This window comes from Vidua macroura, chromosome 10 (genome assembly GCF_024509145.1).
Source record: "Vidua macroura isolate BioBank_ID:100142 chromosome 10, ASM2450914v1, whole genome shotgun sequence".
NCBI lineage: Eukaryota > Metazoa > Chordata > Aves > Passeriformes > Viduidae > Vidua > Vidua macroura.
The window spans coordinates 509,317-650,000 of record NC_071580.1 but is presented as its reverse complement, the minus strand read 5'-3'; the positions used below and the strand labels follow the sequence as shown (position 1 = coordinate 650,000).

General features: G+C 53.0%; 3 protein-coding genes and 2 long non-coding RNA genes across 20 annotated transcripts; 1 reads left to right on the top strand and 4 right to left on the bottom strand.

The window, feature by feature from the left end:
• Nucleotides 1–5,019: 5,019 nt before the first annotated feature.
• On the bottom strand, nt 5,020–10,840 carry RAP2B (RAP2B, member of RAS oncogene family). 2 transcript variants are annotated; one of them, XM_053986410.1, is made up of 2 exons: nt 10,393–10,840; nt 5,020–5,392 (listed from the first exon to the last, which is right to left on the bottom strand). In XM_053986410.1, the coding sequence occupies exons 1-2, from the start codon at nt 10,704–10,706 to the stop codon at nt 5,026–5,028; spliced, it is 681 nt and encodes a 226-aa protein (XP_053842385.1). In that variant the 5' UTR covers nt 10,707–10,840; the 3' UTR covers nt 5,020–5,025. The 2 variants fall into 2 exon arrangements, with proteins under 2 accessions (XP_053842385.1, XP_053842386.1); XM_053986411.1 differs by lacking the exon at nt 5,020–5,392 and having other exon boundaries at nt 9,837–10,840.
• A 1,684-nt stretch (nt 10,841–12,524) lies between these two features.
• Nucleotides 12,525–13,896, top strand: LOC128812166 (uncharacterized). The gene is made up of 2 exons (XR_008438633.1): nt 12,525–12,891; nt 12,989–13,896. It is a non-coding gene; the product is annotated as an uncharacterized LOC128812166 (long non-coding RNA).
• A 33,148-nt stretch (nt 13,897–47,044) lies between these two features.
• Nucleotides 47,045–50,293, bottom strand: P2RY1 (purinergic receptor P2Y1). The gene is made up of 2 exons (XM_053986409.1): nt 50,205–50,293; nt 47,045–49,838 (listed from the first exon to the last, which is right to left on the bottom strand). The coding sequence occupies exon 2, from the start codon at nt 49,768–49,770 to the stop codon at nt 48,679–48,681; it is 1,092 nt and encodes a 363-aa protein (XP_053842384.1). The 5' UTR covers nt 49,771–49,838; nt 50,205–50,293; the 3' UTR covers nt 47,045–48,678.
• Nucleotides 50,294–53,775: 3,482 nt separating this feature from the next.
• Nucleotides 53,776–55,655, bottom strand: LOC128812165 (uncharacterized). Its single transcript, XR_008438632.1, has 3 exons — nt 55,513–55,655; nt 54,887–55,009; nt 53,776–53,911 (listed from the first exon to the last, which is right to left on the bottom strand). It is a non-coding gene; the product is annotated as an uncharacterized LOC128812165 (long non-coding RNA).
• A 20,331-nt stretch (nt 55,656–75,986) lies between these two features.
• MBNL1 (muscleblind like splicing regulator 1) lies at nt 75,987–138,368 on the bottom strand. Of its 15 annotated transcripts, XM_053986300.1 has the most exons (12): nt 138,242–138,368; nt 122,581–123,511; nt 98,751–98,921; nt 96,397–96,597; nt 91,229–91,486; nt 90,269–90,322; nt 89,751–89,912; nt 89,308–89,461; nt 83,904–83,939; nt 83,121–83,215; nt 81,185–81,309; nt 80,108–80,157 (listed from the first exon to the last, which is right to left on the bottom strand). In XM_053986300.1, coding segments are annotated over exons 2-12 (1,431 nt in total). In that variant the 5' UTR covers nt 122,755–123,511; nt 138,242–138,368; the 3' UTR covers nt 80,108–80,156. The 15 variants fall into 15 exon arrangements, with proteins under 15 accessions (XP_053842277.1, XP_053842279.1, XP_053842286.1 ...); XM_053986302.1 differs by lacking the exons at nt 81,185–81,309; nt 138,242–138,368 and adding an exon at nt 75,987–79,291 and having other exon boundaries at nt 80,083–80,157; nt 122,581–123,572; XM_053986304.1 differs by lacking the exons at nt 81,185–81,309; nt 83,904–83,939; nt 138,242–138,368 and adding an exon at nt 75,987–79,291 and having other exon boundaries at nt 80,083–80,157; nt 122,581–123,572.
• Between the last annotated feature and the right edge of the window lie 2,316 nt (nt 138,369–140,684).

Here is a 140,684-nt window from a genome sequence, read left to right as displayed (position 1 = left end):
ACACGGACACACCCCGCACACGGCACACCCCGCACACGGCACACCCCGCACACGGCAGGACCCGCACACGGGCACACCCCGCACACGGACACACCCCGCACACGGCAGGACCCGCACACGGACACACCCCGCACACGGCACACCCCGCACACGGCACACCCCGCACACGGCACACCCCGCACACGGACACACCCCGCACACGGCAGGACCCGCACACAGACACACCCCGCACACGGACACACCCCGCACACGGACAGACCCCGCACACGGCACACCCCGCACACGGACACACCCCGCACACGGACACACCCCGCACACGGCACACCCCGCACACGGCAGGACCCGCACACGGCCACACCCCGCACACGGCACACCCCGCACACGGCGGGATCCTCACACGGGCAGACCCCGCACACGGGCACACCCCGCACACGGGCACACCCCGCACACGGGCACACCCCGCACACGGCGGGCGGCGCCGGGAGCTGAGCTTTGCCGCGCTGCTCGGTGCCCTCAGCGTCCCGGGGTGCTGGCGGAGCAGCCGAGCCCGCGGGCAGCTCCCGCGCCGGGCAGCGGCTGCCGGGAGCGGAGCTTTGCTGGCCCCGGTGCCCAGGCTGCAGGGCACCCCCCTGGCTGGGCACAGCTGGCTCCTTCTGCAGGGGGCCGTTCTGCCCTCCCGGAGCCCCGGCGCAGCGGCCAGAGCTCATCCCAGCCTCGCTGGAAACCCATCCTCCGGGAAACACTGACTTCCCATTGCTGCAAAACAAGGCTGCTGGAGTGTCTTCCAGAGACGGTTTGCATAAATCAAAACCTGATTATGCTACATTTCGAATGCTAGATTTTCCACAAGATGGTGAAGCACAGTGATCTATAATCTGTTTTGCATTGAATTAATTGAAATAAATTACCATAATCCTCCCTGAGTCCTGCAATCACTGTTTTTCAGATTGAACCTTTCCTGAGGGTTTAATTTTTTTTTTTTTTTTTTCCATAAGGGTAGCTATTAGACTTAAAAATAATACCTGCCCTTGGAAGAAAGCTCAGCCCCAGCTGAGGACCTCACTACCTGCTGGCTCAGCCCTTTGTTAATTTGATAAATGCTGTGATGTATCACCACAAAAGCCTGTTTTGAAGACAGCGTGTTTCATCTTGCAAAGAGATTGATTTGAAATTGACCCCATTTCAAGTGACTAAAAATTGTAAGAGTTTGTAATTAATTCAATTTTGAGCCTACTCACATCATGCATTTTCCATCCAGCCTCTGGATCCCAGAGAGTATCTCCAGTTTTACTCAGAGGGGAGCGTGGAACTCCTCCTTCCTCCTGCGAAGTTTCTACGGTCTAGTACTTACACCAAGGCAGCGCAGCAGGCTGGCTTCCTGAAGCACAGAGCTGAGAACTGCGGGGTTTTACATTCTGGAACGTGTGTGTTTTCATCTGTGTGACCACACAGCCCTGCAGTGACCCACGGGCTCCGAGGCTCACAGAGCTCCTGAGGGCAGAGGAGGCAGCAGGGCAGGAGGGAAAGGCAAACTCAGGGCACCTTTGTTCTCCCTCCAGTTCTGACATAGTTCAGGGGCTTATGTAGCTCTTGGCAGCCACTGAAAAATCAAAAAAAAAATCAAGTGACGGCTCTGTGTAACTGGTGCTCCTTGATTCAGCAAGAGCAGCTGCAGAGGCAGCGCTGGGGATCAGCCTCCAGCCCTGCCCCGAGCTCGGGGATGCTCCTGGGGCTGCTCCAGCTGCTCTTCCCAGGCCCCTCCGGGCTCTGCCACGCTGCCCTCGCAGGGCTCACAGCTCCAAACCCTTCTCCTCCTGGCCGGCCACTACTGCAAGTGTTCCACAGCATCGCTGGCTTTTGAAACGACCACATAAAAAACATTATAATACACCTGTTGGCATTTCAAGATAGATTGACAATTTACATAAGCCCAGTGTCACCTCAGGGTAAAATCACCCAAAGAGAGGGGAAAAAATAAATTAAAGTTTACACTATAGGCAGCTGAGAATTCAGCTAAAGGCACAGGGGAAGGAAGGCTTTCTTTTCTAATGAAATTACAGCTTTTAAAAAATAATCACACTACTAGGTGCATGTGAAATATTTAAATTGAGGCTGTGGTTAAATTTGTTTAAATAAGGCTCTGATTTCAATGGGGTTACAAAAGAATGGAGAACTAGGGACACACATCCACAGAATCAGAGAATATGTCAAGTGCAAATCCAAACAGTGTTAAGTCAGTGCACAACCAGAACTTCGGTCACGAATTTATATTAACAATTCTACTGTTGGCACTGGGGACACCAAACACATTTCCTTAGGTGCGTTTACATCCTGGAATAACACACTTTATGTCTGCACATACAAACATGCTTTCCAAATGAACTCCATTTCTCAGCAGTGAATTGCTGTTAACTGCTGAGTGCTGAAAGTGGTGGCTCGGTGCCTCAGCACACCTGGAGCAGCTGCACACTGAGCAAGCCCAGCCTCCTAAGGCCTGTGAGGAGTCCAGGAATATCTGTCCCTGGGCTCTCAGCAGTTCCTCAGACAGCTTTGGCTCCCTGTCCCCAGGGACACAGAGGTGACACACGCCTGGTTTCCCTCGCAGACAGAGCTGCCCACAAACCAGACGGGTCAGACAGGTCAAGGCCTCACCTTTAATCACCATGGGGACTTCTGGTTTTGCAATGCTGAACTAATCTGTGCCAGGTCAAAAGTGCTTGAAGAGAATCCAGAAAACTCTTTTTAGGTGCTTATAATTGGCTGAACGAACACACACCTCAATTTCTATGCTACTGGTCTGATAGTCAGCAAGTGCAGGCACACAGTTCCTTATTTTCTATGCTAGAAGTAGAAAAATGTGGATATTTGTTCCTTATTTTCTATGCTAGAAGTAGAAAAATGTGGATATTTCCCAAATTGTGGATACCAGATACAACTTTGTACATATGCATAAATATTTATGCTCAGCAATCTGTAACTGTCACTGCAGAGGCTGAAGCACAGCAATACTGTAAGGAAAGAAATGCCTCAGTATCTGTGAACTCTAATTCACTCCAGGCTGACCCAGTTCTTTTGGAAATAATCTTTTCCAAGCGTTTTCTCTGCTGAGAGTCCAGGCCTTAGAAATACCTTAAACATGCAGTGTTCTCCTTAGACTTTATTGCAAAAATATGTGGAGACATGGCATGTATTTCTGGAATCTGTGCAGCTTGTGCTACACAGCAGCTCAGATGTGAATCTCCTCTCTACTTTTTCCTTTAATTAAAGCAGAAACCAAAAGATCCAACAAAAGATCCAAAAGGAAAGCAAAACCCACACTAAAACAAACACAACATTTGAAACAAGAAACCCAGCAGAAAATAGACAGCCAATCTGGGATGCAGCAGAGTATCCCAAAAAGAAGGGAAATCAAGATTGCAAACATTGGAAACTCAATGGCTCCAGCACTTTGTTAGCATGCTTTGGTAACCAGCAGTAAACTTGGCAGCAACCCCCCCATCTGAGAGGGGGTCTGTGGTACTGCTGCAGTTCATTCAGGGGATAAAATGATCACTCATCTCACCCTTCAGCACTCACAGCTCCCAAACCCCTGAGTCACACTGCAACAATCATCACTATAAAGTTCCACACAGCTTAAAAGAGATTTTGGTGATTAGTGGTGTAGGGAAGCTCAGTCTAAACATCAAACTCATCCCTGGTGGAGAACACACGTTGTACAAATGATTTTTGCACTTTTGAATCCGCTTAGCAATGTAAGGGGGGGGGAAAAAAACCCCAGTAAATCCATAATACACACACAAAAGGATGCTTTATACCCAAAACAGAAGAATGGAGCCCATCTCCCCAGCTTCCAGCAAGACATCCTGCTCCCTGCCTGCCACACAACCACGTCTGGCACCTGGGGCACCGGGCACTGTGAGTCCTGCCTCCAGCCCCACCCCACAACCCACCCCACAGTGCTCCCTGGCAGATCCCACCCTGCCCAGCCAGGATTTCATCAGTCCTGTGCTGCTGCCCTGCCCCAGCTCACCCCAGGAGCCGAGGCAGCACAGCTGGGAAGGCACCATGGCCCAGCAGAGGAAGTTAAGACACATTGTGTGTTTTCCAGGACATATTTTGTGTTTTCCAGGACACATTTTGTGTTTTCCAGGACACATTGTGTGTTTTCCAGGACACATTTTGTGTTTTCCAGGACACATTTTGTGTTTTTCAGGACACATTTTGTGTTTTTCAGGACATATTTTGTGTTTTCCAGGACATATTTTGTGTTTTCCAGGACCACAGAAACATGCAGTTTTGATCCCCAAAATGTACCTATTTTATGCTTCTACAGAAAGTGGTTTTGGAATATCTGCAGGGATTTCTCTTTCAAGCTACTTCTCTGCATGTCCCTTGGATTGCTGAAATTGGGATAACTGTAGGAACACTATAGAAACAAAGAATTAGATGAACGTACCCACAAATGAGAAACTGGGAAGGGACAGCTGCTATAAATACTGACCTGTACCTTCTGCAACACCTGATTCAGAGGAAAGAACAGCCAACTTCGATTTCAGCTCATTTTCACCCAGAAGTCCATTTACAACCATCCTCAAAAGCAACCTAAAACATCCCCGTTCACCCTAGTGCAAGAAATGAACATGACTGTATCAAAAGGCAAAAACTGTAGCAGTTTTTGATCATTCTATCCAGTCCCATTGCTGCAGCATTTTTTGCACAATCGTTATTGGTCTGGCATGCAGAGGAGAAACATCTGGGATCTGCCTGTACCTGGACATCAAATCTATTAACTAAGCACTTTTTATAAAGTTCCCTTACAGAACTTTGTAGAAATAAATGGGGTTTGAATCCCTGCAGCTGAAGTTACATGTCAGGCACCATTTTCTTAAAAATCTCTCTCTGTCAAGGACTACAAAACAAAGCTATGGCTTCTTGATCAGTCTGCTCTTCACCCAAACCTCCAAAAGACCCAAGACTGCCAAAACAAAAAACCAGAGTCAATACAGAACAGCTGCTTTCAATATTTTAAGGTTTACTTGAATGACTCGCAATGGTTAACTGCCTTCTAACTTGGCAGTGGTTTAGGTGGGATCTGGGACTTGCTGGATGGTGCAGATGAAGGATTTGAGATCTTGCTTTATGCACAAGCTGCACCTCTGGCATGGACAGCACGAAGCAGCCCCGGTGGTGGCTGGAGCAGTTGTACCCTTCAGAAATTGAGAAGAGCCCCAGAGAAAACGCGACGGCTGCTCTGGAGCTTCCTGCAGGAACATCTCTGCTCATCATCCTTGGCCAGGTTCTGCTGGGGGCTCCTTCAGCACCACAGTGACTGTCCCATAAGGACTGTCCCATAAGGAATGCTCCAGAGCTGAGGTCACTGAGGTGAGATCCTCTGTGGAAAGGGAGGAATTCTGATTCCAGCGAAGTCACATCACACACACACACACACTGACTCTTCCCTGGGAAACACAGCAGGATTTCTGATGACAGACTAACAAACCCAACACAAATTAAAACACAAAATCAACAAAAAAGCCCCAAACCCCAACACACTTGCACTCCGTTTCTCATCACTACAACTCGCTTGAACACCGTTTGCTTTTTGCAGTGAAGGTTTGTTCTCAAACCCCTCTCATCTGCTGCACACATGGTTACCAAAGACTGTCAGCCCCAAGCACAGAGTTCTACAGTTTGGGCAGATGCTGGATTCCTGCAAAAAGGAGGTTCTCAAACACTGTTGCAGCAATGTGACAGGAAGGAGAGTCTTTGACACACGCATTTTGCACGAGGCTGTAAACACTGTAGGAACAGGCTGTAAGCTGTGAATGGCAATATTTAAAACCCTTTCCCCTTGGAACTGAGCTCAACCCCTCAGTTTGCTCCTAGAGCAGTCTCAGGTCTCGGCAGACCACGAACAGCTCTGCCCAGGGCTGCAGTGAGGCTCTCAGGAGCGCGCCTGGGCTGCTGTACAAACCTGTCTGGGGCCAGAGCTCCCATGGCAGCAGAGCTCCAGCTGGTCTCCATGTACCTCGTGGGAGCCATCCACGTGCTCCGTGCACCTGTGCCACCCCTTTCAGCACAAAATTCTGAGAGAACATGCAAGTTTCTGCATTTTGTCACTCCTGGAGGAAATCTGAGCCCGAACAACACCTGCACACAATGAGTACCCAAGTGAGGAAGTCATAAAGAGCCAGCTGCCCTTTATTTAAAATGCCCTTTGCAAACAACTTGCCGTACATTCTTTTGAGAGAAGCAGAACCACCAGGATCCCACAGCCACAGAGTTCCACATCAGCTGCAGCACCATCAGAGCAAGGAGTGCTGAGCATGGCTGAGCAGCAGCACACAGCACGGTTACAGTCACGGACACCGGGCTGCCAGACACACTCTGGCAACAGAACAAGCTCAGACTTTTAAAAATACAATCATTATGTACAGCAAAATATGTGGTCACAAGACCAGCCTTAAACCAAGGCCTTGTTTACACAACTTCTGCGATGTCAGGAAGTATTTTGGCCGGGAATGTAATTTTTCTTCCAAAACAAGTAAATATTTGCAATTCTCACTGTGAAAAGAGTGATATACCACCTCTGTATTGACACGGGTGTAACATATTCCCACAGGGAAAAGGAATAAAGAGTACCTTTAGATTGATACAACATTTCCCTCAAGTGTCGAAGCTAATATAGCTTTCATCACTCAGTCAAGTTAAAGCAGGATGATTTTTTCAGACTTTTTATAGACAAGGCCTATGTTTAACAAGCACCAAAACACTTCAGAGTATTTGGAAGATCAGACTACTGAGCTCTGCACTTTGTACTGTCCTCAGCAGTCACAGAGAACATGGAATGCCTAAATACATTCAAAACCCTGATCAGACAGTGCCATGGCTGCTTAAATGCTTCACTGTTTAACACATACAGCTTTTTTGGCCAAAACCAGAATGCACCACTGGAAGGCCCAGCACAGCACAGAGCTCAGCTGGCTGCCCCCAGCTGCTCTGCCAGGCTGAGCAGAGCTGCACTTTGTGTGCTACAAACCCCCACTTTTGCTTTGTTCCTCAGGCAGTGGGGAAAGAGGCACTGGGGAACGTGAGGGACCTGCTGGCTCCTGGGAGGGCACAATAAATTCCTGCTTTTATCAACCAGATCAAGCTGCTGTCAATGCACTGGTCAAGGCCTGGTGGGTGCTAAAAACTGTACATTCCCATTGAATTTAAGGCAAGATTGAACCATGGCAGTAACTGAGATGTAAATTTATTTTTTTTTTTTAACATCAGACATGCAGTTTGTAAGCTGCAGATGTGGCAGCAGTCAGGCTTCCTTAGCTTTCAATGCAGTACTTGGGTCAAAAGTAACCCCTTCTGTCAGTGTTATTCCCAGCATGGGAGTCCTCTGGCTTCTAGTGAACTTTTAGGAATTCCTGGAAGATGAGCTGCAATGGGGTTTTCAAGCCTCACTTAAGCACGGGGGTGGGTTGCTGTGTTTGTCACAGGGAGAGCCCGGGCAGCAGCAGGGCCCCAGCACTGTTTTGCCTCCTCCAGCCTCTGTTTCTCCCTGGGGCTGTCACTGAGACTGGCACAGCCCCACTCCTGCAACAAGCAGGGCCTTGCTGGAAGCACACACCGGGGCTGGGCAGGGGAAACACGCTTCACAGATGTTCAGTAGACACTTGATGTTACTGCAAAAAGTATCCAATTGTGACCACAGCACAAATGGCAATTTTCATTTCAAAACGTAGCACAAACTGGCACTGCACACTGCTCCCCCAGGGCTGGGGCACAAAGTTCTCCTGCTTAAAACAGGGGCAGTTACCAGAACCACAGAGCAATCATGGCAGTGACTTTTCAGTTGGCCTGATTAAAAACCCCTTTACATCTCAACCTTTGTTTTTGAGATGTAACATAATGTCAAGACTTCTTGGGACAGGGGGGGAAAGGGAAAAGGGAGCTGCAGGTTTTGTGTGCAGACCTTTAAAGAAGGGGCAAAGAGAGGGAGAGAACAGGTAGAGACCCCCCTTGGATCTTCCAGCTGATGGGAGGCACAGGTTTCCTCCCAGCCCAGCCCCTCTGCAAACCAGAAAACAAAAAGGCCTGGTTTATCATTTTAAAGTGATAATGCAGTGAGACCAGAAGTTTGAATTTCAAAAACAATTGACCTTTAGGACTCCACCCCAGTAAACCACGCTGCTTCCAGGAGGGAGAAGGGGCCTGATCTTACAGGGCCTGTTGCAGTGAGCCCACCGTGCCTCCCTAAAGCTGAGCACAGCCTTCTTCCCACAGCTTGGCAGACACTGGGCCACGACCTGAATACAAGCAAAAGCCCGCATCAAAAAGGGCTAAATATCAGGTAAAACGGCAATCTTGTGTTTGCCTTCTTTCACCACTGTTCTTAGCTAAAGCGACCCCTCCACCTTGCACTGCTGCTGAGACATAAATCTGGATTAAGAGCCTCTGTGAAAGTCAGTGTTTCATGTGATACATAACAATGCACAAAGTTGTTTTCTAAAAAACAGCATTTGTATTAAAATTCTTCAAATGGATAGACATCTCTTCAATGCATGTCTGCAATTAAAATGACAGTTGTTAGAATTTTCTTGGTACATCACAACAATAAGATTTCCTTCTTTGCTGGCTGGAGGCACATCCCATGACAAAATCAAAGGGAAATAGAACCAAAAAAAAAAAAAAAAAAAAAAAGTCCCCCCACCCAAAAATCCCAAAAGGTTAAATTCTTGTAAATTTGAAGTAAATGAAGCCCAAACTTGCAAGACATGGAAATAACAGTTAAAAGGCTCGGATGGAAATAAGAAATAAATTCCACTAACAATAGGCCCTTTTGTCCTGGCTTGCTCGGAGTGATTACTGCAAGGAAACTGTTAAGTAGTTTTTGGAGTAGTAGATAATGGGATTCTGTGGAGCTTTCACAGGTTGGCACCGGCTGGAACAGCTGAGTTTTGAAGGCACTCTACAGACACAGGGCTGCCGATGGCCCTGCATCACTCATGGGAAGTCTTTGCACTCGAGAGAGCTAGTCATCAAAATCAGGTATTGCCAACCCAAATCCAAAACCCCGCGGCAAAAAAAAGCACCACCGCCCCCCCACCCCGCCAAAGGAAAAACCAAAACCACAACGAAATCACACACACACGCACACCTAAAAATTGTGCAGATTTGTAACATTTTCACAGCTGATTAAAAAAAACAAAAAAAAAAAACCCAAAAAAAACCAACCAAACAAACAAATGAAACCAGGAGAAAAACCACCACGCTACCACTCTCCTGCAAACTCCCATCCGATACAGCAGGTAAACAAAATAGAGCATTATTCCAGGGAAATCGGCGGCGCTGCCCGGCGCCCCGAGCCTGGCAGCACCGATCGGGTCACAGTCCCCGCTCCATGTGCAACTCTCCGGGCGGGACGGCCCCGCACCGCTCCCGCTTGCATAGAGACGGCGGGAGCGGCGCCGGGACGGGGCCCCGCTGGCCCGGGGCTGGCCCGGGGCTATCCCGGGACTATCCCGGGGCTGTCCCAGGGCTGGCCGAGCTGCGGGTCCCGCTGTCCCGGGGCTATCCCGGGGCTGGCCCGGGGCTGTCCGGGCTGCGGGTCCCGCTGGCCCGGGGCTGTCCCAGGGCTGTCCCGGGGCTATCCCGGGGCTGTCCCAGGGCTGGCCGAGCTGCGGGTCCCGCTGTCCCGGGGCTGTCCCGGGGCTATCCCGGGGCTGTCCGGGCTGCGGGCTCCGCTGTCCCGGGGCTATCCCGGGGCTGTCCGGGCTGCGGGCTCCGCTGTCCCGGGGCTGTCCCGGGGCTGTCCGGGCTGCGAGCCCCGCTGTCCCGGGGCTGTCCCGGGCTGTCCCGGGGCTGTCCGGGCTGCGGGCCCCGCTGTCCCGGGGCTGTCCCGGGGCTGTCCGGGCTGCGGGCTCCGCTGTCCCGGGGCTGTCCCGGGGCGGGTTCCCCGGGAAGTTTGGGCTCCGCTCCCCGGGCGGCGGGACCCGGCTGCTCCCGCGCCCGCCGCCGACGCTGACAGGAAATATGCCATGACCGAGACTGGACGAAACGCACATGCCGAGAAAAGCCACATTTCCAACACGACGAACGTTTTCTCGCGCCGCTGCCTCCCCGAGCGCGCCCGCCGGGGCGCGGGGCCGCCGCCGCGCTCAGAGGATGGCGCAGGAGGCGCAGCACGGCTCGTCCCCGTTGGGCTGCGCCGCGTAGTTCATCTGCCTGACGATCTCGGCGAACAGCTCGTCCACAGACGCTTTGTTTTTGGCCGAGGTCTCCATGAAGGGGCAGCTCCACTCCTCGGCCAGCGCTTTGCCCTCCCCGAAGGAGACCTCGCGCTCGCCCTCCAGGTCCACCTTGTTGCCCACCAGGATCATGGGCACCCGCTCGTACCTCTTGACGCGGATGATCTGGTCCCGCATGGGCTTGATGTCCTGGAAGCTCTGCTGGTTCACCAGGCTGTACACCAGGATGAAGCCCTGCCCGTTCTTGATGTACAGGTCCCGCATGGAGGCGAACTGCTCGGTGCCCGCCGTGTCCAGGATCTCCAGCACGGACGGGGACGAGTCCACCTCGATCTCCTTGCGGTAGAAGTCCTCGATGGTGGGGTCATACTTCTCGATGAAGGAGCCGGTCACGAACTGCACGGTAAGGGCGGACTTGCCCACGCCGCCCGAGCCCAGCACCACCACCTTGTACTCCCGCATGGCTCCCGCCTCCCTCCGCCGCCTCCCGCTCGGGGCTGCCGCGGCGGGCGGGGACGGGGCGGAGGGAGGGAGGGAGGGGACGGGGGACGGCCCCGCGCCGGGGCGGGGAAGCGGCGGCCGCGCCTTGCGGAGCGGCGCCGGGAGAGCCCCGGCGCCGGGCAGCGCCGAGGAGGAGGAGGAGGAGGAAGGGGCTGAGGAGGAGAAGGAGGAGAAGAAGGAGAAGGAAGGGAGGAAGAAGGAAGGAGGGAGGAGGGAGGGAGAGAGGGCGGCAGCGCTGCCGTTACCGGCCCCGGCCCCGGCGGGGCGGCACAGCGCGGCCGCGGCCCATGGCGGCCCGCCCCGCCCATTGGCTGCGCCGCGCGGCCCGCCCCACGCCCATTGGCTGCGGCGCGCGGCCCGCCCCACGCCCATTGGCTGCGGCGCGGCGCCGCCCGCCCCCATTGGCTGCCGGCGGCGAGCGGCGCTCCGCGCCCCGCCCCGCGCCCCGCCTGTGTGACCCCGCCTGTGTGACCCCGCCTGTGTGACCCCGCCCCGGCGCGGGGCCGCGCCGCGCCCGGGATCCGGAACGGGATCGGGAACGGGATCGGGAATGGGATCGGGAACGAGATCGGGATCGGGAATGGGAACGGGAATGGGATCGGGATCGGGAACGGGATCGGGAATGGGATCGGGAACGAGATCGGGATCGGGAATGGGAACGGGAATGGGATCGGGATCGGGAACGGGATCGGGAATGGGATCGGGAACGAGATCGGGATCGGGATCGGGAACGGGATCGGGATCGGGAACGGGATCGGGAACGGGATCGGGAACGGGATCGGGATCCGGAACGGGATCGGGAACGGGATCGGGAACGGGATCGGGAACGGGAATGGGATCGGGAACGAGATCGGGATCGGGAATGGGAACGGGATCGGGATCGGGATCGGGATCGGGAACGAGATCGGGATCGGGAATGGGAACGGGAATGGGATCGGGATCGGGATCGGGAACGGGATCGGGAACGGGAATGGGATCAGGATCGGGAACGGAATCGGGATCCGGAACGGGAACAGGATCGGGAACGGGAATGGGATCGGGATCGGGAACGGGATCCGGAACGGGATCGGGATCGGGAATGGGATCGGGAATGGGATCGGGATCGGGAACGGGATCCGGAACGGGAACGGGAGCGGGAACGGGATCGGGAACGGGAACGGGACCGGGAATGGGAATGGGATCGGGAACGGGAACGGGACCGGGAATGGGAATGGGAATGGGATCGGGAACGGGAACGGGAATGGGATCGGGATCGGGAACGGGAACGGGAACGGGATCCGGACCGGGAACGGGATCGGGATCGGGACCGGGATCGGGAACGGGAACGGGATCGGGAACGGGATCGGGATCGGGGTCAAGATCGGGACCGGGATCTGGATCGGGATCGCCGCGCGTCCCCTCCCGCCCCGGGGGTCCCGCACGCAGCCCGGGTGCCCCACGCCGGTGCCACCGTCCCGGTCCCCCTGCCGCCGGTGTCCCCGCCCGCTGTCGGTGTCTCGCACCTCCCGCCTGTCGCCGCGTGCAGCCGGGGCCGGGGCCGGGCCGTGCCGTGCCGGGGGTGCCCCGCGGCTCCTGCCCGCCCCGCTGGCCCCGGAGCTTGGCGTGCCCGCTGGCCCCGCCCGGGCCGGGCTCGGGGCAGCCCGCCAGGACACCCCCCCGTGTCCCGCTTTCCCCACGCTGCCGAGCCGGGAGCCACTGGTGGCTCGGGCCGGGGATGCGGCCGTTGCCAGATGCTGAGGCTGCTTGCACTTGGTGGCCCGTGACCGGCAGCGTGGCTGAGTCACGGGGACTGGCGACGTGCCACTCTTTGTAGAAGTCGTCCCTTGGACTTTCTATTAGACACTCCTTGCAAGAAAGTGTCATTAGTTGTTTTGGCACCCTCCAGTCTTGGCTGGTGCATCTTGCTCAGTTCTTTCCAATTCTCAGTATTTATTCACATGATGGTGACATTTAGATCCTTTCTACCACACCTTGTTTCCAAGCCTAATCTAAACACAGCGCTTGGGGCAGGCAAAGTCTAAAGGATTTGACATAACCTTTGTAAATAATGTTCTCTTATTCCTGAACAGTTTTCACAGAGGCTAAATTCTATTTTTGCAGCATTCAAGCGCTGTGGGGATTCACGCCCGTGGTCACCGATGCTGGGGTGAGTACTGCAGCCCTGCTGATCCCCTGGAGCTCAAGTGCCCCCCTGTGCTGCTGGTGTGTAAATCTTTGCAAATGAAACCTCTCCCGAGGAGCAGACGCGCTGTGTCCCAGCAGCCCTGCCGTGGAAGGGGCAGTGGTTGGAACAGCTCTGGAACAGCTCTGGAACAGCTCTGCTCAATATGTGACCTGTGTGCTTTGTGGGTGCAGCCCTGGTAGCTGAGTGTGCCCAGGTGTGTCAGGGCTGCTGCTCTGCAGGCCCCACCTGACTCCACCAGGTGCACCTCCAAAGCCCTGGGCTCCTGTGCAGGTCGGCCTGGGGGTGCAGCAGGAATTTCATCTCCCATCACAGCCCGGGGCTGGGCTTTGGTCCCCTCTGTTCCCTGCCCAGGTAACCCTTGCCTCGTGGCAGACTCTGGGCCCTGGTTCCCCAGAGCAGTGCTGCAGCCCCTGGAAACGCTGAGCAAGATCTCTGAGTGCTTCCAGCCTCTTCTTCTGGGGCTTGTGTCTCCACGGCTGCTTAGCCCATCCTTTGGAAACTGAATAACTGAGCTCCCTTGGGAGCTTTTAAGCCATTTCTGCACTGTTCTTGCTGTTCCTTCCTCTGTCCATCTGATTCCCCCTCCTCGAAGGACTCTGGGAGCAGAGCCACCACATCAGCAGCTTGGTCTGAGCCAGCCAAAATCAGTCACGGGCTGGCAAAGTTCTCTTCAAAAGCAGCTGTAAGAATTGCTGGAAGGCCACAGTGTCACTGCAGAAATATTTTATGTTCTTGATCTGTGCTCAGGTTTTGGGTATGATGGGGGCTCACCTTCATCACTTCTGTAGCAAACCCACATCTGAATTATTCACATTACACTTACTCCCAGCATGCCAGTAGCCAATTTTATAAAGACTGTAATGTTGGTTTAAATCCTATCTATTGAATCCCAGCTCACTGCTGGATTGTGGTGTGTGTTGTTTTTTTCAGTGACAGAATAAAACTGCTCTCCATTTTTAAGTTCTACACTGTGCTACTGATTGCTGCTGTTTCTGAAGAAGGAAATGTGTCGTGTTCAAAGGAACAATCTTTATGCTGTTGAGTTTAAATATGGAATAGAATTTCTCAAGCACCAGTGCCCTACTGCATGTATTAATTTAATCTCTCATGTTACCAGCCAGCCCTAGGTAATTAGTCAGTCTGCAGTGCAGGGAGTCTGTGGGAAGTAAGTGAAAGAATCAAGGCTGGTTTTCTTAGAAATGAATTCTGGTGCATGGCTACAGACCACTGAGGGATCTGCGGGCTGGAAAGTTTGAAAATCCCTGGCTGAGGGTTTGGACACAGAAGTTAAATAAATCACAAGAGGATGCAGCACATAATATTTGAATTATGAAGCGTGCACTGCATTGTGTGGTTGTGCTTCGTGAATGGTAGTGGTTTAGATTTTCAGGAAAAAAAATTAATGTTTTCCTGAAACAAGCTCTGGTTGGGCAACATGAAGGCATGACAGTGCAGCAGAGTCTAGGCAAAATATAATCATCAGAGTTGGCTGATTAATTTGATTTTCAAAATGATCAAGCATATTTTAAAAACAATTTCAGGATGATTTTGTGCTATCTTAAAAATGCCAAAACAAAAATCAGCTGAAAAGCATAAATTTGGTTACTAAGCAGTTCACCATACAATATTTACATGCATAACCAGCTTTTACTGTGCTGAGTAACCCTGCTGGTTCAGTAAAACTGCTCGTACAGGCTGAGGTTATTTCTCTGCATAGTTAGGGAGCGAGCTGTGAGCTGCTGCTGTTGGAGATCCTTTGTGCAAGTAAAGCAGTGGCTGTGGTGGGATTTTTTAATGTGTTGTGCTTGGTAGGCCAAGATTAAACAAGGGGGGTTTAGATCAGGAACGGGTGCAATATCTAAAAGCACCCTGAAAGTTTGTCAGTGCCTGATGACCACAAGATTTAATGAAGAAAAGTAAGAGAAGAGAAGTGAAATCTTCCTGGTGTCCCTGAAGGGACCTTCTAGCATCTTCTTCAGAGGTGCACAGGCACGCTCAGAGCCGTGGGGTCAGTGCCAGCAGAGGGATGTGTCACCTCCTGAGACCTGCCAAGTCCCACTGTGAGGAGGGAGATTTTACAGGAGGACTCTGCTCTCCCTGAGGAGCAGGGAATGCTGTGGGGAGTGGGCTGGGAGAGAGATTTTACAGGAGGACTCTGCTCTCCCTGAGGAGCAGGGAATGCTGTGGGGAGTGGGCTGGCTTTTGAGGTATTGGTGGTTCTGCACGGGTTTGCTGCTGCATCTGGGAGGGCTCTCTAAGTGGAGCTGAGCTAGAGTCTGGAAATGCAGGGCTCTGGGTAGAACAGACACAGAACATCCCCGAGCTAGGTGGGAGAATGGGCCTGTCTGGAAGCTGAAGCTCTCGGGCAGAAAGAGCTGCTTGCCTTCAGTCAGAGTTTCTCTGCCCCTGTTAGTGACTACACACTGAAATAAGGTTTATTAATACGTGTGAAAGAGACTTCTGAGATCATAGTGCTCCGCCAGGTGCCAGCTAGGTAGGGTGATAATTGAATTTTAAAGCTACAAATCATGCTAAATGTTGTATTTTAATTTCTCAGCACTGCTGCTGAGAAAATCCCAAGGGAGGATACTGCACATCATTTCATGCCTAAGATGGCAATGTTCCCTGGATATAACAGACATACCTCACCACTCACTCCAGATTAAGTGACTTAGCTGGCTCACAACGCAATATAAAACAGTTAAACTGAGAAGATTCAATCATTTGGGGAAGAGTTGCTGTTCTGTCACTCCCATGCTGTCAGTATGTGACATTAATATTAATAGTAAACCTAAAGGTAAAGGGAGAATGATTACCAAGGGAAACTAAGAAGATAAAATAATCTCAAAGAATGGAATTGTGCCAAATGTTTTCTGGCATTGAACAAATCTGGAGAAATTTTTCAGTGTTTACTCATTTTGAATGTATGAAATTGAGCAAGATTTTGGGGCCTAAATTAGTTTTTAGTGCAGTGGTGTACAGAGAAGTCTATTTTGGATTTGGCAGCAGGATGATTGAGGTTGCTTTGGAGGGGGTGAGGAAGGAGAAGATGACAAAAATAAGCTGGCATCCAAGAGCATTTAAATCTAATATTTAACCCATCTGCACCCAGAGAACTTCTCAGTAGTTCCGTCTGTGAATCCATATCCACAACAAGGCTGCCCAACGTGTGCTTCTCTTAATGCAGTTGACTTTGCTCATTCCAGATCAGGGTGTGCTCACGGGCAGTCAGACCAGGCAGCAGCCAGGGCAGTGCCAGGGGCAGGTTTCACTCCAGGTGAAGCTGTTGTGTGGCAGCCCCGGGCAGGCAGAGCCCCTGGTGGCACCGGCTGCAGGTGGCTCAGGGCTGTGGCTCTGGGCTGAGCTGGCTCCTGGCCTGGCTGCAGCGTGTCCCTGCTGAGCAGGGGCTGGGCTGTGTGCTCACCCTGTCCTGCCCAGCTCCTGGCCTGGCTCGGGGAAGGGCAGCCCCTCGGGGACTTTCCTCTGCCAGAAGATCCTCAAATGCAAAATGCCAAACCTGCGTTTTCTCAAGAAATCATCGCAGCTGCTGGTGGGTGTAAACAAAGTATAAGATTAAAAAAAAAAGAAAGAAAAAAGTGACACACATACACAGAAAAAACCGTTCATTATTTCCATCAAAAGTCCTGCCAGAGATCTTATCACTATTGCTAAAGTAGCCTGTGCTGCCAGAACGTATCAGATGTTTCCCTTGAATTGGTGTCATAATGCCACTTTATGGTTCTTTATGAGGAACGTGTTCCGTGGCATGCTTATATCCCCCTCCTAGACGTGATATTTATATTCAAAATATGCATAATGGTCAAAGTTCAGGTCTCTTCCTCTGTTCATTATTTGTCAGCTCCCTCCTATTCACCCCAGGAGCAGTTTACTGAAAGGTTATGGGGTCTGGGTAAGCACCCAGGAGAGGGAGAGCAGCTCTCTGTTCCTGTGTGCAGCACTCAGGTTCTGTGTAGGTGTGGTGAAACAACTTTTGGAACCATAAATGTAATCTTGATAGCACTTGCATGGAAACAGTGCTATTGTATGGTAATGAAACTGGTGTAATCAGCCTGGAGTGAAACTGGTGACTAATTCAAAAAGCAAACTTCCTGTCTGCAGCAAAAGCCCTTCTGGAGAAAAATGCCTTTTCTTCATTGCCCCCTGGCACTGTGTCACATTGCAGCCTTAACTCTGCTGCTGGGAGTGCTCAGATACTGCAGATAATTATCATTTGGGGTTTTCACTCTTGAATTTGTTTAATTCCTCAGTCTCCTGACCAAAGAGTTCTAGTGACAGTCAGGGTGGAAGGAGTGCTTCCAGCTGGGACCTCTGGGGATGAGATGGGAGAGTTCAGAGGGCCCAAAGAAGCAGCACGTGGGTCACCTGGTGATGGATTTTCCTCCGTGTGAGGAGCCCCTGTCACAATCTGTAACCCCAGTTTGGATGGGCTGGTGGTGTCCAGCTGTGCTTGGGGCTGTTGGTAGGTAGTGGGGTCTGGGGAATTTTCCCACTCTTCAGTCCGCTGAGAAGGATACCAAAGACCAGATTTTGGGAAGGATGGCAACGTTTCAGCTCTGAGACGTGAGCTGTGCTGTATATAGGGCACAGAATAGCTCCTGCAGTACCCAGCAGAGTTCTGCTGCCTTGGGTCCTTGAAAGTATTCGGGTGCAAATATTGATTGTATTTGAGCATTTTAAGGTAATTTGGGGGTAAGCATATCAAGGAAGGAGATAAGGATTTTTTGAGACCCATGTTAGGCTCGGTCTGATGTCAGTTTGCAGCCTCAATAGCCTCCAAATCTCTTGCAATCCTTAAACACAAAGCCATGTTTCCTGATTGTTTTACAAGGGCTGCTGCTGTTTCTGGCTGGTCAAGGCTGAAGGGATCATTGTGACTGGCCACTGATTGTGTCACCAGCCTAAGGACTGTTTCATCTTCCAGGCCTGCAGCTGCTGGGCAGATCAAGGTGAACGTGGGAGCAAACCGAGTCTTGCAACACGCGGCCCTGCAGATAACCCCACCCAGCAAACAGCACGATTGACTGATGAGCTCTGAGAAGGAGCAGATAAGGCTCAGTGGTGCTGATACCACTCGGTCTGTGAGCCATGCTCGATGTCGTCAGGCAGGGCAGTCAGGAATGCTGATGTGACCCTTGGAGGGTTTGGGTGAGGGCTGGTTGTTGTCACAGGCTGTCAGGACACAGGGCTGTGTCCCTGCGGGCTCCTCACACCGTGGATCCCACTGCTCGGGTTCCTGGGGGCCTTTCTGTGGCCACAGCCACAGCTGCAGCGCTGAATGTGGAATGTGAGCACTCCCTGGATGGAGGTGCCTTTCCATTTCTGTGTACTGCGTTTTGTCACTCATAGTTCCATTAAGAGGACACCACTGTCCACCAGCGTAGTGACCTCCCCTGGTGGCACCAAACTGCTCCCAGCAAAAACCACCCAGACCAGTCCTGTCACGGGAGAAGTATTGTCTTGTCATGTACCAGAAAAAACGGGGCCAAAACGACATCAAACACGAATTGGATCTGTTTGTGCTCCATCACTTCACAAGGCTGAGGGACCTGCAGCAGACCCAGAGACAGGTCCTGCAGGTCGGGTGGATGGAGACTGACCTGGCACTCCTGGCTGAATGGATCACTGTGGAATCAGGAGCTGGTCCACAGTAAGTGGGGAAGAAAACTCAAGGTACTTCATTTACAATAAGCATATTTCTCAGGACAGAGTTGAATTCAACTTGTTTGTCCCACTTGCAAACAGCCAACAAGATCCCTGATCCTAGGAGCTGTTCCAATTAATCCTGCTAACACTGCCCTTCATTTTATTCCTGACTGCTCAAGCAGAGATGAACTTTGAGGCTCTCTCAGTATCACTGAGACAGATGTGGCATTTTAACACTGTCAGCAAGACAAAATGTCAGGATGGTCAGAGTTTCAGTGTTCCTCCTGGAAGGATTTTTGCCTGGTTTTCCCCCAGCAGCAAAGCCTGTAGGCTGCTTCCCCTGCCAGCAGATCCTTTCTGAGTAATGGTGAACTAAAGTTAAAACTCGATGCACCGTCACAGATGGCATCCAGGCACAAATGTCTGTCAAAAACCAGTTTATCAAAATCACTGAGAATTCTAATTCTGTTCTCCAGAGTGCTGACAGCAAACTTGATAGCATCAGCAAATTTTGGGTTTACACTCTGGTGTTCAAGGCACTAATACAAATACAAACCATAGACAAAGCTCTGGTATGTCTTTCAGTTTCATGGCAAACTATTGACACATCAGAAGTTTTTAAGCAGGTTATTTATCTTCTAGGTGTTTTCCCAGGCTGTTTGATGGAGTGCTGTAGTGTTCAGCCAGGGTTATGGGCTCTGAGGTGACTGACTAATGCAAACAGATATCTAAGAGTGGGGTTTGGTTTCAGTGTTAACAAGTGCCTTGGAACCTGTCTTTGTTCAGTAAACAACATATTTCATAGTTTACATCAGATTGAATCCTTCTGCAAATATAAACAAATACATTCATGGAACAAGAAATTAAACTCTGTGGCACTCATGGCTGCAGTGACTAATCAACTAAAAGGTCTTTTTATTGTTGACTGTTTAAATCAAAGCACCCAGCCCTGTAGTGCAGGGCACCTAAAGCAAGAAGAGTTTGGGGTCTGCACAGCAGGAGAAGTGTTTGGGAAAGGTTTGGGATCCCATGATTCCTGACATCTGGAAGGAATGTGTCAGTTCTCTGTGTCGTGAGCTCAGTCTGCACTGTCATTGCTTAAATCATGATTTTAAAGCTCCTGTTAATCTTCCTGATGACAGACTCCTATGAAAAGGCTGGGGGCTGGGCAGGGAGGGTCCGTGTCCTTTGGGGAGGGGGCTGCCTGCTGCTCCTGACGAGCTTGCAGCAGGCTGGGCCAGGCTGGGCCACGGGCAGCTGTGGGCTGTGCTCTGTACCTGGCAGCTGTAAATACCCCGAGCGTGAGTCTCCCCGAGTGGCACCCAGAGCCTTTCCTGCTGCTCCAGGGAGGGGAGGCAGTGGCACAGCTGGGACACTTGACAAGGTGTGCTGCTGACTCAGCTTCGGCAGCTGCAGCCAAATCTCACCGTTTCCTGACCAATGAACGGGATGAATCAGAAGCAACCCAACAAAAGCCCACGACTTAAACTGCACTGAGTGTCCTTCTGCCATCCCAGGAGAACACCGAGCTCCTCACCCTGCAGCCACCCCAGGGAGGAGCCAGCTGGGAGGGCTTGGGACACCCCCACGGGCACTCAGCTGCGTGAGAGGATGTCCCAGCACTCTGCTGGACGTGCCCTGTGGCTTTGGGTAGCCCTGACTGGGAAAAAGGAGCCAAAGTCACGTGGAACATTAAAAACCTCGATAAATGGTAGCGTTGCCTCTGTACTGTAGCTGTACCAGGAGCCTGCAAACAGACAGCTTGTGTTCTTACTACAGTAACTTCACTTCTAAAATAGCATGCTGGTAGCAAAAGTACAATTTCAAAGTAAAGTTTGGTGTAGATAAAGACCAAACCACCGTTCCTACTCCTACTTACCGTATGGAGAAGCCACTGACTGTTACAGCTCTGCCAATGACTGAGCTCACAGCACAATGAAACTGTAAACAGTGTTTAAGCGTTGACAGTATTTAAACATTTAACTCACCGAGCCTGGTGTGAATACACTTTCTCAGCATTAGGAAATCTATTGCTTAATTAATGTTTTATGGCAGTTTGCATATATAAAGCACTATATATGAATGCTGAGTATGATTCAGTTGTCAGTATCTGAACATGAATTACATTTCACACAGGGCTTGGGAGAAGAAATTCCATAACATTAGGCAAAATGGCTTATGCATTCCCAGTAATTTTACATAAAATCTATTCATAGTGCCCATTGACTGAAAACAATATATGGGATTCTTTTAGTTGAACTACTTAATTCAGCAGATAACCACTGCTGCTTCATAGTTCATGGATGAGAATGTAAGGGAGCAGCTGAGGCATCCAGCTGAGTTCGATTAATGACAAAGGAACGTTTCAGAGGACAGAGGGGACACTGTCCACTGTGCCCACAGCACAGTCAGGGAGTGGAAGTGACCACTTGGAGCTGAGCAGTAACACCAGGGACCTGATCCTGCCCTAGAGCTGATCCTGAATTGGGAGCTGATCCTGTCCTAGAGCTGATCCTGTCCCAGAGCTGATCCTGAATTGGGAGCTGATCCTGTCCCAGAGCTGATCCTGTACTGGGAGCTGATCCTGCCCCAGAGCTGATCCTGAATTGGGAGCTGATCCTGCCCCAGAGCTGATCCTGCCCCAGAGGTGATCCTGTCCCAGAGCTGATCCTGCCCCAGAGCTGATCCTGTTCCAGAGCTGATCCTGTACTGGGAGCTGATCCTGTCCCAGAGCTGATCCTGTCCCAGAGCTGATCCTGTCCCAGAGCTGATCCTGTACTGGGAGCTGATCCTGTCCCAGAGCTGATCCTGTCCCAGAGCTGATCCTGTACTGGGAGCTGATCCTGTCCTAGAGCTGATCCTGTCCCTGAGCTGATCCTGTACTGGGAGCTGATCCTGAATTGGGAGCTGATCCTGCCCCAGAGCTGATCCTGCCCCAGAGCTGATCCTGTTCCAGAGCTGATCCTGCCCCAGAGCTGATCCTGTCCCAGAGCTGATCCTGTCCCAGAGCTGATCCTGTACTGGGAGCTGATCCTGCCCCAGAGCTGATCCTGTCCTGGGAGCTGATCCTGTCCCTGAGCTGATCCTGTCCCAGAGCTGATCCTGTCCCAGAGCTGATCCTGTCCCAGAGCTGATCCTGTACTGGGAGCTGATCCTGTCCCAGAGCTGATCCTGTACTGGGAGCTGATCCTGCCCCAGAGCTGATCCTGTCCTGGGAGCTGATCCTGTCCCTGAGCTGATCCTGTCCCAGAGCTGATCCTGCCCCGGGAGCTGATCCTGAATTGGGAGCTGATCCTGTCCTGGGAGATGATCCTGTCCCAGAGCTGATCCTGTCCCAGAGCTGATCCTGCCCCAGGAGCTGATCCTGTCCCTGAGCTGGTCCTGTCCCTGAGCTGATCCTGTCCCTGAGCTGATCCTGTCCCAGAGCTGATCCTGCCCCGGGAGCTGATCCTGCTCCAAGCCAGCCCAGAGGCACGAGGAGTTGTGGGACACAGCCAGGTCTGAGTGGTCCTGCCAGACCCAAACTGTCACAGTATTTTTTTCTGACATTCCATCACAGTCAGACAGTGCTTATCGCTTCTGGGTTTGCTTTTCTCTTCTACTTTTGATGATACCAGGGTTCTAAAGTCCTAACACTGGAGGGCCATTGTATAGTCTTAGCACAGCAATTACCAATGAAAAATGGGAAATTGGGATGAAATAATTGCCTGATACTGTCTAAAACTGACTCATGCAGAAATTTCTAACAGCAGAAAATTTGGTTTTGCTGTTAATTTAGGAGTATTGTTAATACTCAAATAGCTAAATACTTCAATAAATTATCTTTTTTTCTCTGTGCTGAGTATCTTTTGACTTGGTGACAATGTTCTGGGTGTTTGTCACCAGAAGGTAACAGTTTGAGCTCATGGAGAAAATGATTGCAATACACATAGTAACAGAACAAGCTCTCCTTGTCCATTGTTTTGGACAAAATCCATGAAATCTCACTCAGAAAGATGTAAAACCAGACCCAAGGGCTCCAGTACTAGCTATTTGCTATTTCCTCATTTCCTCTCCTGTTTCATGCTTCCTTGGGGCAGATCCCCTGGAGCTCTGTAACACCACGGGAGCTGGTCAGACAGCCCTGTGTGAGTGAAACCCCTCAGCACCAGAGGGCCCAGGGGGGACCCAAGGGTGGGACCAGCAGCCTCGGCTGTTTGTGCTGTTCTTGCATCTTCAGACTGAGCCAGAGAGCTCTGAGGCTTCTCCCTGCTACCAGCACACCTGCAGGAACCCAGCTGTCCCAGCCCTGTGCCTTTCCTGGCGCTCTCGGGGAGCACCAAAGAGCCCAGGTGCTGCAGGTGGAGCTGGGTGCCTCGGGGCTGGGCCTGGATCCCTGCTCGGGAGCAGCACCTGCACTCTGGCCCGTGGGGTGCCAGCGGGGCTCGGGGGACAGCCTGCCCTGGCCTCTGGTCACGGCGTGTGCTGCTGCTCCATCCCAGCTCAGGCTCTCCCTGCTGCCTCTCCTCACTGCACCGACAGAGCCTTTCCAGGGGGGCAGGGACAAGGAGCTTCCCTGCTCCTGCTCCTGCTCCTGCTCCTGCTCCTGCTCCTGTTCCTGTCCCTGCTCCTGCTCCTGTCCCTGTCTCTGCCCCTGCCCCTGCTCCTGCTCCTGCTCCTGTCCCTGTTCCTGCTCCTGTCCCTGCTCCTGCTCCTGTTCCTGCTCCTGTCCCTGTCCCTGTCCCTGTCCCTGCTCCTGCTCCTGCTCCTGTCCCTGTCCCTGCTCCTGCCCCTGCTCCTGTCCCTGTTCCTGCTCCTGCTCCTGCTCCTGTCCCTGTCCCTGTCCCTGTCCCTGCTCCTGCTCCTGCTCCTGCTCCTGCCCCTGCTCCTGCTCCTGCTCCTGCTCCTGCTCCTGTCCCTGTTCCTGCTCCTGCTCCTGCCCCTGCTCCTGCTCCTGCTCCTGTCCCTGTCCCTGTCCCTGCTCCCACTCCTATTCCTGCCCCTGCTCCTGCTCCTGCCCTGGAGCCTGTGGGGACTCCTGCTCCAGCAGCATTTGGGGTATTTGGTTTTTAACCAAACCACTCTGCCAATTTTACCCGTCCCCAGCCTGGGTCTGAGTCCTCTGAGGGACAGCACCCCCCGGCCACAGCCTTGGATGGGGTGAAGCTCCTGAGGCACGCTCTGCCTTCTCCCCCTGGCCCTCCACAGCACCGTGAGAGGCTGTGGAGGGAGCTGAACACTGGAGAATTAAATGGTGTTTCTCCTCAGTTAGTTATTTCTTGTACCTGCCTGCAAGTGATCTTTGGGGTGCAAAGGAAGGAGACAGCAAGGAATGAAGCATCACTATTTCTCCTGGCACAGGAACAACTGAGTTTAAGGAAGTCACATCTATCTATATGTATATAAAAATATAAACCGTGGTATTGTATATTTATATACACAAATTTTGAGTATATATTTAAATATATAAATACAGATTATGTGTTTTTACATGTAATACATGCTATACATACATTTGTCTTTAATAGAATACAAGTATTCCACATTAAAAATAGATCTACAATTCTGTATTCTCTACAGCTTTTGCTATTCTGCCCTGGGAATTACAGGCATCACTCCCCCCCACCTTACTTCCCAGGGAGTCTGTGACCTGAGCCCCCCACCCACAGCTCAGCCCACAGCCAGGCTGGCTGCCTCCTCCCACAAATCCCCTTTTTCTTTCTTTCTGAGATTTTCTGTTCCTGCTAAAATTGTTATTCCAGTTTCCAGCTCTTCCCAAATGACTTGCAGAAGGCAGTGACAGGTTGCAATTTTCAATGCACTTAGCTGGGTTGTCCCGTGCACAATCCTGTTTGGCAGGCTTCGCTGCCCTCCCTGCCTGTCATGAGGCAGGGCTGCAGCTGGGGCTGCGCCAGGAGCAGGGAACGGCCCCGGCCGGGGGCACACCCGGGACAGGGGGATTGCAGCTCCTGCAGCCACAACAGAAGGAGCAGAGCTGCTGTCTGGAGCCCAGCTCACAGCACTCTGATTGCTTGGATACCACGGATATCTAGTAATTAACGCCTGAACTGACATTTCAGTATTGTACGTAGCAACTCGCTCTGTGAGAAGTTGTAATTTTATTCATATGGTTTCTAGCAATGATCCATTGGATGTGATGAGTGTCTGTTTGTCAGTGCTTATGTCACTGCATTCCACAGCGGGCATGGGGCGGCCACAGCTTCTCTGGGCAACCTGTGCCAGGCCCTCAGCCCCTGCCAGGCAAGAGCGGCTCCCCTGCCTGTCTTTGGGAGCCCGGGAGGACAGCCCAAGGCACGGCATGGCACAGCCTGGCACAGCCTGGCACGGCATGGCACAGCACAGCCTGGCAGGGGCTGTACAGAGCTGAGTCTGTGCACAGCTCTGCAGGCCTGGGCTCACTCCTGCACCCAGCCCTGTGCCTGCCCAGGGCAGTTCTGGGCTCTCAGGGTCCCTCTCTGCCCACCCAGGGCAGTTCTGGGCTCTCGGGGTCCCTCTCTGCTTGCCCAGGGCAGTTCTGGGCTCTCAGGGTCCCTCTCTGCCCACCCAGGGCAGTTCTGGGCTCTCGGGGTCCCTCTCTGCTTGCCCAGGGCAGTTCTGGGCTCTCGGGGTCCCTCTCTGCCCACCCAGGGCAGTTCTGGGCTCTCGGGGTCCCTCTCTGCCCCCCCAGGACAAGGAGGAGCTCTGGGCAGGTGACATCTCTGCTGAACACTCCCTGGGTGCCAGGGTTAGCAGGGATGAGCCCAGGGATTTGCGTTTGACGCCGTTGTGGAGGAAGCATTTCAGTAAAACCTGGATTTCCACCGGGAATGTGCACATGTGCTCTGCTTTCAGTGCTGGTCCCCGCTCAGGGCGGGCTCTCAGGCCCGGAGCCACGTCCAGCAGGGCACGAGAGTCATTTCTTCCTCAGCCCTTCCTGCCTTTGCCCGGGAGTGTGGCCTCAGACAGGTGCCACACAGGTGCCACACAGGTGCCACACAGGTGCCACACAGGTGCCACACAGCCCTGCAGTGCCCAGAGCTGCTGCCAGGGCTGTCCCTGGGCTCAGGACACGGGCAGCAGCGGCACCAGGGGCCGACACCAAACCTGCTGCTGGGGCAAGCCCTGGGCACTTCTGCCTTCCTGACTGGGGCTGTGGCCAGGGCAGGGGTGCCCTGTGGCATGGCCCTGCCCGGGATGGCCCTGCCCGGGATGGACCTGCCCGGGATGGCCCTGCCCGGGATGGCCCTGCCCTGGGATGGCCATGCCCGGGATGCTCTTTGGGATGGCTGTGCCCTGGATGCACCTCGGGGTGGCCCTGCCCTGGGATGGCCCTGCCCGCGTTGGACCTGCCCAGGATGGACCTGCACGGGATGCCCTTTGGGATGGCCCTGCCCTGGATGTCCCTCGGGGTGGCCCTGCCCTGGCATGGCCCTGCCCTGGATGTCCCTCGGGATGGCCCTGCCCGGGATGCCCCTGCCCTGTGATGTCCCTCGGGGTGGCCCTGCCCTTTGGGGCACCCCTGCCCTGTGATGCCCCTCGGGGTGGCCCTGCCCTGGCATGGCCCTGGCCTGTGATGCCCCTCGGGGTGGCCCTGCCCAGGGTGCTCTGTGGCACCCCAGGGCCAGCCCCCTCACCGGGCACGGGGAGCTCAGTGCAAGCAGCAGCAGCAGCCCCTGGAGCCAGGGATCTCCAGCAGCCCCAAGCCGTGTGCCAGGAGAGATAACACCAGGCAGCAGAGCTGTTACTTGGGCTGGGCCTTTCTTCTTGAAGTTTTCTTCCTAGATCAAGCCCCTGCCCCTGCAGAGGTGCTGCCAAGACCGTGGCATTTTATTGCACATGGCCTCCGTTGTGCCACTGCCCTTTCCAAGCCAAAGGAGTTCATTCTTTTCACCCGGGTGCTTTTGAGAGGGGTTTTGAGCAGCTGGAGTGAACGTGGTGAGCACTGCCATGCCAGAGGCAGCTTTAGCCTGCCCGAACCACGCCTGGCACGCGTTTGCGCTGCTGTGTCCCTTCACGTTGAAGCAGTCTGGGAAAATTAATTTATTTTGCTTCTTATTGATTAGTTTGAAAGGTTTTTGCTTAGCCTGTGCTCTGTAGGAGATATAAAGCCAATCATTTTGAAAAACGAATGGGATTTTCCAAATTGTAACAGACACATTTGTTGCCGTCCTATTTAAGAACAATTTGCCTCGCGTCAAATTGTCCAAGTAATCGGTGCACGCAGCACATTCACTTGGAGATGTTTATTATTCTGGAGGGGAGAGAGGGAAATAAAAAAATAACGTCCTGTTGCCTTTTAATTGCTCATTTCCTGCTCGAGACAGCAAATGCCATTTGGCTGCTGTAGGAGAGATAAATGGGTGGGCCGGGTTCTGCCTGCACCGAGGAGCCAGAGCTTTGTTCATTTGTACAGAACCAAGTGGAAAAATAATCATTAGGAAAGCAAGCCAGAGGTAGCATTACTTTCTTAAGCAAGGAATAAATGCAGATTATTTCCTCTTGATGCATAAATGTTCCAGAGCCACCTATGGTGGCACTAATTGATTCAATTAAACACAAAAAGCTGTGTTAGATCCAGTGACACCATGGAATCGTGGAGAATCCTGAGCTGGAAGGGACCCAAAGGGATCATCAGGTCCAGCTCCTGGTTGCCGGGGGGGTGGCCCCTCAGTGGGGGTGGCTGGCGTGGTGCTCTCTGGCAGGGCAGCACAAGCAGCCTACGTGCAGCCTCTGAACAATTTTAGCACGGCAATGCCATGAGTGTATTTTTGTTTGTGTTATAAAATCTCTGCCTTTAATTTGAGTCTGGAACGGGTTTTAGTTCAGTTATATTTAAAAATGAAAAGAACAAGACCCCACAGACAAGCTGCTGCTCCTCACTCAGAACTGGTAGTCAGGGAATCAAAAATGAGGGTCCGGTTTTAAGCAACATTCAATACCTGAACTAAGGAGCTTAAGCTGCTGAGTTTAACAGAAAGATCATTACAGTAATCAGATTACAGCCTACACCTGTAAGGGGAACATGAGAGGCTTCAGGTCTGCCTGACCTGGCACACAGGTGTGACTTAGGACACAGTGCCAGCTCCAGAGCAGGACAAATTTGACCTGCCAAGATAACCCAGCACGGAGCAGTTTCCTGAAAACTGGCAGGAGCCTCCCGTCCCTCCTGGGTTTGTGACACCAGAGAGTTTTTCCCCGCAGGAGCTGCTGCAGGAGGGCAGGGATGCACTGGAGAAGTTCTGCAGTTCATGGTATGGAGAAGGTCAGACAGAAACCTTCAGCGATTTCTTCTGGGTTTGAGTGTAAACTTAGAGTCTACAGCAAGCAGAAGCGCAGCCCGGGGTAGCTGGGCTAGCACAGCAGAAGTGATAAACCCAGCCATTGCTGGAAGGTACAGAGCTCGGTGTCTCGTGCTCTTTATTGCAGAGAGAAGGCGCTGAGCAGCCCCATCCTGGCGGGCAGGGCTCATCAGCCTTGCTCCATCTTGTGCAAGATGTGATGAATCACACCCTGGGCCAGGAGGGGAGAAAGCATGATTGAACCAGCAACAAATCCTCGAGGTACTCAGGCAGAAAAGACACTGCAATCCAAGGAATATCTGAACGCCAGACTGGTTTGTGTTGCAAGGGGCCTTAAAGTCCATCCAGTCCCAGCCCCTGCCGTGGGCAGGAACATCTTCCAATATCCCAAGCTGCTCTAAGCCCTGTCCAGCCTGGCCTTGGGCACTGCCAGGGGACAGGGGCAGACCCAGCTGCTCTGGGCACCCTGTGCCAGGGCCTGCCCACCCTGCCAGGGAACAATTCCTTCCCAATCTCCCATCCATCCCTGCCCTCTGGCAGTGGGGAGCCATTCCCTGTGTCCTGTCCCTCCATGCCTTGTCCCCAGTCCCTCTCCAGCTCTCCTGGAAGGGGCTCTAAAGGCACTGGAATGGGCTCAGAGGTCTCCTTGGAACCTTCCGGTTCACAGAAGGTCACAGAAGGTGATGGCAGGGACAGATGGCTCTGGGCGGATCCGCTGCACCGTCCCCAGCCCCACTGTCCCTGTCCCGCCGCGCGTGGGGCCCCAGGAGCAGGAGCATCCCACCCCCCCACCCCGAGCACCCCTCGTACCCCTCGTGTTCCGTTCTGACCCGTTCCCATCTATCCTGTTCCCATCCCTCCCCTTCCCGTTCCCGTTCCCATCCCTCCCGTTCCCATCCCGCTCCCATCCCGTTCCCATCCCTTTCCCATCCCTCCCGTTCCCGTTCCCATCCCGTTCCATCCCGTTCCCATCCCGTTCCCGTTCCATCCCGTTCCCGTTCCCATCCCGCTCCGGTCCCTCCCGTTCCCATCCCGTTCCCATCCCGTTCCCATCCCGCTCCCATCCCGCTCCCATCCCGTTCCCGTTCCCATCCCGCTCCGGTCCCTCCCGTTCCCATGCCGTTCCCATGCCGTTCCCATCCTGCTCCGGTCCCTCCCGTTCCCGTCCCCATGCCGTTCCCATCCTGTTCCCATCCCGTTCCCATCCCGCTCCGGTCCCGTTCCCATCCCGCTCCCATCCCGTTCCCGTTCCCATCCCGCTCCGGTCCCGTTCCCATCCCGCTCCCATCCCGTTCCCGTTCCCATCCCGCTCCGGTCCCTCCCGTTCCCGTTCCCGTTCCCGTTCCCGTTCCCGTTCCCGTTCCCGTTGCCGTTCCCGTTCCCGTTCCCGTTCCCGTCCCGCCGCCTCCCGGCCGGGAAGGAGCTGCGGCCGCCGCGGGCGCCACCTGGTGCTGCCGGGCCGGCGGGAGCGGGGCAGGGCCGGTGCCTCCCGCGTGCTTTGGGGCTAAACCCTCGGCACAGCGACTCCCGCTTCCCCCGGGACCCCTCCACGCGTCCCACGGGGCGGGGGCAGCCCGGGCTCTCTCCAAAACGAGCTCCAGAACCCGGGGGTTCTTTCCCAGTCCCACAAGCCGATAGCACTGAATTCCTTCACGCTGGGAATCTCGCCGTAAATGGCAGCAGGCCGGCCAGGGAAGAGCGCTCCGAGGGTCTTTTACCGCGCCCGGCTGCTGCCACGAGCGGAGTCCCCGCGGGAGGCACTGACCCCCGGGCTGCGGGTGACGCCGGGGACACTCTGCCCCGCTCCGGCCATGGATCCACGGCCGTGGGCACCGTGCCCCCTGTCCTGAGCGGAGAGACCCCCGCGGGTCCGACCTGGGCTGTCCTGTCCCCCTGGGCTGTCCTGGGCTGTCCTGTCCCCCTGGGCTGTCCTGTCCCCCTGGGCTGTCCTGGCTCCCTGTAGGGGCGATGGGAAGGAAGGAAGGAAGGAAGGAAGGCAGTTCGGAAGGAAGGCAGTTCGGAAGGAAGGAAGGCAGTTCGGAAGGCAGTTCGGAAGGCAGTTCGGAAGGCAGTTCGGAAGGCAGTTCGGAAGGAAGGAAGGAAGGAAGGAAGGAAGGAAGGCAGTTCGGAAGGAAGGAAGGAAGGAAGGCAGTTCGGAAGGCAGTTCGGAAGGCAGTTCGGAAGGCAGTTCGGAAGGAAGGAAGGAAGGAAGGCAGTTCGGAAGGAAGGAAGGCAGTTCGGAAGGAAGGCAGTTCGGAAGGAAGGCAGTTCGGAAGGAAGGCAGTTCGGAAGGAAGGAAGGAAGGAAGGAAGGAAGGAAGGAAGGAAGGAAGGAAGGAAGGCAGTTCGGAAGGAAGGAAGGAAGGAAGGAAGGAAGGAAGGAAGGAAGGAAGGAAGGAAGGAAGGAAGGAAGGAAGGAAGGAAGGAAGGAAGGAAGGAAGGAAGGAAGGAAGGAAGGAAGGAAGGAAGGAAGGAAGGAAGGAAGGAAGGAAGGAAGGAAGGAAGGAAGGAAGGAAGGAAGGAAGGAAGGAAGGAAGGAAGGAAGGAAGGAAGGAAGGAAGGAAGGAAGGAAGGAAGGAAGGAAGGAAGGAAGGAAGGAAGGAAGGAAGGAAGGAAGGAAGGAAGGAAGGAAGGAAGGAAGGAAGGAAGGAAGGAAGGAAGGAAGGAAGGAAGGAAGGAAGGAAGGAAGGAAGGAAGGAAGGAAGGAAGGAAGGAAGGAAGGAAGGAAGGAAGGAAGGAAGGAAGGAAGGAAGGAAGGAAGGAAGGAAGGAAGGAAGGAAGGAAGGAAGGAAGGAAGGAAGGAAGGAAGGAAGGAAGGAAGGAAGGAAGGAAGGAAGGAAGGAAGGAAGGAAGGAAGGAAGGAAGGAAGGAAGGAAGGAAGGAAGGAAGGAAGGAAGGAAGGAAGGAAGGAAGGAAGGAAGGAAGGAAGGAAGGAAGGAAGGAAGGAAGGAAGGAAGGAAGGAAGGAAGGAAGGAAGGAAGGAAGGAAGGAAGGAAGGAAGGAAGGAAGGAAGGAAGGAAGGAAGGAAGGAAGGAAGGAAGGAAGGAAGGAAGGAAGGAAGGAAGGAAGGAAGGAAGGAAGGAAGGAAGGAAGGAAGGCCCAGGCTCCCGCAGAGCCACCGGCACCCGCAGCTCCCCGCACGCTCCGTGCGGACGCGGGGATCCATTGGGAGCTGTCCTGCTCCATCCCCGCGGGCCCCGGGCAGAGCCCTCGCTCTCGCGTGTCTGTGCAGGGTGTGAGGAGCAGCACTTGGGCTGGTTTTCTCCCCCCGCCCCGCGTGTGCAGCCCTCGGAGCCCGGCCGCGGCTGCCTCGCCGTGGCTCCGCGCCAGACGTTACTCACCGCGCGGTACGAGCCTTTATATTTAGCCGGTGCAGAGACAGTATCACCAACTTAAAAATAGGTACACATGAGGCTGCGGCTCTCATGAACGGCTCTGGCGTGCACAGGAGGGGCCGTGGCCGTGGTCAGCCACCGGGCAGGGCAGTGAGGTGTGGTGCCCACCACCACGGACCGGCGCCGCCACCAAGGCCAAAGCCTCTCTGCCCTGGCACATCTGGGGTGGCGCGGAGCCTTGCTGGCTGCTGAGGCTGGGGATCGGCACGGCAGCCCCTTGGGAAGGGAGCCCCATCTTCCCCCGTGCTCCTTTCGGGTCCTGGCCGGCTCTCGGAGCCCGGCCGGCCCCGGTGCCCCCCGGGCACCCTGCGCAGCCTGCGCCGCGCTGTCACCATGGAGATGCCGGCAGCTCCGGCTCCGTCCTTCGGGGGAAATGCAGAGGAACGGAAAGGCTGCTTTGCAGCAAAATTATTAGCAGTAATTTTTATTTCTATTTAAATGATTATTTTCATTCATCCCCTTCTTGTCCTTTGTAGATACTGGATATCCATCCCAGTGCTGCTCTGACCGCGCTCTGCCGGAGCCCTGCTCTGCCCTACACAGACCCACGGAGCCGGGGCTGGCTCCCCTGCAGCATGGCACACCGGCAGCCTGTGCCAGGCACAAACTCGCCTCAGCTCTGCCTGTCCCTCAGAGCCCCCCGTCCCTGGGGCAGCTCTGCAATGCCAGCCCCGTCCCTGGGGCAGCTCTGCAATGCCAGCCCTGTCCCTCAGAGCCCCTCATCCCTGGGCCAGTTCTGCAATGCCAGCCCTGTCTCTCAGAGCCCCCCGTCCCTGCACAGCTCTGCAATGCCAGCCCTGTCGCTGGGACAGCTCTGCAATGCCAGCCCTGTCTCTCAGAGCCCCTCGTTCCTGCACAGTTCTGCAATGCCAGCCCTGTCTCTCAGAGCCCCTCGTTCCTGTACAGTTCTGCAATGCCAGCCCTGTCTCTCAGAGCCCCCCATCCCTGCACAGCTCTGCAATGCCAGCCCTGTCGCTGGGGCAGCTCTGCAATGCCAGCCCTGTCCCTGGGGCAGCTCTGCAATGCCAGCCCTATCCCTGCACAGCTCTGCAATGCCAGCCCTGTTGCTGGGGCAGCTCTGCAATGCCAGCCCTGTCTCTCAGAGCCCCCATCCCTGCACAGCTCTGCAATTCCAGCCCTGGCAGGCTCCACGAGGGCTGCTCAGGAGGGGAGGCAGCCAGGGCCAGCGAGAGCTCCTTCACAGGCTTGGCACGTGGTTGTGCTTCCCATAAAGGGGCTGAATCTCTAAAACAGGTTTCGCAGCAATGACCTCAGTTTTGTCAGGGGCTTTCACACCCCTCCCTGAGCCACCCCATTCCAAGGTGTTTGGCTGAGGGAGTTCACCCTGGGGATTCACCCAGATCTCCAGGGCCATCATACCTACCCCTTGTTGTATTGCACTGAATCTTACAACCCACGGGACATTTGGCTGCAGCGGCTGGAGGAAGGGAGCACCCCACTCTGTGCAGTGCTAAACACAGTGAAAATCCGACCCAGGGTGAGGCCAGCTCCATGGAACAGTGACAGATGTCATTCTCTGCCCACACTTTGAGGGAGGTAATGCCACCTTGAACTGCCCGACAGTTCCTGGGCTGCTCCTGAGATTCTGAGGGGAATGAGAATGCAAAATAACCCGTGGTTCCCACAACTCCCTTACTGCAAAAGACAGATCAGCTTTGGAAGGCACAGGCCCATCAGAAACAAGAAGCCCAGCTGTTGCCAAGCATCTGTGAGTGGTGGGCAGAGGCAGCAGGCACTCGCAGTACCCAAGACACTGGAAGCCAGGGGATGCATCACCGTTCCCACAGGGAGTAAAACCCCTCTACACTAAACAATGCCTTGTCATGTATTTGTAAATTGATTTGTGATACATTGTTTAGGAGCTCACATCATAAGATCTTCATTCTTTTAGTGGGATTAGGAAATTGTTAATATCAGGAGGAGCAATACATCATCTTTCCAAAAATAAAACACCTCATGATTTTAGTGTGACTTCTTGTTACTGACACACGTGAACAGCCCATGGTACCAGAGCCTCTCCCTTACCCTGCCGAGGTTCTTCCAGACCGTGACATTTACCCTGCTCCATCCCGGTGGATTTCCTTTCACATCGGATCGCTGTTTGCTGAGCGTGCTGCTGGAGCTCCAATCTGCACTTCCCAAACATCACGACTCCTTTCTCAGCCCCGCTCCACCCACCTCGTCTGGGGGTGCTCATCCTGCCGTGCGCGGCGCAGGTTCCGTGCCTGCACACAAGTGTTTTTCCCTGAGCCGCTCCCGCTGGCTCGTATCCCCCACACTCCCAGGGGTTTCTTCCCTCTGCTGCCACAGGGCCTGGTGCCCACAGCCCCTGCCAGGCCCCCCAGCTCGCAGCCCTTCTGTGCTGGGCTCTGCCAGCCTGAGAGCGAGGAGAGCAGAGGTCAGAGATGCCAAAGGCTGGGAAGGGCAGGGAGCTGCCAGCACCATGCCCAGCCCATCCCAGGGAGTGCAGGGGGCTGCTCGGGGCGTATGAAATCCAGCACCAAGGTTTGATTCCAGCCCATGAGTTTTCCTGGCAGAGCGGCTGCTCCTCATGATGTCCAGCTGGAGATCAGCAAAATCCAGGAGGTTTCTAAGCAGGAGAGACACGAACCCTTCAGCTGTGCTAAGTGGGACTTGCCTAAACCAGCAGTGGGTTTGTGTCTGTGAAGGTGACACAGAACTACTTTGACATCTCCTTGCTTCAGCTCCTTACAGCTTTGACATATTTTCCCTGAGTTTTTATGAATACCAAGTGCAGAACACACAGTGGTTGTAGGGAACTGGCTCTAGCAGCAAATCTCCCCTAATGATTTCAGCTCCCGTGGGAAGAGGGATTCTTATCCTCAATGCGTTTGTCAAAGAAGCTTTGCTAAGATATAAAATTAAGCTACTTTTTTTTTTTTTTCTTTTTAAATGGTACTAATCAGCTTAACACCGTGAAAGACACCGTGGAGAAGTTGCTTTGTAATTTCAGAAAACCTTGGAATCCTGACCTCACTGTGGAATTACCCCAAGGTGCTGGCTCCAAAGCTGTGTGTCGGCACTGGGAGCAGAAGGAGATGCAGAGGGACACATTGTCCTTCCCAATCTCTGCCAGACATTCCCTGGGTGGGGTCAATGCACCTGGCATGGACATGGGGACCCCAAGGTAGCATCCAACGTCCTGAGGTGCCCCCCAGCCCTGGGGGTCCATCAGAGCTGAGCTCCCTGCTCACAGCCAAGGGAAATGCTTCACTGCTGCCTTTGGGGCTTCTCCAGAAAAGGTTTTATGGTAAAGGCACATCAGTGCAAGAAGGGATGTGTCCTGCTCCTGGTTTGATTCTGGTACAAACAGATAATCTGTTTCATTTAAGGAAAGTTTTCCCACAATTATTCCTTCCCGAAGTCTGGAGAGGAGTTTCTGTGTGCTCCCAGCTCCCTGCCAGGGTCACAGCATGGATCCTGTCCTTCAGCTGCAGCATGGCTCTGGGCACTGCAGCAGCTCCTTGGTGGCCAGCAGGGGAAAAAACCAGCCTGATACTCAAATAAAGCTGCAGATAAATACGGGTATTGCAATGGAGCAGCACCCACGCCCCTCCCGTGCTGCTCCAGCCCTTCCATGTGCATTCCTGGCTCCTGGAGTATTTATAACCCCTGGAAGTGTGCATCTCTAGGAAAGCACGAGGCTGGTGCCAGCCCCTCGCTGGTGAGCAGGGCTGGGGGCAGCAGGGCTCAGGCCTGACCCCGCAGCCCACTCGGGAACAGCTCTCTCCCAGAGTGTGAAGTCACATTTCCAGAAAAAGGGATCCTGCTGCAAGTGCCTGGGAAGCAGGAGGTGCAGGAGCAGCTATTTCAGAGATGGACTGCAAGCCACAGGCAGTGAATGCCCCAGCAGAGCTGAGATGCAGCAGCTCAGAGACATGTGGAAGGGAAGGGAGAAAAAAACAAGAAAGTAGTAAACCCAGCAAGATTCCTCCTTCCTCAGGAGCTTATAAATGCAGTCTTTGGAGGCCCAGGGATGCTGATTAACTTGCACAGGCAGATAAAGACCTTGACATCAATTAAATACTGCTGATGAGGTGAGGTCAATAGTAATTATAACCTGCTCATATCTTCACACATTAGAGACATGTTTAATCTTTTTATTGAAAAGCTTTTTACTGAAATTAAGTAGTATGACAATTTCCTGCAGTGTCCTGTTTCTGATTAAGTAGGTGGAAAGACGGTGGATTGCACTTCATCAGCTCTGCTTCTGTGTTCTTCTGCTAAAGAAATACCTTTAGGGCTTGTTTGGTGTTTTGGCTGTTAATTTTTTAAAAAAGTCTTTTAAGTGGCTTTGAAAAGGGGGCTCAGACTTATATCAATATTTACACCCTTTCCAACATGAGCCTCAGAGCCAAAGGCCACGGCCACAGGAGAGCCTTCCTTTGTGCTTGCCAGGGCAATCCCTGGGGTGTTCCTGCCAGGGCAATCCCTGGGATGTTCCTGCCAGGGCAATCCCTGTGGTGTTCCTGACAGGGCAATCCCTGGGGTGTTCCTGGAGGGCAATCCCTGGGATGTTCCTGCCAGGGCAATTCCTGTGGTGCTCCTGGCAGGGCAATCCCTGGGGTGCTCCTGGCAGGGCAATCCCTGGGATGATCCTGCCAGGGCAATCCCTGGGATGTTCCTGGCAGGACAATCCCTGGGGTGCTCCTGCCAGGGCAATCCCTGGGATCTCCTGCCAGGGCAGTCCCTGCGGTGCTCCTGGCTGCTCTGTGTCCCTGCCTGCGGGGGCAGCGGCGCTGCTGCAGCGGGCGGCCGGGCGGTTCGGAGCAGCGCCGTGCCTTGGAGCTGCAGAGGGAGCTCTGCCTTCCGCCTCGCACGCTCTCTCTGCCTCCCCCTCCGTGCCTGCTTCGCTCGGGGCTGCCCAGGGCGGTCCCAGCCCCGCACGGCTCTGGCTCCTGCAAGCCCGAGAAGGGAAATCACGGTTTTTCCTGGCTGGGGACATGCTGCATGCCCGGGGGAACGGCAGCGGCGGGTGCCATGCAGGACATGGGCACAGGTGTGCCAGCTCCTGCCACCGCTGCTGGGCCTTCTGAACCGGTGACCGTGGCAGAGGAGTTCACCCAGCTCTGTGAACTACCTGGGAAGCCTTACATGCCTTAGCCCAGGCGATTCGGAGAGAGAGCAGTGGCTAAATATAGCTAAATGCAGCCCTGGAGCAGTGACAGCAGCAGCTCTGGGAAGAGCTCGGGAGGGAGGGAGCGAGGCTGGGAACTGGGAGTGCTGGAGAGGGGGCGGCCGCCGGTTCACGCTTCGCCGCCGGAGCTGGCGGCGCTCCCAGGAAAGGCAGCGCAGCTCCTCCTTCGCTGCCGCCTGGGAACGCTCCAGGGCCGCCCTTGGCACCGTGCGGGTCGCAGCGGGGCTCAGGGCCCGCTGGGCTGTGCGGGAGCGGCGGCCGCGGAGGGGAAGGGCCGCGGGCCGGGACCGCGCTCCGCCCGGGCCCGGGGCCGTGCCCGCAGCTCCCCCTCCGCTCCCCGGCTCCTCTCTGCTCCTTTTCCAGAGGCTGTGCAGGGGTTTGTCCAAAGCTTCTGTCACCCCGTGCTGTGGCAGGAGCCATCACGAGCGTCACTGCTCATGCTGCGGGCGCAGGAGAGTCAGGGGCTGTGCTGGTCCCCGGGGTTTGGGACCACGGCAGGGCTGCCTGCCCGCATCTGGCCTTGTGGCGTCATCCCGGGGCTGCTGGTCACGAGGAGAGTCCCTGCTCCCACAGGATGGATCTCCTCTGCCCACCACGAGCTCCTGTACCTGAGCTGCAGCAGCTGCAGCTCACACACACTGGGCTGCAGCCGGCGGCGTCTTGGCATCCCTGGCACCCACACGTCAGGATGGGCTAATGTGGTTTTTGGATCGTGTTCCTTTAATGGTCACTTGGCACCAAGAGAAGTGCATGAGATTTGTCAGGGAAAGTTTCTATTCCACTTAAGTGGCTCTCACAGACAGCGGATGCAGTTAGTGCTTCTGGCTCAGTGCTTTGCTGCTCCACACTTCCCACATGGTTCGGGGTACCCCCACCATTCCTTGCCACTCTTCTGTCCTGGTGCCCTGAGCCCAGGGGGCAGCGGGGGGAGAAGCAGATCCTAAAGGCACCGAGGCTCAGATAGAGCAGTGACCAGAGGGATTGCAACACTTGTGGTGGTTTGGTGAGCCTTAGGGGGCAGGGAGTGCCCAGCCGGGCTCAGGGCATCCTGCAGAGGAGAATGGCAGTGCCAGAGCCTCATGCCCTCTCAGAGGTGTCACTGCCACCTGCCCAAAGAAGCACCTCATTCAACTGGATGCCACATGTGAGCGGCTCTACAGGTTTGGAGTTGATGAGAATGAGCACCATGCTTTAATCCCATTCAAAGCTGAGACCTTGTAAGCCACTGGAGCCTGACACACCTCTCCAGGGGTTATGTAAAGTAACTGTTCACAGCACGAGCTGGCAAATATCATGTACAGTATCGACTAATTAGACGGCACTGAAATATGACTCATTTTCAGTGACTCCATGTGGATGCTTCTACCCTTACAATGGTACTGGGAAAGAAGAGCAGGAGCCTCTGGAGGAGCCCCAGGCTGGCGTGTCCCTGTTCCCATGGTGGCTCTGGGGCACACAGCCCTGCCCAGCCCCAGGGAATGCAGAGCTGGGGCTGGGGCTCAGCCAGCCTCACACCCTGCGGGAAGAGGGGAGCTGGGGCTGCTGCTGGAAGCACCCCGCCTCCAAAATCCATCTGGGAACCTCCATGCCCCAGCAAGGCTCCTCTGGGCGGCCTCTGCTGCTGCCCTGGCACCAGTGCAGCTGCAGATGTTCAGTCTGTACTCAGGGGTGGTGCTGCCAGCGGGGTCAGTCACAGCACGCTGTGCAGCCTGGCTTTGTGCTCGCAGGCTGCAGCAGGCAGGACCGGTGCTGGGGCTGCATTTCACAACGTGCAGATTGCTCCTGAGGTTTGCTGTGCACATCCTGTCAGGAGTTGACTGCAGGTTATCTCGGTCTGAGAGGCAAATTCTTCTGTTTGCTATTTGAAACAATTCGGCCAAAGAGGCAAAGTCCAGAATGCAGCCCCTCAACTCTTGGTGTTGGATGCTGATGAGGACACCAGGGCAGAGTGGCTCTGGCTCCTCTTTCCTTCTGGAGGTTTCCCACCAGTGTGAACTCACTGATGCTTCTGGATCTGCTCCTGTGGGTACAGGGTCTTCACAGCAAGGGACAAAGGCCCCATTTCTGCACTGCCAGGGCATTGTGTTTTCTGCCTGCCATCTTTTACAGGAAAGCATCAGGAATTTGTGTAAGTCTTAGAGCTTTAGGGACACGTGCACATGCACATAGTTACACACACACCCCTTAGATCCATCTGTGTGTAGCTGATGGTGTATTTTTAGATGTGGTGTAAGCTGATCCTGTTCATGAGCTCTGGTCAGCGTGAATTGATCAAGAAAAGGAACGACTGAAATTTGTGTTTCTGTACATTCAATGGAGGGGATTAATGTCAGAGGGTTTACTTTGGAATCCCGTCCTGGACTGAGGGTCAAAGCAGGTGAAAGCCAGGGCCAGCTGTGGTGCCACCCCGTGTCACACCACGAGCTCGCAGTGGTTTGGGAGACACTCCCGGCTGACCTGCACCCAGAGCACCGAGCTGCTGCAGGGCTCGGCTCTATTTTGGGTGCAGGTGACTATACTTAGGGCTGAGTCATCCCTTCCACTATCAGTTACAGGAGAGCTTTAATGAGCAGAGCCGGTGGCGAGGGCTCGGGGCCGCGCTGGAGCCTCTGTGGCGGTGGCAGCAGCCGCGGGTGGCTCGGGCACAGCCCCAGCCCTGCCCTGGTCCCCGGCTGAGCCCGGTGTGGGACAGGGGGTGAATTGCAGCTGGCAGCCGAGCTCCATCCCTGCTGTGGGCAGGGCACCCAGGAGCCCCACGGGGGTTCTGAAGGCAGCGTCCCTCTGTGGAGCCATTCCTTGATGTGACCATCAAGGTGACAAGCTCTCTGGCAAGCTACAGAGAGCTGCTCAATCCAGCCGAAAATTCAGGTCTGCTTCCTTACGTACATGCCCTGAGGGCAGCTGCTCATCCACCATTTGCAGGGGAGTGGGACCACTGGGACTCGCTGGTGTCTGACCTCTGTCGGCTGTAGCAGCTGACCCCGGAGGCAGAGCAGCTTTCAGAGCACTCAGGAGGGAACGTGCCCCAGGGGCTGTGGCAGTGCTGGATCCGGCACCAGCCCTGCCAGCACGCAGCACCGAGAAATGTTTTCCTTTGCAGATTTATCCCCGTGCAGAAAGGAAAGGGTAGAAAACATTTTCGTTGAATCACAGCCAAAAAGACAAGTCAGCTCCTCCATCTGCTCCCCGCGAGGGTTTGGCTGTGGATTTGCCTCTGTGGGTCTCTCTGGGCCTGCTCGCTCTGCGTTCTACAGGACACCTGTGGGTCAGGTTTCTTCTGATTTTTCGCTGTTCTCAGCTGTCTCAATTGAGTGACACTTTGTCCACAGTGTGAAGGAGAGGAAACAAGCCAGAAACAAAGGAATATCCTGGTGAAAAGCTGTTCTGATGGTAGCGAGAGATGGCTTGAAAACCCAGAGTTTTATTCTGAGTCGAGTCCCTCAAGTAATATCTGAATATTGACATAATTTGTTTTTAAAAGTGTTTAACTTTATTTTTAGTGTGTCAATGTCAAGGTGAGTGACAGATTTTCAATCTTCCCTTGGCTCCTCCTGCTCCGTGCACAAAGCTCAAAGCTCCCCTCCACACCCTCCAAGGGACCAGGAGCCCCTCCATGGGAGAGGAAGAGGAGGATGATGAGGAGGAGGGTACTGCACCCTCCGAGGCCAGGAGGTGACCGAGTGGGGGGTGGTGGGAAGGGGTGACCAGAGGTAATGGGATGGGGGTGGTCGAGGTGAAGAGACTGGGAGGGCAGGGGGAGGAAGCAAATCTCCCAGCTCCCTCCCTTCCCCAAAGGACTTTGTTTTAAAACAAGCAGTCTTTTAAAAATCTAGGGCAAGTCAGCCTTCTGCCAAAATTAGTCTTTGTGCAGGAGCATGAGAAGGAATTTTAATGGGTAGCTGGTATGTGGGGATGAGGGGAATGACTGCTTTTACTATCTAAATGCTGTTTAAATAAGGCTGTAACATCAAACAGCTTTGCCACGCTCGCAGCTCTGTTTTACAGGAAGCATCACTGCCACCGCTCACAAATACACAAGAATGTTAAACAACAACTTTTTATTTGTGCCAAACGTGTCCTGACACATTGCTGAGGAGGAGGAGAGCTGCAGTGCCAAGGGAGCTCGGGCAGCACCCGGGACCTGCTTCCCTCTGGCCTGGCTGCTGTCCCTGAAAGTGCTACAAACCCCTGCAAGGCCATTTTCCCCTTGGATTGGCCCAATTGCAGCCGAGAGGAGCAGGGAGAGGAGAAATCCATCCTGCTGCACCCATCTGGGTCCTGGGGCCCTGTAGAGAGCCCACAGTAGGGATGGGGATAGTGATGGGCCAGTAAAACCAAACAAATAAAGAATTTGCCCTCTACAGTGCAAAGCTTTATTATCTTCAATGTACGACTGCACTACTCTGGTGTTGTTACTGAGGATATTAAAACTCAATACTCTGCTAAGAATTTAACTTCTGTGGAGTCTTAAAAGTACACTTTAATTCTGAAATTAGCACTAACATAATATTTGGTAAAAAAACTGTGTTATAATCCCCAAGGGTTTCTCCCACCTGGGTCCCAGAGAGACCAAGTGAGCAAATCCTCATCTGTTGGTCCCAGGGCTGTGCCCCAAGCCTCTGGCATGTGCATTTGGGATGCTTGGCTGCGTGCAGGAGCACCCCTTCCCCTCCTCTGCTACTCCCTGGGGTCTGTTTGGGTGGTACCAAGGCTGGGTGCCTCTGCACAGCTCCTGCACACCTCTGCCTGGCCCCAGCCCCTGACACTGTCCCAGCGCTGAGCCAGCCCTGGCTCCACGGCTGGGTCACTTCTCAGTCACTGTCTTGGATAAAAATCAGCTCCCCACAAAAGGCCATTATTCACAGGGGAAGGAAGGGCATTTGTGACCAAGCAGCCTGGCTTCCACAGGGAAATCTCTGTCAGGACATGCCTGAATGCCAGCACAGCACAGGGCACAGCCCTGCCACCCACCAGGACCCAGCCTGGCTGTGAGCACTTCCAGGGGAGGGGCAGCCACGGCCTCCTGACAAACCTGTGCCAGGGTTATAGAAACCTGTGCCTCTTCAGAAAAGTGAGGACCTGGTTTTGGTTAAGAATCGAGCCAGAGCGAGGCTCTCAGCCTGCAGGGGAAGGTCCCTGGGAGCAGCAGGGTTTGATGGATTCAGTCTGCCCCAGGTCACTGCCCCAGCTCAGGGAGGAGGGCATGGGGCAGATCCTGGTGCTGCTGCGTGGAACAGCCATAAACCAAAGGGAGAAGGCTTCTATGAATTATTAACACAAACAGCTCTGCTGTTCCCTGGCTGTAGGGGAATGCCAGGAAGGGTAAATGCTGTTTCCAGCACTTGAAATGAGCAGATTTTCTGATCATCACTCAGGGATGCAAGGATGCTCCCACGGGCAGGCAGCAGTCCCTCGGGACCCTGGGAAGGGGATTCCCGCTGGGAGTCTCTGCCTGGTTCTCCTTTGGGATCTCCAGCTTCCACTGGGGCTGCAGGACACAGTGCTGGTGGCTGTGGCAGGCCGTGGGTCACTCCCAGAGGGGCAGCCCCGTTCCCCAGGGAGCACAGTGTGGGGCTGTGTGCCCCAGGGGACATAAACACAGCCAGCACCTCACTGTCCTCTCGGTGCCTCACCGGCACTGCTGGGGCTGGTGACACCCACAGCCACAGAGCCGAGCTGCCCTGGGTGCTCCTGAGGGTGGCACAGACACAGCTCAGAGCTCTGGGTGCTCCTGAGGATGGCACAGACACAGCTCACAGCCCCGGGTGCTCCTGAGGGTGGCACAGACACAGCTCAGAGCTCTGGGTGCTCCTGAAGGTGGCACAGACACAGCTCACAGCCCTGGGTGCTCCTGAGGATGGCACAGACACAGCTCACAGCCCTGGGTGCTCCTGAGGGTGGCACAGACACAGCTCACAGCTCTGGGTGCTCCTGAGGGTGGCACAGACACAGCTCAGAGCTCTGGGTGCTCCTGAGGGTGGCACAGACACAGCTCACAGCCCCGGGTGTTCCTGAGGGTGGCACAGACACAGCCCAGCCCCTCTGAGCTGCCCTGGTCTCTCACCCCAAGCACCTCCAGCCCCATGGGGATGCGGGCATGGGCTGGGCAGTGCCCCCACCTCACTGCCTGTGATGGTTTGGGTAACCCCCAGAGGTTTGGGTAACCCCTCAGGCTGTGATGGTTTGGGTAACCCCCAGAGGTTTGGGTAACCCCTCAGGCTGTGATGGTTTGGGTAACCCCCAGAGGTCTGGGTAACCCCTCAGGCTGTGATGGTTTGGGTAACCCCCACAGGCTGTGATGGTTTGGGTAACCCCCAGAGGTTTGGGTAACCCCTCAGGATGTGGCCCCAGTGCTCTCTGGGCCCTGCCCTGCTCCAGCCCTGCCCGAGCTCGGCTCCATCCCAGCGCCGTTCCCGGCAGCTCCCGGCGGAGCCAGGGCCCGGTGCTGCCAGCAGAAACCCGAGCTGCACGGTCTGAAAACCCCCATTTATTGAATTATTTACCTCTTCCACCCACTGCCTCTTGCCACGGGCTGGCCTTTGCTGTAAATTGAAGTTTAGAAACAAATATCCCCCAGGTCCGTGCGCTGCCTCGCCTCTGCCCGGGTCACAAACTGCCTTTGCCCACTTGGGCCAGGGCTAAAGGAAGCCTTTGTCATTGGACTCGGTGGTCTTGGAGGCCTTTTCCAACCTAAATTATTCTGTGATTTTGTGGAACCAGAGATAAATGCGCAGTCAGCTCAGATATTAGATCTGGTGTTCACACACTGCCTGAGTCTGCTCGTGTCAAACACAAGCAGCCAGAGCAGGGCCCTGGACCTGCCTGACTTGGAGCATTTAAAGGTTTATGTGCTGGGGGAAGACGAGGTCTTTGGGCCTCAGCAGGTTTTGGAATGGAAATTTTGGAAAGGCATGGAACAGCATGCTTTGTTGAAGACAGAATTCATCTACTGGTAAGAAAATATAATTTTAATGGAATAATTTTAATGGGTAGCTGAACCATTTGCATGAAGGGCAAAGATAAACGAAGAGGAAGAAAATTAAGAGGAAGGTAAGTAAATCTTAAAATAAATCAGGTGAAATTAGTGACTGATACGTATCCACAGCCATCCCAGGTGATGAGGAGGGAACAGAAGGAAGCTGCTCATGGTGTGAAGCTGGGGCAGCTGCTGGCAGCCAGACGAGACAATGGCATGGAAACACAGCCCAACGTAAAACTGAAATTGCTACATGGCAGGGAAGGCACGGCTAACAGCGGGGTTCCACGTTTTAGTGGGTTTGAAATGTTAAGCTCTTTGGGAAGGAACAGCCCCTCGCCATCCTGCAAGGAAAGCGAGACACAGCCATTGCCAGAGGGGAAAAGGCAGTTTCTGCAGGACAGATTTAGCTTTCACCTGTACAGGGAGAGGGGCTGGCAGCAGGTTCATCTCTGGCTGAATTCTGGGAATGGGAGAAGGCTTGGAGTGGGTGGGCATGGGGCAGCAAGTCAGCCTGCTGCCTCTGGAACTGCGCAGCCGTGACCCTTGGTCGTGCCACCTGCGGGCACGCTGACCCCAAACATCAGAGTCATGGAATGGTTTGGGTTGGAAGGGACCTTAAACCCACCCAGTGCCACCCCTGCCATGGCAGGGACACCTCCCACTGTCCCAGGTGCTCCCAGCCCTGTCCAGCCTGGCCTTGGGCACTGCCAGGGATCCAGGGGCAGCCCCAGCTGCTCTGGGCACCCTGTGCCAGGCCTGCCCACCCTGCCAGGGAACAACTTCGAATATCTGATCTCTGTGTACCTTCCCTCACCTAAAGCCATTCCCCCTTGTTCTGCCACCACATCTCCACGTACCTCCTTTGTCTTTGGAGGCTGAGCATCACTCATTTATTCACTTATTTTGATTCTCATTTGGTCTGCCTGCTTCCTCTCAAGGTTTTAAATTGCATATATTTTGCAAGCCTTTTATTACCTATTTTTAAAGACATATCACTGCCGGAAGAATCTCCTGGAAGCACGAATTAACAACACAAAAGGCAGAAGGAGCGTTTCATAATGCTGCTGGGGTGGCTCCAACACGAGTTGCTCAGTGCAGTGGTGCAGTACCAGCAATGCTGGGGCCACACTTTTGCTGCCACTAAAAATAGTTGCAACTTCAAACCCAAATATATTTTTGTTCATTAAAATTATAGACAAATAAGAAGATTTTTTTACTCTTTAATTGAAGCAGCTACATAATCTGGGTGTAAATAAAAGGTCACACTGTCCCTGCAGATATTGCAGGCAGGTTTCAGTAGCGTTTACAAAAAAATTGAACTTAACAATATTAAAATCACAGCACACCAGAAAAATAAGCATTTTCACATCTGCCCTTGGAACACACAGTAATTCACAGCCACATGCCAAGTAGTAAGTCCTGTGCCTTCAGAGTATTTGAAATTGCTGTGCCATGCAGTTGGGTTCCAGACACCCCCAGGAGTGCCCCACGTCCTTCCTCACCCAAAAGAGGAGGAGAGCAAGGCCAGGGAAGCTTCCCGTGCCCCTCCTGGGGCTCACACAGTGCCAGGGCTTGGCTGTGGGGCCTCGCTGTGGAGCCAAACCCCAGCGTGTCCCTGGGGGCACAGAGCAGAGGATGCTCCGCAGCCTGGCACGGGGCTGGCAGCCCCCAGAGAGCTCCCCAGCCCCTGGGCTCACCAGCACACCCAGGGCACCCTGCTGCCCAAAGCAGGGCCAGGCGCTGCTCCTGCCCCGCCCAGGAGCTCATTCATTCCGTGTTGTGTGAACCGGCTTAAAACGGGAAAGTCCATGTGTGCAAATGTACAAACTGACAGCAGTTCACGTGGGGGCTTCACGCTGACTTCAAGCTGTGTTAAAGATATGTAAGAGTTAAATAGGGCATAAATAGGAGAGAACATTAACCCATGAGCTGCAGGAAGCAAATACAGCTCATGAATGAGAATTGCTGTTGGCGTGGATCTGGCAAATGTTAAGCTCTAAATAACTGTTTACTTCAAACTTTGTGGTGTCTTAAGAGAATGATTTGTAGTTAGAAGATTCCCAAGCATGCCCAAGGGGAAAGCAGGTTACAAGCATGACCACAAAATCAGAACAGGCTTAATCTCATTTGCTAGTCAAAGATTGCACAGCATGAGGAAAGGTGGAACTTCTAGGTGGTCACAGTAGAGAGATAATGAGCTGGATCTTGTCCCTAGTAATCACAACCCATCGTTGCCAGTGATTATTAATTACCAGCCCAAAGGCCGGAGCTGCAGTTGCATTCTCCTCACATATTGGACGGATTAGAAATTCCAGGTGAGTGGCTCAGGGAAAGGTCTCTTCAACCGCACCCAGCCCTGGGGCTGATGGATAATCACAGGGATCACCTGGGCCCCTGGTGGGCTGATTGCCTTCCATAAATACATCACAAAAGGCTCCGTTTAGGGCCAGGCTCGGGCAGTTCCCCGGCAGCTCTGGCCCTCACCCTGCCTGCAGCTCTGCTGGGTGCCCAGTCCCTGGCTCGCTCAGGCGGGACACGGTTCCTGCGTGCTCCAGGTAAGGGGCAGGCAGGAATCTGGTGGGATTTTGCACCGGCTCCGCGTACCCCGTGCCAAGCACGGCGAGGCTGGCAGAGCGAGCAGGAGCTGTGCCGGAGGCTCTGAGGCTCAGGCGCAGCCCCGGCAGGAGCCAGCGCTGGCTGCGGCAGCCGGGAGCGTCACGGGGCGCGGAGCGAGGTGTCACCTCCGCCGCGCGGAGCCGCGGGGCGCGACCAGCCGCGTGGAAAACGCGCTTACCGAAGCTGCCAGCGCCGCTCCCTGCCGCGGCTGCTCGGCAGCGACAGGGACCGCCGAGCCGAGCCGAGCCGAGCCGTGCCCGCGGGCAGCAGCTGCGGCATCAGCCGGCTCCGGCACCGCTCCCTCCGGCCAGCCCAGCGCCGAGCCAGCCCCGCAGCGAGCCCGGGGGGCTCAGCGCCGGCCGCGGGGTCGCCAGCGCGGCTCTCCCGGCCTGGCTGTCCCCGGTGCTGTCCCCCGTGCTGTCCCCTCGGAGTCCGTGCCCGCCGGGCAGGGCTGCGCTGAGCTCGGTGCAGACAGACTGCGGGGGCTGCACCGAGCCCGGCCCGGGGGGCTGCGCTCCGCTGGGGCTGCTCGGCACCTCTGGTCGAACGCGAATTAGTGGAACCTCTTATTTCCTAACTGGACGCGAGAAATTGACCACAAAAAATGTTCGGGGGAGAACAGGATTTTGAACACAGGGAAGCAGATACAAAGAATATCCTATTTTTATGCTCCCTCTCCATGTAATTCATCTGCCATTCCAAACAAGACGTGCCTCAGCTGAATGAAGCCTCAAATAATCACATAATAGGAGAAGTCATTTATTGTGAATCAGGCTCTTTTTGTGGTATATAAATAGTCTGTGCTGTTCCACAGGCTTTGTCAGTCAGGATTAATTAGCAATTGACCCTTGCTTGAGATTTCTTCACTACCTCTACATTTTTCATAGGGCTAAATGAGCTCTCCACATTGCTTTAAGAGGCTTCCTAAGCTGGAGATTCATTTACCTCTAGGCTATAAATCAGTAGTTTAATTTATCACTAGGTTACATATCAGCAGTGAATAGTCAGGGTGGAATTGAGTTTATTATAAAGGTGTTCTGTCAGAAGACACAGTATTACAGTGATTGAAACATGCTCTTCAATTTTCCATTAATGCCCAATTCTGAATATGACCACAGAGAACCACACTTTACAAACTTTACATTTAGCATCCTAATAAATAAGTTCAATAAATAGGGACTCTGCAGAGGAAGCCATACATACAAACAGAAGCTGCTTAACAATGTTGTCAAAAAATAACTAGAGCTACTCTCATTTGTAACCAATCACTGGAATTGGTAAGTAAAATATAAATATTTTACTCCTATGATGCAGACCAGAGGAACAAAGATGTGTTAAAAATCACCCTTAGGATTACATCGCACTTAATTTTGTACACTAAATTCATTATTCAGAGCATGCTTTCATACTGCTTTTAGCACAAAGTATTTTCAAATACATTTATTAAAAATATGAGAAATGAGTGAGACTGCCCATGTAGGATTTCATCTGTGCCTGATCACTAGCTCTTGTGTTACACAATGTTGCAGTTTGGCTAATTTTGGATGAACTATTCCACATTTGGAGAAGATCTATAGTAAAGGGCCAGATTTAGTCTGTAGTATATTGCGACATCTTGTTAATGCAGTAATTTATTTGTCAAAGTACAAAAAACAATTAATTCCCCCCGATTATTGTTATATATATAATATATATAATCCATTTATATTATCCATTTTAAGAGTCACTGTTCTTGGGACACGACCTGTGTTACGTTCAGCAGGAGCAGAGCCTCTCTGGCAGCCAAGGCAGGTACGTGGAGCACGTGCTCGCCGCCGGCCTCAAGGCTCAGCTGTTCCCAGCGCTCCCATCTCGGGTTCCGCGCGCTGCCAGCGGGCCCGGGCGGCTGGGCCAGCGCTCCCCGGCCGGCCAGGCCACGCTGGGCCCGTCCCTGCGGCTGGCACCGAGCCCCGGGAGCCGTGACCCCGCACGGCCCCGGCGCCGAGGGGCCCGGCTTTGCCACGAACAACCATCGCAATCCCAAAGCACAACCATGCACACACCAGTAAAGCCTACCTTGAGTAAAACACCGGCACTGAAAGAGGACTGAACCATAAATGCCACCAAACTATCAAGGAATTATCAGCACTAGAAGTAGATGAAGAAGAAAATAAAACTGAAAATGGTAACTGCATCATGACTTTGATTTAAATCCTTGCGTACAACAGCGAGTGAGCAGAAAGCCTGGTCTATGGCTGAGCCTCAGAACACAAGACACTGCTCTTATTTTTATTTCCTATTTTTAAAGACAGGCTGACTGAGAACATTTTCAAACGTGGGAGACTAAGTCATTAAACCAGATGCACTTGGATTGCTCTCCTCCTTTAGGGAATTTACTTCATTTTACTTTATCTGACAGAAGTCAGAAATAAATGAAACTACTGAAGGAAAGCTGAGTTTTGACACATTATTTTCTATTAAAATTCTATTTCTTCCACTGACTTTGTGAAGCTTTTCCTACGACCAGAAAATGAGGCTTTATCTAAAAAAGAATTTGAGACTGGTAGATTTTCCTCACACACTTGTAAGCCCTACAGTCTCCTACTGCCTCAAAGCGGAGGATTTTTTTTCGAACCGTTTCCAAATCTTCTGCATTTGTTCACAAACTGGTATCTCCGTTCTGTTTATACTCTGTTAAAATATTGAGAGTCATGTCCTCACTTTTGGACTGCACATTGTGTTCGCTCCTTCTGGATGATTTCCTGGTGGCCCTGGAAAGCCGCCTTCGGAAGGTGTCACCTGCCAGGAAGTAAAGGATGGGGTCAACGCAGCTGTTGAGGCTGGCCAGGCCCCTCGTCACTTGGTAAGTGGCATAAACCTTATCGTTGAAGGCACACATATCTGGGGTTTGAAAATCCACCCTGGCCCTTAGATTTAAGGTCTTCATCACGTGGAAGGGAAGGTAAGACACTGCAAAGACCGTCAACACAATAATGACCAGGTAAATGGATTTTCTCCTGAGAGGAGAATTGTCCAAATCCTTGTAAATCAAAGCTTTCACGATGAGCCCATAGCAACCAAGAATCACTATGAAGGGGATGCAGAACATCAGCACGGTGGTGCACATGCTATAAATGAAGTAACTTCTCAGGTAATCATCGGCCGTTGTGTCGTAGCACGTTGTGGTTTTATTTTTCCTTATCCCGGTTCCCGAGTAGAAGAGTATTGGAGAAATCGCGGCCACCACGAGGACCCAGACCAGGCTGCTGATGTACACCGCGTTCTTCTTCTTCAGCCTCCCCAGCGACTTCAAGGGGTGCACCACTCCCGTGTACCTGTGCACGCTTATGCAGGTCAGGAACAGGATACTGCCGTACAGGTTCACGTGGAAGATGAACCTCTGCAGCTTGCACATGACATCTCCGAAGATCCAGTCCGTTTTGTTGAAGTAGTAAAAGATGAGGGCGGGCAGAGTCAAAACGTACAAGAAATCGGCCAGTGCCAAGTTGAACATGTAAACCGAGATGCCGCTCCAAGGCCTCATGTGGAAGACAAACATCCAGATAGCCACGCTGTTGCCCAAAAACCCAGTGATGAAGACCAGAATGTAGACGGTGGGCAGGTAATAGAACTGGAAGCCGGTTTTGGTCAGGGAGCACTTGGTGGTGACGTTTCCCGCAGACCAGCCGCTGCTGGATAACAGGTTGGGTTCAGTTCCGTTCAGAGCACCAGAGAGAAGGACTTCGGTCATGATCCTTCCCCCAGAGTCACATAGGGCTGAGGCGAAGCAAGGAAGTCTCTACAGGCACAGAAACGCATCTAAAAAAAAAAAGAAGAGAGCAAAGGAAACCTAGCTGGAAGGTGAGCCCTGCCCTGCTTTTCCTCGGAGGTTTCCAAGCGGCGGTACCGGGCCCCGCTCCGCTCCCCGCCCCGCTCCCGGGGAGCCGCGCACGCCGCCGCCGCCGCGTGCTGGCCCGGCCGGAGCGGGGACGGGGACAGGGCGGCGGCGGGGGCGGCGGGAACGGGGCCGAACGGGGGGCAGGGAGCGGCCAATCCACCCGCGCCCCTCGGCGATCGCCGCCGCCCCGTCCCGCCGCCCGCCCGGCTCCCTCTGCCCGCCCGGCCACCTCCGCCCCGGCCCCGCCGCACCCCAGCCCGGCTGCAGGAGCGCCGGGGCCGCCCCACCTGCCTCCTCCTCCTCCTCCTCCTCGTCGTCGTCGTCGTCGTCTCAGCCCGCGCTCGCCGCTCCGCGCCGCCGGCAGCGCCCGCCCGCGGGGGGCGGCGCCCCGGCCGCGGCTGCCCCGGCGCCCATGGCCGGGCAGGGCCGGGGGCGGCGGGACGGGCCCCGGACGGCGGCAGCGCCGCGGAGCGCGGCCCCTCGGCGGGCACGGCGCCGGCCCCGCCGGACTGAGCCGGGCGGGACGAGGCGCGGCTCGGCCCCGGCGCGCCCGCCCCCCGCGCCGCCCCCGCACGGGCGGTGCTGCCGCGCCCGCCGGCACCGGGGCCGCGCCGCGGGGATGGGGACGGGACCGGCGCTGCCCCTGCCCCGGGGCACCCGCCGCACCGAGCTCCGAGGGCAGCCGCGCTGGGGAGGAGGCGGCGGTGGAGCCCACGCGGTGCGGCGGGCGTGGAGCCCGGGCACGGCCGTCGGCGTGTGACGGTGTCACAGCCCCGGCAGGCGGGACAGGGAGCGCTGGCCGGAGGCAGGGTGCCCTCACGGAATGGGGCAGGGTCCCCTCAGCCCTCAGAGGCATGGGGCAGGGTGGTGCTGCACCAAGGCTGAGACCTCTCTGTGGCGCGTCTTTGCCAGTGGGTGGGTGCCAAGGGTGCTGCTCCCGAGCCGCTGCCAGAGGTGGAACAGCCCTTCCCTGATTCTGCTTTCACTCAACCCTTTGAAATCTGCTCTGCAACCCAGTTTAAGTGACACGAACATGTTAATTGCTGTAAATGGAACAGCTGAGCAGAAATATGCTCTACTGACCTCTAATTAAGCGCTATACATTTGGCACTTGAGTCAGAATATGGTTATTATTTATTGTCTTGGCAAAACACAATCTGCTGGTTTCAGCCATTTCTTCCTCGTTCCCATTTTCGCTAAGTGTGGTGGGTGAGACATGAGCCAGTCAGAGCTGCTCTCAGCTCAAAGCTGTGTTCTAGACAGAGTGTTATTAGTCCTTCATGAATATGTATTCATTCCTCAAACTTTTGAGTCTGTTTAAATTATAAAACTTCTTTGCTGGAAAAGCTTAATTGGGAAATCAGCTGCATATTGTACCCCTGTGGGAATATGCAAGTGGCTGCAGATGGAGTCGCCGGCCTGGCTTCACTTTTGGGACAACTTCATCTACAACGTCAAAGCAACAGCTTCAGTTCTGTAAATGCAATACCTTTCCTTCTTTTTTCCCCCTTCTGTATTTATCCACTAACAACTGCTTATTCAGTATTTTAAGATTCCTTTAAATTTTAATACAAAATGAATGTGAAGAGAAAGGAAAGCAAAAAAGGAGGCTAGAAGTGTAACACCTATGAAATCCGTGTTGTACAGCGAGCCCGGTTTGCAGAGCTGTTCTGTGGTGCCCTCTAGGATTTGAGAGCACTGGAAAAACGAATCCTGACTCTTCATTTTCCCAGGAAAGCAAACACCCAGCCCACGAGCCAGACACATGGCAAATGCTGTTCAATGATATCAAGCCTACCACGCCAGCTTAGGGAAAAGCCATCTTGCTCCTCTGAGAATCAGCTGTATGACCCAAAGCAGAATTTATTTTAATGAAGGACTTGGATTATTGTGTAAAAAAGTAATAAAATACGCAAACCGATGCTATTAGTAGAGGAGGAACCTTTTAGTTTCTCTGTCCCTTTGTAAGAGCCGTTTCACTAGTGACTCCTCAGTGCCACTGCTCACTGCAGCTTCTCGTGGCAGCTTCCTTGAGTTTCCTGTCTTGAGCAAATTTTGAGTCATGCCGATAGCATCAGTAAAGGCACGCTGTGAACTCCAGCCTGCTTCCCTCGGTTACCTGAGCAGCGTTGCAAATCCAAACTGGAAAGACAAAAGGTTGGAGCAGCAATTCCAGGAGCACATAGCCGCCGAGGAAGGAGGCATTCCTGGGCTTGGTGCTGGTGCCAGACCAGGCGGAGGTGCAGGCAAGGCTGGGCAGGGGAGCCGGCCCTGGGCAGCTGCCGTGCTGGCAGCACGGCTGGAGCAGCCGGGAGTGGGAGCCAGAGCAGCAGGATGTGTTCTGCCCGGGGATGTGCTCTGCCCAGGGATGTGCTCTGCCCGGGGATGTGCTCTGCCCAGGGATGTGCTCTGCCCGGGGGTGTGCTCTGTCCAGGGGATGTGCTCTGTTCAGGGATGTGCTCTGTCCAGGGGATGTGCTCTGTCCAGGGGATGTGCTCTGCCCGGGGGTGTGCTCTGCCCAGGGATGTGCTCTGTTCAGGGATGTGCTCTGTCCAGGGGATGTGCTCTGTTAGGAGGATGTGCTCTGCCCAGGGATGTGCTCTGTTAGGAGGATGTGCTCTGCCCAGGGATGTGCTCTGCCCAGGGATGTGCTCTGCCCAGGGATGTGCTCTGCCCAGGGATGTGCTCTGCTCAGGGATGTGCTCTGCCCAGGGATGTGCTCTGCTCAGGGATGTGCTCTGCCCAGGGATGTGCTCTGCCCAGGGATGTGCTCTGTTCAGGGATGTGCTCTGCCCAGGGATGTGCTCTGTTCAAGGATGTGCTCTGTCCAGGGGATGTGCTCTGCCCAGGGATGTGCTCTGTGGGATGATGCTCTGCCCAGGGATGTGCTCTGCCCAGGGATGTGCTCTGCCCAGGGATGTGCTCTGCTCAGGGATGTGCTCTGTTCAGGGATGTGCTCTGCTCAGGGATGTGCTCTGTTCAGGGATGTGCTCTGTTCAGGGATGTGCTCTGCCCAGGGATGTGCTCTGCCTGGGGATGTGCTCTGTGGGATGATGCTCTGTTCAAGGATGTGCTCTGTCCAGGGGATGTGCTCTGTCCAGGGATGTGCTCTGCCCGGGGATGTGCCCTGTTCAGGGATGTGCTCTGTCCAGGGGTGTGCTCTGCCCAGGGATGTGCCCTGTTCAGGGGATGTGCTCTGCTCAGGGATGATGCTCTGTCCAGGGATGTGCTCTGTCCAGGGATGTGCTCTGCCCAGGGGATGTGCTCTGCCCGGGGATGTGCTCTGCCCAGGGGATGTGCTCTGCCCAGGGATGTGCCCTGTTCAGGGGATGTGCTCTGTCCAGGAATGTGCTCTGTCCAGGGATGATGCTCTGCCCAGGGGATGATGCTCTGCCCGGGGATGTGCTCTGCCCAGGGGATGTGCTCTGTCCAGGGGATGTGCTCTGTCCAGGGATGTGCTCTGTGGGATGATGCTCTGTTCAGGGATGATGCTCTGCCCGGGGATGTGCTCTGTCCAGGGATGATGCTCTGCCCAGGGGATGTGCTCTGTCCAGGGATGATGCTCTGCCCAGGGGATGTGCTCTGCCCGGGGATGTGCTCTGCCCAGGGGATGTGCTCTGCCCAGGGATGTGCCCTGTTCAGGGGATGTGCTCTGCCCAGGGGATGTGCTCTGCCCAGGGGATGTGCTCTGCCCAGGGGATGTGCTCTGTCCAGGGATGTGCTCTGTGGGATGATGCTCTGTTCAGGGATGATGCTCTGCCCGGGGATGTGCTCTGCCCAGGGGATGTGCTCTGCCCAGAGGATGATGCTCTGCCCAGGGGATGTGCTCTGCCCGGGGATGTTCTACGTGTGCTACCCTTGCCCAGGCACCTGCGGGTCCCGCTGACCTCAAGGGGAACGCTGACATGACAGAGAGACACCCTGGGGAATCTGTGGCTGCATGGAGAGGTGACAGCTGGACTGGCAGGCCATTCCTGGGGTACCAGTGTGTGTGCTGAAGGATGAATATAAAAATGCAAACACCTGAAGGCAGAAGTGCTCTGTACTGGATCCATCCTTCCCATTCTTCACCTGCAGTACTCTTGATCTGCTACTAGACACTCCAAGCTCAGATTTATAATCTGGCCTGAGACTACAATTTATTTAGTCTTCCCTGCCAGGGCAGGATTTTCCAAGATACCTGACTCATCCCTGTAACCTTTTTCTGAGTGCCATCTCATTTTTCAATGGCTCTTGGGAAGGGTGGGCCACTGAACACACACTGGTTGTGACGGGGCTGACACGGATTACGGGCACCAAGCTGCCTCCCTGCCCGGCAGGGCTGATGGGAAACCTCTGCATCCGAGCAGCCTGTGCTGTCCAGGCAGCCCATCCCTGCCCTCACGGGCAGCCTGCACCTCAGCACGGCCCTTCTGAGCCTGCTGGCACTGGCAATGGAGATCTCACATCCTGGCTACAACAGTTTGCACATTCTGCCTGCACTGCTTCAGCTGCAAAAGGTCCAAACGCATGAGTAAAGAACGAGGCAGATTTTTTCTCAGCCACTCTGTTCCATGCCTTCTTCCACAGCCAGCAAACGAGCGCCTTCCTGCTTGCCACGCCGAGCTGTTCTTATTTTGGAGCACAACATGAAGCATGTTGCATTAGCACCTTTTCCTCCATCGCTCCAGCATATGCCTGGAGCTGACTTGGTTTCTGTCTGGTAGAGCTGGAGCTGAATTCCTTCCAGCTCTGCCTCTTAATGCATTTTCTGCAAAATCTGGGATTTTATACCACTGATTTCCATTAAACTGAATGTTTTGTTCCGTTAACAGCTGATTTAACCCAAACGGATGATATATCCCTAACGAGGAGCGGAAGTGTGCTGGAGCACAAATGGAAATTCCCAGTCAGTCCAATTAGTGCTGAGCTGTTGTGGTGTGGGGGAGTGTGAAGGGAACAGGCTGCTCCTGGATCCAGCTGCTTCTACCTGTTGGTGCTGGTTTTCAGGAAGACTCAGATGCCAGTGTCTCAGGGTGTGCTGGTGCCAACAAGGGGCCCCATCCAGGCTGAGAGCTGGTGGAAAGGATCCTTGTAAATGTCACCACAACACCTGCGGGTAGAGAGGGAAAACATATACACACATACACACAGAGAGGGTTTAAGGCACGCTGCATCTCTCTCAGGAGAGCTGCTGGAAAGGACAGGCGAGCACAGAGACTGCAGGGCGAGCACAGAGCTCAAGGGAGAGCACAGAGCTTGGAGATTGAGCTGCTCTCAACTCCCCACCACAGGACACCTTACCTGCTGCAAAAATTCCTATTTCACACTTTACCTCAATTGGCTTGTGACCTACCTATTGGCTTCCGGGGAGCTTCGTTCGCCTTCACCTAAGGAAACTCTTTAGGTCAAACAACAATTTACCACATTGTTTTCCTTCTTCGGTCCCTGAAGATTCTTTTATTCCTTTTTCATGTGCCACAGAAAACAGCATCTCTTCCCAGCACTCATTTATACACCCTGCAGGCTTTCCACGGGGAGCCCAAAATACAATTTATTTCATTTTGAAATACTTCTGCCCACAGTGTATAAAACACTTTACAATATTCCACTTACAACACAGTATTCCCTTTTCCTCTTGTGAAGGGCAGGTTTCTGGTGGGCAGCTCTGCAGCAGCCCCAGGGACCCTCTGGCCCAGGGCACCACAGGAGCTGCTCCGGTGCAGAAAGGAGTTCGTGTCCCCGGGCAGCCGCGCGGAGGTGAGGGCAGCGGGAGCAGCCCTGCCGCGGATCCTCCCCCCACTGCCAGCCCCGGCCGCCGCTGTTTGCCTTTCCTCGGAAAACAAACCGGGGAAGTGGCAGCTCAAGAGCTGATAAGAATAATTAGACGTGTCCGTGGCGGATAGGACACGCAGGATGCCAGCGGGATGTGCCCGAAGGAGAACGGGAGAAAGGAGCTCGCTCTGCACAATGCCCCGACAGGAGGGGGCGGGTGGGGCCGGGCTCTGCTCCCTCAGGACAAGGGGAAAACAAACCCAGGTTGTGCCAGGGCACCCTGAATGGTGGGAAAAGTTCTTCACCCGCAGGGTTGTGCAGTGGAGTCCCCATCCTGGAGGGATTTAAAAGCCCTGTGGATGTGGCACTGGAGGACCTGAGTAAATGGTGGCATTGGCAGAGTGGGGGGACTCGAAGGTCTTGGAGAGCTTCTCCAGCCTAAATGATTCTGTGGTCCTGTGACTCAGCTCTGATGGTGTTTCTGCCCTGTGCTTGCTGTCACCCCACAATCTGGGGGGTGACAGAATCGTGCTGTGCTCCAGCCCTCCAGGAGACCCCAGTGCCTGCTGTGGCCTGGGGAGCAGCTCCCTCCCCTCCAGCACAAGAGGAGCCGGCTCCTCTCTGCATTTTGATGTCTGAGCTGACATTTTGCTGTCTGGAAAACAAAAGCTGTTCCTGGGCTCATTAACTGGATCTCACAGCACCGTGTGTGCCCCAGGGAGCCAGAGTCCCAGCAGGGTGGGAGCTTTGGGAGGCAGAAGGGCGCAGCCGTGGGCCCCTGGGAGAAGATGGTGATTCAGTGATCAGCAGTGGGGGACGAGGGCAGTGTCCAGCTCGGGAGGGGGAGCGTCCGGCAGGCCGGGCCAGTGGCCGGTGGGAGCCCCACAGAGGGCTCCCCCAGAGGGCTTTTTGCCTTATTAACATTATAAACCAACAATGATAATGGAGTCCCTTCTGTATTCCAGAATATGCAAATGGTTTGTGATAGCAGTACAGCACAGCAATAATTGGAGTTAATGGAGGTGACTTATTAATCCTAGTGGAGCAACTACACTTCCAGAGTCTAAAGATAACACAGGATCCTGGAAAACTTGTTCTAATTACAGCAGGGAGCAATCTTGCCTTCTTCCTATATGGCCATTTTAAACTGAAATTACTATTCTCAGTAGAAAATCTCTTTTGTTCAGCTCCTGGCCAAGAAAGACAATTCTGCCGAGGCAGTTTGATGGCACATTAACACTCACATTATACAATTTCCTCAAATGGCCAAGAAGACAAACAGGCCAGAAACACTGAAGATCGCATGCCAGGGGAGACAAAATTAAATATTTCAATTAAGAATTTGCTACCTAATGCATAGGGAGAATGAATGTGGAGCTGCCTCTGAGGTGCTGTGGCCAAAGCTATGACCCAGCTGACTGGTAGGGCACTAGTGAGGCATCAGTGGGACCCTGCAGGTGTCTCCTTCCAGCCCTGTGAGGTTCCTCATGTGGGCACAAATGGGGGCAGCAGCCAAGCCTGGGACAGAAGAAGTCAAACACAGCTCAGAAAACACCTGTCATTGCATCAGCATCACATCATAGCCATCATCTGCTGGTGTTCAGAATATGTTCATATTGGATTTCCCATTAAACTTCCCCTTTGGCATTTCTTTATATATTTATTTAAATGTTGGCAAAATTGTTTCTTGATGTTTTGGTGTAGATTTGATCAGGTTCATCTATCTGGTTAAAATAAGTCTTCTCGACCCTCAAAACCTCGAACTGCTAAAATCAAGCTGTTTCGGGTGCTAAACTCATAAAAGAGATGGTAAAGCTGATCTGGGAGAGTTTTTCCAAGCTGAGACAGTGGAAGCAGAGGGCAGTAACGTAACGAGAGGTGAGAGCCCAGAGCATCGCCTTTCCAGGGGCAGCTTGGATTTCCAAATCCAAGCTTTCCAGGGGCAGCCGCAAATCCAAGCTGAGGTGAGTGCTGCTGCTGCTGCTCCCCAGCCCCCGCGCTGGAGCCCCCCGGAGCTGCCATCCTTCCGCCTCTCTGCCTTCCCTGCGCTCGTTTCGCTCCCGACCGGTTGTGCTCGAGCTGCTCGGGGCAGAGCACGCCCCGCACACCCCCGCGGAGCCGGGGCTGACTCACGGCTCGGCCTCCCTGCCCGGGAAATCCGCTCTGCTTCGCCTGTGCCTGCCTTCGAGCGCCCACAGCTCCCCGTAATGATCCCCCAGCGCTGGCTCTAATGGGTCCAAAGAGCTGCTCGGGCGCTGCTTGCGCAAAGCACAGCAAACAAAGAGGAGGGAAGGTGCAGCTCTTGCCCGTGCTTCATCCCTCGCTGCCAGGGGTGAAACCCAAGTGGTCCTGGGAGGTGGAGCCCCCGTGCCCTTCGTGCCCGCAGCACCAGCTCGGCCTGCCCCTTCCTCACGTCGGTTTGCCTTTTTGCAACCTGCCCTCCCTCACTCCCTCCCATTCCTGCCCGAAGGGTCTAATTAGGGGAAGGAATGGCCACGAAAATACCAGTCATGGAAATGGGAATCAAATTGTTCAGTTTAGCGCTGTCACATAATGAATCCTGGATTTTTTAGCCTGATGCCAATTCTCACTTTTATTTTATTTCTGGAATAGATGAAAATGCAGTAATGACAAAGAAGTGTCAGGAGTTTAAAATAAGCTTTAAAAGCCCCCTTTTCTGAGCTCTCTTCCAACAGGTTTGAAGCAGATGGGGGTAGGAGCACCTTGAGCAACACCTCTGCACTGCTATCTCCACAGCCAGATCTTTTTATCCCTTCCCAGCTCTTGTTCCCTCCCTCATTATCCTGCAGCTTTCTCTCCCCGGCTGCTCTGGCCTCCTTCCTCCCGGAGCTCTGTGTGGGGCACGGTCACCCCTCATTACCGGGGTGCTCTGGCTGCTCCCTGTCCTGTCCCCTGGGCAGATGAATGTTTTCCTGTCTCAGAGCACTTGGGCACCTCCACCCTGACCCCAGGGACACTTCTGTCTGCACACAACAGCTGAAGGTGAAACTCAGCAGCTCGCAGTGATGGTGAGGAAGGAGGTGATGCCAGGGAGCAGACACAGAGACACATCGGTACCTGAATGAAACCCCCTGAAGCTAATCCTGCAGGACAAAGGAATGCCAGCTCAGCCCTCACTGGAAGCAGACCCCCTGGCACTCCTCACCAAGGCCATTTCCAGCACGAGGGGCAGCCTCTGAAGTGCAGCTTTAGCTGGAGCTGCACAAGCTGCAGCCCTGCAGTGCTGGGGTTGGCCCTGCTGCAGAGGCCCCTCTGTCCACCCGCATTCCCTCCTGCCTGTTGAAATGCCAAGCACGAATGAACTCATCTGGTTTGCACCCTGAGCCATGGCCCTCTGCACCCTGCCGTGGCACTGGGAGCCCCACTCCCCCTGTGGCAGCAGGACTTGGCACCCACACCCAGGTGAGGCCGGTGCCCAAGGCAGGCACATCCTCCCCTGCTGCCCTTCAGCCTCTGCTCGCCTGTGCTAATGCTTTCCATCCCTTAATGACTGATTGTTTATCCAGCTCTTAAGGGATTAACCTTTGTCTTTTCAATTTGGAGCTTCAGGAGCTTATTCCATGAGCCCAGTCTAAAAATGTACCGGGGAAAAAAAATCACTGGCATAGATAATCCTTTTTATAACCTCTAGAATTTGACTGAAAGAACCCACTGTTAAGGAAAAATACATCTGTTAATGTTCCAACATGAGTGAGCCTGGTTGTTGTTGTACAAACCTTTTAAAGCTATTAATGATTGATTTTAAAGTCTCATATTTGGGGGAGGGGGGGAAGCAAGATCAGCACTGACTTAGAGCCAGAGCAAACTGGGGGGTGGGAAGGCAAAACCTCCTCTGTGAGTTTCTCTTTGCTGCTTCGATTTCTAAATGAGGTAAAATCAATTATAAATGGGGCAGGTAAAAGAACTGCACTCCCAGATCTGCAGGGATGGATCTGATAAGGATCAGCACCAAACCATTCTGTGTCATGGGGGTTTTTTAGAGCAGCCCATCCTTCATGCCCAGAAGCAGCACCCTGGCACAGAGCTCACTGGGTTTTCCTTGGCAGACTGACTCCTCTATGCCTGACACTTCCATTGCAAACTATGGATTCAGGTGTTTTATCCTGTTCTGGTGAGAAGCCCGATGGACAGCCTGCACAGGAGCTAAGTTCTGATTTAGCCCAAAAAATGGGCACAGGTGGGAGGAGCAGGAAGTGCTCAGCAGCAGCAACCCCACCCAGTGTGCTGCATCCAGCCTGGGGCCTGCAGCACAGAGAGGACGTGGAGCTGCTGGAGCAAACCCAGAGGAGACCATGGAGATGCTCTGGAGAATGGAGCCCCTCTGGAGCCAGGCTGGGGGAGCTGGGGGGGCTCACCTGGAGAGGAGCAGCTCCAGCGAGAGCTCAGAGCCCTGCCAGGGCCTGAAGGGGCTCCAGGAGAGCTGGAGAGGGGCTGGGGACAAGGGATGGACACAGGACACAGGGAATGGCTTCCAGAGCCAGAGAGCAGGGATGGGTGGGATATTGGGAATTGGGAATTGTTTCCTGGGAGGGTGTGAGGCCCTGGCACAGGGTGCCCAGAGCAGCTGGGGCTGTCCCTGTCCCCTGGCAGTGCCCAAGGCCAGGCTGGGCAGGGTTTGGAGCAGCCTGGGACAGTGGGAGGTGTCCCTGCCATGGCAGGGGGGCCCTGGGTGGGATTTAAGGTCCCTCCCAAGCAGTCTGGGTGTCTGTGATTTCCAGGGTCAGGGCGTGCTGACTGGCCCAGAGGTGCTGCAGCTGCCCTGTCCCAGCCCCGTCCCCGGGGCTGGCCTGGCTGCCAGCAGTGGCACCAGGAGGGGAGGGCAGAGCCACCAAGCTGCCCGTTTTCAGCCCAGCCTGGTTTGCTCAGCTGGCTCAACAGCGTGTGAGTGATGAGGGAGCGCTGAGCAGAGGGAGCAGGGCTTTTGTCTCCCGCTGTGTTTGTGCTGTGCCTGGCAGGAAGGCACACTCCACGCTGTCTTAATGGAAGTAAATTCCTCCCTGGTACAGGTGCTAATGAGGCTTCGTCTGTTTGGCTAAGGGAGCTGCCTCGGGAGCCCTGCCAAGTCCCCTTGGCCTGGCTGCAGCCAAGGAAGTAGCAGCCACAGCGAGGGCTTAGTTCTGCTGTAAAGTAATGAGGAGTGGGATCAGCCTGCCCAGCTCACTGGCCAAATAATGAGATCGCATCTCTGAAGTCAAAATCTGGTGGCTCAGTGAACTAATTCTATGTAAACGGACAGGTCTAATGACTTTTCTAGGAGCCATTTCTAGAAACAGTGGGGGTGCACATGTCCTGCTCTGCACTGCAGAGCTGCGGTGGCTGCTCGGGGTCCTCCTGCCCCAACCCCCGGCCCCTGAGCCCTGTGGCTGCCGCGGTTCCGGGTGATGGTGCAGGTGAGGTCACACGTGGACCCCTGGGTGACAGGATGCCCCTGAGGTCTGGCGGTGTCTGCTGCCCGAGGAGCACCCGAGCACTGGGCAGGAGCCTCCTGCCCTCGGGTGTGGGAGCAGAGCCCGCTGCTGCCGAGGGGTGCCCATGCCAGCCCCGCTGCTGCCGGGCTGCTGGGCACCACAGATGGATGGATGGATGGATGGATGGATGATGGATGGATGGATGATGGATGGATGGATGGATGATGGATGGATGGATGGATGGATGGATGATGGATGGATGGATGATGGATGGATGGATGATGGATGGATGGATGATGGATGGATGGATGGATGATGGATGGATGGATGGATGGATGGATGATGGATGGATGGATGGATGGATGGATGATGGATGGATGGATGGATGGATGGATGGATGGATGATGGATGGATGGATGATGGATGGATGGATGGATGGATGGATGGATGGATGATGGATGGATGATGGATGGATGGATAGATGGATGATGGATGGATGATGGATGGATGGATGATGGATGATGGATGGATGGATGGATGGATGGATGGATGGATGGAGGGATGGATGATGGATGGATGGATGGATGGATGATGGATGGATGGATGGATGGATGGATGATGGATGGATGGATGGATGATGGATGGATGGATGATGGATGATGGATGGATGGATGGATGGATGGATGGATGATGGATGGATGGATGGATGATGGATGGATGGATGATGGATGATGGATGGATGGATGATGGATGGATGATGGATGGATGGATAGATGGATGATGGATGGATGGATGATGGATGATGGATGATGGATGGATGGATGGATGGATGATGGATGGATGATGGATGGATGGATAGATGGATGATGGATGGATGGATGGATGGATGATGGATGGATGGATGGATGGATGATGGATGGATGGATGATGGATGATGGATGGATGGATGGATGGATGGATGATGGATGATGGATGGATGATGGATGGATGGATGGATGGATAGATGGATGGATGATGGATGATGGATGGATGGATGGATGGATGGATGGATGGATGGATGGATGGATGGGGGATGGATGGATGGATGATGGATGGATGGATGATGGATGGTTGATGGATGGATCCATGGATGGATGATGGATGGATGGATGATGGATGATGGATGGATGGATGGATGGATGGATGATGGATGGATGGATGATGGATGATGGATGGATGGATGGATGGATGGATGGATGGATGATGGATGATGGATGGATGATGGATGGATGGATGGATGGATAGATGGATGGATGATGGATGATGGATGGATGGATGGATGGATGGATGGATGGATGGATGGGGGATGGATGGATGGATGGGGGATGGATGGATGATGGATGGATGGATGGATGGATGGATGGATGATGGATGGATGGATGGATGGATGGATGGGGGATGGATGGATGGATGATGGATGGATGGATGATGGATGGATGGATGGATCCATGGATGGATGGATGGATGGATGGATGGGGGATGGATGGATGATGGATGGATGGATGGATGATGGATGGATGGATCCATGGATGGATGATGGATGGATGGATGGGGGATGGATGGATGATGGATGGATGGATGGATCCATGGATGGATGGATGGATGGATGGGGGATGGATGATTGGATGGATGGATGGATGGATGGATGGATGGATCCATGGATGGATGGATGGATGGATCCATGGATGGGTGGATAGATGGATGATGGATGGATCCATGGATGGATGATGGATGGATGGATCCATGGATGGGTGGATGGATGGTTGATGGATGATGGATGGATCCATGGATCCATGGATGGATGGATGGATGGTTGATGGATGGATCCATGGATGGATGGTTGATGGATGGATCCATGGATCCATGGATGGATGGCAGCACCTCCCCAGCCTGGCACGTCAGCCTGGACCCAGCAACCTGAGAGAGAGGCCAGGCTTGCTGAGCCCCAAAGCCAAAGCAGTGATTCTGAGGTTGCAGCCGTGTGCTGCCCTCCAGGCTGCTGCCCATCGGTCTGGGCAGCAGAGCAGAGAGACCAGCCCTGTCACAGCGGTGTCCCTGCCGTGTCCCTGCCCTGTCACAGCAGTGTCACAGCCATGTCCCTGCTGTGTCACAGCAGTGTCACAGCCATGTCCCTGCCGTGTCCCTGCCGTGCCCCTGTGGTGCCACTGCTCCCTCGCCCCCTCCCCGAAGCACAAACCCCAGCAGCAGCCCCTGGCCGAAGGCATTCCGCTGTAGCAGCAGTACCCCATGCCCTGATTCCTGGAGCAGCAGCTGCTCTTTCGTGAGAAAATCGCGTGTCTGGTAAACACTGATGAGAGGATAAGGGGGCAAGGAGAAAGGTCAGACCCAGAGCCTTCTGTCACGCTGGAGGTTGTGTAGGAAACATAAAACCTGCCTTTTACAGCTCCCTGACAAGCATCTTCCCCACGCCTGCCCTGCATGCCAGGTCCCCATGCCATGTGTTTAAACCTCATCCCTTTTTCTGTGCTTTTCTCTAGTGGGTAAAACCTGATTTTTAAAAATTATTTCTTAGCACTGATTAATATTAAAGCACATCTCCTTAGGGGCTGTTTAAAAAAAATGCAGAGCCTTTGGTGGAGGGTGGGGGGAAACACTAAAGTGCACCAAACCACACAATTTAATTTATATTTTCCTGTTTAAATTAATGCAGAGTTTTAAAGGGATGTTTAAAGCCAGGGCAAAGAACTCTCTGGTGGTGTTAACTGGGCCACTCAGAGCGACTGGGCTTTAGCAGAGAAGTGCACGAATAAATGTGCTGTTCTAGCAGAGATCACAGAGCAGGCAGCGAATCCTCTCAGTGAAAGCACAGAGAAATGACAGGCTCGTGGTTATTGACTTTGGGGTTTGAAATGAAATTGCAGCAATTATTTTGCTCTTGTGAACAAGAAACGCAGAATTAATAGAATTCACGGGAGATGAATATTCAGTTATGCTGGGTTAGGGGGGGCTGTGGTGTTGTCAGCGGGTGCTAAAGCAAAGAAACAAACATTCCTTGGGAGAGCTGGGGCCGGGGCCGGGCTGGCCGAGGCTCCGTCCCTGCAGCTCCTCAGCGCCTCTGGCAGCCCCGGGGCCGCGGCAGCTTTGCAAGGACAAATCCAGCTGGTGGCACCCGGCTCACGGATCCACCTGCTCGGGGTGGGTTAGGTAATGTCCTGCCCCCTCCCCACAGCCAGAGCCCCCCAGGTGCCCCCGAAGGGCACAGCCACACGGGCGGGTGAGGAGGGCACCGCAGGGCACAGCCACCCCACCCAGCACACGGTTCCACACGCCGAGGCTGCAGAAATCCTGCCTTAAATAAGCCAGGACTAAGGGATTTACAGCTACTCTGCAGCCAGCCCTGCCCACCCTGCCCCAACCCCGCAGCTCTGCCGTTTAAGGGAGATCAAGGGCAAGACTTCTTTTTCCAGCTCACAGCTCTGCATTAGGAAAGACACAGGTGAAGATTTTTGAAAGCATTTTCTGCTGATAATGAAAAGGTTGGTTTTGGTCTGTTTTTGAAGGCAACAAACTACCACATGGCAGAAACAAATGGGAGAAAATTATCTTAGAACCAGTAAAATGCGCCAAAATTGGTTTATTCTGGTGCTTGCAAGGTCCTTGAGCAGCCTGTCTGTGTTTTGTCCCGGCACTGCTGATCCTCAGTGCCCCGTGTGTGCCAGGCCCTGCATGGAACGAGGACAGAGCCAGGCCAAGGGAGGGGGTGCAGCAGAGCCAGGCAAAGCCTGTCCTGCAGGGAGGGATCGGGCCCGAGGGAGGCTCCCGGTGCAGGTGTGGCACGGGGCACATGCCCTGGGACCCTCCCCTCAGGGTGTCCTCCCCCTCCTCACCCATCCCAGCTCCCGGGTGCCCATCCTGACACCCTCCTGCACGAGCAAAGCGTCCTGGCAGAGGAGATTAAATCCCTTTGGTAGGGAAATAGGAGGGGAAAAATTAAATATAAATATAAATATAAATATAAATATAAATATAAATATAAATATAAATAGAAATAGAAATAGAAATAGAAATAGAAATAGAAATAGAAATAGAAATAGAAATAGAAATAGAAATAGAAATATAGATAGAAATAGAAATAGATATATGTTTTATATACAAATATATGTTATATATATATTGTTATATATGTGTGTTTCCTATATATATATTCATTTAGGTTCCCACAGCCTTGCAGAGGAGGCATCAGAACAGCACAAGCAAATGTGTTTACAGCTTCACGCTTAAATTTGAAACGTGTTTCTAACCTGACATCTGTGTATTTTCAGCCCTTTCCAAAGCTCTTGTTTTGCTTTCTATGGCTTCTGCTTCATTATTCTAATTTAATAAAGCCGCAGTGAAGGCAGAGTGCCGACTCTTTGTGGCTAATGAAAGACATTGATTTGTTTGTACTTCTTGTTATAGATTTTTCCTAATTACAGGCATTTTTCAGAGGCAGTTGAAAAAATAAATGAGCAGCTGGTTTGAATGTGCAACCTATTATTGTATTTCCTAGAGCTGCAGAAGAAGTGTTAACGCTCACAGCGGGATGGTTTTCAGTGGAGGAGGGCAGAAAAGGTATTTTCCAGGTGGGAGTCCACTCACCAGTCCCTTCCTTCCTTCCTTCAGTGCTGCTGTCAAGAAAGGCTGCAGAATTGCCTTTTTCTGTCCCAGCAGCTCCAAGGGTGGCCCCTGGGCCCTCCCAGGGAGCCTCGCAGAGCAGGGGCAGGGAGGAAGAGGAGCAGCATCCCTGGGGATGTGGGAGTGGCTGGGAATGGGCAAACGAGTGCCCAGGGGCCGGGTGAGCACGGATGGGATGGAGAACAGAGCAGGAGCCTGGGTGCAAGGTGCTGTTCAAAGGCAATTGGAACGGGGGGAACAGAGGCAGGGGGATGAGCAGCACACCCAGAGCCTGCCCAGAGACCCTCCGAGACCCCTGGCACGGCCTGTGCTGGCCACGGGGCCCAGCCTGGCACCGCAGGCCCTGCTGCAGTGACAGGGACCTGTGGCTGCCAGGGGCTCTGGCAGCCACAATCAGAACCCCCTCCTCACAAACGCCAGGGCAGCTCCCGTGGGACCCATCACACCATCCACAAAAGGGCTTCCCATGAAATGCTGGTGGGAATGTTTCCCCAGGTACACGCAGGCTTTTCTCTCCGAGCAGTGGTGTCATGCACTCGACAGTGGAAATTCCAGCCCCCGGCAGCCCTTGCACCACGGAGCTCTGGCTGGGGCAGGACCTGGGCAAAGCCAAGGCAGCTCTTCCCTCCCACTGCTGCTGCAGCCTGGCCACCTCTTGTCACACTGGAAATCACACGCGTGTTGCAAAACTATTGCTAAACTCTGGAAACCCGTCCAAGTCCCAGTCCCTACACGTTTGAGTCATGCTCCCAACAAAGGCTGCTTTTCCTGTGAAAACAAACCACTACACACTTCTCCACCCCTAGGCAGGAGGAGCTGTGGAGGTGGCTTTGTTTGTTTGTTTGTTTGTTGGTTTGGTTTTTTTCTTGGAGAAACCATTTAAGACTTGAATGAAAACAAAGATCTATTTGGAGCCGGTTCTCTTTACTAGGGCAAATTAGGAAAAAGTTGGATTTTAACCCAAACCATTGACATTTTGCCCTGGCAATGTGCTGTGGAAGGGCACAGCACAGGACTCCTGCCAGCGCTTGGCAGCTCTGCCTCTTCCCTGCCCAAATTTCTTTCAGAGCAGCAGAATAGCAGCACCAGGGTCAGGAAGGGGCTGCTGTTGGAATTCCCTGCAGCAAGGAGCCTCAGGTGGCAAAGAGAGCGAGGTGCAGAGGAAAGGCTGAGCTTTCCCTGAAGGCAGGGCCTGGGAGCCCTCCCCTCGGGCTCCCACAGCCCCAGGCCCCCCAGGACACAGCCCGGGCTCCCTGGGGGCAGGGGGGCTTTCACTGCCTTGGGCTGAGCTGCAGCACGAGTGGGAGGAGCAGGGGTCACTTTGCCAGCATCTGTGACAGAAGCAAAAATAATCCTGTCGCTCCCACATCATGAATTCCTTAGCATGATTCATTTGAAAGCAGAATTAATTCCAGTGGGGCTGGCCACGAAGGCTGTTGCAATCAAGAAGTGGAGGCAGGAATGCTGGTGGGAGGGCAGGAGCTTCCAGAGGGGAGCCTGGCCACTCGCAGGGAGCAAATCCCTGCGCCTGCCCCTGCTTCAGCTTCCTGGTGAGCACACGAGGATGAGCCAAATGGACCACCCTGGCAGAACACGTGGAAGTGCAGACCTGAAAAGGATTGTAAAAGACCTGAATCTACTGCTGCAGGAGTACCGAACTTTAAAACTCCCTTGTGACTGTCAGTGAGCCCGAAGCTCAGGGCTGCACTCACAGGTCGGGTCCTGTGGTGGGGCCCTCTCCAGCCTCGGCAGAGGAACAGGAGGAGTCACAAAGGAGCAGAGGAGGAAAAGTCCTCAGAAGTCCGGTTTGAAAATAAGGAAACAGCATTGTCAGCTCCTTCAAAGACTCCTTGGCTGCCTCAGGGTGTGTGCAGCCAAATCCTCTGGGTTTGCTGCCGGGGTGTCAGTGCCCTTGCTGCTGCTGCTGCTGGGGATGAGCGGCAGGATGAGGTGACAGGACTCAGCCCTGCTGAAATATTTTGAGACCGAGAGAGCCTCCCCTCTGCTCCCTCCCCACCAGAGCATCCGGAGAGGCCGCGGCTGGCAGGGGCAGGAAGCGGATCCGCTCTCTGGTGCCTCCTGCTCGCTGCAGCCTGACCACAAACGCCGTGCGGGCGCTCCTCCTCCGGAGCTGGGAGGGCACCGGGGACGGGGGGAGCCCGGTTCCCCTGCAGCATCTGTTTCCTATTCCAGCTGGCACCAAAAAAAAAACCCTGGGTTCCCCCCGCTCTCAAATTCAGTGGGGGTCTCCCACATGGAATCAGAACAGATTCCCGGCAGGGCGCTGCCCGGGGAGCAGCCCCAGCGCTCGCTCAGGACAGCACCCCAAGGTACCTGGTAGGTACCCCAGCCCCGGGGCACAAACACAGCAGTCAAAGAGGAGCCAGGAGGCTCAGCTCACTGCTCAGCCCATCTCTGTCCCCTCAGCGCCTCCAGGATCCCGGCCTCCTCTCCCTGGACGTGCCATTCCTGCCATCACACAGCTGACGCTGGAAGCTGCACCTCGTTTTGCACATGAGCTTGATCTGACTCAGATTCACAGCCAGCTCTCTGCAGAGGAGCCACCTTCCCCCTCACAGCCTGAGTGGAGTCTGGGCTTGAGCCAAGCTGCTAGAGCAGAACCAGAGCCTTTGTGCTCTCTGCTCTTTCCTTGTTATCCCAGGTGAAGGAGTTCAGTGGCAACTGTCTGGGGTGGTGTTTTGTTTGGTTTGGGGTGTAAGCACATAGTTTTTATTACTTGAACAATAAAGAGAAGATTGCAGTCCTCACAGAGCTGGCAGCCCGGCCTGCAGGTGCCCATCCCCTCAGGGAGGGCAGAAACGTGGCAGCACACGGCTCCCATAGCCTGCAGCCTGCTGCTGGGCCAGCTCCCTCCGTGCCCTTTCACTTTGCCTCTGGAAGCTGCTCTTGTGCCGTGGGCCAGGCCCCCTGAGCCCCACGCAAGTGGCTGGGCTGAGAGGGCCTGTGCTGACCCCCAGAGCGGGTTGGGGAGTGGGGACACAGGGAATGGGGGCACTGGGGTGGGGCTGTCCCACCTCCCCAGGCACCAAAAGCAGCTTCTCCTCTCCCTGCCCGCAGCCCAGCTTCCGCAGCACGGCTGCCCCGGCTGCCCCGTGCCTTTCCTGGGCAAAGTGGAGCCTCACTGCTGCCTTGGGGGCTCCGAGCTGGGGCACACCCCCTGCCCAGCACCCCTAACTCGGCACAGGCTGCCAGGGCTCGGTGCCACGGGTGAGGAAGAGCAGGAGCTGCTGCTGCAGCATCCTCAGCCGGGATGGCTGGCACCCAGAGGGCGTGAGGGCTCTGCTCCTGCCCTGCCCCACACATGGGGTGTGTGGGGATGGCCGTGGGCAGGGGCTGCCTCAGGAGCTGAGAGCCTGCAGCACCCCCTGCCCTGACACTGGGATCTCCCTGGGGTTCACGGGCTGGTCAAACAATCTCCATTCCTGGAAGTTCCCAAATGGTTTTCAAGGCCTGAGAAAAGTGATCCTTAATAGCTCCCTTTTTATCAGAACTTCTGGTCATTTGTGCCAAAGCCTTTGTTGACATTTTGTAATTCTTTTATTTATAAATTCCCTTCCCTCCACCTCAGGCTCTGCACAAACAGCTGTTCCACACAAACAGCTTTGCAAGCGGAGCTCTGTCTCCCTGGCTGAGTTATCATACTTCCCCTGGATACAGGCCTGCTTAATAATTAACGACTTTTTAAATTTACTGGAATATGGTATGGATTCCTCCGGTGCACTGAGGGAACCCAGCCCTGGGCCCAGCTCTCGGGTGGGAGCTGGGAGATGAGTGCTCCATCCCGGGGGTGGGCAGAGCCAGCTCCCGGCAAAGCCTCATTCCTGCCGGAAGGCCACACTTTTCTTTTTTTTTAATTTCCACTTCCTGCAGCTCTGGGGAGCAGCTCTCAGCCATGGAAAACCAGCGGATGTTTAAAAAAAGACACCGAGCCGCGGAGTCACCGAGCGCGGGGCTTTCCCAGCCGCTCCTGCCTCTCCTCAGGCTGTCCTGCCCAAGCCCCGCGCCAGCCGCACCCGGAGGCGCTGCCGCCCACCAGAGGAGCCCCGGGGCCGATTTGCTGTCCCCAGAGGGGCTCGGAGTGTCCCTGGGACAGGCCGGGGGCTCTGCCCTGCAAGCGCAGCCCGCAGCAGCCGCGGCCGGCCCGGCAGAGCTGCTGCCGCAAGCCCGGCACATCGGCATTCCTCTTCCCTGGGCAGTTCTGACGTGTTTTGAAGTGAGCTGCGAAGCTTTTGCATTCATAGTTGCTATTCGCTATTTTGAGTCGAAATATTAATTTTTTTTCATGTCGAGTAGTGTTAAACCCGAAGTGCTGGAGCATGGCAGTGCTTCAAGCTGCTAACAACATTCTACTCTGAAATGTACCCATAAATAGGAAAGACTGGATAAATTATACTGTACAGCTCCATAAAACTGACATAAACCCATAAGCAAAACTAACAGGGAAGAAAACCTCTCCTCAGCAAAGCTTATCTGAGTCCTTTAATTCTCATCTCCAAGTCTTTCCTCGTTTAACCTTGGTTTTAAAAGACCTTTGAAAGTTTATCCTTTTTTTTTTCCCTTTCTTAAAATAGTTCCAGTTCCATGCAGTTTTGCAGAGTGAGTGACAGAATTTCTCCTCTCTCATTGCATTTACTCCCCTGCTAGTGACAAATAATGCCAGGTAAACCTGGCATTCAGCCTGGCTGGGGAAAAACCAGTGGGGCAGTCGGAGCTGGAGCTGCCCCTCGGCTGTCCCACAGCGGGGCTGTCCCCACCCTCGACTCAGAGCATGTCCTGAAGGCTGTCCGAGCACGGCAGCCGCGCAGCACGGCCGGTCAGGTGGTTCTGCTTCCTCCCCCGACAAGGCATCGCGCATTTTTGCGTTACCGCAGCAGTTTCTGCCCCAGGGCTGTGCCCAGCACGGCTCAGGGATGCGGCTGCGGGAGGCGCTGGGGGCCCGGTGAACATCACCTCTGCCGGGCGCCGCTCCGCTGCTGCCTCCCGGCCCCGGGCACGGGGACCGGCCCCGGGCACAGGCACCGGCCCCGGGCACAGGGACCGGCCCCGGGCACAGGGACCGGCCCCGGGCACAGGCACCGGCCCCGGGCACAGGGACCGGCCCCGGGCACAGGCACCGGCCCTGCCCCGCGACCCCCGGGCCGGCCCGGCTGGAGCAGCCCGGGAGGAGCAGCCCCGGCGCTGGGCTGGGCTCTCCTTGGGCTGCTCGGCCGCTTTGGCGTTTCTGTCGGTGTTGACTCCCTCAGCTGCCCGCAGGCACAGCAAAGGGAGCTGCTGTGCTCTTCCCCCCCGAGCTGCGAGCTGCAGCCGCTGTCCGGGCCCTGCAGCCCCGCTGGCCCCGGCCAGGGGAGCTCCCCAGCTCATGGACAGATCCCCTCGCTCTCGCGGCCTCTGTAACCCAGCAGGAGCCCACAATGAACATTTAATTAAAGCAGATCCCCACGTGATTTGAAAACAATTTTTTTCTAATTACAGTGCATCAGAATTATATTTTTAATGAATTGTACGATGCTGTGGTGATCCACTTCCAAAGCTCAGGAGCACATAGATGTTCATTTTCTCATCTCCGTTTTTTTTTTTTTTTTTTCACCCTGAACAAACGCACAAAGACAACAAGCTGCCTGTAGAAACAGCCCCTGGCCGGGGTGATGCCCACAGAAGGGCTCAGGCATTGCGGGATCAGCACCACCCGTCCCGGCTGGCGCTGGGGGCCCAGCACCGCGTGGGGAACCCGTGCGGGAGCGCCCCGCTGGCTCCGTCCGTGCCAGGGCTGCTTCCAAACGCTTCGCTGCGGGTTTGGGGTGTCGGACCAGACCGCAGTGACCCCGCAGCCCGCCCCAGCACTGAGCGCTGCCCGCAGCACAGCGGGGGCTGGCTCCGAGCAGAGCCCACCCCTCCCGCACCCCGGTCCAGCCTGGGAGGAGAAGAGGCACCAGAAAGCCCTGGCTGCAAAGCCGCAGGACGAAGTAGCAGCTCCGCCGTGGTTTTAATGCTCCTCTCCTGTTCCTTCTGGGGAGAGGGTGGAGCGCAGCCCCGTGTCAGCCCCCACCGAGGCACCCCGGCTCCCGCAGCACCCCCGAGCGAGCTGGGCAGCGGCACACGCCGTTCCGGGAATGGCAGCAGCACGCGGTGGGAAGGCACCGCGCACGGAGGCTGGAGCCGCTCCACGCCTGGCGAGGAGACAGCTGGGCCTCCTCCGGACCGGCAGAACGGGGCTGACTCAGCTCCCGGCGCCGCAGAGCCGCGCGTGGGGCTCCACGTGCCCGCACAGCCCGCGGGGCTCGGCCCCGCTCGATCCCCGGCTGAGGATCTCGGGCCCCGGGGCTCGGCAGCGTCCCGAGGAGCAGCGAGCAGCGCCCGGCAGGCACAGCTCTGCCAAAGGCATTCCCAGCTTGGCACGGGACCTGTTCCCCCGGCAAGAAGAGACACGAAGCCGCTGACACGTTTCTTCCTGTTCCCATTGAAAACTGCGTCGGAGCAAGGCTGAGAGAAGTCGTGTGCTGGGTTTAACAGATTTCTCCACAGAATGAGGCTTCGGCTCCGGAGGGGAGGATGGGAGGGTTTAAAAAATTAATACAAAATTCTGTTTGCCCGAGAGTACTGTCACAGCACACTCGGACAGGCTGCCAGGTCCCTCACCGACTCCTCCTGGCCTGCAGGAGTCTGAGCTGGTGCCACCTGGAAAGCAGCAGTTTGGTTTGTGTGATCATTAATACCCACTGCATCGGGAAAGGTTTTACAAATCAAGTACAAGAAAATGTTGCCCATCTGTTATGAGTGGGAACCTTCAAACTGCAGCATCACAAGCTATCACCCAGGACTGTGGGGAGAGAAAAAGGAGGGAAGCAGAGAAAAAGGGTTGGAGGTTTGTCCCTTCCCTGCTGCGTGCCCGCCTGGCTGCAGGCTGGGGGACACTGACTGCCCTCGGGGCTGGGGCTGGCAGCTGCCAGGGAGGGAGCACTGCAAGGTGCTGCAGCAGGGAGAAGTGCAAAATGCCAGGAAATACCCAGAATAGGAAAGGCCCAGGCTCCAGCGGTGAACGCGGCATGACACGGGAGAGGCACGGCAGACGGAGCAGGGCTCTGGCAGTTCCTGGCACGGGGTGCTGCCCGTGGGTCGCTGCCTTGCACCTGCATGTTAGGGCATCTCAGGGCGTGGGGCCGGCCCCATCCTATCCCATCCTGTCTGATCCCGTCCCTGCTGTGCCGTCCCCACAGCAGGGTGGCAGCGCTCGCCCCGAGCAGCCCCAGCTGCCCTGCTCACCTGCGAGCGAGCCGGGGCTGCAGGAGCCCGGGGGTGGCTCAGGATGCAGGGTGGCACCCAGGGGAGCCGGGGGCAGCCCCGCGGGGCTCAGCCGCGGGCACTGGGCACGGCCCCGTCTCCCTTCCCGTGACAAACGAGGGGCTCTGCCGGCATCTGCCGAGCGGCGGAGCCGCGTGTGTGAACTCGCAGCTGGATTACGTTTTTGCTGCCCTGGAAGCAACGTGATGCCTGAATTCCTGAGCGAGAAAACAGATTGGGAAACAGAAGATTGCTCAATGCACCTGCTGGTGAGTCAGGAGGCACAGACCCGGCACGGGGGTACCCAGAGGCAGCAGGGAACGACCCTGGGGGGACAGCCCCTCACTCTGGCAGAGAATTGGCACTCCAGGCTCGGCTCTGGCCTGAGCCCTGGCCTGAATCACTGCCGAGGGTTCAGGGAATTCCCAGGGCGCTGGGCTGGGTTTGGCACCCGAGTTCTGTCCCCAGGGCCAGAGCTGTCCCAGCCAGCAGCATCCTGCAGCCCCAGCCTGCCCTGGTGACACAAGCACGGCCAGGAAGGGCCTGCCCTGGGCAGCTGTGGCCGGGGGCTCACAGGAACGGGGGGGCTCAGCAGCTTCACTAGCAAAGGTGCCAGGCCAGTGTCCGTGTTTGCCAACACCCAGCCACAGGAGGCTCCTCCAAAGGAAAATGACATGGATAAACCCCATGAAAGGGCAACCAGACCCAGGGTGTGCATCTCACAGCAGAGAGACACGACCTCCAAACAGTGTGGAGGCATTTTGGAGAACAGACACAAAGTGACTGACACCGGCTATGGAGAGAGGTCAATACAGGCGGGCAGGGGGACCCTCGAGAAGGAATGCTAGTAGAGGCTCAGGGACCCCCCAAAAGTTTTATAGGGCAAGTTGGATTTTGTGACTTCCCTCCAGCTCTCTCCTGTGAGCTGCTCCTCTTTCCTCTCTATCTGTGCATCTATTTTAGGATGAAGTTTTCACTTCAGCACAGATGTTCAGAACTGGGTTTCATGCAGTAACAGTATGTTCACATCATTTTCCTTTTTGCACCAGAAACCACGAACTGAGGAGCTGGAGCCAGCAGCAGCTGGCAGAGCTGGTAAGTGACACTGGGCACATCCCCCCCCTTTGCTTACAGCTCCCGATGCCACGGGCACGGTGGCCACCACGGTGGCCAGGCCCCTCGGCCACCACGTGTCGGGGTGTCCTGGCAGCAGCCCCGGCTGCGGCACCGCTGCCACCCTCAGGCAGAGCCGGCCCCCAGGGTGTGAAATCAGCCTCTGCCAGAAGAGCCCGTGAGCACCGGGCAGCGAAGGGAGTGTGGAAGGCGAGGGCATCGGAAGAGTGTGGGAGCGGGAGGGAAAGGACCAGAGAGCCCCTCCACAGCCACGGGGCTCTGGGGCTGGGACCACAGCCAGGGGCGTGATCGGCTCCGTTTGGGTGGGAAATAGGCTGTTTTAAAAATTACAACTAATATCTGGCTGCAAAAACACCCTCAGAATTATTCTGTTTCCTTCTTCCTGCAACCATTTCCTGCCTAGGCAGCAGAGGTGATTCGAACTCTTCCCCGGGTTCCTGTTCCTCCCTCCCTGAAGGCCCAGAACCCTCCCCCAGTTCAGAAAAGCCTCCCAGCTGCAGACACAGGAGATGCTTGGAACAAAATTTTATTATTTTGCTTTTCACAACTGATACAGTTGTCATTGCTGCTCCCGTGGTTGTCATTGTCCTGGCCCTGGCCAGCAAGGTGCCACATCCCAGAGGGGTGGCCGGGACAGAGGGGTGCCACGGGCAGCGAGGTGCCACAGCCGCAGCTTCCCGAGCTGCTTTGGCAGCAGCTCCTTCTCGTGGCTCTGCTCGGCATCCGAGCTGCCGATTCCTGGCCGGCAGCCCCGCGGGCAGAGCTGCTGCTGCTCCGCATCCTCTCCCTCGCCGGAGCCCGCAGAGCGCTCCGCGGGACGGACCCGGCCCTGGCACCGGCCCCGGGAGCCGCCACTGTCCGAGCGACAGAGGAAAATCCAGCTGGGCTCTTTTTGCCAGCTCTGCACAGCGGCACTGCTCGACACGCTGTTTGTCCCTTGGCAGCTCCATGTGGGGATAAATGAAGTGCCGGTGTCACCCTGAGCACGGGACCAAGGGCGTGCAGGGGACTGGGTGCTCGGCCAGCAGGAATGGGCTGTCCAGGTGTGCTGAGCTGGGAAACGGTGCCAATGGACCTGTGTGGGGAAGGCCAGTTCGTGCTGGGGGTCACAGGGGGCACCCGCAATCCCCCTGGAAAACAACTGCCCTGACGTGTTTCCTGTAATCAATTAAAGTTGTGATATTCTGATCAAAAATTTTGATTATCAGTGATTTGTGGGAAACCGACGGAGGAACTGCAACACGTGGCAACAGAGCTCCCTCTAATGTCAGCCGCTGCCTGGCTGCACCCCACTCCCTGCTGCCCCATTCCCTCACCTCCCTTCCCAGTTTCCTTTCTTCCCTGTGCCCCCATTCCCTGTTCCCCCTTTCCCTGCACCTCCAGGTTTCTGCTCCCCCATGCTCCCCTCACTCCCTTCACTCTGAATTCCCAGCTCTCTGTTCTCCAGTTCCCTGAGGATCCAGCTCCCTGTGCCCCCATTCCCTGCAGGGAGGGCCTGGGGGTCCCAGTGTGTCCCTGAACCTCGGAGGTGTTGCCACAGGAGGGTAACGACAGCGGGGGCTGATCCGGAGAGCCTGGTGCTTTGTATTTACCCCAGGATGTAACAGGAATGTCCTCAACAGGTGGTATTTTAATACACATCCTGTGGATGGAATGTGCTGGTGCAGAAAAGCCCCAGTACCAAATAAATAAATTGTGGGCAGTCCCACCAGTGCTCAGATGTGTTCAAGCCTACATAACGCAGTGGAGCCACTTTTAACCTGGTAGAGGAAAAGATAATTAAGAAAGAGAACTTTTATTAGGGCAATTTCACTTTATTTTTTCCATACAGCAAGGTCAACTATAGCAGTAATAATAAAATAAGCATAAACCCAAATTGCAGCCCAGGACAGAGTACGTAACTGGAGCAACTACAAGCAAAGTAAGTCTGTGGTTACGTAAGAGCAAACCCAAGCGCGCCCGTCCTTCCAGCAGATGGCCCGGGGCTGCAGAGCGCGGCTCGTTAATTAATTAATTACTGATTGGTGTGAGCTCCCAGCCCCACGCCTGCTCCCAGCCTTGGCACACACAGGATGACCGGGTTCCTGCAAGGCTTTCGTGACAAGGGAAGATCTCCCAGGTTGTTTTCACCTGCTAAAAGAACAGGACCACTACAGCGAGAAAAGAATCCCCTACCCTACAGCTACGGGTGCTGTTCCGTTTGCCTGTCCGTGGTTGAACTCTGTGAATGTCAGTATTTGGTTTGAAGAATCTTTTTTTGTGAACAAGAAACCACTGAAATTGTCAGAAACTGGTTTGAATAGCATATATCTTTAATATATTTTGATACTTTAAACATGCAGTAGGTTTTGAATAATGTACGGAATATCTGAGCCATGATTCCCTGGATGGGCTGAAGTACCTGCTTTTTTTTTTTTCTTTTTTTTTTTTTCCTTTTTTTTGTTTCTTAATGATTTTCAGGCAGATTTGACCCAGTGGAGCTTCTGTCAGTCATGAGATCTCGGAAGGATGGCAGATCTTTCCAGCTGAAAAAATCCTGGCAAACTACAAGCTGTCCACATAAAGCAAAGCAACTTTTTGGAAGGGGGATGGAGTGCTAACTCTGTGCCACTTTTGCAAGCAATTTTGTTCAGCCTGTCATTTTATTTAGCCTTAACAAAACTCCTTGTAATTATAGACATTTTTATTCAAAATAAGATCTTACTATTATACAGGTTTCTCTCTTTTTTGACTATATACAGAAGTGCAAAAAGTCAACCTTCGCTCTCGACGTCCCAACTGCAGCATAATCAACCCTCAAGAGTTTGCACACACACACTAGAATTCTTGTTACGTAAACTTTGAGTATTTGGATTATCAACAAAAAGTCCCTTGATCTATTGATTATGCAGCTTATTTATAACAAGGCCTGATATTCAGGGATTTCAAAAAATATTTAAACAATATTTTAACATTTGAAATGGATACAGTAGAAAATAAATTTTATTCTAATATCTAGGAACTAGATTTTTTTTTCTCATAATAACTAATTACAAACAAAATAAATCATCAAAATATTACTCAATTGTCTGCCAGGATTGTTGCCATAGCAACAACTTAACTTCTTACTTAGCAATGATTATATAATTATAAGATATCCATATAAAAGATCTTTGTTCTTTGAATGAAAACTAGACAAGAACTAACAATGACTGACATTCTTACATTGTCGTATTAGATCAGTAAAATAGAAATCATTTAGTTAACAATAATACGAATACTCATAAGACACTACATATAGATTCCAAACTGAGTATGTTATGAAGAAAACTACTTTTTTTTTTTTTGTATTTTGAAAAAGTCATCAGTAAACTCTAATAAAACAAAATTCTATGAACTGAAATGGTATCAACTGATAATAGAAAATGAAAACGAGCTAATAAATGTAAGAAATAAAAACTACACTTTTAACAAGAAAAAAATAAGTAAATTCTCTATGGTAAGTCACTACAATAACATGTGAAGTCACCTATACTTTCTTAACACGATTGAAATTACATTGGTATGGGTTTTAACCCGTAATGTAATAATCTAAGGCTTTAATAGATGTACAGTACAATCAGGAAAATCAACACATCATTCTTACCTATAAAGCATCTCTCTCAAGCATAAAAACTCGCAGTAAACTCGGAGTATGGCGAGTTCTACAACCGAACCCGCGCCTCTCCCTCCCTGCCCACCTGGGGCCTGGCCCCAGGCAGCCCCTGGCTGAACAGAGCAAAAATATCCTTTACTGGCTGCAACATCCAAACCACAAAAAGGAATTCCTTTGGATGAATCCATTCTTAGAACTTGAATGCACATCTATTTGTTTGTTTTTATTTTGTAAAGGCTTTCTAAGGCTATAAGCAGTTAATCTGAACAAAAAAAAAAATCACATATAAAACTCACCCGAGTATTAACCCACCCAATTTCTACACTAATTAACGTCTCATTTGTCCTATTTTGGTTTGTCATGCATCTGCTGTCAGTGCTTCTGCGTCTTTGTTTAGAGTCGCCGCGGACGCGGGACTTGATGAATTAAAGTGAAACCCATCTCTGCAAAGCATTTATAGTCCTTGTGACTCCTGACAGAGGCTATAAATAGAGCAAAAGAAGTTCCTCCAACATGTGTTACTGTGTCTCAGAAATGGCTTTTCCCTTTGCAGCTCACCTTTTACAGTAACTATGCATAAATATGACATACAACGCCTTGGGAGAGTTTACACAAAATGTTGTCCATAAGGGTTATGCACAGCTGGAGCATCTCTCTGGTGCTGCCCACTGGCTGTGAGGAGCAATTGGCCATTTCTGAGACAGCTTTGGTTTGAAACAGAATGGTGCCCTTTGACTGATCAGTACTCATCAAGTCGGTGAAAACGTGGTTCTGAAAATAACACTGCGGAAATAATACTCTGATGGATGTACAGTCTATGGCACTTCATGAGAATCCTTAACAACTTGGTACTTAAAGCCATTGATGTGCTTTAAAATATACACAGTTGTGGTTTTGCTTGGCACATTCATCTCTGTCAGATTCCTCTCTTCTCATTTCTTACAATCTATTACATTAAAAATATTACTCTTAAACAAAAATTACTGTGCATGCACGCTCTCGTCTATAATGGCAATTTTAAATACAAGGTGCACCTTTGTTATTTGTAAACCTTGAAAGAAATAAACTCACTTTAAAAAATTATATCTTGGTCTACAGACGTACCAATACATAACAGGTTTCTGGTTACAGCATCGTCGGTCTTTCCGGGCGACGTGCGAGGCTGCGGGAGCAGCGGCGGGAGCAGCGCCCGGGCGGCGCGGGAAAGGCGGACGATGCTGCAGGCCCGGACAGTAAGATCACCTCAGCACAAATATCAATTTCAATGTACAAAGTAGATAGGCAACAGTGTGCAGCGGAGTCCCACGGTCTCGCTTCGTCTCGTTAACATGCAATGTGTGATGTCACTGCTGAGGGGTTCCCAGTGCTGCTGGACAGTATTTACATACGCTATGGCTAATGAGCTCGGCCTCTTCCCTCCCACATCCGGCCTCTTCGCCTCGGATACCATCTGGGGAGGGAAGAGCACAAAGTGTTCTCGGCACAGCCAGGACTCGGTGTCGCACACGCCAGCCCCAGCCTTACACACGGGGCTGTGTCCCTGCAGGAGCCCTGGCAGCAGAAGCACCCCATCCCACTTGAGGCGTTCCATCCACCCCATCCCGTGCCATCCACCCTCCCTGCATCACTCCGGCAGTTTAACGATGATTGTGCTCAGCTGACAGGAGCAGCCGTGATTACAACCCCACTGTGGCCAAAGGGTCAATCCTCACCCTCAGAAATAATTCCATTATGGCCAAGGAATTCAATAAAAACACGGCAGAAATGGAGCATAGGAGAGAGGAAGGTAACACGAGGGAGGAGCCATCCTGGGATGGGATGGCTGTGGAAGGGGAATCTCACAACAACAGGAAAATTATGAGTTTCCAAACCCAGGAAATGCTGGGGCTCCAAATGTTGAGATTTAAAAGCCATTCTTTCTGAAGAGAACCTGATGGAATCATCTTCCCCCCAGGTCTGCCCCTCAGCTCAGGTCAGTGCTGAGGCCACCACAGACTGAACATAAACCTCTGTGAACCCTGATTTAGCTGGGTGGGCATGTGCAAAGTAACACCTGATGTGGCCACTGGTATCTGTGGGATCTCCCCCTGGAGAGGAATGGCCCCTCAGGGGGGCCAGAGCCTTTGCTTCCAGAGCTTACTGGTTTTCTTAGAAAGCAGGTAAAACCATCTGTCCCTTACAGCAACAAACTGCACACGTAAGAGTAAGAAAAAATACAGCAACAACACATTGGGAACTTACTGTTTGATGACCAAATGTCTACATCTGTGTAACATACTTGTGGCTAGTCAGATGTTCGGCAGATATTATGGGTATCTACAGGTAAGAAATGTAAACAGTGAGTGACAGGTGCAATGAGCCCACCCAGAGGCACAGCATTTGCTACAGAACATCAGTTTGGAAAAGGGAGGATCAGCTGTGAGTTGGTGGATTTTATATCGTAACTATAAGTTAAAGTCAACTGAAGTGCTACAGTAGCAACTTATAACTGGACAACACTGGGTTAAGTACTACTGGACAAATACAAATAAGTATTACTGGTTGTTCAGGAAACAGGAGAAGTTAACATCTACAAGTCATGCAGTGCAGTAATTGAAAATAGCCCTTTTTGTTGGCCTACACAAAATTCTGTGCTTTCAGTGTCTCAGAGGGTGAATTCTACAGTGGCCTCGTTTCAGTGTGATTTTGTGAAGTGTTCGCTGCTGTCGCTGTCCTGGGTTTTGGATGCCAAACCTACGATGCCCTGAGCTCGACTTTCACGGCTGGTGAAAATCCCCGGCTCAGAAGAGCTCTGTCCTCCCCGCAGCAGCTGCGGCACCGCGCGGAGCAGCCGGCGAGCAAAGCCTCCCCAGGCAGGGGAACAGCCCCCTGAGTGCTTGGCTGCACAAACAGGACTGAGCACGTGGCTCCCCTCGAGTGCCCATCTGCTCAGTTTCCCCTTTAACAAACCAGGGTTTCACTGCAGCCAAGTGCCAGCAGTGCCACTAACAGGTGACACCGCGCCCTGGCCGTGGGTCACGGTGGCACCACAACCCCGCAGTGCCCAGGGGAGCAGACGTGCCCAGGCACAGGGAACTGTGCTGGGGCCTGGGACACACCACGGATTTGCACAATGCCAAATGGCTGCGGCACTTGGAAAGACCCTTTTTCCTGATGGGCACCAAGGACGGCCTGTGACTGTGCCCAGTAAAGAGAACGGGGGGGGTTTCTTCTCAGCTGACTCACTGGCAGGTCCTGCTGCTGTTTTTCCACCCGTGTGCCCTCTCCTCCCCTGGCAGCTCACACATCACAGCATTGCCAACTGCACAGAAATGGGCTTGGAGCAGAATGAAGCTTCTCATACCATGTTTTCCTGCTGCTGCAGGACAGGCTGCGGCACCCGGCTGGAGCAGCATCAGGGGCAGTGCTGTCGAACAGACCAAGGACCTTCCACACCAGCCCGGGAAGATGAAGGGCCACATCTTTAGCCTTTGGCATGCAGGCACACGGCATTGGGTGGCATTAAATACCTTCAGCATTGCTCACATGGTATATACATATATGGGTATATATGTATATATGGAGGTTTGGCTGCAGAACTGCACTACGTGTGTTATGAGGCTCTGGGCAGGAAAGGCATGAAATGACCAGATTCTACAGCAGAAGGTTTTCCCTGTGATCTCCCTGGGAAGTGCATGGTTACTAAGAGAGAGAGGATTTAAAAATAATGACTTTTTCTGTGGCTTATCTTGTTCTCACAACCCCCAGGACATGCACAGGATACAGAGACACACGGGAAGTAACTGTCTGGTGCAATAAACTACAATATTAAGAGACTTTGGGCATACAGGAGGTTGCTTGCTGAGGTGGCACACATGCAGAGGTAGCCCCACTTATGAACTAGCTTTTCAAAACACAAATTCTTAGGCCAAGTTTAAAGCCCTGAGTGAGCTGTTCATTCAGCAAACACTTCTCAAGAGAAGAACGTGCTAGCTGCTGAGCAGACTAACCTGGGCTGGTTTTGGAATTCTGCAATATCCAGGTCCCTTTGGAGCTCGGGATGTGCACGCCTAGGTGTCACTGCAATGATGCCATTTGGGACTTGTATTTTTGAGAGATGAGGAAGCACACAGGTTAACGAGGGATGTACAGCTGGGGCAGCACAAATGGTAGTGCTCAACAGGTAAAGGTTGAAGCCAAAGGCCCTGGGGCTCACTCTGCAGCTCTGGGTGTCCTGAGCAGCCACCTGTCCTGAGCCAGGAGCCGAGTGTGTCAGGTAAGCCTGCCTTAACACTGACATTGACCTGCACAGGAGCACACCTGCACAACGCTGAGGAGAACCTGGAGCTCCCTTTCTAAGGGGCACACAAGTGATCCCACTGAGGTGGAAGCAAGACCTGCATATCAGACCAGAACTGACAGCTTCATGGCATGGGCAACTAACTGCCCAGCAAATCTCAGAAAAATAATTAGCTTTTCGAAGAGGAACGGGAGAACTCTTTAAAACGTTTTTATTGTTGCACGTTCAGCCAGGTGTTGTACAGAAATCTGCTTTTCTGACAGCATCCTGTGCTCCGGTGCAGCTCCAGCCGCTCCTCTGGCCCAGGGACTCATCTTTAGAGCATTGGTTCTGGCTTTCCTGGGAGGACTTGTAATCACTTATGTGGTACAGCATTACTCTCATATTCCTGAAATACATCCAAACATGGCAATGACTGGGGTGGCTATTGAGGAATAAACCCAGACTCTAATGGGCATTTTCTTATCTGAGCTCTGTTCAAAGCAGTGGGCCATTCCAAGGAGAATCACAAGGCTGCAGCAAAGGCTTCAAGGAAGTTTCTGTGTGGCCCATGCTCACAGGGTTTTGTTTTATGCTTGGAAGAGGAGAGTCAGAACATGTTTGGACTGCTAAACTCAGACTGTAAGAACCTGCAACCCCTCTGCACAAAGACTCCCCTGGCTTTCCCTGAGCTCTGCACTGAAAGGAGCTGTTGGCTCCACAGAAATGGAAATAAATCATGGGTTTGTGTATTATCCCTTGCTCTTTGCATCCCTGAGAGCAGAAATAAGCAGCATGGCCCATAAATGTCAAGACTGAGTCAGAAACTCTATTGTCAATTATTTTTAGCATCAGAAATGGAACTGCAGCACCTTTGGAGCGCAGCTAAGGGCTGATTAAGCTGTGCTGCAGCTCTCTGAGAGAATGTGTAGGCCAACAAGAGGTCAGATCCAAACCCCCATGCTCATTAAAGCACCGATTTCGAGTTGTCTGTAAGGAACAAAGCTGTAAATTAGCAAACCTGGTTGGCTGTGGCTGTTGCAGCGAAGGGAACACTTGTGGCAGATGTTGTTGCTGCAGACACAGTGGCTGGCGTAGCACCGTGCACCATGGGAACTTTCGGAAGGAAAATCAAATAAGCAAACATACAGAAGAGTGTAGCAGTATGGGACCAGAGCGACACGTGGGAGGGTCATTGAGCATGGTTTACCACAGCGAGAAGCCCGAGACACCATTGCCAGCGCGTGACATGCAACCACAGTGCAAAGCAGGACAACATTCCAGGAGGGAGGGGAGGGAGATGAAAGAGAAAAAAAAGGGGAAAATGCTTGTTACCATCAAATCAAGAAAATCGACACAAACAAGCTTAACCGTTTCAATACGAAAAACAACAGGAGAGGTTTTTCAATGCCCTTATATTTACAAATTTTTGTCTTTTAAAAATTCAACCCAAATATTTACTGCTAGCAGAAATTAATCTTGTAGAAGGACAGAATACAGCTACATGGCTATGGTAAGATACAGTCTTTAGTTAACATGAGATAGTTTCTAAACACTGGAACTCATAGTCCAGTCAAAATCCACCAAGGAACAATGTGCAATTAAAAACTGCTGTACAAAATTAACATCTACGTGTCCATGTCAATTAAATAAAACAATCACATTTAATTGACAGGTGTTAGTGCAGGAGGCTCGGGGAGATGGACTGGCACGAGGGCTGTACGTTAAATCTAGCAGTGGATTTTGAGGGTCTGTGAGCTGCACCACAGGTTTAAGATAATCAAGAAACAAAGCTGGCACCTACCAACACTTGTAGCGGGTGTCATGCACAATATTGAGCCTGCTCATCATGCATTGCAACAGGAAGGTGGATTTGGAAAGGGAAAAGAATTAAAACAACCCATCACACGTGTAATTAGAAATTTCATTGAACAAAGAAGAAAAATTGTTATTACGGGCACAGTGGCATGTAACTGTCAGCACAATCAAACCATACAATAGCACAGTGATCCATTAGAATGAGGCCTCAGGGACAGGGCAGTGCATGGAGCTGTGCTGGGACCCTGCTGGCCTTCCTCAGCTCTAACTCACAGCTCCTGAAACCCTTCTGCCTTTTGACACAAGCCTTGCCATGGTCCCTTCCCTGCTCTTCTCAGATCAAGAGATGCTTCAAACTCACCCTGCCTGGTGCCTGCAGTCCTCAGTGCAGGGGCCAGGAACCAGGTGCTGCTGTCCTTGTTGGAGCTGTCCAGGCAGATGGACAGTGGGAGGTGACAGAGCCTCTCCTCTCCTCTCCTCTCCTCTCCTCTCCTCTCCTCTCCTCTCCTCTCCTCTCCTCTCCTCTCCTCTCCTCTCCTCTCCTCTCCTCTCCTCTCCTCTCCTCTCCTCTCCTCTCCTCTCCTCTCCAGTGCCCAGGGAATGCCCAGGGAATGCCCAGGAATGCCCAGTGACCGGGCAGGCAGGGCTTTGGCTGCACCCCTGAGCCCTGGGGCTGCCAGAGAAGGGGCAGTGACCCCACCTGTGCCCCGCTCTGGCCAGGGCAGTGGCTGAGTGGTCACTGTGCAGCTCCTGGTGACACCTCACAACCCCTCTTCAGCCTTCTGCTCTGCACTGCAGGATGTATTGTAAGCTGCTGGTGCCTGGGCTCACAGCCCCAACTCCCTTCAGACCACACACCTGGGGAGTTCTGCCCTTCAACCAGAGCCAGGAGCAGGAAGCTGTTTTTAGGATCATTCTGGCATCATTTTTAAGTATCACCAAGTTGGCAATTCTCTTTATGTTACACAGCAAAATGCCTTCCACCAGACTGATCTCACAGCCTTCTATTTCTGCTTCCAAGATGAAAAACATATACAGATCTTCCAGAATATCCATTTTTAATAAATTATTTTACTTTTTAATTTAACAAGTGACATTTGTTAACACTGTTAACGATGAGTGACACAGCAGAAACGGAAATAAACTCTGATATCGAAATGGAAACATATCCTAGCAGGCTGCCAGAGGCAGCCAGGCAGTGCTGCCCCTGTGACACCCCGTGGCTGTACTGGGGACAGGAGATGGCTCCAGCCGTGCCTCAGCAGCATTTAACTATGCAGGGAAGAAGCTGGCCCGTTTAATTACTGCTGGGGCCAAGGTTATCCCCTATCACTGCTGTATCTGCAGGGCAACAAAGGCAAGGGCATCATCACGTTTCCTAATTACTCCTCTGTGCCATGGAAGAGACTGAGAACACTGGCAAAGAAAGGGTAAAAAGGAAGGGTGCCTCTCCCGACCTCCCCTGGAGGCCAATGGGATCACTTGCAAGATTAAAAAACGGAGCAGAATTTGGGTAAAAAGTACAACCAGTAAGCAGAAGTGCTTTCTTGGTCCCTCTTGTGGGCGCTCAGTGGTGTCAGCGGGGTTTCAGAGCAGCAGCTGAGCTGTGGCTCTGCCCTGGCTGAGCTGTGGCTCTGCAGGAGTGCCCTGCCCACAGCGCTGTGCACCCTGCAGTGCTCCATCACTCCATGCACAAGTGAGTCACCTGCCACACGTGAGCTGGGTATGGGAACCACTCTGAAACATCCCTGCAACGCTTCTCACTTCAAAGCTCCACATTTCAGTCTGAATGATCATCACTAACATTATGACCAGTGCACACAGTTTTTGAAAGGGAATGAACGTGAGGCAGAAAGTAGAATGCTTGCTGGGGGGTGGCATAACACCCAAACACAGATGTTATGCTTTATGACCCTCCTACCAGTAATAAAAATCATTTTTGCTATGATCTTAATATTCAGCTTGACTTCAGAAGCTTTGACTGACTAATGAGAACACATGAGTAACGAATGTGCACTTTCAGTGTTCCCTGGCTGTTCGGCACAAGGCAGAATTTTAATTTGAGGATAGTCTGACTTAACTGACCATAACTTCATAACCAGATTATTTCTGCAGCACAATACAGCTATTTCTATAAATACTCTAGGTTTACTGTTGATTTCATAATTTTTTTCTCTTTTCTCCCCTGTATTATTCCCCTCAGTCTATTTTTTCTACCCAATCTACTAAATCCTAATTAAAAACAACACTCCAGACAGCACGGGCGCTCCTGTGGAGGTGAGCACTGGTGTGTGACCTTTCCCTCCCCAGTGTTTTGGGGGAGACCAGTGGTTTTGCACAGGCCCAGCAGCCCCAGGGAGGAAAGTGCTTTAGGAAAGCCTCTGGGCACTGAGTCCCAGCCAGGAACAAGGGAGTCTCTGGTGCTGAAGCTGCAGTAACTGAACAAATACACAATGGGTTAGCACGATGCAGAGGTAGCTGCAGCCTTTCCTCACTGGCTCTGGCGTTCAGCTGGTTCCTGTTCCCTGCAGCTGCACCAGCTCCTGGGAGCACCCTGCCAGCCTGACCCCTTCCACTCTGCTCACCTGGGGACACACCTGGGCCAGAAGAGCTGAGGAGACAGGGAGCTGAGGCACAGGAGGTCCCTGGCACCGGGCAGGATGCCACTCAGCTGCCCACAGGGCACTGCAGCCAGCTCCCAGTCGCTGCAGGACATGGAGCAGGTGAAGGGCTGAGGACCTGCAGCTCTGCACATTCGCAGCAGGAGGGTCAGCCACGTCTGCTGAGGTGTCCCCGGCTGGCAGCCAGGGCCCAGGGACCAAACCCAGGCATGCCAGGGTTTGCAGGTCTGCCTCCTGACCCAGCAGACTAACTGCCCTTATCTCACCAGCACAATGTTCCTGGTTCTTTCTTGCAACACCCCTAACTCCCCTCTCAGTCTGGGGACAGCTTCCAGCAGCCAGGGTTTTGGGGACACCTCAAGGGGAGGGGAGTTGTGCACAGAGGGAGCTTTAGTTGAGAGAGGTGAGATGAGTGTCTGAAGAACATTTAATCACTTGAGGTGTGCTGGAGTGCAGTGTCCACTCGCAGGCATGGATGTTCCCTGGATGTGCTTCACATCCCTGGCACACAGCCAGCCGGAACAATGCCTCACAATTCAGAAGAGCTCTCTGAGGCTTTCTGGATCATCAGTGGGAGAACATGAGGAGTGAAGTGCCCTGCAGAGGGGAGGGTCCTGCCCAGATCGCCCACAGGGGACCAACCCTGGGCACACCCACCCCCAGCCTGTGCAGGTTCTGCAGGTGTCCTGCCCTCCAGCCCTCCTGCACACTCTGCCTGGAGCCACTAGGAACACAAACGAGCACTTACACCTCGGGTGTTTGAACCTGAAAAATGTCACTTTAATTCAGATCCCACTGAGCTGCCCTGGCCCTGCTCCGTGCCCGTGGAGCTGGGGGCACCCACGCTCTGTGCTCTCCGTGGCTTCGCAGGGACAGATGGAGAAACTCTGTTTCCAGGTGACCGTGCCCGAACAGGAACTGATCCCACTTCATTTGGAGTGGGAAAAACTAGAAAGGGCAAGGTGCCAAAGACACTTTTCAAACTTTTTGGAAAGTACTGGACTACTGGGAAGCTCAAACTGCAGCTATCTGAAAAATATAAAGAGAGAATTTATAATAGCTCAGGCTAAAAACTCCCTTACTTTTCTTGTGTAACATACACTAAAACTTCAGTGGTCAGGAAAGGTCTAATGAAGCCTCAAGAACGACTGCCAAGGTCCTGGAGGTTTCAGTGCAGATCTGCTGGAGGAAAGGTGTGTCAAGAGCCAATGGGAAAGACCCCAGTCTATGATGAGGTGCAAATGGGGTCTGGCACACACAGACCACAAGCCCAGCTCCTGGGTTTGAAGGGAAGTACAAAGGCAGCTCCAGCATTTCCAGAAACCATCCAGCCCCTTGCTGCTTTCATGGAAGCCAAAAAATTGCAGTTTACAGACTCCACTGGTTATGCTGTGCCAAAAGAGATCTGTGAATTGTTTAACATTCATAGGAAGGACTCTGAGTCTATCTAGATGGAGCTCTGAGCAATCTGGTCTATTGGGAGGTGTCCCCCCATGGCAGGGGCTTTGCAATGAGGTGGTCTTTCAGGTCCTTCCCAACCCAAACTATTCAGTGGTTCCATGAGTCTATGACTGCATATGCATTTTTATACGGATTTTAATATGTGGGCTAGGGATCTGACCTGCAGCTTACCCATCCCATCTTGCTATTGACTCCAGCAAGCTTTGCAACATTTACTGACAGGGGCTGCAATGCATTTTTGCATTATTAAAATGCACTAGATCAAGAAACTGATTTTTGTGCCATTTGAAGTACACATGTTGGTTGCGTGCCAGATCAAGACAGAACAGTAAAGGGGCATTACACTGATCTCCTGGGAACATACTTGTCAAAGATGTTTAGGATAAAATCCTTTAAATTTTTGGGTAGAGACTGATTAGCTGTATTTCTTCCCCTTCCCAGTCTGCATTATGAAGTGCTGTCCTCAAAGACTCTTTCCCATTTTTGCATACAGATCCATCAGCTCTGCACACCTCCTGGAATGATGGTGCTGCTTTAGGTGTAACAAACTACCTCAGCTGTGTAACTAAAGCTCCCAGGACACACTGGAGATCATTTCTCATGGAGTCCCATCGGCAGAACCAAAGCACATACTCCAACTTTATGTCCCATCACTAGTCCTCCAGAAGGATTTCTGCTTGGTCCATAGCACTTGGTCCTCAGCAATTACACCAGGACTCTTGGCTGAGAACAAGCACTTGGCTTTACTCAGTCCAAGACCAGCCCTGAGACATCAGTGGTGGAGGTCCAAACTGTGACTTCTTGTGTAGGTTTGTGATTCTCCACCTGTGAGCCTGCCTGTGCTGCCTGGGATCACTGCACCCCATTAAAACCTCATTAAAAAACCCCTTTGTGTGTGTGACTCAGAGCCACCAGTGCCAAGGCCAAGGGGCCTTACAGGGAAACAAGCACGACAGCTGAGGGATGTGGAAGGAAGAGCAGTTAATCCAGGGAAAGAGGAAGGAGAGAGGAGATTCCAAATTCCGATTTGGGGTGACAGAGCATGATGCTGATTTTGTGTTAGACCAGAAAACACCCACCCAGCTTCTGCGAGGAGCAGAGAGAAGCCAGCGTTGCCCAGGCAGCCCCTCCTGTGCCCACGGGCACGGGGCACTGCTGTGCCCTGGCTGGAGGGGCTGCCTGTGCCTGGCACCAGCGGCCTCCAGCACACACCGCGCTCGCACCAGCAACCAACAGCTGTCTCCTAGTGTGCTTTTCCCAGAAATCCCCCCGCTCCCTCCCCTGAAAAGGCGCCAGTGATGCACTTACCTGGTGGGAGAAAGGCTGTATGCTGCTGTAACTGCATGTTGGCAAGAGCTTGCTGGTATTGGAAGATACCAGTGTTAAAGACTGCGGTGGCACCATTGGTTTTTTCAAGCGCAGGCCTCTTTGGTAAGGGGGGAAGTACAGCTTGAGGAATTCCCTGAATGGTGGAGGGGTATAAAAATAAAGTCCAGTAACAAAAAGAAAAAAAAAAAAAAAAAGGAAGGGGGTGGGTGGGGTGTGGAGGAGGATGGGAGGGAGGAAGGGAGGGAGGGAGGGAGGGAAGAAGGGAGGAGAAAAGGAGAGAGAAAAAGGAAAAAGAAAAATCAGTAGAAGGCAAAATAACCAGGCAGCACCATGTTTCTCCATGAGCAAGCAAGCGGCATAGCAGACTGAACTACCAAATAAAAGGCGAGGGAACAGCTTTCCAGGGAGCACTAATTGCCTACCACTAGAGCGGCACAGGGAGCGGCGGGACAGCCGCTATGGGCACCGGCATCAGTGCCACGCCACGGGAAAGCTTCGGGCTGGGCCAGGAGCGAGGCTCTCGGGGAAGCAGCACTGCTAGCTCCATGAGGATCACACGTAGAAGCCATGTTAATAGTCACCGTCTGGAGAGGATGGCAGGGCCGTGGTGACACCCCAGTCCCCGGGCCCCAGCGCTGCCCGGGCATGCAGAGCGCGCCGCATGCTGGCCCCGGCCGCCTCCGCGCCACCAAGCCATGCCAACGCCCCTGCGCCGGCACCCGGGAGGGGACGGGGGACAGGAGGGCAGGGGAGGGGACGGGAAGGGGCCGGCAGGGCGCGGGGGCAGCGGGGAGGGCACCCAGCCTGGCCCGGCCGCCCACACGCCCTTTGCCGGGGACGTGGGGAGGGAAACCGGGATGTTCCATTCCTACACATTAACCCCAAACTCGACTCTACGATACAGCTACATGCCAAGCTAAAAGGTGAAAGGTCATAGTACCAGGTCAAAGGTTGCCTCGAGGGGTCGCTTCAGTGATTTGACAGCCGACTGAGTCTTAATTAGCAGGCAGCGAGCACATGATGGCAATGGCCAGTGGGGTCAAGCGCATTAACATAAACAGCAAGCAGAGGTGCGTCATGGGGGCAGCAGTGCATTTGGGGAGGTGAGAAAAAACAAATAAAAACAAATCACCGGATGCCGTGTACAACGGTAACAAGACTAGGCATGCACGGGCCCGTCGGGCAGGGCGGCGGGGCAGCAGGGGGTGCCCAGGGCCACCCCCGGCCCCAGCAGGGCCGCGGGGCTCACGGCCACGCACAACCGGGCTCCCGCCCGCGCCGGACCCGCGGCCACCGCCTCGCCCCGCCGGCCCTGCCGCCCTCGCTGAGCTCTGCTTCCCACACCCACGGGCTCGGCACAGGCGGGACCCTCTGCCAGCACAGCCCCCCAGTGCTGCCCTCGCCTCGCCGGCACACCGGCTCCTCAGGGGCCCACGTCTGGCTACGGGCCGGGACAGCCACCGCCAGCCCGCGGGGACACGGGACGGGGACAGCAGGAACACGGCCAATCCACTTCAAACTACGCCTCTACAAACACGGACTTACAGGAACTAAACGTGGATTGATCTAGCTGTGCAGCTGGACAGATACACATCTGCCCACACGCAGACGCACAGCCAACCAGAGACACAAGTAGCCCACACGGAGACACACGCACACACGTATGCACGCACAGAGGCACACACAGGTACTCCGTACAGCAGCAGGCAAAATTAGTCACACACCTCAATGGTCTGAACTACTTCACAGCAGATCTGGCACCACATGCTGAGAAAGCTCATTGCACCGGGTAGTGACCGGGGTCCCCAAGCACACGCACCCTCCTCAGCAAGGACAAACACGCATCCACCATTGCCTCTCCTCAATGTACGTCTACGTCCAGAAGTGCTCCCACACTCACCATGGCAGCTGCAGTCGCTGCTGCTTGGGCAGCTGCAGCTTGGTTAACCTGGTACTGGGCAGCCTTGATCTTGGCTTGCAGGTGTGCAGGAGGGTGAAAATATTTGCACTTTTCCCGGGAGCACCTCCCCTTGATGTAATCCATGCAGACGGTGACCGTGTTGTCGTTGGTGTCGATCATGGCGCTGTCGGCGGGGTGAGCGAAGCGGCAGTCGTTCTCTCCCCTGTTGCAGTTCCCACGCTGGTACTCTCGACATACCTGTGACACCAGGGAAAGAAAGCCACTTACTTTGGGTGATGGGTGCTGCAGGCAGGGCTCGGAGCAGAGACAAACTTTCTGAAAGCCTGAGAGAGCACCACGAGGTGCTGGCCCAGGCGGTGCACTGCAGTGGGATGGAGGGCTCAGGAACCTGGCAGCAGAGACTGGCTTCTCCAGAGCCACTTCTGATGTCAAGGAGCATGAAACCCCACCGTGATCAGAGCCAAGCACACAGCAGGTGTCATTCTGGCTCCCACTTAGCTGCCTGGGGGCTGTTTCTGTCTCCTGAAATGTGCCGTGGCTGCTCTCGGGCACCACCCAAACACCCCGAGGCGCTCGGCCATGCCCTGCTGTGACCTGGCTGCGCTCGATGTGCTCATTACGGTGAGTGGACGGCGTGTGGCCACCCCCAGGGAGCCCCACCGGGTGGGCACTGTGTCCATGAGCCCCCACGATCCAGGTGCCTGCCAGGAGACAGCAACCCAAGCCCACGGTGGTGGCACAGCCCCTGTGCTGGCCAGCCATCACCCTGGGGAGGTGGGGAATGGCAGTGGCCACAGCCGCAGCGGCCACTGCTCTCGCTGTCACAGCAGCCACATGGAGCTGGAGGGCTCAGACGCTGCAGCTGCTTGGCTGACAGCCCCTGCAGGGTCCCCGTGGGCTCCAGCCAGCCCCCAGCCCACACAGACCCCCAGACACGGACTGTGGCACCAGTGTGACAAACACCGGCCCCCTCTGCACAGGTGCGAGCCCCTGTGTCTGACAGACTGACGTGGGCGCCTGTCGTGGTCAGTTCTCCCCAAACTGCCAACAAAACACGTTTTGCATTCCAGTTTTCCAAAGGCCACAGGAAACAAAGGGACAAAAGCAACCGGGCCTGCACAAAAATAAAACCCTTTAGTAGATGGAACTTCCTGTTCAAGGTGAGTGCCTGTGAGCTTGGATCGTAAGCATTTCCTCAAGAACCTTGGCTCTGATCGCTGCAACAACCCAGATTTGGTGGTGGTTTCCTTTACACCAGTCCTCTGGCTGCTGTTTAATCCTTGTGCCACTGCCACTGCCACCTGCAAATCCTCCATGGTTATGAACTGACCCCCCTGTAGGACCAGGACCAGGTTGGGTGTGAAAACATTTGTTCAGGGCCGTTCCTGAACGTCCACAGGCTTTTTTTCACGTGGTGACAGACTCCAGGTGTGCACTGGCACCTGAGCCACGTGAGCCAGGCCCAGCCCCTCCACGCCCCTGCTCATCCCGTGCCCTCTTGCTCAAGGCTCGCAGAACAGATTCTGCAGCACGCCAGAAACAGCTCAGGCAAATTCCTGGGCTGCAAAAGAACCACTGGCCTGCCAGGTAATCCTGCAGCCAGGTCCCTTCCCTGGTCCAGTCCCCTGCAGCGACACATGCCAGCCAGCACAACAGTCCTGATCACCCAGAGCTGACCAGCTCCAAGAACTTCTAAGTTGCTTCTTTCTGGCAAAACATGGTATGTAAGAACCAAGCAAGAAACAGCTTGGCTGTGGTCATTCCTGACTTTGGAACACTTCTAATAGAAAATAATAGCATTCCAACAGAAACAGCTGTTTTTGATAAAGTGTTAGGCAATTCCTTTTGCTCTTACTTCCCTGTCCTTCTTGCTTCTTTTCTAGTTCACTGCAGAACTTTGTTCAAGTTATTTCCTGCAGGGGAGGAGTGTGAGGAAAGCTGTGGAAAAGCCTGAAGCCATGACATTTCCATCCTGAGATGCAGACTCCTTACAGGAGTGGCTGAAAGCACTGGACACCCAACACCTGCATGCTGTCAGTATGAAATCCAGATGAAAGCAACCCCACTGCTAGTATCAGTCACCAACCTCACTTTACCAAGACTCACATTAATTCAGGAGACACAGCAGTGGTGTCTGCCTGCATCCCTGAAAACCCCAGGTGTGCTTACTGAGAGCTTTCAGCCTGGGAACAGCCTGGGTCTGTATGCCAGAACGTGTGCTGACTTAATTTCTGCCAGTGTATATCACTCTTGAAAATAAATATTTAAAATTCTAAGCAGAACCAATCATACTCCAAGATTAGATGCTAACATCATTGTGGTTATTTTTCTCCAGGACAGTTCATTCCAAGGGAGAGTGAGTGGAGCCTTATAAAGCTCTGATCACGCCATAACAAATGGCAATGCCACAGCTGCAGCTCCTGGGAAGAGCAGGTAGACACTGCTGGCTCCTCTGGGAGGCAATAGCCAGATCATATAGAATCTCCAAAATCCATTCTGCATTTCTGTAGCCTATAAAGTACACTCAAATATTTTGCTGTTCATAAAAATTACGTGCCTGTTTAGTGTTTGGATACTAAATTTGGATACTCCAGATCAGATGACCACTGTACTGGAAAGCATTTGCAAATGATGTTCTCACCTATATGTTTCACTGTTTAAACTAAATTTGCAGAAGGGAAAAACAGTATTGTGACCCTGAGAGTGCTACTCTAGCATCTCCCTCTCATGCAGAGGAGTTTGGCTCAGCAGTGCACCACTTCTTGAACAGCAATATCAAGAGAATGCAGCGTCCAGAGGGCCAAATCCTGCACGCTGAGGTCCCAGATGACACCAGCTCCCTGTGCACAGCGGTCACAGCCTGCTGCCAGCACCAGGGCTGCCCTGGAGGGGCACACAAAGGGGTGCCCCTGCTTTCCAGGGTGCTTGGGGACAATGGGTACATCCTGCTTATGACCAGGATGCTTTTGAGCCCTCATGTCCCACCCTGACCAGCCCATGGGCACTGCAGGGCTGGAAGCACAATCAAACACAGCAGCTCATCTTGGCAACATAACCCAAAGGGTTCCCACCATAGGCATCCTCCTCTCCGTACTCATTTCCAAATCCATTATGATTTATTTATGAATTTACCTAATTGCATTTTGGTTTTAATCCACCTCTGGCAGGTGTCCATCATGAAACAGAGTCCTCAAGGGAAAAACATCGCTGGGTGATTCCAGCCAGCCACCTGTGTGCCAGCTCAGAGCTGCCTCCCCTGCAACCTGAGCGTGCTTTGGGGAACGCTTCCCTCGGGGAAAACATCTCTAAAAAGGGAAATGATGCGATCCCACAGGAGGGTGACCTGTGGTGATGTGAACTCTGAGAATAGTGACAGCAGCAGCGGGAAATGCTGGCTGCCAGATGATCCTCCACACTGCTCCCAGCTCACCCCTTCTGAGCAGCAGCTCGCCAGTCAGGGATGCAGCTAAGGAAAAGGAATTAATTTCCCTTGGAAGGAGAGTTACTCCCTGTTAGTGCACAGGCAGAAAGAACAGAGTTACAAACACAGTAGGCTGCATAAAACAGAGATCCTTCTCGCTCCTCCCAGCGAGCTCCCTGAGCTCAGTGAGCAGACCCACGGCCAGAAGGGAGACCAGCAGCAGCCGTGCAGGAGGCAGCAGCCTTGAGCCCTGACCCCCACCGTGTCCAGCACACAGCAGGGTGGCAGCAGGGCAGCCTGGCTGCTCAGCCTCCCCATCGCTGCCTTTTAACCACCAGACCCAGCCAGGGCTGCAAGCACCTGCTCTCAGGCTGTGCCCACGGGCTGAGCTCTCAGGCTGTGCTCCACATCTCAGGCTGTGTTCTCAGGCTGTGCTCCACATCTGAGGCTGTGCTCTCAGGCTGTGCTCCATGCTCTCAGGCTGAGCTCTCAGGCTGTGCTCTCAGGCTGTGCTCCAGGCTCTCAGGCTGTGCTCTCAGGCTGTGCTCCACATCTCAGGCTGTGCTCTCAGGCTGTGCTCCATGCTCTCAGGCTGAGCTCTCAGGCTGTGCTCCACACTCTCAGGCTGTGCTGCATGCTCTCAGGCTGTGCTCCATGCTCTCAGGCTGTGTTCTCAGGCTGTGCTCCACACTCTCAGGCTGTGCTCCATGCTCTCAGGCTGTGCTCCACATCTCAGGCTGTGCTCTCAGGCTGTGCTCCACACTCTCAGGCTGAGCTCTCAGGCTGTGCTCCATGCTCTCAGGCTGTGTTCTCAGGCTGTGCTCCACACTCTCAGGCTGTGCTCCACACTCTCAGGCTGTGCTCTCAGGCTGTGCTCCATGCTCTCAGGCTGTGTTCTCAGGCTGTGCTCCACACTCTCAGGCTGTGCTCTCAGGCTGTGCTCCATGCTCTCAGGCTGTGCTCCACGCTCTCAGGCTGTGCTCTCAGGCTGTGCTCCACACTCTCAGGCTGTGCTCCACACTCTCAGGCTGTGCTCTCAGGCTGTGCTCCATGCTCTCAGGCTGTGCTCCATGCTCTCAGGCTGTGCTCCAGGCTCTCAGGCTGTGCTCTCAGGCTGTGCCCACGGGCTGTGCCCCAAGCTCAAGGCAGCTGGCAGCACGTCCCTGGCTCCCCGCCCACGCTGCCGCAGCACCGATAAGGTGCTGAAAACACTGTCAGGCCTTTCAGATAAGAAAGATTTGGAGCAAGGGAGAGCAGCAGCTCGAGAGCACCGACACTTGTCAGGGTTGTAGCGAGGGTGATAAGCCAGGTGCGGGAGGCCAGCAGGGGAGCGTGGGCACTGTCTGCCCAGAGCCAGAGACGAGTTATCTGCACCTCAGCAGCTGCAGCTCTCTGCAGCTCTGCACCTCTCCCTAGCGCTCAGGGACTGTGCCCCCACCGTGTTAACGCCCTCTGGGCACACACTAACAGCTTCGTGGCACCCTTGCTGCTGCCACGATCATTCCTAAATATTCCCACTTCCTTCTGCAAGGGAGGGTCAGAGGCAGACCGGCAGCCTGAACTCACTGTACAGTCACTCAGTCACTCCTCCTTCTTACCATCATAAAGATACAACATTACGGCCCAAGTGAAACCTGCATTGTTTGCTTTCACAAGGGAAGTATTTCCTACCTAGAAGACATAATAAATGAAAATAAATGAGTAAGTGACACCACCGAGCTCCTACCTCCAGCCTGTCTGTCCTCATCAGCTTCTGGGCGGCGGCGGCGGCGGCGGCAGGGACCGGCACGCCGGGGTTTCCCGTCACCAGCATCGGGGCCGTGGGCAGGATCTCGGCGGGGACCAGGCCTGGAGACACCGGCCCCAGGTAGGGGTTGAAGGCGGCTGACGCGTTGGTGGCTAAGCTCGGCGCAACGGAAAACATCGGCTGCAGTTGGAGACAGGGAAAGACACACTTAACATCTGCTGTGCAGCACCAAAACAGCTCCCTGGCCGTCCCCTGGAGCTGAACGAGGTGGGTTTCTGCTGCTAGCTGGAAAGGAGCATTTGTTGTGTTTGTGGGTCGTGGGGAGCACCCGTGCAGCTGTTGCACGTGAGCAAGAGCACGGGACAGGTATCCCCACCAGCCTCTGCTGGTTCTCCTCCTCCAGCTTCCCTGCACACTCAGAGCACGCGGCAGCTCCTGGAGCAAACTCACAGTGGATCCACCCTCCAGCAATGCCAGAGTGAATGACAAATGCTCTGTGGGGTCACAGGGAGTCCAGGGCTACCGGGGAGACATGGCCACAGCAGGTACAACACTGACTCTTGGAGAAAAGGCATCTGAGAGCCCTGACAAAGCATCAACCACACTCAACTTCAGGCACAGGCAAAGCTTTACTGCTGCAGCTAGAGCTGGCTCAGAACTCCTGGGGTTTCACAGCCACAATCCTGCCGTTTTACAGAATCCAGCAGGCTGGCCATGCAGATACTCAGACACTCACTGCATCAGGGAGATGCTTTAGTTAGGCTAAAACATTAAACCAGTGGAAGAAAGAGCACATGCAAATACAATTTTATTTTGTTTGTTTGCATGTTTTTAAAAAAGAGTCAAATGCCCTTGTGGGTGTGAAGAGCCCAAATAATGCTGTGAAAACCCAACACAGAGCTGCTACACTGCGGCAAGGATTAAATAACACTCCTGCCCCCAAATGCAGTGTAACTGCCAAATAAAATTCAGCCAGGAGTGTTTGTCTTTCACCATGTAAATAAAGTTACACAAGGCATTTAGGTTATTTTCCCCAACTAATTTTTAGAGGGAAAAACAACTACAGATTTAACACAACTCTTTCTCTGTTTCCTATCAATTTAAGGCAGACAGCAGAGAACAGCACATGTTTCTGTATTCCTGAGGAAATGACTGAATTTTCTGGAAGCAAGAGACGTTGGAAATAATGAACGAAAACATGCAGGGATTACTGGAGAAAACAGAATGAGAGTTGTGTAAATGGGTATAACTTCTGTAATGCTTATGATTCTTTACCCACATGAATGAAAAACAACCTGGCAAATATTACAGGAAATTAAATATTACTCTTAAATACACTATTAATTAACTGCACTTTTCATTACTGGTTTATCAGCTAGGTAATAATGAACTTCAAAATAGAACAGTCTGTGAGTGTGTGACTTAAGAGATGTTGGTGTTTGATTTCAGCCCAATACACTCAAACAGACACCTGTGTGCCTGCTGTACAGCAAATAAGACTACCCCATTTATTTCCTACTGAGCTTATTTTCTAGCAATATAAATATCCTGCAGCCTTTTGACCACTGCAGAATAACAGCACGTTATCAGAGCCAGCTGGCATTGCTCTGAAGCTCACAGGAACATTGTGATGTGCTGCACAGTCTAGGTGGGGACACCTGCCTGTCCTCCAGCCCCACTGGCACATGGCCACTCTGGGCCAGGGCACAGAGCCACCCCAGCTCTCTGCTGCTGGATGGGCTCATACTGACAATGCACCAGCCACGCCCAAGCTGAGCCTAACTCCCTCTAAACTAAAGCTCAATTCCAGCAAGCAATTCTCTGGGGAAGTTCCCTTGAGTGAAGGGAAAACACCCAGTGGGCACCTTCTCAAAGCCAGGAGTTTCCTAGAGCACACAATATTGCAAAGGAAACCAAAATCTCATGCAGATCACTCGCTTTCCAAACTCTGAGAATAAAGTTGTGAAAGACAAATTAACTCAAGATTACTGACATTAATTAAAATATTAAATATATATATATTATATATTTATATATATTTATATTATATATAAATATATATGCTTACTATATATTATATATATATATAAAATATATTTTTTTAATTAATGTCAGTAATCTTGGGTTGATTTATCTTTCATATATATATATATAAATATAAAAATAAAAATACTTCAGGCAAGGCAGAATGAAGCAACACAAAGACATACAGAGGGGCATTTCAGTGCAGCTGGCTCCTCTCCCATTCCCAAATCTGTGGGATTTCCCTGTGGGGAAGCCTGTGCTGCCTGCACTGGGCCCCAGCTCCCGAGGGACCCCTGCAGTGCACGTACCACGGGCTGCAGCGGGGCTCCGGGCATCATGGCATTGGCCAGCTGCATCTGCTGGGCCAGCATGGCCATGTTCTTCTGCTGGATCAGGTTATTGCGGCCATTGATCTCCAGCTGCGTTTTTAAGTGTGGTGGTGGGTGAAGATATTTGCAGTTTTCCCTTGAACATCGACCCTGAAGAAGAGAATGGACACAGTAGGATTAGAAGCTGCATCTTTGTTACTTATGCCACGAGCTAAAGCAAATACAAGCAGACACACTTACCAGATACCTGGAAAATGAGATCTTACATGAGCACAATGTAAAAGTCAGAGCCAATTACTGCTAAATGGCTAACGTGGAACTACAACATGTGTTGCTGGAATCACAGGAGCAGTTAACCAACCTGATTCTGAAATCCAGATTTGACTCAATGTCCTCATTTCAGTGCTGGGGCTTAGGCTGTTCCACAGCTCTCTGGATGAGATCCAAAGCCTGGCAGTATGTGTCGTACACCCCAACCACTTAGTGTACTTCATACACTCAAGTGCTTTAAAGCCATAAAAAATCATTCCTGTGCTCTAATGCAATGTCCTCTGGCTCCCAGGAAACAAGGAGCCTCGCTGCTTCCCTATGGAGACCAGCATTTCTATCCACCTAGGAGATGGTCTTTAAGGAAAGCTATTTACTCAGAGTTAAAGACTACCAGAATATACCACAGCCCCAGGTAAACTGTGCTTATGCTTTGCTATCACCCGCTACTATCAAAACACTTACATCCTCCTTGTTTGCATGTAGCTCTGGAGCTCAGGGCACCTTTAACCTTCAATCTCTTTTCATTTACAGATCTTAGTGAATTTCCCAGAAGAAATGCAGATTTGTCTGTCTGGGAGCAGGGTTTCTTGTTTCACTTTTATTTCATGGACCTTTACAAATGGTCCACAGAGCGCCCAGGAGCTGGGAGGCGCGGGCTGGAAACCAGGGGCACAGATGTCACCAGAGCACGGGCAGCGTCCATCCCTGCAGCGAGCAGCTCCCAATTACCTGCCACTGGATCCTGCTAATGCAGTCGACAGAGTTCAAGGCAGATTTTCATCTCTCTGAACCTTCTCTGAACTCTCTTGCAATCATTACAAAAGGAATATTGTACGTGGGTAAATTCAGAGGTGGCAGGGGATGCTGCAGTGTCCTGCCGGGCCACACCAGCACAGCGGGGGATTAACCCAATCCTACTGGACGGAACTCTGGACAAATGCTCCCGAGGCTCCCCAGCATGCCCCTCGAGGCCATGGGGTCCCTCAGTGTCCCAGCCAGTCTCACGTGGTGCTCTGCCCCAGCTCTGGGCTCAGCAGTGTCAGCAGTGCCCGCTGAGCTCAGCTCAGCCGCTCCGACCACCCGCACAGCACCGTGGTGCTGCCACACCAACTTCTCACTCTGATTTAGGTGTGGCAGCAAGCACACATTTGCATTGCTCTCCTTGCAGCAGTAAATCTTTTCATCTCATGCTGCCTCCCCATTTCTTTTTTTTGGTGTTTAATAATAGATTTATTTCCTACTCTGTATAGTTCACTTTCATTGTCAAAAATGAAGGAATGCCATCCACTCTGGGTGGGAGCAGGATGTGCCTGACCTTGCTGCGTTCAGCCTCCTGTGACACCTCACGGGGTGCAGCACAGGGCTCAGCACGGTCTGCTGATCAGGACTTGGACTGGGAGGATTTTTCACCTTGCCTTCAGGGGAGCAGGAACTTGTACCTGTCCCCAGGCACCCTCCCACAGGGCAGAAGCATCCCCAGCTGCACACCATGGCTTTACTCCCCACAAAGCAAAGGCACTTTGTGTGAACACTTACAGAATTGTGGAAAACGTGGCAAACTCGGACAAAAGAAAATAACCAATCATGCCTTGGAAAAATCACTCCCAAAATTCTACATTCTGAAAATCCAGGGTATTTCTAGAAGACTTGGATCCTCTGACAGGTGTGTTGGATGATGTCAGTACACCTGGGTTTTTCGGACCTGCACACAGGTGAACAGGAGTGTGCCCATCTCTGTGTGGTCACCACCAGGCTCTTCCCCACACCAGTTTTCTGGGAAGCATAGCACACCCTGTTTTTAACATCCCACAGCAAATGGTAGCAATACAGCTGCAATTTTTGCTTTCTGATAATAATCTCCTTCCAGAAAACAACTCGATTGCATATTTAATAACAGAAGAGCTTTCTTGGGATTCCCTTCTGAGACTGCAAGGTCCTTTACTCGCCAAGTCTGTGATTCTGTAATTTGAAGTGGCCATTCATGGTCAGACCTACAACCCTCTAACATTTCACAGGCTGCCTCCTAAAGACAGAAGAAAAATCTCCTCGTGGCCAACAGAGACTCCAGTGAGCGCTACAGATCCCAGCTGCCCTGCGTGAGCACGCACCACCCCGTGACTACTGAACAATTATTAACCCCTGGCAGAACTGTCAGACACTGAAACACACGGGGATGTTCTGAGGGTGCTGCTGCTGTTCCCTCAGCTGGGGGCTCTGCCTGGGGCTGCTTCCCCCGGGCTGGGGCTGCCAAAGCTGCAGGAGCAGCAGCCACGGCCCAACAGTGCAGCTGGAACACACGGAATGCTCCTGATCCAAAACAAACAGGCAAACACCTCCCTCCGTCAGGGAGCACAAATCGAGTACAAATCCCTCTGAGCCGGCGCCTTTGAACCCGAGCAGGAGGATGGCTGCTACGTACCACAACCATTGCCTGTAAATGGTAAAACTATTTCTCCTGATGCCCATGTGTTTTACAGGAAAACATTTAACTCCATGTAAGCTGTGGTTTCCTTTTTAAAAATAAACTGTTTGCAGGCGTGTTGAGGCTGCCTGCCACATCCAGAGAAACCTTTTTAATGTACCCCAGGGCCTGCCTGGCTGCCTGCAGCCCCATGACTTACACCTCTGAGGCCAGTGAGAGGCAGGGCTGCAGTCACTGAGCCTCCACACAAAGCTGCTGCACAGCCTGTTTGCAGACAAGCCCAACACCTGCTGCAGGGGTCACTGCACCCAGCTCTGCCCCTGCCTGACGCTGTGGGGCCGCAGGTGCCTCTCCCCAGAGCTGGTCCCACACCGTGACCAGGTGCTGGTTCAGGGCCAAACCCAGAGCTGGGGGCAGTGCTCGCCCTCCAGACCCTGCAGCTCCCCCAGCTCACAGCCCAACAGCCTGCCACGGAGGGGCTGCGGGTTTGGACACTCCAAACAACTCTCAGAGCAAGCAGAATGCCAGCTGGGGGCAAACACACATCTCGGGGCAAGGAGGTGAGGGCATCCCCCCTGTGAAGCCCCCTCAGCTCCCCCCAGGGCTGCTGCTGTGGCACAGGGATACTGATGGCAGCACTCTGCAGACACGTTTAAAAGTGAATCCTTTCATGTGAAAACACACCAAAGCGACCACTTAATGACGTCTCTGTGTGTGATTCTTGTACATAAAAGCCTCAAGCCCTCTAATGGATCATTTGGCTTGCACAGCTAATAGCACTCCTACGGGAGCTGTCCTCCTGCCATGAAATACAACAGGATTTAAAAAAAGAAAGAAAAAAGCAAACAGAGCAAGCAGATTGCCAGCAGGAAACAGAAGGAAAGACACCAGCTCAGCAGCAAAACCCTGCCTGCTGCTCCTGCTGTCTGTGGGTCCCTCCTCCTCCTCAGCCCCAAGGAAGCACAGAATGATCCCCAGTGCCACAACACCGGCATGAGGATGGGGATGGGGACAGGGATGCAGATGGGGACATTCACACCTGTGCCACTTTTCTTTGCAGCCACAGTGATGTGAACTGAGCACCTGTCCAGCCCTAGCCACCCTGACTCAGGGTAAGGGGGCTGCTAGGATACCTCCAAATGACCCCAATTCTCATTTCATAACAGCATTAGCAAATGCATCAACCACATATGGACATACAAGTACTTACATAAATTCTTTAACTTTTATAAATTTTATTTATATTTATGTATTTAAAATTTTATGTGTTTTCAACATTTATATAAATATTCAATACAATATGTGGTTGATCTTGGTATTACTACGAATGTTTGCATATCCCCATGTCTGTACAGACACCACATATGTACCAATCCATCAGTATTTATATTGACACTCCCAGGACACACAAACACAAACAGACAAACTCTGCAGCCTGAGATTGAGCAACACTTCATTTCCTCCCAAGCACCTCTCCACCTGCCCCCAGCCAGTGCTGTACCCCAGGACACGAGGGAATCACGTTTTTCCAGGGGTGTGCAGAAAGAGCAGCCCCAGCCCGAGGGGCAGCACCTTTGGGAGCCACAAAATCTTCCAGCGAGAGCTCCAGCTGCTCCTTGAGCTTCCAGTGCTGCCAAATCCTTTTAGAGCAATCTCTGGTAACCCATATGATGCTCACTCAGGCACGGCGTGACCCACAATTTAAGAGGAGAATGACGATGGCTTTATGTCCGGATCAAGTAAAACACACAGCACATTTAATCTGTTTACGGTGCAGATTCCCGTGGCACCCAGCTGCAAGTGGCCAGAACAGCGGGATGCTGAGCAGGTGCTGGGATTGCTGTCATCCAAATCCTGCTCACAGCTGTAATCCCCTGACAGCGACTCGGCAGGCACGACACAGAGCACTACACAGAACCTTCACCAGAAATTTGCCCTGAACAGACAGAGCTAATAAGCAGCAGGAGAGGGGTGAGGGCCCATCACTGTGCCGATCGTTCCGCACAGAGCTCAGGACTGAGCCCATCACGGGCACCCGCTGCACAGGGACCCCAGCTGGGCACCCCTGCTGGCTGCCTTTAGCTCCCAGAGGTGCCCACAGCGCACCCCCAGCCTGGCATCCCCCTGCCCCATCAGACGAGACACGTGGCCCTCAAGACAGGACCCGCATCCCCCACGCGCAGCTGGATGTGAGCAGGGACAGAACAACCCCCTCCAGATGTGTACATGGGCCAGGGGTGCCCGGGCTCCAAAACAAGGACCAGGGGGAGAGGGGGAAAGAGAAGCAACGCCCTGGCTTTGATGCACCGTCACCCCTCACAGCAGCCAGCACGTCCAGCAGGGCGTTTTCACGGCGGTGCTGTGTCACTTCTCCTGAGGCTCCCCGCTGGCTGCCTCGCAGGGCTCTGCCCGAGCAGGGGGCACAGGGGGCTCTGGGGGGGCTCTGCCCCCAGGCCCGGGTGGCGTGAGGACAGCAGTGCCAGGCTCAGGGCAGCGCTGAAGGACAGGAAAATCTCCCTCAGGGCTCGGAGTGCTCCGCGCTGCCCGACAGCACACCCTCCGCGTGGCTGAAGGTCAGCGGCTGCCAGCCTCTATGTCTGCATTCTTATGGGAGAGAGGCTGCTCTGAAAGCATTGCTGAGAACTGCAGCCCCACAGCCCAGACACTGGAAATCACTGCTGGAATCCAATCCTGAAATGCCAGCACACCCACGTGTTTGGGGCTTTTATCGACAGAGTTTATGTAAGAATTATACCTCTCCTGATTTCCTTGTTATCCTTTTAACTGTATTTTTCCCTTGTTTTTAGCAAGTACGGTATCTTGACATGCTGTTTTAAATACAATTTAAATATGATTAGAATACATTTGTCAGGCAAATATATTATTGACTGAAAAATAATTCATTCCCCAATATTAGCGGGCAAAGTAATTACCAAAATATTATTCTATTCAAGTTAAACAATAAATTCTGACTGAAATTTGGGAAGTTTATTAAACTTCATTTCAAAATAGGATTTGAGTTTACAACTGAGCACAGGTGAAACAAAGCACTCTGAGGGGAAAAGCTCTAATTGTGAAATTTCATCGCACCACAGAGTATCATTTCATAGCACCACAGAGTCACAGACTTGTTATGGTTGAAAGTGACCCTAAAGATCACCCAGTTCCAACCCTCCTGCCATGGGCAGGGACACCTTCCACTACCCCAGGTAGCTCTGAGCCCTGTCCTACCCAGCCTTGGACACTTCCAGGGTTCCAGGGGCAGCCACAGCTACTCTGTCAACCTGTGCCAGACTCACCACCCTCCCAGAGAAAAATTTCTGCTGAAAGAAGAAATTTGCCTGGACCTATCCTTACAGATAAATAAAACATATTTCTGAAACCAAGGTCAGCCTCAAATGGGAACTGTTCTGAGGATCAATGCCAAAGCCTGGAGATATGATTTCAAATTAATCCCCTGAGCTCTGCTCCGAGGTGCCACTTTTCTTAGAATGTGGAAAGCAGACAGTGAACCCTCCCTCCCCAGGCGGACAGCGACGGCACAGGAACCTGCACACAGGCACAGAGGGGCTCATGGCACGGGGAAGCAGTGGCTGCTTGCAGCTGGAAAAGCCAACAGCTGCTTTCCCAGCATGAGGAAGCGTACAAAGGCTCACAAGCTGGAGTTAGCAGCATGAGAAATGCTCTTGACTCTCTTTCAGCAGTGGCACACCGAAACCTCCGCGGGGCCGCGCGCTCTGCTGGCTCTGCAAGGGCTGGCTGGCACCCGACAGAACAAACCTGCACGTTCCACTGCTGGGAACCCACGGGCTGCAGGGCATCCTGTGAAATCCCTCGCAGGAGCACCGAGAGGTCACCTCATTTTCAGGAATAAACAGCTCCAGGTCCTTGAGTGCACATGTGCAAGAGACATTTTACAACACAATAAACTGCCCAAGATGGAAAGATACTGCTTAATGACATCCAAACCTTTCCACTTAATTACCACACACCTCCAGTACTGCCAAAATAACCCCGAGTGGCTATGGAGGCAGTGGGAGAGCTCTCAGCACTGGGACAGAGGTGCTTGGGCACTGCAGGGCCCACAGCCTTTCAGAGCAGCAGGGAGACTTGCGGGGGTGCCATACCCACAATATACCAATATACACAATATACACAATATACATACCCACAATATACACAATATACATACCACAGGTGCCTTTGGCACCTGACACCAAGTTCTGCCTCTGGCAACCAAAAATTTGACACTTCTGGCTTTTCTGAACAGTTTGCTTACACGATAAACAAATGAAGGCCATTCAGACTACTCAGTAACAAAAGCAAAGAGAGGCCAATATAGCACACCTGGCACCAGGACAGGCTGCTGCACGAGGCAGGTGCACGTCACGCTCAGGGCACTGGAGCTCCAAAGCACTTTAGGCTGATGTCACTGCACCACTAAACATGACATTTGGAGATCAATTTCCACAGGGGGCTGAGGGACCACTGAAGTCCATCACAGCAGGTAAAAGGGGGGCATTGAGCCCCTTAGAGCAGCACAGAGTGACCCACAGGTTTGACAGTGAAGGTTCATGGCTGGCACCACCACAGTGCCACTGACTGGAGGTGTGTGCAGAACCAGCCAGTGCTGCCCTGCCTTGCAAACCCGGAGAATGAGAGAAGTTCACACAGGAGTGGAAGGAAAACTGCTCAGAGCTTCCAGCAACAGGACACATCAGGCCAGTGGACACCTCTTCCAGCCAGAATCCCACTGTGACCAAAAGGACAAACCCACAAATGCACTTGAGTAAGGCAGAAAGCACTGCCACTGTCCAACAAGAATTGTAGGAACTAAATAAAGTTAAAGAATTTCTCTTTTGGGAAAAAAAAAAAAAAAAAAAACAACAACCAAAACAAAACCAGGAAATCTTTAACAACTTCTAAGAAAAAATTCCACCTGTTTTCCACAAGAGGGAACTTTTGACAAGACAGTGATTTCCTACAAAACACCTCTTTAAAATCAGTCAGTGCAGCTTTCCAGGACCCGTGGCAGAAAGGAGACCCTTAATCAGCAATTCAGGAGGAATTAATGAACCCAGCCACGTTCACCTACGAGGGCCCCGTGCCCAAAGGCACCCCCAGATCAGCAACAGCCCCCAGCACCGTGGTGCCCACCCCAGGGCACCACCCCACCCCCTGAGACACTGCCAAGTTCCCCCCTCAAAGGGCACTGCTGTGTGCCCCTGCCAGGACCACCACACCTTGCCTCCTTCCTTCTGCTGGCTAGCAATTAAGCATGCCTGGTTACTTTGAATTTTTTTTTTTTTTAAAGCTCATACTGTCTGGTTTGAAGTGAAAATCAAAGAACAATCATTAAAAGATAAATATTAGGCTGACAGAAAACTAGCCTTGCATCTTTCCTTAAATGTGCAAGACAGACCAAATACAGCTCTTGTTCCTTTACTCTCCACCATACCGTAATTATCACGTAAGTAGAATTGTTAGCCTTGGTCTGTGTTTCTGCACGTGTCACCACCATAAAACCCACGGAGCCTAATGGGTACATCCTGGAATCTGGCAATTGACAGAACTCAGCACGTGCAAAGTAAAACAATTGAAATTAGTACTTGTTGTAGTGGTAAAGTGAGTAAAACCAAAAAGAGATGCTCTTTCCCTGGCATACCCAGCCCCGCTGTAGCCTCAGGCTCACAAGCAGTTTAATTCTGTGTACCAGAACCTATTTTTCATGCTGTGACATTTATGTGTCAGTTTTCACACCCAATCTCTGCCAGGCACTATTCATTTCCTATGAGTTCTGTCCCTATTTGCTTCCAGATAAAGTTTCCCTCCCCACCTGTTGAAATTCCATGTAATTACTTGTACCTGGGCACAAGCACCACCCGAGCCAGCAGCAGCTCCAGCAGGGCCTGACCACGCTGCTGGGGACCCGAGGACCTGGCACTGGGATGTCCCCTGCTCTGTGACACAGCAGCAGTGCCTGGCAGCCCCTCTCGGGACACGGACACCTCCCAGGCCCCACTGGCACCACCCCACCCTCCCAGCACAAGGGAAGCGCCTCAAGCTGGTCTAAATGCTCAGGATGTCTGAACAAGCCCTCGGTGGCAGCGCAAGGCAAGGCCCTGGCTCAGCTCTGCATGGCCACCCCTAATACACAAAAATAGCTTGTTTACTCCTCCTGAGGTATTATTTTTACACCAGCAGTACTGGTGGCTGTTGGCTGCTGCTGGTCCCAGTGGAGGCACGTGGTGGGGCCAGGTGCACGAGCCCTGCAGGGTGCTGGCCTGGGGACATCCCTAGCCCGCCTGACCACCGTGCCTCGGAGCAGAGGGCTCCGTGCAGCCTGGGAGAGGTCCATGAGACACACCTTCAGCCACTGCCCAGCCTGCCAGCCGTGCCCAGCACGCAGGGACAGTCACCCTCCACCTCCCCACGGCACCAGCCAATGCTTCCAGGCTGCCCTTGGAGCTCCAGAGGGAAAACCCTCTCCTGAGCAGGTCCCTAGATTTCCCATCATCCGAAGGAAAGCCCTGCTAAATCCAAGTGTGCCCGTGGCTTCCAACGAGGCAGGAACAATTCCTCTGTGCACACGAACACACCCAGCAGGCAGGGATAGCTCAGGACAGCGCTGCGGTGCCGCCCTGGCTGCACCCACGCCAGGTGTGCTCACATCGTGAACCAAAGTGCAGCTCTCCCTCCACAGACCAAAGAGCCCACAGGGCATTCCTGCAGCATCCAGGTGACCTTCTCCTGGGGTCACAGCTCTTTATAAATCCTGGCTTTAGTGGAAATAAGTCCAACAGAGTGAAAGTGAACATCCCTGATGGCCGCAAATAACAAATTAAGAGGCAAGTGGGAACGGGACGGAGCGGAGTGGGACAGCGGCAGAGGAAGCTGCTGGCAAGTAAATATTGCCCAACACGACAGCAGGATTGGGGAAAAACTGACAGAGTGGAATAACAGGAAGCTTAGTCACTTCTGGACAAAAAAAGCGAGCATGTGAGCGGGGCGGAGGGGAGCGGAGCGCCGGAACACCGGGATGGATGGGAGGGCCGGGACGGGAGCGGCGCTCCACCGGCACGGCGGGCACGGGACACCCTGCCAGGGGCACAGCCCTGGTGCCCCACTGCACCAAACCCCACACACACAGCAGGGTCCTGCACAGGCAGGGCAGGCACAGGACACCCTGCCAGGGGCACTGCCCTGGCCATGGGCACTGCCCTGGTGCCCCACTGCACCAAACCCTGCACACACAGAGCAGGGTCCTGCACAGGCAGGGCAGGCACGGGACACCCTGCCAGGGGCACTGCCCTGGTGCCCCACTGCACCAAACCCCACACACACACAGCAGGGTCCTGCACAGGCTCCCCCAGGGGAACTGTGACCCCATTAACCCACAGACCCAGCTCCTCCTCAGCACGGAGAACACCCCAACTGCTCAGCTTGGGGTGGACAAGAAAACACCAGCAACAGCCCCCCGGAGAACACGGTGCTGGTGATGGAGCTACCATGGGTCTGGTGGCTCTCAAGCCAGTTGGTATTCAATATAGAGGCAATTTGCAGAAGCCTCAGGAGTGGGGAGGAAAGCTGAAAGGAAGATCAGATTTCCCTGATGGCAATGAAAGTACCCATTACTGTTGAAATATGGTCTGCCCGTCACTGATGAGGGGATAACAGCACTGAGTGTTAGTAAAGGGACTAGAAAAATACAAACCCAAGATTTTACTGAATCATCCAGAGAGGCAAGAGAAAAGACAAATTTGAAGTAATTAGAAGCTAGATAAAGAAAGCCACTATTCCATGGCCAACTGATGACAGCTTGAGTAATAGTTTTTTAGTGCTTAGGCAAATGAGGGAAGAAAAGAATATAAAAAACAAAGGTTACAGCAAAAGAGAAATGAAAAAAACTTAAACTAAGTTTATAGCTCAAAAATTCATACAGGAAGATCAATATAAGTAATTCAGACTTCAGGGACAAAAAACCTGATACCAAACAATGTTGATGTATTCAACATCAGAAGGCAAACGGAGAGTTAGAAGTCTTTAACAAAGAACAAATTGAAGCAAGGGTAGGAAAGGGAAAGTGTCGTGGGTAAACAAAGGCTGACACATCAGGTTTGCTTTACCTTGCAAGTGTGCGATGGGGCCCAGTAAAAGCTTCCTAACCAAATAAACACCCTTGGAAGGAGGGTTGGGCTGGAGGCCCCGCTGGAGCAGCACTGGGAGCTCACAGACAGCACCACTTCCACTCTGCTTCTGGGACACACTTGTCATATTTCTCTAAAAAAACAAACCAAACCAAACCCAGCCCTGAAGCACTTAACAGCTCCATGGGAAACCAGGAAGGAGCAGAGGACATCCCAGCTGGGGCAGGGAAGCTCTGTGTCCTGAGGAAGCCAGCAGAGCACCAGCACTGGCTGCTGAATTTCTCATGTGGGGGGCTCAGCCATCCCCACGAGGCAGGGCAGTGTCCAGCCTCCTGCCCTTGGGTCAGTGTCCAGCCCCACCCCTGGCACGCCCACCACTGATCAATAATCATCCATGGAAGCACCCACCAAAACGGGAAGCCTCAGCCCACAGCAATGCCGAGTTCCTCGCTCTGTGCTGCACTGCTCAGGAGGGGAAGGCAGGACAAGAGGGCCCAACAGGCCCTGTATCAGTCACAGGTTTTTTTCTCATACAGCTCAGGAATAATTTCCTGCACTAAGTGCTTTCCAAGCCTCTTAACATTGATATTGCAGATCAATATTTCACACAGACAAAGCTGTCTGATGGATGTGTGCACTCATTTAAGCATCTCTAACAGGCAGTGCTGCTGTAACTACACACTCTGCACCCCTGCTACCTTCTACCCCAGAGGTTTGGCCTTGCTCACTTTCCATGTGAAACAAAATGACAGTAAAATGACAGAACAAAAGACCTACTGTAAGGCAGTGTGCAAATAAAGACAGTATCTCTCTGCTCTGTCCGCACCAGCGCAGTGCAAATATAATTACAGCTACCAGGAAACATTGCCTGCTCTCAGGAGCTCTCCAGTCTCCCTCTGTTAAAGCCTTTGCATAGGCTTTACTTCTAAAAACGCAACTCCTTGTTAGAACAAATACTTACACAGAGCAGGACCAGCTGAGAGCCTCTGTGTGCTCCGAAATGCGGCTGCAGGGTGAATATCTGATGCAAAAGTCTTGAAAAGCTCAACTTTGTCAGACACACACTGAAGAGAAAAACGCTCAAATGTGCTGAGACACACTGAAATATGTGACAATGACACCAGAGGAGCAGAAAGAACACGCAAACAGCAGAAACTGTTTCTCAGTGTCTGTAAGGCCTCGCAGAGCTCGTGGGCATGCAGGAACACAGAGGTGCAGATCCACCTGCCCTTGCCACGCTGTGAGCAGAGCAGGTCAGTGCACACAGACTAGTGGCAAACACAGGTGGCAGGATTTATTTTTCTAAAGTTAAATAAGCACAAAATATGCCAAGCACTGCTCTGTGGTCAGAATTCCCTCTGACTGTTTATTTTCACGGGGGCACTGACAACTGCCCTGTCCCAAAGCAGAGCTGTGCAGAGGCAGCAGCGCTCCGCTCATCCCGAGGGAAGCTCGGCTCCGGGGCCCATCCCAGCAGGAGCTTACCCAGGAGGAAATTACAAAACCCCAGCCCAATGGCACAAAGGAAAGAGGAGTAGTATTGTTTCACAGATGCAGGCTTTCTGTAGGAAGCAGCATTTTCAGGAAGAATTTCTTTACGGAAAGGGTGGTCAGGCACTGGCAGGGGCTGCCCTGGAGGTGTCCAAGGAATGACTGCACGTGGCACTCAGTGCTCTGGGTGACAAGGTGGGGATCAGGCACAGCTTGGACTCAATGATCTTGGAGGTGTTTTCCACCCTAAATGATTCTGTGGTTTCTGCTCCTGGCAGTTGGATGTCACTGTAGGACATTTTGGCAGTGTCACTAGCTAGGCGCACACGCTGAGCTGCAGGAAATGCCACCTCTGCAGACACTGTGTGTGTGTGACCTGAAGACTCAAACGCTCTCACTTCAAGTGTTCAGCCACATAGCTGGTGGGAAATGAAAAACTTTCCATGTGTGGGAGCCAACTGAGCTGATGAAACAAACAGGAACATTCAGAGGGAGGACTGGCGTATCATGATCTCATTGCAGAAGCACTTTTTCCCCAAGTTCAGCATGTGTGAGGCAGAATCAAAGCTCCAGAGATGACAGCATCAGCCTCGGGGCTGGTTTGCAGGGCTGCCTTACAGGTGCTTGCTCTTCAAAAACCTAAATTCTCTTTTAATATATTTCACTTAGATCTATGAGAGGAAACAATTTGTTTCTGAGTATTAAAAGGAAATAAAACAAATACTGAATTCCTATATTTTCATTTTTTTTAATGTGAGACCAGTCTCACTCTGAAAATAGTAAAACAGCAAAGTAGTGAAATAGAAGATGAGAACTTTCTACCCCACAACCTCCCTACAAAGAACAAGTTGATGGCGACAGCTTTGCTCACCATTATGGCCAAGAGCTCAGAACCCCAGCATTCCAGGGACCTGGAGATGTGCTGCTCCCAACAGCTGATCCTGCTCTTCCATGGCACCACTGCCACTGGGAATCCCTGCCTGCTGCAGCTCCCAGGGCTCAGACAGCTTTTACACAACATTAAGGAGCAGAAGCTGAACCAAGTAATTTGTCAGGTGATCAAAACAGAACAGTCACTCAGTAACACTTAATTATTTGTCATTTAAACAGAACGGAGAAGAAAGAATGCAACAGCTACAGACGGTGCTGGACAACTGACCCATGGCTGTACTCCAGGCAACGATAAAATCCAGCAATGCTTTCCAAAATTTAAATATTAAATACGAGTGTATTTTTAGCAACTACAATTTTAAATTTTTTTAAGCATAAAGTAGCTTCTTAATTCACAAAAGGTCTTTGCAGTTTCTGAATGCTCTTTTTTGCATACAAACCCAAAGTCAACACACAAAACACACAGCCTGAAAACACCTGGAGGAGTCATATACATACAGACATATATTATATATAATAGACAAGGAGCACACAGACACACACAAACAGCCTACAGTGTGTGCGTAGCCCAGAGCAGAACACTTGACAAGTATAACAAATAACTTCAACCTTCCACTGTTGCTACTTTTTCAGTGTCTAATTCCTTAGGTATCTAAAATTACCGGAAACATCTAAACCATAAATATGTGACAAATGCTGTGTACAAATCTTTTATATTGTTACCAACTTTGGAGTGCCTTCAGCCAATGGACTAAACATGAACAGGAGACTCCACTTCCCTTCTGATTTGCAGTGCCGGACTTAATGAAGCCAAACACTAAAGGATTCCAACAAGGCAAAACTAGGTGTGCTTTCCTCCATGGTAAAAAAAAAAAAATTCCATCAGCAAGTGTCATTTTTCTCTTCAGATATATTCATTCACACCAGTAATCACGTTTGGAACTAGGTGCAAAATATCTGTTGCAAAAAGCTGGCAGAATGTGGGAATAAACACATTTTGTCAAGGAATCTTGGAGCCTGCCTGCACACTACACCCTCTGACATCTCCTGATCTCCCTGGCTTGTGCTTTGCTCTTGCTTCCCCTTCCCCTCCCATCTGCTCACACAGTTCAGACAGAGCCCTCTCTCCTGTGTTATCTGCCAGGTGCTATAACAGCATCTGACCTCTTCAGCCTTTTGTCTCTCTTCTGTCCCACCCTTTAATTTCTTTCTCTCTTCTGCCTTCTCTTCTCTTCTAGTTAGAGACTTAATCACCTTCATCACTGTCATAAAAAATCCCCGTTTCCTCCTGTCCAGTGCAGCCACAGAGAAAAACCCAAACCCTGTCCTGGCTGCAGTGAGCTCACTCTGTGCTGCACGTCTGTTTTGCCAGCTGCAGCTCCACACACGGTCACTTCTGCAACAAATGCCCAGCCTGGTGAGGTGTTCCCTGGACTCACCAACCCCCCACACCCCTCCAGTATCACCTGGAAATTTAAATCACAAATTAATTTTTTTACTATGAAACAATTCCTTGTGTTCCACTGTCAACAAGAGCTTTGCATTTTAAGGTACTTTACTTGGAATTAAAGTTGCCATATCCATCCATCCATCCATCCATCCATCCATCCATCCATCCATCCATCCACCCCCTGCATGCCTTCCCAAGGGAAGCACCTCACTCTGCTCCACAGACACGAGATGCAGGAGATGCAGCCAGGGTTCAACCAACAACAGGAGTACATAACAACTAGTAGATACAAAGTACTGACTCTTCTGTTTCCTCTAAGGAGTGTTTAGTGAGCGGGAACTCTTTAACCCTTCCCTTTGCCAGTCAGGGGCTTTCCCAGCTCACCTGCATTTTTATTTGGTTACAGCCACTGCAGACATCCAGGCTGTCTCCTGACTCTACTCCCTGCAGGGAAGATTTTACCAGGGCACCAGACAAGCAACGGTATGTCAATGCAGATGATTTTCTGAACACACCCTACAACCAGAAAGCAACCAGAATTCCAGGAACAATTTCCCATCTACAGCTGGCTCTAAGAAAGGGGAAGGGGCAGCAGAACCAGCAGCCTTTGCAGCTGCAGCTCAGCCTGCCTCCAGTGGCACAATGTGCTCTGAGCTGCTGCCTGCTGATGGCTGAATTCTATACAAATTCTCTCACCTGAGCCAGACAAGGCTGGAAAGATGCTCTAAAATTAAAGAAACACAACCTCCTCCTCACCCAGTATCGAATAGCAGCACTGAACCTGTACAGGTTTTTAGACTGAATCCCACCAGGACAAAGGGCAAGCGGAAAACAATGAGTTTTACTCCTGCAAAGTGGTAGTTACCTACTACACCTGCAGCTACCCTGGCTTTGCTGCCTGCTCCTGGGCTGCAGGGTTTTCCAGCATGTCCACACACAAACGACCCTGTCTCCAGGGACACCACAGACCCCTCAGGCCTGAGCCAGCTCCTGCCCCATGACCCACCCCAACCACAAACTGCCCTGTTCCATCCCAGATTCCATGGAATGTTTGCTCCTCCTGGTCCCACAGGTATATCCCCCCCAACAGAGGTGGCCTCGCAGCCACCCACCCTCCACATCCTCACAGCTCCCTCCTGGTCCCTTGGGTACACGTGGACACATGCCCTCCCACAGGGTGGGCAGTGTGCACACACACTAAGGACAACTTCTGTACTTTGCAATTCCTCCCTTTCAAATTTAAATCTAAGCCTGGAATTAACCCATGCAAATTCAGTGAAATCGCAGCAACAAAAAGTAACCAGCTTTGCTTCCTCCCAAAACTGCTCCTCTTTTCAAACAGCTCTCTCTTCTTGCTAAGTCTCTGTACTATTTTGCCAACTTAGGAATGGTCCAGAGAAATCTGGAGCTGAAGAGAGTCTTTCCAGGAACTTGACAGGACTTGAAGTGCTCTGAGATGAAGCTGGATCCAGACCTGCTCCCCCAGCCGGCCCCTTCCCCCTCCTGCTCCTGTCAGCAAACTTGGGAAGCATCAGCATTCTCCCATCAGAGCCCACCATCCCCTCTCTGTAAAGACAGAGACCTTTTTGGGATCTCCAGGGCTGAGAGCTGAGAAGTTTATCCAGTGAGTGGAGTATAATGAAAAGACAATCTGAGGAAGCAGCTTGCTAGTGTCAGGGTGAAGCCCTCCAGAAGCACTACACTGGATTTCTTCTTTTTCTTTAGAAACCCACTTCATCAGATGTATTTTTCTTTATTTGATCAAATATTGCAGTTGCTTTCAACTACCTCAGTGTGTGTTCTGCATCTGTTAAATCCTGAGATGTTTCCTAATGAAGAGGATAAGTCATAAGTATTTCAATAAATTCAACCATGAACCCAAGGGTTTTCTTACTTGCATAATCCTGTGTTTCAGGACCTGACGATTCACTGTCAACTTAAATCTTATTTCAACAGCAGTAATCCTCCTAGTGGCACTGTGAAATGAGGGACAAGACAGAGCTCTGGCTCAGGATCAAAGCAGCTCTTGTTGTTTCCTAGGGGGCTGGCTGGAGTGCTGCTGTGCAGCCCCGGTGCAGGCTCTGCCGGGAGCACAGCCCAGCACAGAGCATCGGGGATGGGCCTGACTCTGGCAAAGCCCAAAGCCCTGCTGGTTCCCTCTCTGCCTGCACCTGAGCTCTCGGAGGGAGGGCTGTGGCCTCGCCCTGGCTGTGGCTGCTCACCTGGAGAAGAGGCTCCTTCCCAGGCATGGGACACGGCAGCAGCTCCCGGCAGGAAGCGCCGACTCCTGAGCAGCACCCGGGGCAGCAGCTCCTAAATAACATCCAGCTGGGCTAACAAGGCTCTGCAGTCCCAACAAAGAAACACCAGCATTTCTCCAAAGTCAAAAAACAGATGTGATCATTCGCTCTTGAATGTAATTTGTTGCTTCCAACAAATTTCAGTGAGCCTTGGCAACAAGGCATCTGTATTTGGAAAAACAGACACTTGGGGTCATCCAGGGAAGGAGACAGGCCTCACAGGCTGCTCCTGATCACTCAGTTAAGACTTGGGACAAATGTCTAAATGTTCTCGACACGAGATTTTCTTATTTAATGCCTCTTTACATCTTCCCTGCAAACCGGTTCAGAATTTTACTGATTTTGACTGTGCCCAGCAGAGTTCCTGACTGTAACAGGAGCCCACGCTGGTTTCTATTATGCACAGCCTTTAAGAAATGACAGTGCAAATGCTGCAGTGCATTGTTTTAATTTCTACTTAATTTCTTTCTGCCAAGGCAGAGCTGAAACTGTAAAATGAGCTGCGAAGGCTGTAGTTAGTTGTAACTCCTCTGTCCAAAGACCTGATAAGATTTCAAAACACCATCTATCTTCCCACAGAGGAACACACGTGCTTTCAATTGTTTGGTTTGCTAATGGACTATTTGCCACTCCACCTAACAATTGCCCCATTTTCTCGATGTGTTTGCCACTTTTCCCTTTGCTTCCTCTTCTGGAGCTCAGCCTGCTGGCAGACACACGAGCTGGAGAGGAGAAAAATGGCAAATCAGACCTTAGGAATTTGAACATTGTTTATGTTTTCATTTTTTGCCAAGGGTTACTGCTTTACGAGCTTCCTTGGAATCAGCCATGTGTCCATCTGCCTCCCAGCCCTGAGTCTCACCTCATCCCTGCACCCCGAGTCCTGCCACTGCCCCACGCTCCAGGGATGCCAGATACCACACAGGTAAAACTACCCAAGAACCACCTGCTCAGCTGCTCTGGGATTCTTCTTTTGCCTTCACTGAGGAAGAATCAGACCTGTGATCGGCCATTCTCAACATGATTAGTGCGACAGGCTTATGGGATTTTCTTTTCCTTGTATTAAATGAAATAGAGTTCTTACTGTACACCCTTAGGTAAGTGTCACACAAGGGAGAACAAGTCAAAAAAATCAGTATTTTTTTAAGCAGTGACAAAGTAGAGAGACTTTAGTAGAGAGACTTGAGCAAGTAACAATTACATCTCTGAGATACAAGAAGTAAGATGCTCATGAATTTCAGCAATAATAATAATTATAATAATAATGCTACACTTACATATTTTTAAGCCTTCTTGGTAAAAAGTGGCAGTCACTTTTACAGAGTTCAGGTGTTCTGTTTAAAAAAAATAAACACTTTTACATCAGAAGATAAAATACTATCATACCAAGTGCTGGTAGCTCTCAGACACTAGGCACCAGAGCTTCAACCTCAGACATCAGACATCATCACTGAAGTGATTTACACTTCTGTTTCCAGCTTTTTCTTAGAATTAAAAAAAAAAAAAAAAAAAAAGGCAGAGAAATGTGGAAGTTTAAGACTTTCCAGCTGTTACAGAAAGAGCAGAAAAGGCTTTTACACTTCACTGGGACACCCAGCTTGAACACGAAGGAGCTGCCTGAGCAGGAGCATAGCTTCAGAGACCAAAAGCCAGCTTGAAGTGCATGGTGCACGTTATCTCCAAAGCCACGGGCTGGCACTCGTGTCCAACACGGCCACCGGAGCCACGTGAGGTTCAGATCACTTGGAAGCAGCAGGTTTGGGAACACAGCAGCCCCACCCCGCAGAGAGCTGGTGTGGGGCTGAGCACAGCGGGGCAGTGCCAGGGCAGCGCTGGGACAGCACTGGGATAGCACTGGGACAGCACTGGGACAGCACTGGGATAGTACTGGGACAACACTGGGATAGTACTGGGATAGTACTGGGACAGCACTGGGACAGCACTGGGATAGTACTGGGATAGCACTGGGATAGTACTGGAATAGCACTGGGATAGCACTGGGACAGCACTGGGACAGCACTGGGATAGTACTGGGATAGCACTGGGATAGGACTGGGACAGCACTGGGATAGTACTGGGATAGCACTGGGACAGTGCTGGGACAGCACTGGGACAGCACTCGGATAGTACTGGGATAGCACTGGGATGGCACTGGGACAGCACTGGGATAGTACTGGGATAGCACTGGGATAGTACTGGGACAGTAACGGGACAGCACTGGGACAGCACTGGGATAGCACCGGGCCAGCACTGGGACAGCACTGGGATAGTACTGGGATAGCACTGGGACAGCACTGGGATGGCACTGAGACAGCACTGGGATAGTACTGGGATAGCACTGGGACAGCACTGGGATGGCACTGAGACAGCACTGGGATAGTACTGGGATAGCACTGGGATAGTACTGGGACAGTAACGGGACAGCACTGGGATAGCACTGGGATAGCACTGGGATAGTACTGGGATAGCACTGGGATAGTACTGGGACAGTAACGGGACAGCACTGGGATAGTACTGAGACAGCACTGGGATAGCACTGGGACAGCACTGGGACAGCACTGGGATGGCACTGGGACAGCACTGGGACAGCACTGGGATAGCACTGGGACAGCACTGGGACAGCACTGGGACAGCACTGGGATAGTACTGGGACAGCACTGGGACAGCACTGGGACAGCACTGGGATAGTACTGGGACAGCACTGGGACAGCACTGGGATAGCACTGGGACAGCACTGGGACAGCACTGGGACAGCACTGGGATAGTACTGGGACAGCACTGGGACAGCACTGGGATAGCACTGGGACAGCACTGGGACAGCACTGGGATAGCACTGGGACAGCACTGGGACAGCCGAGCCCGCTGCCCCTCCCGCTGTGTGACACTTTCCCCAGCACAGGGCTGGCAGTGGCCGCGTGGCAGCCTGGCCGCAGTGACGGTGGCCTCGGCGCATCTGCAGCTCCCACAAGATTTGCATTTGACATCCATCTCCCCATTGTTCAGACATCTTTATCTCAGCTTTCAGGAAACGTGGATGACTCATCTATCGGAACATCTGACGAAGCTAACGTAATTTCAAAAACGAGTTCTACTTTGGCTTATTTTTCCAAGAAAAAGAAAGAAGAAAAAATGTTTCAAAATTATGGTAGAAATCAAATTTCTGTTGCAAACCAGCCTCCTGATTTAGGAACTCGAGATTATTTTTGCTGTAGACAGTCTAACAGGCTTTTAGGCATCCAAATTTAGGAAAAAAATCCTACGGCATTTAAACAAGGCAGAGCCAGAGCTGGAGCTGACTCAGCCGCTCCAGCGCATAATTTGAATACACTACATAATCATTCTTGGTTTAAAATTATCCTCCTAATATCTAAGGGCCAGATTATCCCACACACGTTCATCTTGATTCACGCGCTCCCCTAGGCCAGCCTGGCAGGTTTCATTAGCGCTAATTAGGCAGCAGGACGATAACATCTCGCTGGGGCTGTCCCAGCCCTGACCTCCTGCAGCACCTCAGAGGTCACAGCCACGGGCCTGGCTGCCTTTTGCTCCCCACGGTCCCCGTTACCACGGGCCAGAGGCTGCTCGTTCTGCTCGCAGGTAAGGAGGAGCCGCCAGGTGCGCCCACAGGACGTGTTTGCAACCAGAGACGGTGTCCAGAGCCCAGTGCCACTGCTCCCACACAGCACAGGAGGGAACCTCGGGAGGCAGCGCTGCTTTCCTGGCCCTAGCCCTGCACAGAGTTTGTGCCTTCATTTCACAGGAGGGGGAAATACTAATTTTAAAAAAAAGCGCTTCACCCAAGCTGCAAGTTTCACTTCTGGCATCTATTTTTGCCTCCTCCCGGCAGGGCAGGGCCATGGAGTTTGGCTGCGGCGGCTGCGCGCTCGGTCGCTCTGTCCCTGTGCCCGCAGAGGACACCTGGGCCGGGGCCAGAGCCGAAGGGCACTGCCACCACACAGGGTCCCCTCCGAGGACCTGCTCCGCCTGTCTGTGCTCCAAACATAGCCGAGCACACGGGCCACCTCCAGCTCGGAGCAGTCCTGCCCAGCGGCTGCAGCTCTGCAGCACTCACACCTGCCTGACGTCAGCTGCACACAGCAGGCACTCCTAAGGCACACCAGGTCTTGGAGTGGCACGTCACAGCATCACACAGCGGGCTGGGCTGGAAGGGACCTCAAAGGTCACCTCATTTCAACTCAAACTGCCAAGATGCAGGAGTTTGGAGAGAAAAATTCAGTGACTAAGTATCTGTCTTATGCTCAAGAGATAATGCAAGAATAGCTGTAGAATTAATACTAATATTATATACATTAATAAGAAATCAAATATTTTAACATTAAGGTCAATTTTTCAGCGTGCTGCTATTTTAGTAAAGAACAAGGACATTACATATTGAGTTACTGAAAAATTAAAAATTACTTTTGAATGTCCTAACCAAAAATCTTTTTTAATCTGTACTGAAGTATTGACTGACCTTATAAGGTCCAGAGAGAGCTGGTGCAGCATCTCCCTAAATTGCTTTTGCAGAACATTTAAGTTTGGGATATTGCAGCAAGGTAACTCAATGACTGGAGCTGGTTGAGCTCAGCACACACCAAAACCGACACAGAGCTGAAACAAAACCAAAACTGAGCAATGGCTTCAGCAACGGCGATTGGACTGGGAATTCCCCAAAGGGGGATATTCCATTTCCTGTTTCCCCAAGGTGTTCTGGTAGTGGTACAGCTGCTTCACTAACCACCCTGCCCAGGGGCTGGGGAGCCGCTGGCAGCCACAGGCTGGGATCCTGCCCCAGATCCCCGGGAGCTGCTCCAGCACACAGCAGCTCAGCCAGTGGCAAACCTTTCAGCATGAGCACAAGTAAACAGCTCTGGTCAGCAGTGTATTTTTAAACAGCAGATTCTTTCCCAGCTCCCAGCTCAGCCCCTGCGCTGACTCCACAGGGCAGCAGCACGCTCCTCTCCGAGGATCCGCAGCAACGCTGTAACGTTACCCACGGTTATCACCCACGGACCTTGCAGCGCTTGGCAAAGGTCAGCCTTAGTTCCTGCATTAAAAAAGGAAGCAAAGAGCCCTGCTGACGGCAGCAGAAGGGCCGGTCACGCTGCCGGGGCTGGGGAAACCAGGCCAGGCCAGTCCATCCCCTCTTACAGACACCAGCTCACGCTGCCGCCCGGCTCCTGCACCAGCAGCACCCCCGTCCAGCACTGAGATTTTAAGGCACTTCCACGACCACTGACATCGTGTCCGGGTCGCTCTAGCCGCTGGTTTCCGGCCTTTCGGCCAGATCCTCGCGATGAGAAGCGCAAGGCCAGTGGGGTCAGGCTGCGGTGGCCAGACGCACGTTGCTGGGAAACCAACCCGGGGACACTGCGGGTGCTGCTGCACCAGCAAGCCCATGGTGGCAGTCACAGCCCCTCGCTCACAAACAGCTTAGAGGCTCTGGGGCCAGGCCTGTGCTCCGGCAGCACCGCCATCCCCACGGTGACACTGCGCAGCCACCGACGGCCACGCTGACACGCGGTGGCACCGCGTCCTCGTGATGACACCGCGGGGCTGGGACTCCCCACTGGCACGGGCAGCCCTGGCTCTGCTCCTACCTCCAGCACATGCTTAATGCATAAAAACATCTTATTTCCACATTTTAAAATTAATACCCTGCATGCATTGTAATTGCTGTATTTTAAAATAAATTGAACAACAGAGAAGCAAATCCTTTCAGTATCTGCAAGTGAAGCCATGGCTGGGGGTGAAGAGCACTGTAGAGCTTTACCCCGTCCCCTGACTGGAGACAAGACACACGGTGAAGCTCAGGGCGTTGAGGATTTACAGAGACCCGCTGTAAGCCACTCGCTGCCCCGCTCGCGCTGCGCCGGGCCGGCCGAGCCACGGCCTGCAGGAGCTGCTCCAGCTCCCTCCGAGCAGGGGCCTGCCAGCAGCCAGCTCTGCTTTCGGGGCCCAGGAGGAGAAAATCACACTGGAGAGAAAACTGACAGACAAACACATTTCTGCTTCCCAAGTTTTGATTTTTTCCATTACTCCGCTGGATTAATTCTGTACTGTTTGCGGTATGAGTATTTTACATGTTAGGCTACTTAAATCGTGAAAAACCAAGGGAAGGAGCTGGGACCTGCACATTTAACACCTATCACTGACACGGCAGCTACAGTGAAACAACAGCCCTATATTTACGGTGCCTGGCTGGGATGTGCCTCCTGAAAACCCTCTCTGCTCCTGCCATGCTTGCACGTCCAGAGGCACCTTGCCTTCTGTTAAGTGCTGTCCTTCCCTTAAGCAAGTGCACTTGGGAAAAAGACGGGATAACCACGCCAGTGCCAACCACAGAAAGGCAAGCAGGGCTCTCACAGACACCTGAATAACCCAGGGAGGAAAACACTCTTCTAAGGTTCACCATCAGCTGTCCAGAGACACCAGCAACCCGCTGGTAGTTATGAGATGGAAACAAATCCTCATATTGCTTACGTGGTTTGTGCTATTAAAAACAAAGAATCCTCACAGTGACTTTGCTGTTTCTACGTGAAGTGCCCTTTATTCCAGCTACAGGCAGGGAATAATTTGGAGGCAAAGAATGAGCCCCTGTAGCCATACTGGAGGATTTGAGCCCTGCCAGATGTATTTTCCCTTCGTTCCCTATATCCTTCCCCTTCCCCTGAGGAAAGCAGCAACACAAATCAACAAGCATCAATAAAATAAAAGCAGCAAAACACCCCACTGCTGGCAGCCAGCACTTGCTCCTGTTCGGCTGCAGGATTTCTCTGGCTACAACTGCTTCTTTCATTAACCATTTATCCTTGAAAATAATGTAATATTTACTCACTTTCAATGAGTCAAAGCAGGCGATTACACGTCCGTTTTCAACTTGGCAGCTTTTCGATGGGTGTGCAAATTTACATTCCGTGTCTGGTCGTGAGCAAGTCCCCCTTTGGAACTCCCTACACACTTCCAGCGTTAGCCATTTTGTGTCCCGGATCGGTGTGACGCTAACAGCCATCTTTAGATTTTACAGGTAGTTAAAATTTCCAATAAAAATGGGCACACGAGTAGCTGAACTGATAAACTGGAAATTATGGAAGCGCCACCTCCAGAACACTTTTTTTTTTTTTTTTTTTTTTTTTTTTTTTTTTCCCCGCTCCCTATTTTAAAATAAGTACGTGTAAAACCGGGTGGCTGCAATCTCGAGGAAGAGCTGTGTCACCAGAGTTCAGAGCGCGGCGCCGTTAGCGGGGCTCGGGGAAGGCCGGGGCCGCCAGCCAGGTGCGCCTGCGGGAGCGTGGCCGGGACTAGCCCCGAGCGCTCAGCATCCCGTCCTGAGTGCGGCCGCCGCAAGCATGGGGACGTGGCGGGCTCCGGCAGCGATTCCCGAGCGGCTCCCGGGGACGGCGGCTGGCAGGTGCCTCCGGGCAGCGGGCTCGCAGCGGGCTCTGCGGTGCAATCGGGATCGATTAGTTTGGCATAGACAGATGCAGCAGTTTAGAGCAACGACCGACACCGGGTTTGGGCTGGGGTTTTTCTCCTCCTCTCCTTGGCTTTCGGGCAGCAGAGCTCTGACCTTCGCGGCACACTTTAGTGCACAGTGCAGCGGCGGCGGGGGAGCAGCGCCGGACCCTCCTCCCGGCGGGCGCGGGGCTGGCAGCGGCGGAGCGCTGTCGTCGCAGTCTAGCTGGCAGCAAGCAAGGCAAAAGCAGCGGCTGCTCTAGAAGCGGTCCCAAGCAGCAGCGACGTCAGGAAAGGCACTTCTTAGTACCAACCTGTGGAGAGAAGAGACACGTTACGAGCGGGCGGCGCGGGCGCCCCGCGAGCCGCCGCCCCGCGCAGGGCACTCACGGCTGCGGGCGGCGGGGCCGCGTCCCCGCGCGGGGCCGGGCGGCGGCACCGCCGCGGGCCAATCGCGGCGAGCGTTGCAGCGACACTCCGGGCAGGGAGCCAATGGCGGGGGCCGTCTTATGAAAGGTCGCGCCTGTCAGACGCCGGCCGCGCCGCGCTGCCCCGAGCGCGCCCGCCGGGGGCCGCGCGTGCGGGCCCGGCGGTACCGGCGTGCGGGCCCGGCCGCGAACCGCAGCGGCACCGCCACCGGCCCTCCCAGCGGCTCGGGCCCGGCGCCGCCGGACCGCCCGCCGCGGCTCCCCGGCGTGCGGAACGCGGCGGCTGAACGGCACCGGCACCGCCCCGTCGGCCCGCCCGGCCTGAGGACAGACCCCGAGACACCGCTGACCCCGGAGCGGCTCGGCCCCGGCGGCGCCTGACCGCCCGCTCGGACGCGGCCAGCGGCACCGGGGCCGCGCCGAGAGCCCGGGGGACGCCGGCCCTGCCCGCCGGGAGCGGCGCTCTGCCCTCGGCACCGCGCTGCGGGAGCGCCTCCGGCCACCGCCAACCCCGGCGGGCAGGAGGGCGAGCCCTGCCCGCGGAGGCCGAGGCGGGCTGCAGGGGCTTCCCTTCACGCCAGCTCCGCCACAGAAGCCTGGTGCCACCTGCAAATACAAATCGCTATAATGAACCACAGCTCCTGTCCCCACCTGAGGATCGCAGTGCCCCGAGGACGGAGCAGAGGGGCCCTCGTGGCACTGCCTGGGACACACTGACAACACCAGCGACGGGGATTCTGCCAGCACTGCAACCCCAGCGGCATCCTCCGCCTGCGCTGAGGGGAAGACTATTCCCATCCCCGTCTTTCTAAAGATGCTGCTTCATCACGTTCCTATTTCCCACCGCCCTCCCATGCAGGTCACTGACACAGCCCCCAGAATCACACCCTGGGAAGCAATGCTCTCAGCGTGCGTGCAAACCAACAGATGAGGAAAAGCTACAGTCTTTTTCTAGGGACACAGTGATCAGAACGACCAACTCCAGGGGAAGGAAAACACACCTAACAGAGCTAACGAGATTACAACAGGCACCGTGCGTTCTTTGCCAGGACACTTGAAATCATGCCACGTTTTTAATCCCTGCTAGCAAGAGACAAACAACTACATAATTACTTGCAAGCACAGGTTAACAACTAAGTGTCTTTGTGGTAAACACAGATACTCATTTGCTTCAACTGCCTGAAACTCTGAAGTTCGGGATCATCCCACACCAGCAGTCACTGCTCCTCAGTGCTTGCGATATTGAATTATTAGGTCTTGAAAACTTGTTCTGTAACAAATGTCCAGGCAAGCCAGCTTGGTTCTTGCATTTGTGCCACGCTACCCAGCCGTGACAGATTAGCACCAAGAGATCTGAAAGCAGAGAATGCGCTGCTGGGTCCACCAGACCTCCAGAGCCTCGTGCGGGAATAGCAGCGCTTTTGGAAGCCTGAACACATCTCCCAGCCTTCAGTCAAGGTGCACTGCAACTTGTCCTCCGCAGACAAGAGCTGGATCTGCGTCCTCCCGCCATCCCTCCCACGCTGCACAAAATGCCTTGTGTTATTTTGTTCGGAGCATCTGCTCCCTGTGAGAGCCTCAGGACAGGGTGCTGCCAATGCCAGCAGGAAGGGCTCTACCACAAAGCTGTGGAACAGCTCTAAGCAGGGTTTTCTCCTGTTCATCAGCTTGGTAACCAATCCATACCAAGCATTGATTTTTCCAAGCACCAAGAAGAGTTAGAGCAGCAAATTGGTGCATTTTATATGCTAAAGCCAATGCAAGTTAAAGGCCACCGTTTCCAAAGAAGGTATTTCACTCTCATTACACGAGTAGTCACCCCTAACAAGAAATGAAAGAGAGCATGAAGGCAGCACCCAAAATGAAAACAGATGAAAACTAGCTTTTGTGCTCTCATGTACTGACAGGAGAAACATTCCTGGTAAGACTCCCCAAACTGTGTTTTACTCCCAAGTTTGTAATAAGTTTTGTTAGGATTTGGACAATCACCCACTTGGAGAGAAATCCTGCTCCTGCTGAGCTCAGTGACACACTTGTGACTGCACTAACTGAGCCTGAATTCCTTCTTCAGGCTGCCAGCCACAAAAGAAAAGCATTACTCCAAGGAGCTGTTGCCTCAAAGGTAAATCTTCGGAACACAAAGAAATACTAGATGTATATTTTGTATGAACAGTTACTTGAAGAAAAAGTGTTTTGTCATAGTTTGTTGTCTACCTGAACACAGCCAGAAATGTCAGCTTTAAAAATAGCCTTTGAGCAGAAATAAAGCCTGACAATCATTCCAGAGGTTTATCTTCAATATTCCCACTAAAAAAAGGAAGATGTTAGCACAGAATCATCTGTTTATATGCATAAACTATTTTCCCATCACTTGGAAATTCTCTTGTGATACTCACTCAGTCACTAAGGAGTCCCCAGTAAGTGTCACCTGCTAGAAGATACACTGTCTGCAAAAGCCAGCTGATACGACTGCAACAAATCCAGAGGGAGAATCATAAGGACAGGACAGGAAAAGGATTGAACTTCTTCTTTTTCATTGAAATTAAAACTGATTTAGGGGTTGACGGTTTCTAGACCCCACCTAGCAGAGCAGTCAGTACTAAAGACTCTTGTGATCCACAGGTGGATTTTAAAGTTCACCTTTTGAAATTTGGAAGCATTTGCCACTTGTCTTGAGAATATTGCAACATTGGTTTGGCCAAGGCAGAACCTTGCCTTCATTGAATATCAAGATATAAGGATTGAAAGCAAATTAAAAAGTGATTCTCAGAAGAGACAGAAGAGAGAAATAACACTGAGAAGTCATTCCTTAGGAGGGTAACAGAGATGACTTAGTTGTCTCCTGAGCTGGGTCAATGAAAATCATTAAGAAACAGCCTCACAAATCAATGGAAAGGTTATCTGGAAATGTCCAAGAAAGTGAATCTGACACAGAAGAGACTCCTGTTACTGCCCCTTATTGCTATAAAGAAATGTGCAGACAGATTAACAATGCATTTCCCCCCCTCATTACAGTCTTTGACACAAAAATAAGGCAACTCCCTGCACTGAGAATCGCTCCCAAAGAGGCATTGTTTTCACATTCCTGTACCTGGCTTTGCTGGACATCCCTGTTCATCTCAATTCACACACGTCTCTCAAAGGAAGATGTAGAAAGCTGGGCAGGCAAGAAGCCCAACACTGAAGGAGAAGATGGCAGGGAAGAATGCTATTTTTATGCTTAGAGAAAGTGGAAGCTGAAAACACCAGTCTCAGTGACATGAGAACAGTCGGCAAGAACAGATAATTACACAACGTGAATTCATCCTCATGACAATGACTCTAATGAGATAGGAAATGGAATAAAATCAATATTCTATTTACACTGACAGGGCAGTCTCAAAGCCTGAAATTGCCAAATGGCTGTCTTTTAAATCAAGGAACACAAAATTACTGACTCCTTACAGTATTTTCAAAACACCTCTGCCAAACTCAAAGTTTACCAATAACATATCTCAATATTAAATTTGGAAGAGATACAGCAATTACTCCATGGCACAGTTGAGGGATATAATTATAGCACTGTCACAAAATTAAGCTGAAACAATGAGCTAATTAACATCTTGTCACATAACAGTATAGGACTGGATAAAGGAAAATATTCTTTAGTAAACTACAGCTGAAGATCCCAATTGTCTCACACTCTGGGCTGCTCCCATAGGACAGCACAGAAAAGCAAGATGATTCCTCTTACAATTTTGTACCTTTGTGTATTTCAGGAAAAAATGGGAGTGCAAAGGCAGGAGCAGAGAGCAGCCAGCTCTAGAGCAGGGTCTGTAGCCTGGGCTGGATTTCACAGCTCCCCAGCCCAGCAACCTGGTAAAACTGCAAGCACATGTTAGCTTTGAACTACTAAGTGCCACACCAGATTAGTAAAAAACTGCCAACACTGCTTCTATGACACAGATATTTTGCATGACATACATAGTTTTAGTACTACTACTACTACTAGTAGTAGTGTTTTAAAGGTTTTTTTCTGTACTGTTTTAGCTCTGACAGACTTTCCTGGTGCAACCTCCCACTGACTTCAGTGGCTCCTCCAGCACATCCCCATCAGATGTAGTTTAATCTTGAGTCTATTTCACAGTTTCTGAAACTGTTTTAGCAGAACCACCTAACTGTGACATTCCATCTGAATTTAACACACCCAAGTGTACTCGGTTCATGAAAACTTGATAAATAATGAAAAAAGAGGCAACATGTTGTACACTACGTGCCCCAACCACGTGCAGAAATCAGGTATTGCCCCAGGATTTCCATCCCTAATCAAACTGCAAACCAATTCCCACCAGCAGCACTGACGTACAAATCCCACAGCTCAATCCTCTCTTACTTTAGATTACAGTAATGCTATTTTCAAGTCAGAAAGCTACACTGCAAATTCCATAAACCCTCTTTCCTTTAAGGAGCAGACAGTTACGGATTAACTGCTCTTGCTGTAACTTTAGAAATATTAAAGTCAAGAAACATGCCTGTTGATTTTTTTTTTTTTAATAACCTGGGGTATATATCAATCTCTGTTACAAAATTTGAGACTTCAGGGACACACGGGATTCACAGTTTGACAGCATTAGCTGGATGTGTATTTATGAGCAAGAGCAGGCACGGGCCAGGTCCTGTCTCTGGACGAGGACGTGGCACACAAGCTGTTATTCTGTTCTTGCAACTTTAAGTCAGGGACACAAAATGGGCAAGGACTACTCTGCCTTTAATCCACTTTTCATCAATTTCTGTATTACAAAGCATTTACATATCCATCCCCACCCACCACTGAAGTCACAAATACTGTTTCTGGTAATAAAATCATATTCACACTGTAATTCCTTTGCCATAACATGTACACAATGTGTTTTAGAAATGGGAAGTTCTGTATTATCCTGGCACAGGGGAATTCCAACCATCATAGAAGTGACATTGCCCAAGCAAGCCTAAAAAGAAGTTGTTTATCTTTAAAAATAAAAGTAATCTAGTGATTTAAGTTAAAATTCCATGAAATAACAAACTGAATTGAAAAAAACAAAACCTGCTTTATTAAAATCAGTTTTATTTTCTTGTTCTAATAGTAATTTTAAACATGTTGTTTCTACACAAAGGCTTTTGAGAGGGCATAATAAATCAACTATGCACCCTTCCAAAAGCTACAAGCTATTTATTAATCCGACTCTTGCACGTTTTGTTTGATTAACTGCAAGTGTAAACAAGCCAAGCAAGGCAGGAGAGCAGCAGGATGACCACGGCAGCGGGGTCAGCCCAGGAGGAGGCCCCCAACCCTGGCGTCTCCCCGGGGCAGCACGGGGTGCATGAAGAGACACTGCACCTGTAAAACCTTCCTGCTCTGCAGCCTGCAGGGACTCCCGCTCACTGTCACGCCTGTCTCGGTGGCTGCTGGGTGCTGTCCTCAAGAACAGCCGCATGGCAAACCCCAGGATGAGTCCCAGAGCCCAGATTCGGAGCTGGCAGGCACCTGCAGCAGCAGCAAAGAGGCAAAAAACTGTCCCACAGCTGCACACGTGCGTATGGATTTATATACAACACGATGATTAGCATCACCCGTAAGAAGAATCCCTACAGAAAAAAAAGCCACGTCCATGACTCAGCAAGGGAAGGAACCGCTTCCCTCTGACACCAAATTCAGCTGATGCTGATGGTTTCAGGAGAAGTGACCCAGAGGAGCTCTCACTGGTGAGAGGTGCAGCAGACACCAACCCCGGCTTCCCACGGCTCTGATGCCTGAACACCTCCAGTACTGCAAGGGAAAACAGAGCAGCACCTCAGTACTGCTCAGGCTTCCACTTACAAACTGGTTTCCACTCCCCTTCCTAATGCAGCTGCCACGTGGCCCTGGTGCAAAGGGTGGCTTTTCCTTCCCCAGAGACAGCTGGATGAAGCAGTGGGGAAAAGGAGTCCTGAGGGACCACTGCAGACAGCACCTGATGGGTCAGGACATACACATGGTCACTAAGCATTATTAATTTATTAATAGTACCACTTCCCCCAGACAATAAGCTCCCCGCCTTGGCCTCACTAACTCATCCCTGGCTGGGCCACCCCTCCCACATCAAAAACTCCAGATTTCAAAGTTCTTGCCCGTTCACATGACAACCACTTTGTTAGGACAATAATTTCAAGTCAGGTGTCTGGATGCAGCCACCACATGCCTGCACACATCAAATTAACTAGCAAGATTAAATCTGAACCTAATTACCAGGAATAGAACAGGCCCTTCATGTCACCTGCTCCACACTGGCGTGTGGTCCTGCTCCCGGTGACAATGCCAGCAGCTCTCCTGGCCCTGAGGACACCTGGAGCACAGTGGGGCACGATTCCATGGGGGACACCTTGCTGCTCTCTGCCTGCTGCAGAACAGGCACAGTCCCAGCCAGGCCCATCGGATTAGGGCAATCATGGATTGCCTCATCTCGCATCTGACTTGAGAGCAAGCGAAAAGGGACGTGAGCGCAGCTCACGAGGAACGCGTTACGCCGAGTTCTGCTTGCAGCAGCTCTTAGAACTGGTCACTCCAGCTCAGCCATGGCGAGCTATGGCAATGCAGGGACAATCACACGCTTCTCCCCAGGGACCAGAAAATTACCTGGGAATGAGGGACAGCAGAGTAGCTCCGTTTGGACCGAAGGAGTGCTGCAGAAGCAGCAAACCAGCGCCCTGGCTCTGCAGCATGGCCATGCAGTGCCAGGCACAGCCCCCCCCCAGGAAGGAGCAGGAGTCCCACACCTCTGAAACCCTGGCAGCATCACCGAGTGGCAGCACTGCCATGCTGGGGACACCTGGAGCAGGGAGGCACTGCCAGCTCAGTGCGATGACGACACCGCCCGACTCGGTCACCAACATGAATCACGGCAAGGACGGTCCTGGAAAACACTCCAGCATCTGCTGTGAGACAGGAGACACAGCCGACTGCATTTGCATTCACAGCTGTCTGTTCCTCAGGGAATCTCAGACCCAAAATAGAGCACTTGCAGTGCTTTGATTCATTCTGGCCTTACATTTAATTTATGTTTATAATCACATCCTTCCAGGATAAGAGAAACTTGTACAACATCTCAGAAAATACAATTAATCTATATAATTTAATTAGTTACGTAAGAATCTAAACCACAGAGAATGGGATTTTTAGTTCTCTCTGCCCTGCCACCACCTGAGGTAACAGAGATGACTGTTATACCCTAAATATAAAATGATTTTTCCATACACAGCAAAACTAAACCAGTTTAGGAGACACTTTACTTGAATTAATAGAGATCCTTACATATACTGTGCTGAGCAGCACAGAAACACTAACTGATGTGATCAATTTTGGATCCTGACCAATCTCACGCAAACTAAACAGATACATGCATCTTCAGATATCAAGCAACAGCTCCAAATTAGTCACTGGTATTAAAAAGAAGTAATAAAAACTGCATGACTTTTATTTTAGGAAATAAGTGGAAAATATCTTGGAGACAAATTTTTAGTCAGTATTTGCTTTAGTATATTGTTACGCTTGTTCATTTTGAATTATGACATGTACACAGCTAACAACAACCGTGAGAAACAAGGCTGTAGGAGCCCCTGTTCAGAACAGCCTCTCTGCACTCACCCTCAGCCAGCAGAGCTCCCACCACACAGGGACAAGTCACAAAGGGGCTCCTGAGCTGGGCTGGCTCCTGCTCGGCACAGCAGTGGTGCCACTGACACTGTCCCCCAGGACTTCTCACAGGAATACTCTATGCTCTGCCTGGGCTCTCCTCCGTGTGTCCCCTTTCCCATTAACATAGCAAGCTACCCACGTTAAACGCAATGAAGGAATTCTGGAAAGACCTCAAAAGATCACTGTTTCCCTTGTATTTTCCTTCCTACCTCTAAAAGCCATTTTAAAACACCAAGAATGAAAGTTTAGATTTCTACTCTTACACAAAAAAAAAAACAGAAATGGGGATATTGGAAAACAGAAACAGGGATATTTGGAAAACAGCTTCTGAAATAACATACGAAAACCTAGCTTTTATAAAAATGGTGATTAAAGGCAGAAGCTGTAGAATGCTCAGAAGTTGTAGAAAACAAACCAAATCCAAAGCAATAACTTTGTCAGTAACACAGAAAAATTAGTCAAAGAAGTTCAAATGCTTGTATTTCTGTTCCACCATTAGCTGTATTTAATTAGAAGAATTGAACAGAGCTGTGTCTACTTTTCACAATAAAAATCACATCATTAAAGATTTATTTATTGAATATATTTGCACATAAATACAGAAGCTCAAAAAAACCTTGATAAGCAGCAAACAAGATATTTGCCCAGGGACTTCCTTCCCAGCAGCCTGCAAAGCTCTAGCACCACAGCAAGCGCCCACACTCCCAAAACAACATTTTTAAGTGCTACACATCAAAAAGCTGAAAAATACATAATTACATTATCAGGATCATGAACTCACTACCTTTGATTTTTCAGTGCTTGAAAGAAGGCTCAAAGTCCACTGAAGCTGTGCCTACGTTTGGAGCATGGAAGGATTCCCATATAAAATTACAGGTAAAGAGTACCAGACTTCACTGAAAACCAGAGGTGGCCATACAAAGTCAAGAATGCTGCCCAGGCACTAATAAACTCTTCCACACACTGGAATCAAGATTTTTGTTCGGAATTGTTCGGATTTTATTCCAGGCTTTGGAGAGTCACGGAAGAAAAAAGGGAGCGTTCATTCCTCCCCAGAAAGCCCTGCCGTGTTTATCAGCGAGCGCAGCTGACGGCACCTTCCTTCCCCGGGAGCCGGCGGCACAGGCAGCGCTGAAACACCGGCGAGCGCGGCCCTGGGGAGCGGCGAGGAAGAGGAAGGGCGGGTGGCCCTGCGCAGCACCCTTTATATGGCCAGTCCAGGCCTGCTGCTGTGCCTGCAGCTTTGGCAGCCTGCTCGGAAAGCCTGACACACGTGCCTGGAGCAGCGTGCTCCGCTGCCCGGGGAGCGCGGGGTTCCAGGGCTCCACACCTCGGGTACGGCCAGAGCCACCTGACACGGCACATCCACGTGCTCCCACAGCAGTGTACTCACACTTAAAGCAAAAGCTTATCTCCTCGAGCGCCGGGTACTGTCACTGCAGTGCAGATAACGCCACTGCAGCGCCACGGCTCCAGCGGCCTCGGGAGCTGGAGGGCTCCTCTCCGCCGGGGCTCCGGCTGCCCGCAGCCCATCCCTACCGGACCGCCGGGGCCCCGGCTGCCCGCAGCCCGCAGCCCATCCCTGCCGGACCCCCGGGGCTCCGGCTGCCCGCAGCCCGCAGCCCATCCGTGCCGGACCGCCGGGGCTCCGGCTGCCCGCAGCCCATCCCTGTCGGACCGCCGGGGCTCCGGCTGCCCGCAGCCCATCCGTGCCGGACCGCCGGGGCTCCGGCTGCCCACAGCCCATCCGTGCCGGACCGCCGGGGATCCGGCTGCCCGCAGCCCGCAGCCCATCCGTGCCGGACCGCCGGGGCTCCGGCTGCCCACAGCCCATCCGTGCCGGACCGCCGGGGATCCGGCTGCCCGCAGCCCGCAGCCCATCCGTGCCGGACCGCCGGGGCTCCGGCTGCCCGCAGCCCATCCGTGCCGGACCGCCGGGGCTCTGGCTGCCCGCAGCCCATCCCTACCGGACCGCCGGGGCAGCCCGGCTCACACACCGCACACGCGGCAGCGCCCAGGGCCTGCAGCACCGAGCTGGGCAGCTCTGACTGCTCTCCCTTTTTTAGAAGGAAAACATTCCAATTAACTTCTCTGGAAGCAGGATTGGGCCCAGAGCCCAAAAATGCTCTGGGTTCCCAAGTCCTTACTCACTGCTCGCAGTTGGACTCGCTGGCACGGGAGACAGCAAGGCAGCAGGAATGCGGGGAGCTGCTGCGGGAGGATTTGGGAGCCCGGGGCCCAGCCCTGCTCCTCCAGCCTCCAAGCCCCGCCAGGGCTCGGTACGTGCTGCAGTAAATGCCAGCCATGCACGGTACAAACGCTGCCCTCACCCTCCCGGGCCGTCCGGAGGGGGAATGCAGATGCCATCAGCCGCCTCCTGTGCAGGCTCTGCAGGCAGACCTGAACCCACAGCCACCCAAGTCAGGACACGCTATTTATAATGCTTTCAACATTTCACTTTTCTCTGCAAATAATACCTGCTCCAAGTTCAAGTCCAAGGCATATTTTGCCTTGCCAGATGATCTGCGACCGTCTCATGACTTATTACATTGTTATCGCTGCTAAGCTGAGCAAACAGGGCTGCTAAGTCTATTAATCTTCTGAAACACGAAGTCTGAAACTGCAGAAACAAAACATCTCACTACAAGATACATAAAATGTGCTATAGAGAGATAAGGGGGGAATTCAGTGCACGCTCTGCTAAGTTTTTTCACTGCCACTGCAAGCAAGACTGACGCACTTTTGCAGGAGCCGACTCTGGATGTAGCACCAACAAGTTACATAAGGGAAAAGAAATTCCTTTTACAAGAGCAGCCTGCCCCAGGGCAGACAGCGAGGTACACTTCCCACAGGAAAACCTGGACACTCCGCAGGCGCTGGAACTGCCACCTGTACATTCCCAAGAAGGGCTGATAAAAGGAACCCAGCCCAGGCAGGCTAACCAGGCGGGCTGTGCAGGAGCTCTGCTCCAAACACCAAACGACTGCACGTATTTCAACCTATCTAGTACTTACTGCCTTTTTTTTTTTTTTTTTCCTGTGGAAATTCACTCCATTCAGCTATGCATATACACCTTGCATATTTATGTACCAAAATATTTTTCTGAGAAAACCAGTATTTGGCCTATTTGCCCAAAGCAAAGGTCTCAGGAGCACACAGGAGTCACACATTTTACCCCAGTGCTCAGATCAGGGCAGCTCCAGGGGGCAGGGAGGCTGTGGAAGGACAGACAAACCCAAGCTGAGCTGGCCCATTCCCCAGGCTGGGCTAATGCTGGTCATGCACTTGCCTTATGGGAATTATAATCTGGCCACACAAAACTCAGGCCCAGCTGCATTTCCCTCCTGGCTGCCTCAGTTTCCCTGTACAACCTGTACAGTCAAACCAAAATGAACTCAAACTGCAGGATTTTGCACCCTTGTGACAGAAGTGCTGTCACTTTACACACTGCTGTTGCTCTTACTAATTTGTACCAACAGCAATTTTACCTCCAAAATTTCAAGCTTAATCAAGTTGAATTGTGAGAACTCGAGTCAGATTTTACTGAGGATAGATTATACCTATTGCAAACATTTTTTTCTTCCCAGCTACTTAAAATAAAGATATTTTGGATAAAAATATTCTTCTAAACAATTACATGCACATAATCTGAAACATGGATTATTTCACAGGGTAGATGTTGACAGAAAGTGGACATTTAAAAAAAAATTTAATTGACCCCTTAGGAAAAGCAATTCTTCTGATAGATAGTGGGATTTCACCCTGAGGTCAGCACACATCAAACTGCCCAATGGGCACAGGAAACCTCGTATCTGTCAGCCTGCCCCAGCTCAGGGTGCTGCTGTCGCTCTCCTGCTGCTGCCTCTGAAACTACTGAAGAGACTTCAGAGCATCTTCAGAACAGCAGGACCTGGTGCTGGTTTTGAGTGCACAGATCAGGGCAAGCCAACATTTGTCTCTGGCTTTTTACTCTGAGCAAAGTACTGACAAGGACATTCCCCCTGCACAGACTGCTGAAGGGAGAGTGGGCCCCAGCATCCTCACAGGAACCACACAAAGCCTTCACCTTGCACCTCCGTACATTAACTGTGTTTTCTCATCTTAGGATGCACTGAAGTTTCATCACAACTACAACACGGTTTTAATAGTCCCTTCTCTTTCCTTGTTAACTGCTGGGAACTCTCTTTGACACTAATGGAATTGCAATTGCACATATTCACAGCAGAGCAGGCTCCAAATGTCACCAAGGACAACACTCAAACATATTTACATGTTTATTCTTTTGGTAAATAACTATGGGGTAGGAGGAAAGAAACGTTGTTTACTTTGCTGCATAACTTGGGAAACTAAGTTTACAGTATATAATTGTTCATAAAATTAAATTTAAAAATAATAACCATAGGCAACTGCTCTAATCCTTAAGGCACACCAACAGGGGAGACCACAAGTCATGCAAGGGAAAGGAGAGCCCCCTGTGCAGGGCTGGGCACAGCAGGACACACTGAAGTGCAGGAATTCCCAGGGAAGCAATTGAACTCTGCCAGATCCTCCCTTTCCCTTCCCTCCGGGCAGGAGTAGTAGCAGGAATTTGCTGATAAACTCATAGTTGCAAAAATCATCCTTGGCATGAACATAAATCATAAGGAATGGGAACAGAACTTTCCCTGCAGTTTTACCTTAAGGAGCTGGCCTTAGCTGGCCTGTTTACAGCATTCCCATCGAAAATATGCCTAAGGAAAACACCCATTAAGCCTTTGAAAGTAACGGAGTTACCACAAGGCCTTTTACAACCCAACACGCATGACTTCCTCAGTGTCAGAAAATGATGTCTGCAGATTATCCACCAGTTCCTGAGCAGGAATCATCCACTGTTTAGGAATCAAGAGGTGCTGAGGCTCATCCCCCAAATTACAAGCATCCCTGTGTCACTACCACCTCCCCACAGCTGCTGAAGCAGCAGAATAAAACAAGTACTCAAAGGAAATAAAAACGGAGAGGGAAGCCTATGATTTAATCTGAGCTGGCCATTAGATCTTCATCTACACCACACGTGTAAGAACCTTCCTGTGGCCACAGAAACCCCCCCTGGACAGTGAGAGTGAAACCATGTGGATTTACAGCCTGTCTGCTCTGGGCAGCCGGAGCCCGGCCCTGCAGGGCAGCACGCTCCCAACGGGCAGGGCGTGCTCCAGCTGTTTGCTGGCACCCATCACCATCTCCTGGACGTCACCCTTACACTCCAGGCTTCCAGCACAGGCGGCTCCGAGGACAGGGAAGTCAGAGCAGCACCTGACGTGGGGATGCAGCAGGACAGGGCTGGGGCATCGCACCAAGGCCACGCCATGGGGCATTCACCTGCCCTCCACAGACCCCTCAGAGGAGAGCCTGCAGGAGCGCACTGCAGATTCTCCTAGGCAGGGGAACCAGGCTGGAGGCAGCTGTGGGATACACCTGAACGGGCCATTGCCCATGCCTGCTTTCAGCCCAGAGCAGAGAGACTCCCAGCACCTCTGCTTCCTGCAGTGGCACATCCCAGCCTTCCGCATGCAGCAGTCCTGTCACCATTGCAGCGAGCATGGGGTTACCAAGCCTTTCATTTCTTCCTCTTTTATCTACTTTACATTATCATAATAGTGTTCTGTGCCAGTGGGCCTGCCCAGTGTCAGTGTCACATGCAGCCAGCCCGAGGGAAGCCTGCAACCTCTCCTCAGCTCTCACCCCAAACTTCCCCTGCAGCAACAAGTGCCATCGGTTAATTACTCATTAGGCAAATAATTTCCTTGTCACTTTGGGATATGTTGTCGTTTCATTAGAACCCCTTCTCCGTAGTGCCAAAAAAAGATATATCCAGTTAAGTTATTCACTATTACTATCCATTAGTTCCATCTCTCCCATTACATCCCTTCCCTGCTCTCCTGCACTTCATTATCTCTGTCACCCGTGTCCTGCTTCTCCCTTTCTCTGGGGCATATATTCCCCACCTCAAAAAAAAAAAAAAAAAAAAATCACCGAAAGAAACTATTTCTTTTCTCTAAAACAAGCAATCACATATTTTTCCAAGACAACCATTTTACACAAACATCCCTGCATTTTTCTCTTCCACTATACCAACGTCTTTACAAACTGACTTGTTTGCACCTGCAAAACCGAAGTTCTGAATTCAAGAACTTTCTCCAAAAAGGAAACAAAAAGCTCTCTTTCCGTCGCGCTACCGCGGCAGCTGCCGGGGCCAGGCCGTGCGGTGAGAGCCGCCGAGCGCTGCGCCCGGGGTCCCGCCCGCCTCCGACACCGCCCGGCGGCACCGGCCCCGCGGGCACCCAGCGCCCGCCCCGGGCGGCGCGGAGCGGGCCCGGCTGCCCCGAGCCACGGCCGAGCCCCGGCCCGGCGCTGCCGAGCGCGGCGGAACCGCGGCTCGCCCCGCGGCCGGGCGGCTCCGGGCCCCGCGGCCGGGCGGCTCCGGGCCCGGCGAGGGGAGCCCCGCGCCGGGCGCTGCCGAGGGGAACGCGCGGGCGGCGGGGCCGCGCCCCGGCCCCTGGCGGAGGACGCTCGCTGTGCCCGGCCCGCCGAGCGCAGCGCCGCTCCCCGCCTTCCCCGCGGAGCCCGGCGAGCCCCCCCACCCCCCGCTTCCCCGGGAGCCGCCCCGGCAGGGCCGCCGCCCGCCTCCCCCCGCCGCCGGGCCCGGGCCTCGCCGCCGCACTCACCCCGGGCCTGCCGGCGGGGCCCTGCCGGCGCGGCCCGCCCGGCTCAGCGGCTCATGCTGACGGCGCCGCCGGCGGAGGCAGCGGCGGCCCGGGCTCCCCGCGCCAGCCCCGGGCCCGCTTCCGCCGCCGCCCCCGCCCCGCCCGGAAGCGCCACCCGGCCCCGGCCCCGCCGGCAGCCCCGGGCCCGCGGGGAGCCCGGCCCGGCCCCGGCCCGGCCGCGCTCACCTAATCCCGGTGCGGCCTCCGCGCTCCGGGCACCGCGGGAGCGAGGGGAAGGCGCGGAGCGGGGCGGCGGCGCGGCGGGCTGCCCTCCCCCGGGGCCGCCCTCCCTCATCCTCCCCGCGGCGGAGCGGCCGGCGCCTCATGAGTCACCGAGCCGGGCCCGCACACGTGCCCGGCCCCGCCGCCTCCGGCCGGGGGAGGCACGGCAGGGGCGGCCCGGGGGCGGGCGGCGCTGCCCGCGGCCCGGCCGCGTCCGCGGGACGCCCAGCGCGATTGCTCCAGACCCCCCCCCCCAAAGCCCTTCCTGAGGACACGATCCTCTAACGATCTGCTTCCCAAAGCAGGCAGCAGGACCCTGCTTTCCTCCCGGTTCCCGCTCTTCCTTCATCTGAGCTAGAGCAGCCGTTGCGGGGCGGTTGGTTCTGCCGGCCGCAGCGGGGGCTGGCACGGCTCCCCCGGCACCCACCATCAGCGGCCGCACCGCTGCCTGGCCCCGCAGAGACGCAGGCCCACCGCCGAGGCAGCAGGTCGGCTCTGCCCCCGGCACGGGGCAGGTGTCGGTCCTGCCGTGCGGGTGACACCGACAGCAGAGCGCACAAAAGGAGACGCAGTGGTCTAGATTAGCCAGAGGTGTATCGGTGTCCCCTGCCAGGAGACGCGCACAGGGTCATGTGCAAAGGGCTCATCGAACCACTGTGGTGCTAACCACGGTTTAGGAAAGGCAAACAAGCTGAAAAGAGACAAGGAAAGAGACAAAGAGTTTATCTCCGGTGTCACGTACTGTTAAACGTCTTTTAACACAGACGCCTAAGCAGATGGTTATGTTTTGTGAGACGAAGTAGTGACAAATAATTCCTCACTTGACTTTGGGAGACAGATTTTGTTACCTGGTCTCAAGATCTAACTCCAGCTGCTTCCTTCATGAGGCTTTTTGTTCTATTACACGGCCTGGAGGGGATATAATTAACTTTGCTTTTCTTGTGCTCTAATCACCCTTGCAATGGAGCAGGCAGCACTTTGGAAACAGAATGGGTTTAGTGAGCATCCCTCCTCAGAGCTGCCCAGCCTGGGGAGCATCCAGGTGTGCCACATGCCCGAGGGAGTGCCGGCACCTCACTGGCTGGGAGAGCTTTCTGATGCCTGCTGGTTAGCTCTGATGGCTTTTTGCTAGAAACGGGAGGCTGAAAGGACAAAGAAGCATTCCATTTTCTTTCAGAAAAATGTCCTGTTCTTTCACTTCTGTTTCAATGAAGTTTAACCCAGAGCAGAACAAAATCCATGACAACTGGTGTCCCACCGTATTTTGTATTTGCCTGCCTGGCTGTGGTGCAGCGCAGACGTCCCCTCAGACAGAGCAGCCCTGGCTGCACAGCCCCGATGGGCCCAGGGAGTGAGCATTGTACTGGGCCACTCGTGCTCTTCCTGTTCCCGTTCTAGCACAAAGAGCTCCCTGGGCCATTTCCTCCCCGAGAACCGACATCACCGCTCTGGGCGGTTTCAAAGCGCTTGTTCTGGTCACAAAGTTTCTGTACAAACTCCTCCCTGCCCAAATTCTTCTTAAATAATGGCGTGGAACAGTGTCTTGGCGCTGGGAGGCTGGAGCTGTGTCCTGGGCACAGTGATGGCATTTCTCACTGTATCCCGAAAAGTGAATGCATTCCATTCACACTGGTTTATGCAGGTTACAGGGAATCAAACCCTAGGGCATGGATGTCAGGCACAAGCTCTGTCGTAACAGAATGCCCAGGCAGGGCAGGGAAAAGAGGAAACCGTAAAGAAATTTCAGATCCAGGGATCTCCCAGGTCATCATCCAATACCAACAACAATCACCACCTGCGATTCCAACAGACTAATTGTCTTACAGCAAAGATAAAGAAATATGTCATTGCACACTCACCCTTGTGTGCCGCTCGGCCCAGAAGACATAAATCAGTACTCGAGGACAAAGAGAAACACTGTGTGCTAAGAAGGTTTTTTGAGGGATACTTTGTGTTTTAGAGTCCCCGTGTGCTACTGCAAGTGGAGCAAGAAAGAGGAGCTCTCCCGGCTGAGTCAGTGCAGCCCTGGTGCTGTTGAGGTGAGAGGCTGACCTGTGAAAGGGGTGCCAAGGTGCCTGCCCTTCCCTCTGAGCCCAGCAGGCAGCAGGGCCAGTGGTCACCCGGAGCATGGACACCAGTGTGTCCCAGAGCCTGACACGAGGCTGCCTGTGGCCATCCTCATCCCAGCTGCACCTCGAGCAGGACTAAAACACCTCCTCACTGCAGGGCTCCCACCCATTAGGAGCACGGGGGGCTCCGTACCCAGCCTCACACACAGACAGAAACCACCTGAGCTCCAAGTGTGTCTTCATTTTATCTCACCAAATAGCTGCAATACAGCAGTCACTAAATCAACCTGTACTCTGATTTTCCTTCCCTCCTTGAGCCTTTATTAAAGGTAGACTCA

Excerpts from the sequence above, each read along its gene's own strand:
- RAP2B (XM_053986410.1), bottom strand. The coding sequence starts at position 10,706 with ATGCGGGAGTACAAGGTGGTGGTGCTGGGCTCGGGCGGCGTGGGCAAG. Across the intron at positions 5,393-10,392 it reads CAGATCATCCGCGTCAAGAG|AGGATCTCACCTCAGTGACC; the intron begins GTACGAGCGGGT and ends CCCTTTCCACAG.
- P2RY1 (XM_053986409.1), bottom strand. The coding sequence starts at position 49,770 with ATGACCGAAGTCCTTCTCTCTGGTGCTCTGAACGGAACTGAACCCAAC.
- MBNL1 (XM_053986300.1), bottom strand. The coding sequence starts at position 122,754 with ATGGCTGTTAGCGTCACACCGATCCGGGACACAAAATGGCTAACGCTG. Across the intron at positions 96,598-98,750 it reads GAGCCCCGCTGCAGCCCGTG|CCGATGTTTTCCGTTGCGCC; the intron begins GTACGTGCACTG and ends CTCCAACTGCAG. Across the intron at positions 83,216-83,903 it reads GACACCCGCTACAAGTGTTG|TTCCCATGGTGCACGGTGCT; the intron begins GTAGGTGCCAGC and ends TCCTTCCGAAAG.